The 121,971-nt window shown below is 48.8% G+C and overlaps 1 protein-coding gene, 1 long non-coding RNA gene and 1 other non-coding gene across 8 annotated transcripts; all 3 read right to left on the bottom strand.

Annotated features, from left to right (window-relative positions):
- Nucleotides 1-21,829: 21,829 nt before the first annotated feature.
- On the bottom strand, nucleotides 21,830-38,479 carry LEP (leptin). 2 transcript variants are annotated; one of them, XM_009454014.3, is made up of 3 exons: nucleotides 38,451-38,479; nucleotides 27,282-27,453; nucleotides 21,830-25,046 (listed from the first exon to the last, which is right to left on the bottom strand). In XM_009454014.3, the coding sequence occupies exons 2-3, from the start codon at nucleotides 27,423-27,425 to the stop codon at nucleotides 24,687-24,689; spliced, it is 504 nt and encodes a 167-aa protein (XP_009452289.1). In that variant the 5' UTR covers nucleotides 27,426-27,453; nucleotides 38,451-38,479; the 3' UTR covers nucleotides 21,830-24,686. The 2 variants fall into 2 exon arrangements, with proteins under 2 accessions (XP_009452289.1, NP_001180601.1); NM_001193672.1 differs by lacking the exon at nucleotides 38,451-38,479 and having other exon boundaries at nucleotides 24,687-25,046; nucleotides 27,282-27,425.
- A 16,444-nt stretch (nucleotides 38,480-54,923) lies between these two features.
- LOC134810570 (uncharacterized) lies at nucleotides 54,924-112,492 on the bottom strand. 5 transcript variants are annotated; one of them, XR_010158989.1, is made up of 7 exons: nucleotides 112,027-112,492; nucleotides 111,683-111,750; nucleotides 109,265-109,351; nucleotides 73,733-73,913; nucleotides 72,521-72,685; nucleotides 64,856-65,179; nucleotides 54,924-55,640 (listed from the first exon to the last, which is right to left on the bottom strand). It is a non-coding gene; the product is annotated as an uncharacterized LOC134810570 (long non-coding RNA). The 5 variants fall into 5 exon arrangements; XR_010158990.1 differs by lacking the exon at nucleotides 112,027-112,492 and having other exon boundaries at nucleotides 54,924-62,638; nucleotides 111,683-111,972; XR_010158986.1 differs by lacking the exon at nucleotides 112,027-112,492 and having other exon boundaries at nucleotides 111,683-111,972.
- Nucleotides 71,654-71,724, bottom strand: MIR129-1 (microRNA mir-129-1). The gene has a single exon (NR_035643.1). It is a non-coding gene; the product is annotated as a microRNA mir-129-1 (primary transcript).
- Nucleotides 112,493-121,971: the final 9,479 nt, after the last annotated feature.

Raw genomic sequence — 121,971 nt, 5'->3', positions numbered from 1 at the left:
TATGTGTACATGCCATTGTAAGAAATGATGCAGAGATATCTCTTACACCTTTCGTCCAGTGATAACATCTTGTGGTGCCATATGACAACCCGGAAATTGATGCTGATACAATCCATTGGCCTTACTCAGATTTCATCATCAGTGTGACAGTGTGACATGTATTCATTTGTGTATGTCTCTGTGTATTTAATTCTATGCAGCCTTATTACAAATGGGGATTCATGGGGACCACCACAGTCAAGATACAGAATAGCTCCATCACAAGGAGCCCCCACTACATTTTTATAGCTATAGCCACTTCCCTCCACCTACTGTCTAAACCCTGGGAAACTAATCTGTTCATCTCTATAATTTTGTCATTTCAAGAATGCTATATCAATGGAAACATACAGTATGAAACCTCTTTTGAATGTAGTTTTAGTTAAACTTTTAATTCTGAGATAATTGTAGATTTATATAGAGTTGTAAGAAATAATAGATCCTTTGTACCTCTACCCAGTTTCTCCCAATGGTAACATTTTATGCAACTCTAATACAATGTTGCAACTAGGATATTGATGTTGATACAGTCAAGATGCAGAACATTGCCATCACCACAGGGATCCCTCCTGTCACCCTTTCAAAGCTGCACCTGCCTTCTTACCTCCCTCCATTCCTAACACCTGGCAACCACTTATCTGTCCTCCACCTCTATAATTGTGTCATGTCAAGAATGTTATATAAGTGAAATCAAAGTATGTAATGTTTGAGGAACTGGCTTTTTTCACTCAGCAACATGCCCTGGAGATTCATCCAAGCTGGTGCATGTATCAGTAGTTCATTTCTTTTTCTTGTTGATTAATATTCCATGGTATGGATGTACCACAGTTTGTTTAACCATTCACCCGTTGAAAGACATTGGGGTTGTTTCCAGTTTTTGGCTATTACAAATAAAACTGCTGTGAATATTCATATGCAAGCTTTTGTGTGAACATTATATTTTCATTGTCTCAGATAAATGTCTAGGTGTACAGTTGCTGGGTCATATGGTTCGCACATGTTTAACTTTGTAAGAAACAGCCATACTGTTTTCCAGAATGGCTGTTCCATTTTGCATCCTCAGCAGCAATACATGATGAGTGATCCAGTTTTCCATAAGCTTTTTTTTTTTTTTTTGAGACAGCGTCTCACTCTTATTGTCCGGGTTGGAGTGCAGTGGCGTGATCTCAGCTCACTGCAACCTCCGCCTCCCCAGTTCAAGTGATTCTCTCACCTCAGCCTCCCAAGTAGCTGGGATTACAGGCGCCTGCCACCACGCTTGGCTAATTTTTGTATTTTTAGTAGAGACAGGGTTTCACGTGTTGGCCAGGCTAGTCTGAAACTCCTGACCTCAGGTGATCTGCCTGCCTTGGCCTCCCAAAGTGCTGGGATTACAGGAGTGAGCCACCACACCTGGCCATTTTTGGTAGAGACGGGGTTTTGCCACACTGGGCCAGGCTGGTCTCGAACACCTGCTCTCAAGTGATCCACCCACCTCAGCCTCCCAAGGTGCTGGAATTACAGAAGTGAGCCACCACGCCCGGCCTCAGTTTTCCACATCCTTGAGAGCATTTGGTTTTATCATTATTTTTTATTTTAGTCATTCTGGTAGGTGTGCAGTGATAGCTCGCTGTGCATTTCCCTAATGTCTAACGATGTTGAACATCTTTTCATGTGCGTGCTATTTGCTATCTGCATATCCTCTTCAGTGAAAAGTCTGTTCATGTCTTTTGCTTATTTTTAAAATTATATTGTTTTTTCACTGTTGCATTTGGAGAGTTCTTTATATAGTCTAGATACTGTCCTTTGTCAGCTATGTAGTTTGCATATATTTTCTCCCAGTCTGTAGCTTGTTTTCTCATCTTCTCAACTAGATTTTTCACAGAGCAAAACTTTTTAAATTTTTATGAGGTCCAGTTGCTCCAACATTTGTTGAAAAAGCTCTCCCAGGGCCAGGCGCAGTGACTCATGCCTGTAATCCCAGCACTTTGGGAGGCCGAGGTGGGTGGATCGCCTGAGGTCAGGAGTTTGAGACCAGCCTGGCCAACATGGTGAAACCCCCATCTCTACTAAAAATACAAAATTTAGCCGGGTGTGGTGGTGCACACCCATAATCCCAGCTACTTGGGAGGCTGAGGCAGTAGAATCGCTTGAACCCAGGAGGCGGAGGTTGCAGTGAGCCGAGATCTCGCCACTGCACTCTAGCCTGGGCATCAGAGAGAGACGCCATCTGAAAAAAAAAAAAAAAAGGAAGAAAGAAAGAAGGAGGGAAGGAAGGAAGGAGGGAAGGAAAGAAAGAAAGAAAGAAAGAAAGAAAGAAAGAAAGAAAGAAAGAAAGAAAGAAAGCTCTCCTTCTTCTCTTGAATTGCCTTTGTACCTTTGTCAAAATCAGTTGGGCCTATTTGCGTGGATCTATTATAATTTAATTTTTAAAAATAGCTATGTTTAACAACCAGTTCACGGCTCTCTCAGCAGGTTCTGACATAAGTTTGGTCAGCCCCTCCAGTTTTCCCCACAACCTCAGCATTTGACTTTGTGTCCTGCTTCTGTGGCAAAATAGTAGCCACATGACAATTCCCTTTCCTCATGTCCGAGTCTACAAACCTGCACGCCCACCACCTCAGGTCTGTGCTTGCCTTCACCCTCCTGCTGGAAGAAAAGACCCCAACCCTCCTCCCTTCTGAGGCCAGAGCACCTGGTGCTCTGAATTCTGAACCCCTGCCCCCCCCACTTCCTTAGACACCTCAGCCCAATGTTTATCCCTCCTGCTCTCCAGGCTCTCAGAATTCTTTTTATTTTCTTTTTATATTTTTTATTATTTTGAGACAGGATCTTGCTCTGTCACCCAGGCTGGAGTGCAGTGGGGTGATCATAGTTCACTGAAGCCTCAACTTCCCCAGCTCAAGCGATCCTCCTGCCTCAGCCTTTTGAGTAGCTAGGACCACAGGTGTTTGCCACCATACCTGGCTAATTTTTTTCTTTTTTAAATTTTTGATAGAGACAGGGTCTCAATATGCCCAGGCTGGTCTCAAACTCCTGGCCTCAAGTGATCCTCCCTCCTTGGCCTCCCAAAGTGCTAGGATTACAGGCATGAGCCACCATGATGGCCAGGCCCAGGCTCTCAGAATTCAAACAGATGTGCTTCCCAGGCCCATGCTCCAGGTCTGCCCTGCCTCCCCCTCAAGCTCTCCTTCCCACTCCCTCATCACATCTCCCATTCAGTAACTTGTTCCAAGAACCAGTTTCCACTTCCTCCCCCACTCTCCCTCCTCAATATACTTTGGTCTCCTTTTAGTCCAACCACAGTGCTGAAGCTGTCCTCCTCAGGGTCTCCAGCAACTGAACTGTCCCTGAATCCCACCTGTGTGATCTCCATTGACGTTCTGCATAGCTGGCGCTGCCATATTCTCAGACATTGCCTCTCTGGGCCCCCATGTAGCCCTCTCTTCTGATTGGTTCCTGGTTTCTGCTTCCTCTCTCCTTGTTCCTCACATTTTGGGGTTCCCCAGGGCTCTTCCTGGCCCTCGGCCCTGTCTCCCCCACACTCTCCCAGGGCAGGGTGATCCTGCCTGCTGGTGCCTCGCCCCCAGATCTCCCTGCCTATCTAGGCTGTCTCCTCAGTGCCGCCCCCGGAGCAGAACACCTCCTCCTCAAGTCCCCCTTGGGGCTCTTGCAGGTGCCTCAAACTCTACCTGGCCCAAGCCCATGGAGCTCAGCCCCTCTTCCGCACTCCTCCCACAATCAGTGGTCCCCAGTCCCATTTGCCTCAGCCACTCTTCTCACCCTACCCCTGCACCCAGCAATCACCAAAGCTGTCCATTCTGCTCCTGCCTCTCCCTTGAAGCCTTCTTTTCTCCTTCCCTGCTGCCACTGGTTCTGGTCACCAGGATCCCTCATCTGGACTGGGGCAGCAGCCTCCTAACTGGTCTGTCTATCCCCCACCCAGTGCATTCTCCACACTTCAGCCACAGTGACCTTCCTAAAGTGCAAATCTGACCATGTCACCTCTTAGCTTAGAGCCTTCTACTGGTTCCCCCAGCCCTCAGCACAAAGTCCATTTGAAGTGGACCTTGTGTGATCTGGCCTGGCCCAACTCCCCCTTTCATGCCAAGGGAGCTGCGCTTCATTCAGTTGCTCAGTGGGCCTCAGGGCCTCTCTTTTAAAAAAATTGAGATATAATTCATATACCATACAATTCACCATTTTAAAGTATAAAATTCAATGGGTCTTGATATATTCACAAGATTGTGCAACAGTCACTGCTGTCTCATTCCACAGCATTTTTATCACCACCAAAAGAACTTCTGCCTATTAGCAGTTATTGCCCATTCCCTCTCCCAACCCTGGCAAATACCAACCCGCTTTCTGTCTCTATGGATTTACTCATCCTGAACACTGTCTACAGATGGAATCACATAGCATGTGGCCCTTTGTTTCTGGCTTCTTCCAGAACATACTGTTTTCAAGGTTCCAGGGCCTCTCTCTTGCCTGGGAACTTTAAAAACACTGTTCGTCTATCCCCAGCAAGCCCCCTCCATCCCTCTACCTGGAGAACTCCTGCTCAGCCCTCAGGTCTGATTATCCCTTCTTTGGGGGGCACTTTTCTGACCCAGATCCCTGACCCTCAGGCTTGGCTGGGACCCCTGCTTTATGCCATAGCAGCCTCACTTCTCCCAGAATAGCCCTCATCACATTCTACGGTTGCTATTGATCTAAGCTGTTCTCCTACTGGACTGTAAACTCCCTATGTTCTGTTCACTCCTGTACCCTAGGGCCTCACCCAGGCCTGGCACATGAAAGGCCAACAAATGTGCTGCATAAAAAAGTAAACCAAGATCTGCTGGAGCTTGGGCAGAGTCCACTGGGAATCCAGCACAGGCACCTCGAAGCCTCACTGTGTAGCCTCTCATCCTTTCCCTGTCTTTTTCCTCTCTGACATCGGGATGGGATTATAGGGGAATGTAGGGAAGGGCTTTGGACAAGACTCTGTATCTCAGAGAATCTGGATAGTGGGGGGCAGTGGAGAGTGGGAAGCTGCCAGCCCATAGCCCTGTGGAGTTTTTGTTTAGGAGAGGCAAAGCTTAAGAGACTGAAGCCCTTGAAAGGCCTTCTGAGCTCCTGAAGGTTGCCCAGGCTGCTTTTGTTCTTGTCTTCCCATCCCCAGTGCTGGAGGAGAAGGAAGTGTCCAATATATGTCTCAGGAAAGAGTCAGTGGAGACAGGCTGTAGCTTTGGGGTTTTCAGTAAGAGCACCCTGACTCCACCTGTGCTTCTGCAGTACCAGGGAGGTTCACTATAGTGCAGAGTTGCAGAGTTTCTTTTTCTTTCTTTCTTTCTTTCTTTCTTTCTTTCTTTCTTTCTTTCTTTCTTTCCTTCCTTCTTTCTTTTTTTGAGACACAGTCTCACTATATCACCCAGGCTGGAGTACAGTGGTATGATCTCGGCTCACTGCAACCTCCGCCTCCTGGGTTCAAGTGATTTTCATGCCTCAGCCTCCCATGTGGCTGGGATTACAGGTGCATGCCACCACACCCGGCTAATTTTTGTATTTTTGTAGAGATGGGGTTTCATCATGTTGGCCAGGCTGGTCTCGAACTCCTGACCTCAAGTGATCCATCCACCTCGGCCTCCCAAAGTGCTGGGATTACAGGTGTGAGCCACCGTGCCTGGCCTTACAGTGCAGAGTTTCTGTCTTTCCCACCCATGCTGGCACTGCTGGGGCCTCGTGGTGGTGTCCCAGGAGGAAGTGTGCTCCAAGAGAGACACATGCTGGGACCCAAGGAGGAGAGTACGGGATCCTAGAGTCTGGGCTGAGGACTTCCTGAGTCCCACAAGGCAGAAGACTCAGGGGAGGTTTGCAGGATGCAGTCAACGCCAATACCTCCCATAGACGGAGAGGCATCTGCTCACTGAGTCAGCAGCGGATCAGAAAGCAAAGCTGGGGGCTTTATTTCCAGAAGGCTCAGTCTGTGGCCCATTTGGATCTTGACCATTGTCATTCAAGACTCTATCAAATGCTCACTGGGGGGTGTTTCTACTAAGGTGTAAATGCTGCTCTACTGGAGCCTGAATCAGTCAGTGCAGGTGAGGGAGCAGAAATGTTGAAGATCTGCAGTTTTGTCCCTAATTCACTCTTCGGGCATTTGCCTTCTCTAGTCTAACTCTCACTATAATAGCGTGAGCTGGGTGTGATTATCCCTATGTTACAGATGAGGAAATGGAGGCTCCACGTATCTGGCATTTTCTGAGATCCCTGGGAGCGTATTCAGCTCGGGGCAGAATACAGGTCTCTAGACTCAAGTTCTTTTCACTGCAGAATGGGTTAGAAATGAGGGCCCCCTGGGGCTCCTCCACAGCTAAGTGCTCTGTAGTTGTTCTGGAGAGGGAATTTCTAGGGAGGTGAGGTCCTAGGAATCCAACTTCATTGCTTAGGTCAATCTAGATCCAAGTTGGATGAGACCTAGTGCAGGGCCAACAGGGCTAACATTGCCATATTTAGCAAATAAAAAGACAGGACACCCAGTTAAATCTGAATTTCAGATTATCCATGGATCGTTTTTTAGTGTAAATATGCCCCTGATAAACAACAGATGCATTTTTAGTGTAAGTATTATTGCATAGCACACACTTCCATGCACACACATGTAAAGTCCAGACAGCTAGACTTGTCTTCCCAAGCCTGGCAAAGAACAGCAATTAATTCAAATGAAGAAATCACCACTGGTAGATATTTAGACCTGAGTGTAGGGTGATATTTTTGTGGGCAGGAACCTTCCAAATATTCTCTTCAAATCTTAATACTCAGATGAAAAATTACTGGTTTGCTGGGCTTTCATTGTTATGTTATTGTTATTGCTTGACTTGGTGGCTGACAATAACAGTGTGGGATAATAACAGGACTCACTCACAGAATTGAGATGATGAAATGAGTTAAATGGAAAGTGCTTGTTAAAGGGGCCGAAGTCATCCAGGTACAGTTAGCTAAGAGTACCGGACCTGCGGGCAGCAGGAGCGCTCACGGGACCACTGGCGCCGCTGTCCATCGCCCCGCCTCCCACCCTGACCCTCTCCAATCCTCTTCGACTGGGCCCTCGGGGATGGGCATTCAGTGGTCTTGGCAGAAAAGAGGCCCAGAAGGGCAGCTCGAGGCTGGCTGGGGGGTTCGGGGGCCGCCGAGGCTGGGGGACCCCGGGGCGCTCCGTGTGTCTCTCCCTTTGGCCCCCTGTGCTTCGCTGGGCTTAGCATTGCTGACTCAGGGGAAGCAGGAAAAGGAAAGGGGGTAAAAGCCAACAGACAAAACCAACAATAAAAAAGGGAAATTTGCTGAGCGGGTGGGATCATCCAGACCCAGCCGGGCGAGTCAGGGCGCAGCTCTGCGCCTGCGGACACCGACCGCGGCAGTTTGTGGCTCCCCAGGCCGGAGATGGCACCTGGGGAGAGGCCCCAGCCCTCCCGGACCGGGTCAGAAAGGGGCACAGGGTGGGCTCTGTGAAGAGTCGGGGGCGGGGATCGTGAAGACATTTCCTGTACTGATAGATTCCTTCCAGGACAAAAAGAAAAGACACCCGAGCAGCTCAGCGGTTTCCAGAGGACTCGAGTCTCCTCCAACTCGACTCCTTGTGAGAGAGATTCCGACTCCCCTTTTCTGGGAGACACTGGGCGGACAGCCGGGATGATACTGGGGTTCCCAGCCCTCCCACGCCCGCCCAGGCAGTCCTCCTGCGTGGGGAGCGAGGACTCCGCCGGGCCCGCGCGCGGACCTGGCGCGCATCGTTTCATTCCACTCCCACCACCAGCCCCGCGGGGCCAGCACGGTACCATGCCCCGCGCAGGGAGGGATTGAGTAACTTGCCCACGGTCACAGGGCGCTGGCACTAGAGCCCAGGCGTCGCCCTCCCGGCCTCCCGGCCCAGCTGTTAACCCTGTGCTCTCCTGTCTCCCGCTGGACCCAGCTGTGGCCTCAGAGCTCGGCTGGCACCGCAAATAGAACGTGTGTTCCAAACGTGTTATGTCGGCTCAGAGGCAAAGGATTGTGGCTGCTGGGGGGTCTGACTGGGTGTCACCCTACCAGATACACCTATCTACCGAATCGTGGAATTGTTGATGCAGAATCGACCTAAGCAAATGGGTCTAGGATGCGATTTTTCAGCTGAGCAAACAAGGCCAGAAAGGGGAAAACGTGTGCCCAGGCCACACAGCATCAGGATTAGACTCCTGGTGGCTGGCGTCCCAGTGGGGGGGCCCTTGTTAACTCTCCCACGTGGCTGCGCTCTTCTCCCCAGCCCGGCGTGGAAAGCCTTGACCAAGACGGCGTCCTTGCCCCGGACCTTGCTTTTTGCAACCCCCACCCCTTTCAGCCGCGTGAAAAGCCGCGAGGCAGAGCGGGAACACACTGCCTCTGCCCAGCACCCCTAGCGGTTTCCCGGTGAGGCAGAGGGGTCCCCGGAGAAGGTGGAGGGCGCTTTCCACATCCAGGCGTGGGGGACTAGGCTGGGCCTCTCGGCCGAGCGCCGCCTGACGGTGGAAGCCTACGAAGGGCTTGAGGCACCGCGGCCCCGACCCATGTGGTGGCTGAGTTTGGCGAGAGGAGCACGGGCCAACGTTTATTGGGTAGCCACCGGGCGCTGGGCACAAACCGTGGTTCAATCAGCTTAAAGGACTGGCAAGCGCGTATTGGAGACCCACGCCCTCCCCTGTCCAGGCCCTGGGGGTACCTGGTTCCATCAAGCCTATTTTAAATGGTCCTGAGGCTGCCTTTTCAGATACTTGGCCCCTTTGGCCACAGAATATGTGGGTCACAGATGCTCCCTCCCCACACCCCACAAGGGTCCCTTGTCTTCTTTTTTAATTTTTTCTTTCTTTCTTTCTTTCTTTTTTTTTTTTTTTTTTTTTTGAGACGGAGTCTGTCGTTCAGGCTGGAGTGTAGTGGCATGATCTCAGCTCATTGCAACCTCTGCCTCCTGGGTTCAGGCGATTCTTCTGCCTCAGCCTCTCGAGTAGCTGGGATCACGGGCACACGCCACCACAGCCAGCTATTTTAAAAATATTTTTGGTAGAGACGGGGTTTCACCATGTTGGCCAGGCTGGTCTCGAACTCCTGACCTCAAGTGATCCACCCACCTCGGCCTTCCAAAGTGCTAGGATTACAGGCGTGAGCCACCGTGCCTGGCCTTAAATTTTTTTTAATTTTTAATTTTTGTGGGTACACAGTAGATGTACATATTTATGGGTTACATGAGATCTTTTGATACAGGCATGCAAATGTGTACTAATCACATCAAGGTAAATAAGCTATTCATTCCCTCAAGCATTAGTTATTTTAAAATGTACAATTAAATTAATTTTTACTATAGTCTCCCTTTTATGCTAGCAAATACTAGGTGTCATTCATTCTTTCAATTTTTTTTGTACCTATTAACCATCACCCCTCCCCCCACCCCCACTACCCTTTCCAGTCTCTGGTAACCATCCTTCTATTCTCTATCTCTATGAGTTCAACTGTTTTAATTTTTACCACCCACAGATAAGCGTGAACATATGAAGTTTGTCTTTCTGTGCCTGGCTTATTTCAGTTAACACAATGATCTCCAGCTCCATCCACGTTGTTGCAAATTACAGGATCTCATCTTTTTTATGACTGAATTGTACTCCATTGTATATATGTACTACATTTTCTTTATCCATTCGTCTATTTTTTTTTTTTTTTTGAGACAGGGTCTCACTATGTTGCCTAGGCTGGAGTACAGTGGAGCAATCATGGCTCACTGCAGCCTCAACCTCCTGGGCTCAATTGATCCTCCTACCTCAGCCTCCCAAGGAGCTGGGACTATAGGCACATGCCATGACACCTGGCTAATTTTTGTATTTCTTTGTAGAGACAGGGTTTCACCATGTTGCCCAGGCTGATCTCAAACTCCTGGGTTCAAGCCATCCACCTGCCTTGGCCTCCCAAAGTGCTAGGATTATGGCTGTGAGCCACCGTACCCAGCCCCATTTATCTATGGTGGACACTTAGTTGCTTCCAAATCTTGGCTATTGTGAGCAGTGCTACAGTAAACATAGGAGTGCAGATCTCATATGGTAGCTCTATTTTTAGTTTTTTTTTGAGAAACCTCCAAACTGTCCTCCATAGTGGTTGTACTAATTTACATTTCCACCAACAGTGTATAGGATTCCCTTTTCTCCACATCCTCGCCAGCATTTGTTATTGCCTGTCTTTTGGATCATACACATATTTGCCATTTGTTTGTCTTCTTTTGAGAAACGTCTATTCAGATCTTTTGCCAATTTTAAAAGTGGTATTATTAGATTTTTTTCCCAGAGAGTTATTTGAGCTCCTTATATATCCTGGTTATTAATCCCTTGTCAGATGGGTAGTTTGCAAATATTTCTCCCATTCTGTGGGGTCTGTCTTCACTTTGTTGATCGTTTCCTTTGCTGTGCAGAAGCTTTTCAACTTGATGTGATCTCATTTGTCCATTTTTGCTTTGGTTGCCTGTGCCTATGGGATATTGCTCAAGAAGTCTTTGCCCACTTCAATGTCCTGGAGAGTTTCTCCAATGTTTTATTGTAATAATTTCACAGTTTGAGGTCTTATTTCAGCCTTTAATTCATTTTGATTTCATTTTTGCATATGGTGAGAAATAGGGGTCTAGTTTCATTCTTCTGCCTATGGATATCTAGTTTTCTCAGCACCACTTATTAAATACATTCCCTCAATGTATGTTCTTGGAAACTTTGTTGAAAATGAGTTCACTGTAGATGTGTGGATTTGTTCCTGGGTTCTCTATTCTGTTCCACTGGTTTATGCATCTGCTTTTATTAGGGCCCCTTGTCTTCTGTTTAGCCTCATAAAATATTGTATTATTTTCAACAACTGTTTACACATAAATCAATGTGAACATGACCCATAGGAAACTCAGCAGCAAGTGTGCATCCAGGGATATGAAAGGGCCACAGGGCTACTGCAAGATGAAGACAGGGAAGCTCCAGCAGTGCATCACACCATGGTCTGCCCCTTCCCTGCCAATTACAGCATCTCCTCTAAGCTGCACAGAAACCTGTGAGGGAGGCTTTGAGAGCTTAGTGACTTGCCCCAGCTCACCCAGCCTGGAGTGACAGGGCATGGACCAGGCCCCTGACATCCTGACCTCAGGTCAGTGGGTGATTACTTCTTCCCCCTTCCCAGATGTAGCAGGAGGCCTAAAACGTTGCCATTTTGATCCCCTGCCCCCTGTTACCACTGGAGGGTTTGAGGGCTCCAAGAATTTCCTCTTTAAACAAATCATCCTGGAAGTAACTCTCCATCAGCCACTAATACTGTAAAAGGATTATGGTACTTGCAGGGATGAGGGGCATGGAGGAGGGGGTGCCAGGACCCCAAAGATCACCTCCACATGTTTCCCACAGCTCAGGGAGCCTCTGTGTCCCCCAGTGCCACTGTCTTCCCACCAGGCTATGAGCCCCTCTATTTGTTCAGTTTTGTTTCTCTGGAGCCTGGCACAGCATCGGGCACACAGTAGGCACTCAGAAATATTTGCCCAGCTCCTCGCTTACCATCATTTAATCTGTCTGACCCAGGACCTGCCAGAATTGGCCAAAGGGCTGCCATTTGCACTCCTCCTCCCAGCACCCCCTGACCCCTGGCAGCCCAAGAATGAGCATGGTGGCACGGGAGGCCACAGGATTCCTCTAGAATCCTGTTTTTCATAATCTAGCCTCCAGCAAGGGATTTGGGAATTCCTCAAACAGCCAGTGTGCATTTGTGCATACACAGTTAGCCTGCCAGCTCTCAACATGCCATGAAAGACATCCACAAAGCAGCCCTCCTGGCCAGACTGGGCTGGGCAGCTCCAGACCTCCACGATGCTGTCCAAACCTCTTGGGGCTCTCTGATCTGTGCCAGTGCCTCATTCCTCATCCCTGGACCCCCTGGCAGCAGCAGCAGCTGGCCCCTGAGACAGTAGCTTCCTGCCCTGCCTCCTTGGCTGGGACTCATCTGCATTTGGCAGTGCTCAGATTAATCCCGATTACCTTCCCTGCTGACTGCGCAGGAGCTGAACAATTTCTCTGGCCCCCGCCCCCATCCCCTGGGAAAACACAGCTGAATGTTCCTGCAGCCAATGTCCTCACGAACCAAGAAGATTATGGCCATGTCGGGTTCTAGGAAGAGCAAGGCCAGAGTGTGTTCTTAGGAGGGCAGGAGGCACCGAGGGATCTCCTAGCTCCCTAAACGGGGCAAATGGAGCGAGGCTGTGAGCAGGAGTGATGCAACACCAACAGGCGGAGACTGGAGAGAAGATTAGAGAGGGAATGCAGAGGGAGGAGGACGACAGCCTCTTTTGCAGGAGCTTTTATTTATTCCTATTCTCTTTGAAGTTAGACATGAAGTGGAATCAGGAGGGGAAAAGCAGTAAAGAAGCAGGGAAAGAAAAAATCAAGAGTCAGGCAGCTGGTATGTGCCTCAGAGACCTGTGGGGGGACTTGCTTCGTGCCCAACCCTGTGCCTGGGCAGAAGGCCAGGAACCATCCTACCCTTAGGGATGCAAACATGTGACCATCAGAGAGAGGCTGCCAGGGCAACGTTTTCCTAGGAGACAGTACGATCCTGGAGGGCAAGGACCATGGCTCTCAATCACTTCTGTATCTGCAGTGCCTGGGACAGTGCGTGGTATACAGTAGTTGCTGAAGAAATAATAGCTATGTGCTAGGAGCTATTGAAAGGTCTTTGAATGCTAATTCATCATGTCCTTTCACAAGGCTGTGAGACAGATACTACTATCTTCATGGTAGAGAAGAGAAAATGGAAGCACAGAGAGGTTAAGTCACTTGCTCAGGGTCACACAGTTTGAAAGGAGCCAGGCTGGGATTCAAACCTGTGCAGGCTGACTTGAAAGACTGCTCTTATTCACCATTCTCTACCCTCTTGAAAAAAAAAGAGGGATCTTTTTCTACCCTTTTCTACAGACTCTTGAAAGAGTGAAAAGAAAAAAAATATGTTAGTTGTAGAATCGAAAGAGAGCATTTAAATTCAGTTTCTTATTTTATCAACTAAGGACTAGAGAGGAGAAGAGATTTGCCCAAGACCTTTGGCACTAGCAGCTACTAGTGGAGCTGGGGTTAGAACCTAGGTCTCCCAGTGCCTACTCCCAGGAGCTTCCTACCTCACCGGTTTGTCTTGGAAGAGAACAATCAGCGCCCTCCATGGTTTGTAAACTGACTATTTAATGGCATAATTGTCTGCTGGGCTTGGGAATCTGGTGGAAAGCAGACCTCTTCTTTACCTCCCCAGCCTTTCCTCAACCCGGTCAGGCTGGCTGCATAGGGCGGACCCGAGATCCTCAGGCCTCAGCAGCCTGGCCCAGCAGGAAGACATTGAAGCTCACCAGGAGGTGGCAGGGAGTGTCCCTGGGGGAAGCTGCTGAGGCCAGTGCTCAGGAAGGAACCAGGGCTCTGTCTGAGGACCAATTCCATCTGGGCCTGGTAAGGGACATGTGGCTGTCCAGTGTGAATGTTCTGTGCTTGTATATTTCAGCCTAAATTCCCAGTTCTTTGGCAACCTGAATACTGAACATTTTCAGAGTAGTTTTTCTCCCAAGGCGTTTGTTCTGGATCACTAGTGTCTGGTATATATCATTTTTGATTCAACATATTTAAAACTCATTTCCCCCCCAGACAAGACAAATAGAATTTGTAGCTTTCCATATGGGCTTTTCAAAAAGATTGGTACTGGGAGCCACTGGCTTCCTGGAGTGGTGTCATTTGATTAGCCCTGGTGTTCTTCCACTTATGGGGAGTGGGTAATTGCAGTTGTTCCAAGTGGGAGATGGTGTGATTGGGTTTTTCTCCTATGGGGAAAAACAAATCCTATCAGATAGATGAGTTTCTGGCATTTCCTATTCTTCTTTGAGACAGGATCTTCCAGAATAGAAGTCTCCCAGCAGTGCACATCCAGGAAGCATCCAGGCCAGGTTGGGCAGGGTTGAATAAGCTCTGGGCCTTTCACCTGGATGCCGGGAAGGTGCTTGGACCTATGAAAACCCCAGGGTGGGGTCAGGGGCCAATGCAGAGGTTTCCCAGAGAGCTCTGGGGCTGGGTCACTTCCCCACTGGCCAGTCTGTCATGCTGAATGCCCAGGACTTCCACAATGAGTCCCAGAGGTGAGATGACAGGGTCGGGGTCAGGGACCACTTCTGCAGGAGTTGCCACTTACCTTGTTTGTTAGGACACAGGCAGAGTGTTGGAATAGAGAGGATTGCCTGGAGGTTCCTAGGACCACAGCAAGAGGTGGTGTGGGGGGCTTCCCAGCTTCCCGGAGGCCCTTCTTCCCATGACAGGAGGGACAGTGGAGATAGCACCTACGCTGGTGACCTTGCTCTCTGCTTTTGTCTTGTGACCTGCTTGTGGGTGAGCCCTACCCCTTGGTTTCCACGTGACCCATAAAGTCTACTCATTTTCTGTCCAGGGTTCAGGCACAGAGAGAAAAGGCAAGGATGTAGAGGGAGAGGAGAGTCCCTGGAAGGAATGTCCCCAGCATATCAGCCTGGAGTTTCCATTCAGATTTCCCCAGCTCCCCAGACCCTCCCTCCCAGACTTGCCTCCTCCCTCCTGACAAAGCCTCAGCCCTACCCATAGCCCCAGCCACACCCCCTTTGAGGAGAGAAGGTGCTGGGTTGGGTGAGGAGCTCTGCGGGAGGACTGAACCAAGCTGTGGGCTCCTGGGCACCTGCCCATGAGCCAGGCCTGCATCTCCCAGACCTGCTTGTGGGTGAGCCTGCATGCTGACATGCTTGGCTGGGCTCTAGCCTTGGCTATTGGTGGCCCAGGGTTTGTGTGTGTGTGTGTGTGTGTGTGTGTGTGTGTCCCTTTGGAGCTATGTAGTTTGTGTACCAAAATAAGAAGGGAGCTGGGGAGTTGAGCCCTGATGAACTTTGTAACAATAAAGCCTTATCTTGTTAAATAAATCAAGCCTTGAATAAATGCCTGCTTATTCCTTGCCAATATTTTCCTGCTACCTAAGGCAACATAGCTCTGTGACCTTTAACCAGTCACCTAACCTCTCTGGGTCTATTTCCATATCTATAGAAAGTGGATATAATACTATTTGTTCTCCTCAATGCTGCTTATTGTAGAGATCAAATGTAATAACGTGTGTGAAAGTGCTTTATAGATGGCAAGGTGCTGTTCTGCTGTAAGGAATCCTTCTGATCATTATGCTTTTTGTAAAGCAATCAGAACAGCCATCCCTACAACATAAGGTGTCAACAACACGACCTCCATTAAAAGGGAAGAAAAAAAGAACAAATTTCCCAGTGGAAATAATGACCCCCCGACAAAGCAGAAAGACCAGTAAAATAACCCCAATGAGAGCAATAACAATTTGGATGACTTAATATCAAGCCCCAATCCACTATAACCAATAACAAAAATGTTCTTCATACTTATCAGAAGCAGTTGTCAGAGCCAAGGACAATCACTCCACCCTTTTCTAAATCTGGGGTCAAACATTATTTTTTATTTGATGCCGTGTGGTTGAAGTTAAGAGCCAGTCAGAGCTGGTTTTGGTTCTCAGTACAAAAGTAAAGGGTCAAAGGGAGTGAGTCTCTTCCTTCTCTCAGAAAGAAATCCAGACTGGGACAAGGTTCCAGAAAGCTGTCAGGAATCAGACAGGCCAGGAAAGAAAGGCTCAGAGCATTCCTGGAGGAAATCTGTTGTTTCTTCCTTCCCAAGACCCATTTCTCCTGCTTTTTGGTAACACACCCTCTTTTCCTTTGGGAAACTACCCTATCCCCATTCTCATTCCAAGTGCAATTGACCCCTTCCTTGGTTCGACTCAAATCTAGCCAATCACAGTACTGCATTTTCCTGGTCCCAGTGATTGGCTCAGCAATAGACATGTGATTCAAGCCAGACCAATGGGAGTCAGCTCTGGGGCTTTTGCTGGAACATTTAGGAAGGAGAGCTCTTTTTCCTGGGGAGTTGCCAACCTGGAAGGTATAGGACTGGAGTTTTTGATGATCACTTTTGCCACCGTCTAAGAATAAAGCCAATGCCAAAGGAAACAAAGCTGAGATGGAGAATGATTCCCGTTGACATGGTTTGAATACTGGTTCAACTGCATAGGAAAAGCAAGGCAAGTGAGGGTAAGCAAGTTTAGGATTGGCTAGTTTGAGTAATTTCAGTGGGCTCTGGAGCATGGGAGCTGGCTCTAGTTGTCTGGTACCTGGCTCTGGGAAGATTAGGGTAGGGGATAGTGGCCCTGAGTATGACAGCCCAATAGAGGAGGTGGTTGGGGTGTGGGCTTTAGATTGGTTGGTTTGCATTTGAAAGGTATGCACCCCTTGAGCTGTTTGCTATCTCTGGGAATTAGCTAACCCTGGGAGGATCGGTCCCTGCAGTGTCAGTGAGGTCCCAAGATGTCACAGCATCAGAAAATATAGGAAAAAAAAAAAAAGACCAACTAATACAGCTGGGATGGCTGGGGCTGGGGCCTCTCTCCACAGGGTCGCTTATCCTCTTGGAGGCTAGTCTGGGCTCCTTCGCATAGTGGCTGAAGATTTCCCTGCAGCGAGAGAGGACAAGCCCCCATGGGCAAGCACTTTTCCAACCTTTGCTTGTGTCTTGTTTGCTGTTGTCCCACTGTGGCAAGCAGGTCACGTGGCCAAGCCCAGTGTCAGTGTTGTGGGGAGCCTACATCGAGGGTGGACACCAGAAAGCAGGGGTCACACCTGGGCGCCATTGCCACAGCAATCTGCCCACAGCCTGCCCCAGCTGGCCCTTCTATCGGAGAGTAGTTCTGATGGTACGACTAAGCCAAAGCTTACCTTCTGCCACATTCTACCTGTTGGTCCCCAATCTCCCTCCAGTCTTGTCCACATGACAGGACTTTGGCAACCATATCTGGCTTGGAATCCTCTAAGTGGACAGACTGCTGAGCATTCCACCTCCCCTCATGCCACTTCTTTGTACCCAAATGCAAAGGGGACATGGGGCATCAGCTCTTGAGGTTAGAGACCCATTCAGCCAACAGGTTGTACCTACTCTGTGTAAGGATCTAGCCTAGATGCTGGGGATCTAGCGGGAAACAAAACAGACCAAAAGACAATCCTTGCCTGCTGGGAGCCCACATTCTTTTTTTTTTTTTTTTTTTTTTTTTTTGAGATGGAGTTTTGCTCTTGTTGCCCAGGCTGGAGTGCAATGGCACAATCTCGGCTCATGGCAACCTCTGCCTCCCAGGTTCAAGTGATTCTCCTGCCTCATCCTCCCGAGCAGCTGGGATTACAGGCGCCCACCATCATGCCCGGCTAATTTTTTGTATTTTTAGTAGATACATGTTGGCCATGCTGGTTCTAAACTCCTGACCGCAGGTGATCCACCTGCCTCAGCCTCCCAAAGTATTGGGATTATAGGAGTGAGCCACTGCGCCTGGCAGAGCCTACATTCTTATTGGGGTACATATTAATAAACAAATGTACAAGTAAAATATATGAAAATGAAGATGAGTGGATGGGGTGAGGAACAGGAAAAAAATGACTATGTTTTTTTTGTTGTTGTTGAGACGGAGTCTCCCTGTGTCACCCAGGCTGGAGTGCAGTGGCGAGATCTTGGCTCACTATAGCCTCTGCCTCCCGGGTTCAAGTGATTCTCCCACCTCAGCCTCCCAAGTAGCTGGGATTACAGGTATGTGCCATCACTCTTGGCTAATTTTTGTATTTTTAGTAGAGACGGGGTTTTGCCATTTGGCCAGGCTGGTCTCGAACTCCTGACCTCAGGTCATCCACCCACCTTGCCCTCCCAAAGTGCTGGGATTACATTTGTGAGCCACCGCGCCCAGCCACAATGACCATGATTTAAAGAGCTCTTCATCTTAGAGAAGGAGCAGGACAGGAGACTAATGGAGGGGGCTTCCGGCAGTGCTGGTGGGGAAGGTGGGCAGACCTGTGGGTGAGCCCTGGAGCCAGCTCTGTGTGTGTGTGCATATGTGTGTGTGTGTGTACAGTCAACCCAGGCTGTAAGCTCCTCGACTTTAGGACACTTCCCAGCACTTTGGGAGGGTGAAATGGGAGGATCACTTAAGGCCAAGGGTTTGAGACCAGCCTGGGCAACATAGCAAGACCCCACCTCTAAAAAAAAAAAAAACTTAGCCAGGCATGGTGGCATGTTCCTGTAGTTCCATCCATTCAGGAGTCTGAGGTGGGAGGATCGCTTGAGCCCAGGAGTTTGAGGCTGCAGTGAGCTATGATGGCACCACTGCACTCCAGTCTGGGTGACAGAGTGAGACTCCATCACTAAACCAAACAAATAAGCACAATAAGAACAAACGAAAAACAACATTAGGATAGAGACATGGCCTGCAAGTGCATTTCCTAATGGATGTCCCTCTGGGGAGAGGTGGGGATGGGTGGGCAAGCAGAAAACGGCTGGAAATCTCTGTGTGTATGTGTTTGGGGCACAGATGGGGCAAGTAAAGAAATATCCATCAATCTCTGTCTTTGTATTTCTACATGTATATATATGTCACCTGGGCATTGCAAGTCAGGTTCTAATCCTCAGATGTGAGTTGTTTGGGGGCAGGTCTTATGAGGCTTCTAAGCATCAGTTCCGTCATCCATTTAAATTGACTGAGTAAAGAACACCCTGACATGCTCCCCCAAGGCTGGGCTGGACCCTCAATTGTTCCATCCTGAAGTATGGTGGGGGTTCCTAGACTGTTTCCATGAGCCCCAGATCATTGCTAGGCTGTGCAGACCGGCTCCAGATTTTGGGTCCAAAATCCAGAGGCAAAGTCCAAGCCCATGAGAGGAAGGGAGCCCCCACTTCTATGATTGTTTCGGGCCTGCGTGGGGGAGGCTCTGCTCCATATGGCTGACACAGCGCCTACAGCTCTCCCTCAGAGAAATGCGCACATTTTCTACACAGAAAGGGTGAAGCTGTGAGGGTTGGTGTTTCTCAGAAATTAAGGCATGAAAAGGGTGGGGCAGGGGTGCTTTTCTGGGGTGTGACTGGGGACATTTTCCCCAGATGGAACACCAACCTTCTGCAGGGAGGGTCCGTCTTTGTCTGGAAGCCTCCGGCGCTGGAGGGCCCAGTTTAGGCTGGCTGAAGGGAAACCCCAGAGGAAACGCTGGCAGGCCTCTGAACAGGCCCCTTGGTGTTTCCTTCTGCACTGTCGGAATCTCCTGGACTCAGGAGGATTCTGTCTGGGGAGGGTGGGGTAGGATGTGAGTAGTGACCTGCCCCTGGCCCTGGAAGGGGTCTAAGTAAGCAAGGGAAGAGATGGGATGAGCCGGCCACAGGCTGCTGCTGGATCAAGGTTGTGAAGGGAGAAATAGGAGCCTCGTTTCTGAGGCTTACAATGTACAATTTAGGGGTCATGTAGCTCCTGGGTAAATTACAATTTAGGGGTCATGCAGCTCCTGGCTCCAAGAGTCTGAACCTCCCCAGATTGCTCCTGGGGGTAACAGCACTGTTGTAAAATCTAAGATCAGTGCTTGAGATATTTTGCAGAGCCTACACTCCATGGATAAGCTGACCCCACCCAGAGCAGTAATCTGGCCCAACCAGTTCTGCCATCGCACCCAGGAACAGAAGACATTAAGAAAACCTAACTTGACCGGGTGTGATTCTATCCCCAACCTGACCAATCAGCACTCCCCACTTCCCAAGCCCTTACCGGCAAAATTATCTTTAAAACCCCCTGCTCTGGGGAGACTGATTAGAGTAATAGTAAAACTACCGTCTCCTGCACAGCCTGCTCTGCATGCGTTACTCTTTATTGGAATTCCCCTGTCTTGATAAATCGGTTCTGTCTACGCAGCAGGCAAGGTGAACCCATTGCGTGGTTACAAATGGTCTAAAGGCTTCTCTGCCTACACAGTGTTATTTAATATGGAGGGACAGCTGCACAGCAGGAATACCACGATGCCCCCTTGGGTGGGGGGAGTTGGCTTCTGTGGGACACCTGAGGCCCAGCAGGACTGGGGCAGAGCTTGAGGCCCTGATGTCTGCTGCTTTGGCTTTTTCCTGTGAGCTTCAGGACTTGCCTCTCCCTGCCCCTTGCAGCTGGTTCTTACCATTCCTTCCTTGTTTGATTTGCTAAATCCCTGTCTTAGTTCACTGTTACACACCCGCACTGACAGTCTGCCGTCCCCCCAAGGCCCTGGGACATCTGCCAGGCAGTGAAATCAAATGTGCTCTTTAAATACAGCTCAGCTCCACGTCACATTCTCCTTCTCCCTCTTCTCTCCCCACCTCCTCTCCTTCCTTCCCAGGAATGCAACATTGCCCAGGCAGGGGACGGGCCAGGCTGAACTGGACATTTCCAAAAAGTGTTTCTTCTGGAAATTTCACCCAAAAGGAAAGGGTCTGGTATAATGGACTCCCATGTATCTGTCACTTAGCTTTAGCAATTCTCAACATTTTGCTGATCTTGTTGATATATATATAGATATATAGTTATATATATAAAGTTTATATAATATTTATAAAAAATTATAAGATATATTAAATTGTTTTGCTGAAGTTTTTTAAGGTTAATCCCAGGCATTGTGCTATTTCACCCTAAACTTCTGTTTGCATCTATCACGAATGCATAAGGAAGCACTGAAGAATAACTACACCACCATGCCATCATTATACCTAGTAAAATTAACTAGAATTTCTTATCAGCATCTGAAATGGAATTGGGACACATGTTCTCAGGACCTTCTGAGGTTGTGTCACTGGCAAAAAAGTTTAAAAGAAAGAAAGAAAGAAAGAAGAAAGAAAGAAAGAAAACAGAGCCCACATTTAAATTTTCCTCATCTCAAAGTTATCTTTTATACAGTTGATTTGGACCTCTATTTGAACTCAGAATGGTTTGTTGAACAAATTAAGATTAAGCGGAATACTAATAAGGAGTCTAACATTTGATAGGTATGTTTTAAGCTTTTTGAATAATTTGCTTACATGTTAAATAATGGGCTTGCTATCCAAGAATCTCAATTTTTTTTTTTTTTTTTTTTGAGACAGAGTCTCACCTGCTACCCAGGCTGGAGTGCAGTGGCATGATCTCGGTTCACTGCCACCTCTGCCTCCTGAGTTCAAGCGATTCTCCTGCCTCAGCCTGCCAAGTAGCTGGGATTACAGGCACGTGCCACCATGCCTGGCTACTTTTTGTATTTTCAGTAGAGATGGGGTTTTGCTATGTTGGCCAGGCTTGTCTCGAACTCTTGGTCTCAAGTGATCCACCCACCTTGACCTTCCAAAGTGCTGGGATTATAGGCATGAGCCATCGTGCCTGGCCCAAGAATCTCAATTCTTCTGCCCACCAAATCAGAATGGAGGGGTACATTGTGCTGGGCATTGTGCCAAACTAGTTGCATCATGAGGTGATGCTGAACTCTTTATTTCTTCTCTCTTCATTCCCCTCATCCCTCTTTCCCTGTGGATCCTGTCCTTCTTCCATCCCAGTGGATGCCTCTTTCTGTCCTTGCTCTGTCCCGTGTTAAGGGGCCTCTCCGAAGTGGATCCCTTCTTCCCGAGGACCCCTTTCTTTGTCCTCATTCCTTGGGATGGCACAGAGGCCTCTCTCTGGCTCTTGGTGTGTGCTTCCTGCGCCTCCCGGCAACCTGTTTCCCAGTCCTCTCAGCGTCCAAACCCAGCTCTGTTTTCTTTACAGGGTAATCCTTTTGCCTGAATAACTGGCGGCTGGCTGTGGCCAAGCCTGGGGCGGAGCTGACCCCAGTGATGGATGGGGGCCAGCCAGGCCTTGCCCTGTCACACACAAACAGCTCTCCCGAAGCCCCTCCAGGAACGGCGACAGGAAACAAAGAGCAGGGGGCAAAGTTATTTTATTTAGATTTTTTTAAAAACAAACTTTTTTTTTTTTTAAGACGGAATCTCGCTCTGTCATCAGGCTGGAGTGCAGTGGCGCGATCTTGGCTCACTGTACTCTCCGCCTCCCAGGTTTAAGCGATTCTCCTGTTTCAGCCTCCCGAGTGGCTGGGACTATAGGCGCCCGCCACCACGCTCAGCTAACTTTTGTGTTTTTAGTAGAGACGGGGTTTCACCATGTTGGCCAGGATGCTCGCCATCTAGTGACCTTGTGATCCCCCCACCTTGGCCTCCCAAAGTGCTGGGATTATAGGCGTGAGCCACCGCACCCGGCCAAACTTTTTTTTTTTTTTTAAGTTACAAAAACAGACAACCATTTATACTTAGGAAGTTTCACACTCTGGGAATTAGCCATTGTGCCAGGTTTTGTGAGCAAAAGGCTTAAGACACCTCAGCCTGATTAGGTGGTTGTGAGGATCTGAGCCACATTTTCCAGAGCAGCTCTCACCCTGGCCACAGCACCAGCCTCTTCTCTAGAACTTGCTACTCTTAACTCCTTTAATATCAAACTTCTTTACCCTTCAAGGTCCCTTCAACATGGCCCTTTCCCTCCTGTCTCTTCTTTCTCTGCCTCTCGCTGTAACTCACTGCTCACACTTTTATCTCTGCATCTCCACACACCAAACCTTCCAACAAAACAGCCTTCTCTCTGCAGGCAATTCACATCCCTCACCTCCTTCAAACTCTACCTCGAAACTCCTCTTTTCCAGAAAGCACTCGGTCTCCCTGGTTCCAGTCCCTCATTACCTGGCTCACGTAATGCTCTGGGTATCAGAGGACCTGGGCTATAGTCCTGGTCCTGCCACCTGTTGGCTGTTATGGTCTTATGTATTTTCTTATTTTTAAATTCTCAGTTATCTTGTTTCAAAGGGATGTGGCTATAATAGAAGCTAAGATGCCCTGAAAAGTAAACATGTTACAAAGTGCAAGCAGGGTTCCCTGTGGGCCCCTGGGCACGGCCCCCCTCAGCTCATACCATTTCCCACCTGCTGTCAACTGCACCATGCATTTGGCTGTTCAGCTGCTGTGGTAAATCCCCCACCTTGGCACATGGGTGAGTGCGGTTTGACCACTGGGAACGCAAGATCCCTGAGGGCAGGCCTCAATCTTAATGTTTATTGGGTGAGCTTCTCCAGCCTATAGCACCAGTCAGGGCTGAGCATGAAGCAGGTGCTCAGTCTTAAAGTTAACTGCTTTGATTCAAGTTTCCTTGGACAGATCCACCACCCACTGTGTGATAGCAAAAACACAGCAGCAGGATGGTGGCAAACCCCAAACCTCCTCTTTCATCTTCCTGAATGTGACCTCCAGTGGGAAGGGCCATCCTGGTGGCCTGGCCTGGGGAGTCCTGGCACTCACCTAGCAGTGCTTGTCAGGTCTCAGGACCACCTGCTAAAGGAGTTTTCTTTACCACTGGAGTAAAAACCCCCCAAGATTTTTGGTAATTTTGGCCTTGCTTGGGTGAGCCAATCAGACAAGAACTACAATTTGGCATGCAAGCCCCAAATAGGAACACTGCCATGTAATAAACCCAGAGTGTGATCAACCCTGGACCATTCAGAGGGTCACACCAAGGACCCCTGCTCTGAAGATCGCAGTCACCAGTGTGGGACCGTCACTCCATGATAGGAAAGACCACTCCCTAGCAGTCGGAGAAAGCCAGAGCTTACCACTGCCCCAACAAATGGCTTTCAGCCCTTTGCATTTTATTCTGGATGGATTTGAAGCAAAGCATCAGCTTCTCCAGGCTCTTTGGGGTCAGCCAGGGCCAGAAACTTCTCTCCAGGGGTGCCTGGCCAGGCCTCACAACCCCCCTGAAAGAGCTATTTTCATGAAAAACATCCTAAGCAATTGCAGAAGGTAAGAAAATGATCTCACTCCTTCCAAAGAACCCACCACACAAATGTTATTCAGCAAACACATTCTAGATCCTTCTCCCTTCTGCCCAAACATTCCCCACCCCTGGGTGCAGACACCTACATATGACACTTGATAAAACAAATCTTTTTAAAATAACCTGGTGCTTGGAGATCCACTCAGGGCAACACCATTGCAAACACTGTGATTTAACATCAGTCACAGTAGAAATGAAACCAGTTACGAGAGAACTAACTGGAGAGCCACCTTTGCCAGCTCTTGCTCAGATGAACCCAACCCTCGAGTCACTCAAAATGGGTTCACCTCAGCCAGACCCATCTATGGGATTGGAAACTGCACTCCAGGGAGACCCCTGGCCCTGGCCGACCCCAAAGAGCCTGGAGAAGCTGGTGCTTTGCTTCAAATCCATCCAGAATAAAACGCAGAATAAATAAACATGTGCTTCCAGCTTGTGTTGCTGGGAGTTCCTGCGTGTGTGGATGTGGTCTTCATGGAACTCCTTGGAATTCTCAGAGGGAACCTTGTTCTGGTCATCCAAAGGCTCTGCCTACCCCTCTGCCCTCTCTGAAATCACCCCTGGTCACATTGAAGCATTCAGTGAGGGGGAGATGGGTCAAGAGGGGACAAGACAACTCTTGTTGATGGCTGAAGACCTTGGTGGGAATCCCAGATGCAGCCCACTCTTTGCTGGGTGGACCCCCTTCCTGGTGAGAATAGGATCCTGTGTATATATCTTTGGTTTCAAGCAAAAGGAGGCTTAGGGTCTTATGCCTTTGGAAGAGTGGCTTAGAGGTCAGGGAAATTGACAGAGTCCTGGATAAGGGGTGTCCATGCAATGCTCTTCAATCCTGGAGATACCTGGAAGCCAGAGTTCCTTCCCTTAACGTAGTCCTTGCAGGAAGAGTGACCTTCAAGGCCTCAGCACCCAGGGCTGAGGTCCAGCTGCCACAGCATGTCCTGCAGAGACCCCTGCAGCCTGCTCAGGGCCACCACCTCTGTGGAGTAGCCTGAAGCTTCCAGGACACCCCCCAGGCTGTCCAAGGTCTCCAGGCCACTGGCCCAGGGCAAGTGGCAGCTCTTAGAGAAGGCCAGCACGTGAAGAAGGTCCCGGAGGTTCTCCAGGTCGTTGGATATTTGGATCATGTTTCTGGAAGGCATACTGGTGAGGATCTGTTGGTAGACTGCCAGTGTCTGGTCCATCTTGGATAAGGTCAGGATAGGGTGGAGCCCAGGAATGAAGTCCAAACCGGTGACCTTCTGTTTGGAGGAGACTGACTGCTATGCAGGAGGAAGAGGGAGAACAAGTGCTCAGCATGTGGGAGGAATCGCTCTCAGAGCCCTCTGCCTTCCCCATGGGCATGGAGGGTCATTCTCTGGGCTGCCTCCTTCCACCCTCCCTCACCACTTTGGCTCAGGCCCTTGTATCCTGCACCCAGGTGACTGCCAAGCCTCTAAGCTGGTCTCCGAGATTCCTGCTCTTCCCACACCATCCTTCCCTCCACTTCCAGGCCAACTTTCCTAGGTCATTCCTTTCTCTACATGGCCTCTGCTGAAGAACCAGCCATGGTTTCCTATGTTTTATTTAGTGGAGTCTGTTCCCCAGGCATCTGAGGTCCTCCATAAGCACCCCCACCCCCAGCCTTCCCTAGTCCCTTCTACCCCCAGCCGAGTCCTCCCTCCCAGTCAGCTTTTCCAGGCAGTCCCTCCTCCTTAGAGATCAAGGCCGTACCCTCAGTGAGGCCCCCCAACCCTGCTCCAGTGACTCCAGTTCCAGGAGGCTCTCCCCATCCATCTGCCCACAGCACTGAGGCTGACACCTCCGTGGTTACTACCCGGGGCTCCCGTGATATCGTGTATTACACCACCCAAGGTGGGGCACTCGGGATCTATCACGTGCAGTCTTGCTGAGTGGCTAATATGCCCAGCTAAATTTTTTTTATTATTTTTAAAGGAGACAAGAGTTTTTATCTATAAAATGCCCAAGACTCTATCTAGTTCTGAGCCATCTTTGCTTCCAGACACCTAACTTCTCCCTAACTGCCCAAGACTACCATGAGACACCCACAATGACCAGGAGACGTGGAAGTCTCCAGAAAGCTCCATGCAGGGGGTAAGGAGGATTCAATTGCTTTAGCTAATTTAGGCCTCATAACAACCTTGTGAATAGTGTGTGATATCCCCATTATCCAGATGATGAAAACAAGGCTTAAAGACATTAAGGAACTTGCTGAAGATCTCACAGACATCAGAAGTGTGAAGATTCAAACTTAATCTTCCTAATTTCAAATACAGACCTCATCAGGAAAATGGCTGAAGGTCTAGGCCTGCTGGACCCCAGAGAAAAGACCACGGTGGGCACTGACTGCTATTTGCAAATCAGTAGAGGGTTGAACGTGAAAAAGGGTAGACTCGCTCTTTTGGGTATCTTTGAGCGGCAGGGCCAGAGATCAGCTGGAACTACAAGAACCCTAATGACAAGCACATCTAGAGATGGGATAGAGGCCCTGAGGAGATGCTTCTGGGGGTCTTGCACCTGCCAATGGGACACAAGGAAATTCACAGCTCCCTCTGGTCGTAGGCACTAAGATTCAAGGAAGTGAAGTCAGGGAGGAAGGCGAGTGCAGAAGGTGGGGACAGAGGGGACAGGAAGGAAAGAGACAGTGGCTGTGCCTGCATGTGGCTCAGCTAATCTCTGAGGCCTGGGTTTCCCCTTGGTAGGTTGAAAATAAGCACATGAGGCCTCATGAGAATCCTATGATTTTTTTCTTATTTTTAATTTTTATTTTTTAAAAATTAGAGAGAGAGGTCTTGCCATGTTGCCCAGGTGGTCTTGAACTCCTGGCCTCAACTGATCCTCCTGCCTTGGCCTCCTAAAGCAATGGGCTTACAGATGTGACCCATCGTGCCTGATCAAATCCTATGATTTTTATTTATTTATTTATTTTGAGACAGGGTCTCGCTCTGTCACCCAGGTTGGAGCACGGTGGCATGATCAGGGCCCACTGCAGCCTCAACCTCCCAGGCTCAGGTGATCCTTCCATCTCAGCCTCCCCTAGCTGGGACCACAGGTACACACCACCATGCCTAGCTAACATTTTTTATTATTTTTGTAGAGATGGGGTCTCCCTATGCTGCCCAGGCTGGTCTCGAACTCTTGGGCTCGAATGATCCTCCTGCTTTGGCCTCCCAAAGTGCTGGGATGACAGGTGCAAGCCACCACACCCAGCCCAAATCCTATGATTTTTAAATGGAAACATGTAGCAAAATCAAATGTTCTCGGAGTGGTTTAGAATTAGAACCACTCACCCCTGGAATCTCAGCAGGCAGAGGGGCCAAAAGAAACAACCAGAAAGAGTGGAGCCCTGTGCTTTCAAATCCTTCTCAGCTTCCAGTAGGTGCCTGGCATTCAGGAGGCGTTCAATAAATGTTTCTTGGACTATCTGGGTCCAGTGCCACTAGGAGCCAGTGCTGGGCTGGCTGCAGTTCTACTTTGTCCCCGCATACTCTCCTTACCGTGTGTGAAATGTCATTGATCCTGGTGACAATTGTCTTGATGAGGGTTTTGGTGTCATCTTGGACTTTTTGGATGGGCACAGCTTGGACATAGAAAAGATAGGGCCAAAGCCACAAGAATCCGCACAGGGTTCCCCAATGCATTTTCCTTCCCAGGATGTGCTTCTTGGGCCTGAAAACAGAAGGAACCACACACTGCAAGGAGCCAGTATCTCAGAATACACCCATCTTCACATTACCAACCACATTACCAGACGGGGATGAAAATCAGCTTTGCTTTCTGCTCTGGCTACCATCCCCTCAAAGTCAAAGACAATTCATTATCTACATATGTATTAATGAAATGCATCCCCTTAGGAAGAGGATTATTGTCTGGTCAATAAAACCACCATGAAGTATCCTGTAGACCACAGAGCTGTGAGGCCAGGGTGTGATCAAATGGACATGGTAGGGATGATGTAGACTTCATTGCATGCTCAAGGGAAAAATAACAGACTTTTAAGGTCTGGTTTGAACCCAGTCATTTACTCACTGCATAATTTTAAGCATATCACATAGCCACAAAATACTCCACCTTCATCCCTGTAATATATCTATCTCTAGGCTTTTATGAGGATCAAATTATCTAATGCATGTGAAAGGGCTTAAAGGTGTTGTGAAATGTGCTCTATCATTACCCTATCATTAGTGATTATGCTACTCACCCATCCTCTGCATTTCGTCCTCACACCAGCCTGCTGATACTCTGTGAGGGCCTTTACCACTTGCTTCCTTACATCCTTTCTCTCCCACCCACTGGGAGCCTGAATCCCACTAGCACTTACTGACCTTCTAAATAATATGTCAGACACAGTGCTCAGCACCGAGGATGCAATGGTGAACAACAGATGCTCTCTACCCTCGAGTGGCTTAAAGTTTAATAGGAGAAACAAACAGGTCAATGGCCATTCTAAGCCAGGAGGAAAGAGCTTTGCAAAAAGGGCAGGTACAAGATACCACCGGAACGCATAGGGGGCTCCCTGGAAGAAGTGTCTCCTGAGCTGGGGATTGGACTGAATATGGGCTACTAAGAGTAGAAAGTGGTTGCCATAGTGGCTGAGAAATCAGGGGGTATAAAGACATGGTGGCGGGAGAGAGCATAACACATTCACCCAGAACGCTTGAAACTTTCAAAGTCTTGGAACTGTGAATTCTAAAATTAAAATAATATGCAGATCCTTGATTAAGCAGCAAAGTTTTAATGAGATACATGAGGCAAAAGGTAATAAAGTTAAATGTATGCGAGTCTGTGGCCAATGATCCATGCTAAGTATATGTGCATGAGCCTGAAATAATAATAAAATGTAAGTAAATATTAGGATGAAGGTTCTGGAGATGGCAGTAAAATTAATCTCCGCTTTTCGTGTTCTTCCTCGTCTGGGTCTTGATGAAGACAGGTAATATATTTTCTGTCCATAGATGGCAATATTAGTAGGATTCATTTCTGGCAATACAATAAAAACAAGCAGTCTGTCTATATATTATTTATAATGTTTGATCAAAGCCATGTTTTTTTAATCTGAATTTTACAAAAGAGAAAAATATGGGGCTCAGGAATAGGAGTCAACTTGCCCAAAGTCAAACAGGTCCATGACAGAGTCAGGATTCAGATCCAGAAAGCAGGAGTGCGAGCCACCCACCCCTCCAGCTCCTCAAGGATTTAAGGAAAAGCCCAAATCAAACCCCAATTCCCAGTCAAGGGCAGCTGCTGGGAACATGGCATTTGGAAACAAATACCCTGCTCTGGAATAAAGCTATGGTATTGTACCCACATCTCAACTTCAAACATGAAAAGTACTACGTACCAAGTAATTTGGGAAGAGGCAAATTTATGTCTTAAAAAAGTAAAACTTCCTCTATTAGCTACTTGTTACCTGAATAATACACCAAATGTTTGTGCAACAGAGTTAAATAGTGCTAATCCCCGATACGAAGTCATGAAACCCTAGCAGAGATGGGCAGGTGTAGTGATTAGGCTCTGCGGCTCCAGCTGCAGGCTCCACTCTTGTTAGCTTTGTGTCTCCGGGCAAGATGCTTCTTTAAAGCATCCTTTCCTTTCACTAAAATGGAGCTAACACCACCACCTGGCTCAAAAGGGTAAATGAGATGAACCTGTGAAGCCCCTGCCCATGGTGTGCGTGTCCAGAGCAGGGTGAGGGGAGTAAATTATTACAATTACCAGGCAGGGCTTGAAACCCTGGGCAACACTACCTGTAGCCCAACTGTGAATCAAGCATTTGGCCCACTGCCTCCCATGGGCTATCTTAACAGGGCGCCTGGTGTCTCTGGGTCTTCCCCATGCGGCACAAGATCAGCTTGCCTCCTTTTCTAAGATTCATGTGTTGATGACACCCTCCTACCCAAGAGAATTTATTACCAGATTAACTGTGGTCATAGTCACTCTCGAATAATGGCCACCCTCTAATACCTAAGTGGAAAAACAGTTTTACAAGCCCCCTCTATCACCACTGATAATATGCTTCAGTGGATGCTGGAAATAAATTGTGGTTCCTTGAAAACATGGAGCTGAGAAGCTGCCGCTGAGTAAGGCTGCCTAGTAGGAGAGGCCAGGTTTAGGAGAAACCTATGGGGGTCTGCAGAGAGAACTGGTAGCAGGTCCATCTGAGACCAAAGTGCTCGCAAGAATCTGCCCCACCAACACACAACACATAACACACATGCTCATAGACACATCACACACACACACACATCAACACAGATCACCCTTTTAGTAGAGGCTGCTAGTCTTTCCCAATATCTTGTCTTCCATTCTTCCCCAGTCATAGAAAACTCCAAGTCTTAGGTAGGGATATGGCCATCTAGAATAAATACTTTACTTCTCAGAGTCTCCCAACTAGGTGTGACCATGTGACTAAATTCTGGCCAGTGAAATATAAGCAGAAGTGTCCTGTGCCAGCTCTCAGGAACCTGTCGTGTGCCTTCATCTCTTCCTTTTTCATCCCTTGCTCCATTCTGATGCCTGGACTATAGATATGGTAGCCAACATTCTAGCACCATCTTGAACCAGGAGGACGAAGACCTCACCTTATCAACTGCAGGGCAGGGAGCTGCAGGAGCTCGGTTCCTGAGGTTGATGGAGCTGAGATGCCATGCTGGTCTTGGACTTGTGCTGGGTGTGTGTGAGAGACATAACCTCTGCCTTTTAAAAGCCACTGTTCTTTTGGGTCTCTGCTAAATGCAGCCAAACTTAATGCTAACCGACTTAACACATGCCAACATGGGCATCAGAAAAGAGTGGGCATTAAGTCTTCCTTGGTTCACCTGAGTCTTAGTACCTGGGTGGGGCCTGGCCATGGCCCAAGAAGGGGAGGAAGAATGGCTGGGAGGAGCAGGGTTTAGGGATGAGGAGAGGAGGAATAATTCAAGGCAGCAAATAGTTGGTGCAAAAGTAACTGCTGTTTTTGCCATTACTCTTAAAAACCACAATTACTTTTGTACAAGCCTAATACAATTTCATTGAGCATAGTGCCTGACATACCATAATTACTCAATATAGGTCTGATGGTTGGTGGCTAACATGTATTGATCGCCCGCTGTGGGCCAGAAACAGACATGAAAAAGATATGGAACCACAGGAAAGTGGAATCAGGAGTGGGAAGGGATGGGGCAGAGGCTGATGGCTTTCCCAGGGAAGCCTCGGTAGTGTACACAGTATTTGATTTTTGTCAACTACTTACATAAAATATTTGTTAAAAATATAGGTAAAGAACAAAACTGTGCCCTTAAGCAACTGGTTTGAGAATTTACATATTTAACTTCAATGCAAGGAAGAACATTTATTTTTATTTATTTATTTTTGAGATGGAGTCTTGTTCTTTACCTAGGCTGGAGTGCAGTGGTGTGATCTCAGCTCACTGTAATCTCTGCCTCCTGGGTTCAAGCAATTCTCTTGCTTCATCCTCCTGAGTAGCTGGAATTACGGGCATGCACCACCCAGCCTGGCTAATTTTTTTTTTTTCTTTTTTAGACGATGTTTCCCTCTTTTTGCCCAGGCTGGAGTGCAATGGTGCAATCTTGGCTCACTGCAACCTCCACCTCCCGGGTTCAAGCCATTTTCCTGCCTCAGCCTCCCAAGTAGCTGGGATTACAGGTGCCTGCCACCATGCCTGGCTAATTTTTTGTATTTTTAGTAGAGATGGGGTTTCACCATGTTGGCCAGGCTGGTCTCGAACTCCTGACCTCATGTAATCCACCTGCCTCGGCCTCACAAAGTGCTGGGATTACAGGTGTGAGTCATCACACCCAGCCTCATTTTTTTGTATTTTTAGTAGAGATGGGGTTTCACCATGTTGGCCAGGCTGGTCTTGAACTCCTGACCTCAGATGATCTGCCCACCTTGGCCTCCCAAAGTGTTGAGATTACAGGCGTGAGCCACCACATTGGGCCTGAGCCACTGCGCCTGGCCAAGGAAGAACATTTAAACGAAGAAATGCCTTGGGTGACTCAGCAAAGAAAGTCATGGTGCTTAAACTGATGAATGCTAGAGTTCCTCAGAGCTATGCTTGAGTCAGAGCACAGGGCCCTAGGAAAGTGGCTAACCTCTTTGGGACTCAGTTTTCCTGGCTATCAGATGGGGATGATATGAATCATAATGCCACCTGTCGATGTTATGTGGCTGAAATGAGATAAAGCATGTAAAGTGCCAACTCCTTGCCTGGCACGTAGCCAACCCCAATGCCTTAGCTGTTATCACCATTATTTCCAGCAGGGGAATCAGGGAGGCATCATGGAGGAGATGGCATTTGATAAGGGACCTGAGAATGGGTAGGAATTGAGTTTGTGAAGGTGGAGGAGAGGGCAGCCCTGGCAGAGGTGGAAGAACACAGGTGGGTTTAGGAGATGGTGGCTTCCAGCTGACACCAGGGTGAGGAGCCGGGGAGGGCTTGGGCTGGAATCGCAGGGGCAGTGAGCACCAGGAAGGGAGGCAAAGCTTTTCCTTCTGCACCCTGAGGAGCAAATGTTTTCAGCCTGGCTGACTAGAAGGATGGAGATGGAAACTAGGAGAGACATGAGGAGAGGTTTTGGAAAGAGGTGGTTGGGCTCCTGCTGATGTCCTAGTACTGGCTGGACATGCTGGTGAGCCTGCCCAGCTGCTGCTTGGAATTGGAAGTCTGAGCTCAGAGACAAAGGGCTGCAAATGTAGGACCCAGGGGCCCGCTGCAGCTGTGGCAGGAAAGCATGGGGAGAGCATGGGTTGGGGTGGAAGAAAGGCCGCGATCAGCTGTCTGCCTGAGCTGCAAAACCTCTCTCCAGAAGTTTCCAAAGCAGTTTTGAACATTTAGGAGCTGCCATTTTCTTAGAGTTAAAAGATGAGCTGCTGAAATGTTGATACAGCATCATTCTTTCCTCTGAGTGCTACTGAAGCAGCTCCTGGAGAGGAGAGGGGTCTCTAGGAAGATGGTGGGCTCACAGTGGGCCGTGTGCTCATTTGGGACGCAGCCTGCACTCTGCTGTCTCCCTCATGGCCCACTTCTCTCTGCACTCCCTGGGCTGCCCTCTCCACAGGCTGCCTTCCTTCTCCTTTAATCAAGGCCTGGCTGCCCCATCTTCTACCCTCATCCCTTGCCATGGGTACCCTGGAGAAGAAATGAGAAAAGTAGAATGTGGAGCTCCTGGGGCTACACAGATGAAATGTGGCTGGGTGTGGTGGCTCAGCCTATAATCCCAGGGCTTTGGGAGGCCAAGGCAGGAGGATTGCTTGAGCCCAGGAGTTCAAGACCAGCCTGGGCGACACAGCAAGACCCCATCTCTAAAAAAAAATAATAATAAAAATAAAAATAGCTGAGTGTGGTGGCAAACGCTTGTGGTCCCAGCTACTTGGGAGGCCAAGGTGGGAGGTTTGCTTGAGCCCAGGATGTCGAGGCTGCAGTGAGTTATGATCACACAGTGCACTCCAGCCTGTGTGACACAGCAAGACCCCATCTCTTAAAAACAAAAGCCAAAAAAGATAATGAAACAATCTCAGTAAACAGGGCAGCAAGAGAGGCTTATATAATGTGCCATCCACCCCACCACAAATTCTGCTGTCTACCTCCACCTGGGTCCTTTGCACCAGCCTCACTGTTACTTATCCTCAGGTGGACTCCCACCCCCATCCTCACTTGGCAGTTGTGTGCAGGGCCCGCACCCCACCCTCCACCTCCTACCTCCCTAAGAAGCTGGTGGCCTCTAGACTTGAGCTCCATCACCTTCCCACCATTGCAGGGGACAAGGCAGATGGAGGCAGACCCTCCATCCTGGGGACCTCAATGTCAAAGTGGGAGTTAGGATGGGCAGAGATGTCTGCTCCTCTTTATTTTTTTTATTTTTTTATTTTTTTATTTTTTTTGACAGAGTCTTGCTCTGTTGCCCAGGCTAGAGTGCAGTGGCGTGACCTCGGCTCACTGCAACCTCCGCCTCCCGGGTTCAAGTGATTCTCCTGCCTCAGCCTCCTCAGCCTCCCTAGTAGCTGGAAATACAGGCGCCCACCACCGCACCTGGCTAATTTTTGTATTTTTAGTAGAGACGAGGCTTCACCATCTTGGCCAGGCTGGTCTCAAACTCCTGACCTCGTGATCCACCCGCCTCGGCCTCCCAAAGTGCTGGGATTACAGGCATGAGCCACCGAGCCTGGCCCGTCTGCTGCTCTTTAGATCCAGGCTGGAGGGCCTCCTGAGCCAAGATCAGGCCTGCCCACAGCCCTCCAATGACATCAATGGGGAGAACAAAGCGAGTCTTTTGTATGCTACTGTGAATTAAATTCAGGTAACATGGCATTTGCTATTAATTATGAGGGAAAAGCTTTAGCTAGTCTGAGTCCTCTCCCTATACACATTCTCCTGTGGGATCCCCTCCTGTTCTTCCCTCCCACCCTTCCTTCCTTCCTTTCTTCATAACTCCAAGTTGGAAGGGACTTGGGGATGAGAAAAGAACAAAGGAGGAAATAAAGGCAGCGAAGTTTGGATCTTCATTCTCCAGGTTGCTCAGAATCTAGTGGAACAGACAGGACCTTGAACAACTCATTTTAACACAACCTAGTGGGAGTTATGAGGGAAGAAGCATAGAACCCAAAGAACAAAGGGGAAGAGGGACTCTGGGGATGGGAGGAGAGCTTTGCAAGGGAGGCAGTGTGTGAACTGAGGCCTGAAGGACAGGCGTTCCCCAGGGGAAAGAGGGGAAGCAGGGCATTCCAGGCCAAGCTCCGGAGTTAGGGAAAGCCATGGTTAGTTTGGGAAGATTCAATATGGTAGAGGGGTGGAGTGTGTGAGGCTGGAGAGCTAAAATTTTGGGGGCTTAAGTCTGTTTAGTAGGGACCTCATGGGAGATCTAACCTACCAAAGAGACACACATACACACACACAGACACACACACACACATACACAACCCTTGATGGCTATGTTTGCATTTACACTCCAGCCCCCTTGGCTACAACTGCCTGGCCAGTGGTAGGCAAGAGACCAAGAGGCTCTTCTCTCCTCCCTTTCCTCCTCCCTTCCTTCTCCTGACCCTGATTGGGTCAATCAACTTCTCTCTTAGGAATTTAGAGTGGGGCTGCAGAGAGTCCAGTTCATCTCTGTTGAGGGCTCAGAAGCTCTAGGGTAGCCACATTTGGCCTCATATGCATGGAACAGCTGAGAGAGACCAGAGCCCACATAGCCACTGAGCCAGAGTATGGTCACTGCCTGTGCTCCTTCCTAGCCTTCTTTGTGGTTCCTGGGTCCTCGTGAGGCCTGGTGCTTCCTGGGTCCTCGTGAGGCCTGGTGGCCCTCCCTGTCCTTAGCCTTCAGGGTGAGATACTCTTTTCTTATACTCACTTGGAGAGCTTTCAACTTTCTAAATATATTTTTCATTTGAGACAGATAGATACATGTAAGAGAAATAAGTGTCAAGAAGTAAAATTCACCCTTACCATGGGTAATGCACTCTTGAGAGTCTCGGCTCTTTTTTCAAATGTTGATCACAATAAACAGTTTGAAAAACACAGGGCCAGCGTGAGTGATTTTCTCTTATTTGCAACCAAAAGCCTCATTTGAGAAATCGTGTTAACATATGTAACCAGCAGAGAGGGTGTGAGTACAGGGGTTACATTCTTTCTGTTCATCAGAAAGATCTGATCTCATCAGAGATACAGATAGGTTTCTACTCCTGTTTCAGCTCTAATCTTGTGTGTGTGTGTGTGTGTGTGTGTCAGGGTCTCGCTCTGTCACTCAGGCTGGAGTGCAGTGGTGTGATCAAGGCTCACTGGACCCCCGACTTCCCGGGCTCAAGCAATTCTCCCACCTCTCAGCCTCCCAAGTAGCAGGGACTACAGGTGTGTACCATCACATCCAGTTAATTTTTTTTTTTATAGAGATGGGGTTTTGCCATGTTGCCCCAGCTGATCTGGAACTCCTGGGCTCCAGTGATCCACCTGCCTTGGCCTCCCAAAGTGCTGGGATTACATGCGTGAGCCATGGTGCCTGACTTCTGATCAATTTTTGAGGCTCCCTTGAGCTCTGTGTGAGGGGCATCTTAAGCTCCAGCAAGACTCAGAAGGAGAGGTTGCCCTGATCAATTAATGACACCTGTACCTCTGTACCTGTTCCAGCATCTATCACAGGCCTGGAACACGGCAGGGCTTTGTTAAATATTTGTTGCATGAATAAATGAGAGATTTCCCATTCTCGATCTGCATTGGCTAACTAGGGTAACCTACCTCCTCAATGGTTCACTTGCTCCCATCTTAAAGTCACATCCTAGAATTCACTTTGGCCCAGCAGGAATTCTTATAGAGTTGTCTTAATAAAGACAGAAAATGCTTCAGTGTCCAGGTCTCCCTCTCTTGGGGACCTTGGTCTGCTTCCTGCACTTCCTATGTGCCCTCTAGCACCCAGGTGGGCCAGGATTCCCTTCAGCTTCCTAAGCTGTGCTCCATCTTGACTGCCGTCCCTGGATACTCCCCGCCGTGGCCCCTTTCATGAGCCTGGCTCCTGCTCCTGCACTCTGGGACCCCTCCCCTTCTCAGAGACCCCTGCTCTCCCCTCCCGTCTTCTCTGCAGTTTCTCTTCTCTTCCTTGGCAACCCCCCAGCCTGGAGCACCCCAGAGCAAATGTAATGTACGCCCAGATGGAGACTAAATCTCCTATGATATTAGTGAAATGTTGGTATGGGCATTGATTATAGATTCCATTCCAGAGAGCTAACAAACTGAGCAGGAAAGATGGTAACATGCTGTCTGCTAAGCAACGAGGCACATTGGCTGTCACACGTGGAATAAGTGCAAAGAAGTCTGTGGACCCAGACACCAAGTGTGTTGTTTTTAAGCAGAAACAACCTCTCTGTTTCTCTGAGACAACTGTGTGGACAAAGAAGAATTTCAAGGCTCTCTGCCGACTGGCCAGAATGGAGCTGCGGCTGCCAAACTCCTACCCCGGTGGGGATGGGGTAACTGACTGCCGGAGAATTTGGCTCAATTTTCCTTTAAATCATACCAGCGCTGTTCACAGATGCACAAGACACAAGGACTCTACCTTCCTGGAGCCCCTCTTCTCTCCTTGGCTCCCACGCCCCTGGTGGCATCTAAGTGGGCGGGAGTAGGACATTGACCCAGATTCCGTGGCGGCCACCTCCACGCTCTGCATGGGCCACTCAGATGTGCAAGGCATCTGCCTGGGGCTGACGGGCAGGAATTCATTGCAACTTCCCTGGCTCTGTCCTTGGCACTTGGAGCCATTTCCTGGAATGGAGGGGGAGGAAAATATTTCCCCAAATACCAAGAAGAGTTATTTTGGGTATAAAATGTACAGAATATGAGGAGGACGCTCCTTTAGCCAACGTGGAAATGTTCCCCTCAGCCCAATGTCCACAACTGCTTGGGAAGGGAAAGAACCGAAAAGCATCCACTGTTTCTCTCTTGCCTTGTCTCCCTGCCTAAGTGAGAGAAATGATCAGTGTGGCCTTCTTGTTTCTAAGGGCATTAGAACAGGAGCACCCACGTTGCTAGAAGCCTCCATATTTGGTTCTGCAGACAATCCTAATAGGAAAGAGATTGGGAAAATTCCCCAGTTCCAGCTGCCCATGGCCCACCTCAGAATCCTACAGAACAAACACAACTCCGGCTGCCAGAGGTCATTCTGCACTGCAAAGGAAGAGAGCCTGTGCTCCTGGAACGGTACCACCAAGTCTCTGCTCTTCACCCACCTCCCCAAAGATCACCCTTCCAACAGAAATTAATCACCTCTTGGAAGCTGCTATTCTGAAATGACAGCCAGGCCACTTGTCTCACTTGGACCTAACTGTATTTAAGGAGTCACTTTCCCAAAGCACCACTATCTTTAAACTATAGAAACAGGAGTGTAAAGGCGATGGCACCCACAGTGAAATCCAAACCAAGCGCAGACTGAAGGAAGGCTATAGGCGAGCCTGGTGGGCCAACAGAGCGTATTTAGCAGTCCTGGCTAGAAGTTCCCTAATAACCAGTTCTGACCCCCAGAGACACCTCATTGTATGCATTGCAAAGAAGGCAATTTGCATGGCTTTGAGGACAGATCTGGTAAGACCCTGCACAATTTCTCTGGAAGATTTTGAGTCTTCCTGACACTTGTTTCCCCCCACCTCTACTCATCGTTGCCTTCCTCCTAGGCATTGGCCTTACACAGCCCCTCTCATTCAGAGGTCAGGAACTTCCCTGGAAAATGAAGCCTGAATTCCTACCCGCAGAGTAAGGCAATGTCTAGGACTGAGACTGATCACTTGCATCTGCGTCCCTCCTACCCCCAACTTTATCTCCTTCAGACTGGGGTGGCACATCCTGATCTTTGGGGATGTGCCCAAGGCAATTTCCAATGCATCTCAGCTCTGCGAATGCCACGAGGTTGGTGGGTCTGACAGTCTCCCAGGGACCTGGCTGGTTCTGCAAGGTCCTGCCTTCTGGGCACCGGCACAGCCCAGCAGCAAATCCAGCGCTCCCCAGCTCCCGGTAACCTTCTATCTGGCTAGAACTCGGTACAAAGCTATCATAGTCCAGAACTAAGCCATCCGCCCTGCCTCCCTCCTGACTCAGTTTCCCCGGGATCCAGAGTTGTGTGGGGCCCTGTGGCCTGCCAAGAAAGACCAGCAGAGAAGGAGGAAGGAGCGCGCCGGGGCCTTACCTTGCAACCGCTGGCGCTGCGATTCCTACGGGGCTCCATGCCTGCCCGCCCCTCTTATAGCGGCCCGATCACAACTTGCGCAACTGCCCCGCAGGCCCCGGCGCATTTCTAGCGCCAGCTCCCGCCCCGCCCCTCAGGGTAGCGACGTGCCGGGCGGCTGCTAGCCCTGGGCCCGCAGTGTGCACCTCGCGGGGCCTCGAGGGAGGGCCTCGGCGCGCCAGGAGCCACGCGCGCACCCTTGGGTACCTCCCAAAAATTTGGGGGTGGCTGGTAGGAGCGAGAAATCCTTGATGTCCCTCCAGAGGCTCCGGCCCGACTATGGCGCAAGGACCAGCCCCTCGGGAAGGTGCTTCGAGCCGCGCGGGGCGCGGTCGGGGCGGGGGTGGCTGTGAGGGGCTCCGCGGAGCAGGCTGGGGCATACGGCTGCGCCCTCCTTGGCCCTGGCGCGGCTTCGGGGTGGGAGCGAATCGGGACTCGGCCCCGACGGCCCTGGACGCCAGGGAAGCCCAGGGTTAGAGGGAGCGGCCCGCAGTGCGCCAGGCTCCCCGACCCAGATTGCGGGGTTGGGGGTTCTGCAGTCCCACCCCTTCTCTGGCACGCGGAGAATCGAGTTCCAAGCCTCAGGGCAAGTTGTCTCTGGCTGGCACCCCAGGGAGTGCGCGCTCTCTGGAGGGCTCCAGGCGGGCACTGTGGCCTTTGGGGATGCTCTGGACATACTGTGGGTCTCCATCCTCAACTCCGTATTTCCTACGTACAAAGTGGGGGTTGGGGGGTGGTCCCAGATGTAGCCACGTTTTTGTCATCATAGCCTGTGAGTGGGGTGGTAGGCATGGTTCACCTGTATCGTTTGTAGTTCCCCACTTTACATGATGGGTTGGTTTGTTTTGTTTTGTTTTATCCTTGGGCTTCAGGGATGAGGAATCTAAGGTCCAGGGAGATTAAATGACTTTCCTTAGAATCCACAGCTGGTAAGGAATAGCAATGGGCTAGGAACCCAGGCCTATTCTGGTCCCCACTGCGCAGAGCAGCTCCAAAAACAAACCACTCCATTGAGAACCAACCTAGCCAGGCGTGGTAGCTCAAGCCTGTAATCCCAGCACTTTGGGAGGCCAAGGTGGGTGGATCACCTGAGGTCAGGATTTCGAGACCAGCCTGGCCAACATGATGAAACCTCATCTCTACTAAAAATACAAAATTAGCCAGGTGTGGTGGTGAGTGTCTGTAATCCCAGCTACTTGAGAGGCTGAGGCAGGAGAATGGCTTGAACCTGGGAAGTGGAGGTTGCAGTGAGCCACACTACAGCCTGGGCAACAAGAGTGAAACTCTGTCTCAATAAAAAAAAAAAAAAAAAAAAAAACCCATAATATAAAGCGGGGAACTGCAAATGATGTTGGTGAACCGAGCCTTCCACTGCCGGGTTTGGTAATGCCCAAAAGCTAAGAATGGTTTCTACATTTGTAAAAGTTTGAAAAAAAAAAAATCAAAAGAAGAGGCCAGATGCAGTGGCTCATGCTTGTAGAATCAGTATCCCACGTTGGGCACCAGATATTGGGGGAACCTGCCCCCAATATTTCAACGTAGGTTCTTTCTATTTTCCATAAGTGTCAGCTGGCTGAGAAATAAAGAGAGAGAGTACAAAGAGAGGAATTTTACAGCTGGGCCGCCGGGGGTGACATCACATATCGGTAGTACTGTGATGCCCACCTGAGCCTCAAACCAGCAAGTTTTTTATTAAGGGTTTCAAAAGGTGAGAGGGTGTAAAACAGGGAGTAGATCACATGCTTCAAAGGGCAAAAAGGAGAACTACTGATAAGGGTCTATGTTCAGCGGTGCACGTATTGTCTTGATAAACATCTTAAACAACAGAAAACAGGGTTCGAGAGCAGAAAACTGGTCTGACCACAAATTTACCAGGGCGGAGTTTTTCACCACCCTAGTAAGCCTGAGGGTACTGCAGGAGACCAGGGCGTATCTCAGTCCTTATCTCCATTGCATAGGATAGACATTCCCAGAGCGGCCATTTATAGACCTCCCCCCAGGAATGCATTCCTTTCCCAGGGTGTTAATATTAATATTCCTTGCTAGCAAAAGAAATTAGCGATATCTCTCCTACTTGCAGGTCTATTTATAGGCTCTCTGCAAGAAGAAAAATATGGCTCTTTTTGCCCGACCCCACAGGCAGTCAGACCTTATAGTTGTCTTCCCTTGTTCCCTAAAAATTGCTGTTATTCTGCTCTTTTTCAAGGCGCACTGATTTCATATTGTTCAAACACACATGTTTTGCAATCAATTTGTACAGTTAACACAATTATCACAGTGGTCCTGAGGTGACGTACATCCTCAGCTTATGAAGATAACAGGATTAAGAGATTAAAGCAAAGACAGGCATAAGAAATTATAAAAGTATTATTTGGGAACTGATAAGTGTCCATATTAAAATGAAATCTTCAAAATTTATGTTCCTCTGCCACGGCTCCAGCCGATCTCTCTGTTCGGGGTCCCTGACTTCCTGCAACATCTCAGCACTTAGGGAGACTGAGGCGGGAGGATCAGCGCAACCCTGTCGGAAAACAAAAGAAGAATAGTTCTCACGGGAAAATTACAGGAAATTTACATTTCTGTGTCTATAAAGTTTTGAATTCTGTCAACAAAAAATTGTGTAAATTGTTTATTCTTGTTGTATAAGTACCCATGTAATATCCTCAATTTTGCCTTGGCTTAGAAAGCCTAAAATGTTTTCTACCTGGCCCTTTAGAGAAAGTTCCCAGCCCTTGAACCAGGGAACACACATACATTGCACATTGATTCCTCCAGGCCTTTTTTCTTTCCAGTCCGTCTGTGGGGATGCCCAACTGCGCATCCATCGCTTCTCCCGGAAGAATCTCCCCATTCCACTAGGGTCTCTCCATCCTTAAAGAAGCTTTTCCTAGTTCCCCTTGCAGCTAATTCCTGTCTCTCAGTCTGGGTTGGGTGCCCCTTTCCATCTCCTCCCTTAGGTTTTAAGAGGACAGGGATTGGGCCATCAACTGTTTCAGTCCCGGTACTTTTCCAGTGCCAAGAACACATGGGTGCCCAGGAAAAATTTGCTGAATTGAACCCCAGGAACAACACACACCATAGAGATGATTTTTGTTATGTGTTATATTCATGTACCACTATACAGGGATTCCTCTAGACGCAAGGCCACTGGGAAGGTAAATGTTTAAAACTTGGGAAAATACACCTGCAGTGATGATGCAGAGGGAACAGGAAAAGCCAGGATCACACATGTCCTGGAGACCACAGTCACATTGCATTCGAGGCTTCCTAATGGAAACATGTTTCCCAGAGAATGTGCATTCTTTGAGTTGGTAGGAGTCTATTTGGTCATTGCTATGCTCCTAGCTCATAGCCTGGTGTCTAGCTCAAAGTTTTTTAAATGAAAATTTTAAACATACAGAAAAGTGTGCAATACTATAGTGAACTACAATATACCCATCACCTAGATTTAATAATTATTATTTTCCATATTTGCTTCATTAATTATTTTGGCAAAAATATTTTAAAGCGTATTGCACACATCATGACATTTTATCCCTACTTTGGTGTTTCCCAAAAAATAAGGAAGAATTTCTGTGTAACTGCAAGACCATTATCACACAATAATAACTCCCTAACATCGTGAAAGCTAGTCTATACAAAATTTCCCCAAATGTCTCCCTCTTCCACTATAGACCTCCTTAAACAAAATAATGAAAAATGAATAAACCACAAATTTTAGTGGATGTTTTCATACCTCCATCAGGACATCAGTGGCAGTATTTGGGAAGTTTCAAAAGGTGGTCTTTATAGCATCTCTTCCTCCAGTCAACAAACACACAGTCTTATATGTTTGTGAGATACATAACACACTATGCCTAAAACTTAGTGGCTTAACCCAAGACTATTTATTTAGCTCATAATTCTGTGGGTCCAGCAATATGGCCTGACTCATGCCTGTGGTGGCTGGCTGGCTATCAGCTAAGATGATGAGGGTAACTGGTCTAGCCTGGGCTTGTTTACATGGTGACAGCTGCTGGATTCCCAAGAGCAGCAAAAGATGGCAAACCCCAATGAGCAAGCACTTTTCAAGTCTCTGCTAACATCCTGTTTCCTGTTTCCTGTTGACCAAAGCAAGTCACATGGTCAAACCCAGAGTAACTGGGAGATTACCCAACCCACCAATAGAGGGAGGCACCACCAGATTGGGACTTTACTGTAATCAGCCCATCACGGGAAAGGGTGCCACACTGAACTTATGACAAGCTTAGCCAGCAGCAAGTATCAGCACAGGCAGCTAAGTGGCTACACAGAGAAAAGGGCAACTCAACAAGGGCAGGAAAGGATACAGAGAGGCCAAGTCAGCCAGAATGGAGCTTTGAGGAGTGAGAGAGAAAATCCTTGCAAAGAAAGGTAACAAGCAGCTGGGTTTTGAAAGGCCTTCGCAGACAGTGGGAGCCATTAAAGTCACCAGAGGAGATTCACGTGGTCGAGTCACCACTTTGGAAGATTCAACTGGCAGAGACATATAGGAAGGATTGCAAGGAATAAAACAAGGATTGCAAGAAATACAGGAAGGATTGCAAGAAATAAAAATCAAGGTGACAAATTATTAAAACTTACTTATTTGCCCATTTTTTCATGCATTCATTCATTGAACCAAGAGGCATACATTGAAGGCATACTGTGCACTGGGTACTATGCTAGATCCTAGAGATTCCAAAATGAGAAAGGTACAGCCCTGGAGCTCAGCAGTGACTCAGGAGCATGAGTGAGGGGTAGTGGGGAGACAGAAAAGACAGATTCAAAATAAATTTTGAAGAAAAGAACACCAACCCTCTTTGCCCTAGGGAAAAAGTGATCATATTTCCATACACTTTCCCATCTACAGCTCAATGCTGCTCGTAGAGACACAGAAGGAGTGGGTGAGACTAAGATGCTTCATGTGGACATGGTTGCTGAGGACACCCAGCTGCTGGTATTCAGCAGTTAACTGGGGCTACAGTCCAGGTAAGGGACCAAGGATAGAGACACAATCCAGGCACGCTCTGCAAGGACACAAAAGATGACTTCTTTTGAAATCAGGGTTGTGGGGACCAGCAGGCTCGGGCCAGTGAAACATTTTATAATCTGCAAGGATTTGAGCAGATCAGTACACAGTGAAGGGTGTGGAAAGGACAGAGTAGAGATGGGAGTTTGCTGGTGTGAAGATCAGAAAGAGCTCGGTGGAAGCCACATGCAATAGAGGGCACATTGGAGCTTAGCAGCTCATATAAGTGTGGGGAAAGAGTCCTGCAAGGGACAAAGCAAGAACAGTGACTTTCCCCTCCCTGTAATTATTTAATTGCCCAAATAATCATGTGCATTGCAGAAAATTAGAAAAGGCAGAGAAGCAAAGCCATGAGAAAAAGTCATCCCTCATCACACCACACTGAGATAACCCCTGTTAATATGTTTGTGCTGATCTGCCCGGACTTGGTAACAGCCTCTTACATCCTCGGTTGGAAGCCAGCCTGGAAACCCTGAAGAAACAAATGACAGCCAAGAGGACGATGGCAACCAGCTCCCCCTCTGGGCGGCATGCTCTTTCTCTCACTTGGTTGGTCTTTCCCATTGGAGCGGAAGGACTCGAGCCATGATCCTTTGTAGAGCTGGACCCTGCCCAGGTACCCAGGGCTGCACAGGCATTTGGAGAGATGTTCTGGAGAAGCAGCAAGAAGCCTTGTGCCCTGCAGAAAGCTGTGATCTGACACATCCTGAGGCGTCCCAAGTCTCCAGCTCTACGTTTGTCCCTAAAGAGGTGTTTTGCCAGACTGCTTGCATAAGCACCTCTAGATAAGCCTCTAGCAGCAAGATTATGGCTCAGTAGGATTCACCACTTGCACCTGCAGCTGGAGTAGGAAAGAAGGCGGGCTTCAGAGCCGAGAATGCAAGCCCCTGGGAAGGCCCTGTGCACTCAGTGCTCTGCCGGGCCCTGGATGGTCCCACGGAAGTGAAAGTCACAATTCATGCCTTCGAGGAATCCATAGTCTTCCAGCAAAAATTTGGAAACAACTCAGAATCACCATGCAAATGTGGCTGTGATAGCAATTGTCTGCCAGGGGGCTGCATGGCATGGTGTCTCCCTGGCTGACCCTGGGGCCGCACTGCCTGGGTTTGAATCCTGGCTCTGCATAGTACTTTGGGTAATCGCTTGTGCTCTCTCTGCCTCCGTTGCTTCATTTGTCACAAAAGCATCACAGGACCCACTTATAGTGTTGTCATGAGAATCGTTTGGATTATTACAAGTAGAGTACTCTGCAAGTGTTCATTATGGATTAGAGCAGGGGCTTTTGAAGCACACGGCATAGTGGAGTTAGTCCGGAAGGCTGCCTGAAGAAGGCGCCTGCTTCGCATGAGCTACGCAGTCCAGCAGGGAAGGAGTCTGAATATGCCTGCTCAGCTGGGTGGAACACAGTGACCAGAAAAATCTATCCATCCTGCTTTTATGCAACCATCGGGCCTGAGGTCTGGTTGTCCCATTATGGCCTGTAATGGAGCCGAGGAGTCAGAGGATCTGTTTGCCCAGGGCCGAGGCAGCTTGTTGCATAACCAGGGTTGCTGTATGGCACTTTGCTGAGGAGGGCATGGCTGAGAAGTGTGTCCCAGCAGCCGGGAGCTCAGGGGGACTCTCCTGGCCTAAGCAGTGCAGCTCCCCAGCACCCACCTCCTACCCACATGTGCCTCAGATGGGAATCATTGTCCTGTGCCAGGAGATATCATTTTCAAAAATAGAGTATCTTTTATTCTGATTAAACAAATAGTGAACATCATAGAAAACATCCAGAAAAGAGAATTAAAATTTCTTATTAATCCACTACCCTGAAATCATGAATGTTTTATATTTTTGATACATGACTTTTCTCTCTCCCTTGTGTCTCTACGTTTGTATATATTTTTTCTATCAGAAATAGTATCATGTAGTACACAGTATTTTGCAAATGCCTTAAGTTTCTTTTCATGTCATTAAATATTCTTCCATGATGTAATTTACAACTCCTGCATTGTGTGAATATGCCATAAATTATTTAGTCAAACTCTATGAATGAAAATTTAGATCATTTTCAATGATTTTTCTCTTTTATAAATAAGGCTCTCATGCATAATTTTATAGATAAATCTCTGCAAATACTCATGCTTATTTCCTTAAGATCATTTCTGAAAGCTGGGTTCACAGGCATGCAAATATTTATGGCCTTGGATGCCCACTGCAAGGGCTCTCGGATGAGACTCTCAGGGATGGCTTCCTTGCTCGATGACCTGAGAAGGCACAGCCTTGCGGGAAGCTGGGCAGAACTCTTCAAGCACCTTGGAGATTCCTCCAGTGCTGAAGTTAAATAGCTGGGACAAAGAAATGTGGGAGGGAGTAGAGTCAGGCAATGTGAAGCCAGGAAGCTTAGATGCCTTTTGGAGAGTCAGGGAACCCAAGGATTACTGGTGGAACCCTGTGAATAATTCCACTGAGGTGAATGAGGTGCCTCAAAGAGGGAGAATCCAGAAAGGACAGACTCTTTTCAGCTCAAAAACCTGCTTGTAGGCCAGGCTGGATGACTCACACCTGCAATCCCAGCACTTTGCGAGGCTGAGGCGGGAGGATTGATTGAGCCCAGGAGTTTAAGACCAGCTTGGGCAATATAGTGAGACGTGGTCTCTAAAAAAAAGAAAATTACCTGAGTATGGTGGCATGAGCCTATGGTTCCAGCTACTTGGGAGAATGAAGTGGGAGGATCGCTTCACCCTGGGACTTTGAGGCTGCAGTGAGCTGTGATCTTGCCATTGCACTCTAGCCTGGGCGACAGAGGGAGACCCTTTCTCAAAACAAACAAACAACACCTGCTTATAACTTTCAAGGGAGCCCTAGGTTTGCCCACACTTTTGGGCTGTGGTCTATCTCTCCCAGTAGGTTGAGCTCCCTGAGGGCAGGAATGTGTCCCTTTTTCATCTCTGCACACCACACAGACAGCCCAGTGATGAAAGATATCTGTTGAGCTGACAGGACAAACTCCGCTCCACCTCACAGCCCCTGCACCTCTTCCTCCTGCATTTTCAGACCAAGGCTCCAGGCATCTTAATACCTGGCTAAGTGTACATTGGAGCATCCTTTCTGGAGGACACTTGGGCAAGGTGCAGCAAAGACCTTAAAACATGCATACCTGTTGACCAGCTATTTCACCCCTCCTAAAAATAATCCAAGATCTCCGGGAACTGCCTCCTGCCTCCTTACATCCTGGACCTTGGCATCCTTGACATTAGGACAAGGGCATCACCTGCCCCGTTACCCATACTCCACTCCTCCTTGATGCATGGTTAAAATACTCCCTCCTCTAGCAAGCCTGCCCCGACTCCCAGCCAGACCTCTTCTCTACTGCGTGTTAGAGTTAGTTACACGCATGACCTGTCTGAACTTCCAAACCTCAATCTATTTGAGGGCAGGTAGGCAGAATCCGTATCTGTTTTATCTTTATCCCTTTCTGCACCTTGCTGAGTGCAAAGCCAATAGCAGGTTCAGAAATTTTAATGAAAGGGCACACTTGGAGAAAGCCTTTCGGTCACACCCAGCAGGGCTGTGAAACTGCATCCTTGGCCTGCTGACAATGACATTAGGAATGAGCTATAGAATTGCACAGTCTTCGTAGCAGCAACAGGATTTTCAACCCCACTTTTCAGAATCACAGTCTAAAATTTAGTGGAGCAAGTGGAGGCTGGAAGGGGTGAGGGGTGTTAGCCAAACACACACAGATGCTCTGGAATACATGTGATCTGATAGTAAGTTCCAGGCTCAGTTCCTGAGCTAACTTCCTTTTTATTTATTTTGTAATACAAATATGAATTCTTTACAATAAGATCTAGCATGCAGAACTTTTGGTTTTTGGCTTGTTTTTTTTTTTTTTTGAGACGGAGTTTTGCCCTTGTCGCCCAGGCTGGAGTGTAATGGAGTGATCTTGGCTCACTGCAACCTCCACCTCCTGGGTTCAAGCGATTCTGCTGCCTCAGCCTCCTGAGTAGCTGGAATTACAGGCACCCGCCACCATGCCTGGCTAATTTTTGTATTTTTAGTAGAGACAAGATTTCACCATGCTGGCCAGGCTGGTCTCGAACTCCCAACCTCACGTGATCCACCCACCTTGGCCTCCCAAACTGCTGGGATTACAGGCGTGAGCCATCATGCCCAGCCGGCTTTTCTTTTAGAAGAGGTCTCTCTCTGTTGCCCAGACTGGAGTGCAGTGGCAAGATCGCAGCTCACTGCCTCTTCGACCTCCCATGCTCTGTCTCTCCTCCCACCTCAGCCTCCCGAATAGCTAGGACCATATGTGTATGTCACCACACTTAGCTAATTAATTAATTAATTAATTTATTTATTTATTTTTGATAGAGACAGGGGGTCTCCCTATGTTGCCCAGGTGTTCTTGAACTCCTGGGCTCAAGCAATGCTCTCACCTTGGCCTGTTAAAGTGCTGAGATTATAGGCGCAAACCTCCGTGCCTGGCCAAAGGCTGTAAATATATGCAGAGTTCCTATGAAACTCCCCTGAGTTTCAGGGAGGATTTAATTAAGTACAATTTGATTCAAAAGAGCCAGCCTCCTGAAACAGGATTTTATGAGAGACGGAAAAGAGCCACTGTCCTGACACTTGTCAAAGACTGGGAGGACAGGCGGGCCCTGGCATCTTCTTTTTCACATCCCCAAAAGCAGCACCTTTCTATTGATAAGAACTGAATTCTTATTGGCAACATAGTTAATTACTAATGGTAAATGTCCACTTTCTGACAAGGAGAACTACTGAGAGAGCTAACGCAGGCCATGCTGGTGGAGGACACCAGCTGCAGTCAACACTGCATGGTGGGTTGCAGCACTCCAATGTTGGAAATGAGAAAATTGAGGCTCAGAGAGGTGAATCAACCTGCTTACACTTACCTAGCAGAGCCCAGACACTAGGCTTAGTCAGTCTTACTGAGAAGTCAGGGTTCTTTCCCCTGTCCCAGTGAGTCTCACTCTGGCTACACATCAGAGGCTCCTGGTGCCCAGGTCTCAGTCCAGCCCAATAAAACTAGAATCGCTGGGCTTTGTGACAGGCATTCAATTTGTTTTGTTTGTTTGTTTGGTTGGTTTTTTTTTTTTTTGAGACTGTGTCTTGTTCTGTTGCCCAGGCTGAAGTACAGCAGCTTGATCACGGCTCACTGTAGCCCCAACCTCCCAGGCTCAGGTGATCCTCCCACCTCAGCCTCCCGTGCCACCACCCTCAGCTAATTTTTTGTAGAGATGGGGTTTTACTATGTTGTCCAGGCTAGTCTTGAACTCCTAGGCTCAAGGGATCCACTCACCTCGGCCTCCCAAAGTGCTGGGATTATAGGCACGAGCCACCACGCCGGGCCAGCATTCATATTTTTAAAAAGCTCTCTCGGTGCTGTAATGAGCAACTAGAGTTGAGAGGCCTTTACCTCTCGGCTTCTGAACTCACAGGGAGCACTGACTGACAGATGTGATAGAGACTCCCACCCGGGAGCTGTTAAGGCAGATGCTGCCCTGGGCACCACCACGCCTCAATTAAGACAGAAACGCTGGGGGTGGGATCTGCACATTCACATATATACTTTAAAGCTCCTCTGGTGATTCTGAAATGCAGCCAGTGTTGAGAATTAGAGCTCAAAGGCTTAAACCAAATTGCTTCTTCAGGCCTTCCCCTTAGGTAGCCAACTAGCCCCCAACCTGACTAGGGCAGTTCCTGGGGTCCCATTTAAGCTGTGGGGAGTGAGGGTGGAGGAGAAAAATAATCAATATTTGACAATCCAGTATGCAAAGATGTCATCAAATGTTCAAAAACAATTCCTGATCTCAAGTCAATTGAGTGGCTCCCAGCAAGTTTGTTGATAAATTTACTTGACATCATCTTCCTTTACAGAAAAAGCAAAATACACTTTAGTCTTTGCTTAGGAAAGTGATTTTTGAAAATGTCATGAATGGGGTCCAGATGAATGAGGTTCACTGTGGAAACAAAGGGGACTTGGCAGACAGGTAGAGAATGGAATCTTACCGTGCATCTATTACACACAGCATCTGTATGCAAAGCGGGCAAGAACTGCTGAAGGGGAAAACAAAAGAAGTTTAACATTCGATGCATAAAGGAGGGCAAGTGAACCCAGGGCAGAGAGCCTGGGAAGGAAGACGGGCTGGGGGCTGGGGAAGCAGGGGAACTGTACAGGATGGATTAAGCCTGTTTCTTCTGGATGATGCCCAGGCTCAGCTATACCAGCTGTGTCTGACCTTGGCAGGGCCTGCATGCCCCTCCTCTCTCCTTCCTCCCTCCCTCCCCTGCCAGTGGTGCTACCTCAGCCTCCCTCCTCCTGAAAGGCCTGGGTATCCTCTCTTTAGGAGAGCACAAGAATTGCTGGGGAACGATAATTACAGACAAAATCTCTCAACTCAGAAAACCTCTTCACAAAGGTAGAAAAGAAAGAAAACAGTTTTATTATTGCACAAGCATTCAACCAGAATGGGACACGCATGCCAGGTGATCTGCGAAGAGATTGCAAAGACAGAAAGGAGTCTTACCTTTTGTCCAGCCAAGCAGTTCCAATCTGTTACATACGTGTTCTCACGTTAAAAAATAACTAGTTTTCAGGGGACTAGTTCTATTTGTCACACATAGTTCATTCTAAAGTCACCTGGTTATTGGAGTGGCCATCTGTGTTTGCTAATTGCCTTTATCCAAAGGAAAAATAAACTTCTTATTTCTTTATGGCAAAAGGTAGTTTTGCAAGTTGGAGCTGAAGTTAGGCTCCTATGCTTCTCTAGAGACTAGAAGATGGGGAGCTATGTTCCTTGATGATTACCTTTCAAAGGGATGATTCCCAGGTCCTTGGAGAAAGACATACCTGGGTCCTAAAGTTGGCAAGAGGCTTATTTAGCTTTTCAAAAGATTTACATACATTTAAAAGAGACAGAGAAAGAACTACTGATTACAGGTTTCCAAAAGTAAGTGCTCTAGGAAAAGGAAGTGAGATGATGGGCTGGGAGAGTCTCTTCTGTTACTTTCTTTTCTTTCTTTCTTTCTTTTTTTTTTTTAGACAGAGTATTGCTGTGTCATTTTGTCATCCAGGCTGGAGTGCAGTTGCCCGATCTCGGCTCACTGCAACCTCCACCTCCCTGGTTCAAGCAATTCCCCTGCCTCAGCCTCCAAGTAGCTGGAATTACAGGCGCACGCCACCATGCCTGGCTAATTTTTTTGTATTTTTGGTAGAGACGGGGTTTCACCATGTTGGTCTTGAACTCTTGACCTCAGGCAATCCGCCCACCTTGGCTTCCCAAAGTGCTGGGATTACAGGCGTGAGCCACCGTGCCCGGCTCTTCTGTTATTTTCAACAGGGAAAATTAAGCCTCTACTTCGGTGGCTGGGTGCAGTGGCTCACGCCTATAATCCCAGCACTTTGGGAGGCCGAGAAGGGTGGATCTCTTGAGGTCAGGAGTTCAAGACCAGCCTGGTCAATATGGTGAAACTCCATCTCTACTAAAAAATACAAAAATTAGCCGGGTGTGGTGGTGCTTGCCAGCTACACGGGAGCCTGAAGCAGGAGAATCTCTTGAACCGAGGAGGCAGAGGTTGCAGTGAACTGAGATCATACCACTGCACTGCAGCCTGGGTGACAGAGCAAGACTCCATCTCCAAAAAAAATAATAATAATTAAAAAATAATTTTAAAAAAGCCTCTAGTTTCTTTGTTTGTTTTAGAGACAGGATCTTGTTCCGTTGCCCAGGCTGAAGTGCAATGGCGTGATCTTGGCTCATTGCAGCCTTGACCTCCTGGGCTCAGGTGATCCTCCTACTTCGGCCTCCCAGCTAGCTGGGACTACAGGCACTTGTCACCATGCTCAGCTAATTTTTAAATTTTCTGTAGAGATGGAGTCTCACTATGTTGACCAGGCTGGTCTCGAACTCCTGAGCTCAAGAGATCCTCCTGTTTTGGCCACCCAAAGTGCTGGGATTACAGGCGTGAGCTACCACACCTGACTGTAAACCTCTTATTTTTAATGTGAATTTATCCTTACCGAATTGAGCTTTGGCTTTCATGGGGAGGGGAATGAATATTTGGTCCCAGCAGTGGGTGTCAGCTCATGACATGAGAAAATCGAAGGAGTAGCCAGCCTTAAACTGGATTTGATCTTGCAACCTTAGGAGGGAACTGGGATGGTACAAGGGTGGAGCAAGCGCCTTTAGGAGCCTCCAGGGCTTGGGTAGTTTCTGAATTTGACTGGGATGTTAGTAACGGAGGTGGTCCCTCCAACCACAGAGCTCCTGACCCCTCCCCCTTCCTGCTCTTCTGGATCTCATCCCACATCCTGTGTCCCTCTTATCCCACACCTAACACTCGGTGTCATATTTGAGCTCTCTGTAGGGGAGGAAGGCTGTTGGGGGTGCTGGACTGGTGTGGGTCCTGGGCTGTGGCTTCTTCCTTCCCTCCTCTCGGCAGCACAGCTCACAGCTTCTGCTCTACTCCAAGTAGACTCTAACCCACTGGAAACTGCAGCCAGTTCTGCAGAAAGTTCAAATCTTTAGGGACTTCATAAATTAGCCTTTACTGCTAAGTTTTCTGGAAAAAAAAAAAGAGACAGAGAGAGAATTGGGGAGTGGGGGCAGGGGGAGGGGTTGCAAAGCACAGCACAATCACTGCTTCCTCTTCCCAAACTCTGAGTGTCCACATTGCAACCAATGAGAAGCACCATCAGGAAGGGGCCATGGGGGTGGCAGAGTTGGTGCAGGGGATGCTGACTGGCCAAGAGGCACTGGATGACCCTGGGCAGAGCAGGAGTGCGGGCGGGAGGGATAGTGCTGAGGTACTGTGACAGCATTTGCTTTGTGTTAGCACAGTCTGAGCAGCACCTTGAATTTTTCGTTTGTAAGCATGTGCGGTGTGTGCCTTTCTATGTTTATGTTAGGGAATTCAGAGCAGGCTCCTGCATTTCTGCTCATGTGTGTATCTCTGAGGATGTTTTGCTGTTGCCAGTTGTCATCAGGCCTTCAGCTAATTGGATGGAGCCCACCCACATGGTGGAGGGTAATCTGCTTTACTCAAAGCCCACCGGTTTAAATGTTAATCTCATCCAAAACACTCTCACAGAAACACCCAGAATAGTGTTTGGCCAGCTATCTGGTACTGTGGCCCAGCCAGTTTGATATAAAATTAACCACCACAGTAAGGGATGTAGGGAAGGGGAGGCAAATTGTTGAGTCCCAAACACTATTTCAGCTGTCCCAGCTCCCTTCATAATGAAACAGGAGTAAAATGGAGCAATGGGTGGATGGGAGGATGGAGATGGATGGGCAGATAAGTGGATGGGAGGATGGATGGATAGGAGGATGGGTGGATGAGAGGATGAACCGATGGATGGATGGATGGGGGGATGGGGGGATGGATGGAAGGATGGATGGATAGAAGGATGGATGGATAGGAGGATGGAGATGGATGGAAGGATGGAGATGGATGGGAGGATGGATGAATAGGAGGATGGATGAATGGTAGGATGAATGGGTGGGAGGATGGATGGATGAAAAGATGGATGGATGGGAGGATGGATGGATGGGAAGATGGATGGATGAAAGAATGAATGGATGGGAGGATGGATGGATGGATGAATGGGAGGATGGAAGGATGGAAGGATGGACAATAGGAGGATGGAAGGATGGATGGATGGGAGGATGGATGGGTGGATGGGAGGATGGAGATGGATGGGAGGAAGAATGAATGGGAGGGTGGATGGATGGGAGGATGGAGATGGGTGGGAAGATGGATGAAGAGGAGGATGAATGAATGAGAGGATGAATGGATGGGAGGATGAATGGATGGGAGGATGGATGATGGAAGGATGGATGGATGGGAGGATGGACTGATGGAAGGATGGATGATGGGAGGATGGATGGATGGAAGGATGGATGGATTCCGGGAAGATGGATAGAAGAACATAGACAGATGGGTGGATGGGGCGGTGTCTATGTAGATAATAGACAGGGATAGACAGACACTAGTACTGGCAACTTTTCAGACACTATGAGATGGAAATTTTCAAAAATACAAAATTGGAGACTGACAGAGCAGAAAGGCCAACTGACCCAACTCTAAATTTCCACATGAGGAATTTACACCCAGAGAAGAGTGACTTCCTCAAGCTCACACATGGGTTAATAGCAGAGGTTCTATTACCTCCTGGCCTGGTTACTGAGATTGGCATAGGAATGAGGTATGTACACACCAGATCAAGTGAGGCTAAACTGCAGGAGCAAACTACCTCTGAAATCTCAGAGGCCTTGCACCTCCCAGGCTTCTTGCATGCTTACACAATGCGCCCAAGTCAGCTTGGAGGAAGAGCTCTATTCCACATCCCGCCCTGACACCTCAGCATGTGGCCCGAGTTGGCATGTTGGGTGCCAGCTCCTACATGCATCAGCCCAGAAGCAGCATCAGTCACTTTTCTATCAGCCACATGGCCCCTAACTAATGGAAGAGGGTCAGAAAAGTGGGTGGGTACATGGATATTTGATGAGAAATGAAAGTTTCCACAAAAGAGTAGTTTTTCATCTCTTTGCGGGTCCCCAGTGTTTCCTTTTCTACATTTTTTAACCAAACAAGTTGCCCCAGGATATCTCCAAAACCCAAGGGTCTCCTCTGAGCTCTTGGAACCTCCAAGGAGTCTAATTTGACTTTGCACAGAATGCCTCCACCTTTCACTACTGTAGAATTTGGTGTGCTTTTTTGTATGTGAAGGCTAAACCATTTACTGACATTTTCACCTAAAGCACAGCAGCATCACCCCAGGGACACACTGTGTTTGGTCTCTCTCTCACTGCTACTCACTCACCTTTAGGACATTGGCTGTCCAATTTTCAGGCTTTTAAAACTTGTTCCTCCTAGAATGTGGTTTGTTAATAAGTATTGATCAAGCATTATGATAGTTACAAAAACCTTATAGGTTTGCATCGCTAGAACCCCCACAAACTGTTTATTTCCTTTGAGTCTCCTTGCCTGTACTTGAAATAAGCTGCCACATGGAGTCAGGCGGGTTTGAATTGCTTGGCTCCCCAGTGGTGTTAGTAATGAAAGCATTCTTTTCTAACGGCATTGGTGTTCTCTTTTTTTTTTGTTTTGAGATGGGGTCTCACTCTGTCGCCTTGGCTTGAGAGCAGTGGTGTGATCAAGGCTCATGGTAGCCTGAACCTCCCAGGCTCAAGCAGTCTTCCCACCTCAGCCTCCCATGTAGCTGAGACTACAGGTGTGTGCCACCATGCCTGGCTAATTTTTGTATTTTTGTACAGACGCAGTTCCACCATGTTGGCTAGGCTGTCCTCAAACTCCTGAGCTCAAGCAATCCACCTGCCTCAGCCTCCCAAAGTGCTGGGATTACAGGCATGAGCCACCACATCTGGCTAATGTTATTTAAATACATTTAAATAGAGCTTTTTATTAAAATAACAAAAAACAAAGAATAACAAATATTAATTTAAAATAGGATATACAGTTGAAGTTAGACCTAAAGAAATACAAACACCTAGGCATAAGCCAGTATCCTCATTACTTGTGTTGTCATTCTTTATTTGGTTTAATTCTTAGGCTCATGTAGAATTAATTGAGTCTTACATTTCTTAGGTGTGTTTCAAATCTGGTCAGATTTGTCAAGAGTCCTGGTCTCCAGCTTTGATCTTCAACTTCTTTCTTTCTTTTTTTTTCTTTTCTTTTCTTTTTTTTTTTTTTTTTTTTTTGAGATGGAGTCTCGCTCTTGTTGCCTAGGCTGGAGTGCAATGGCGCCATCTCAGCTCACTGCAACCTCCACCTCCCAAGTTCAAGTGATTCTCCTGCCTTAGCTTCCTGAGTAGCTGGGATTACAGGTGCGTGCCACCACGCCCGGCTAATTTTTGTATTTTTAGTAGAGATGGGGTTTTGCTATGTTGGCCAGGCTGGTCTCGAACTTCTACCTCAGGTGATCTGTCCACCTCGGCCTCCCAAAGTGCTGGGATTACAGGCATGAGCCACCATGCCCAGCGGGATCTTCAATTTCTAATAAAGAATTCCCTCCTGACTTCTTACAGTTTTCCCCAAGAAGGCTTTGGTTTCTTCTGGGCATCTTTATCTCCATCCTGCTTTGGGTCCTGCAGATAGAAAGAGAGTAAATAGGGAGTAAATAGAGTAACATGTGATGTTTCCAGAATGTTAGAAACTCGTGAGTGCCCTTTTTCTGAATCAGCAGAGGATTTTCCTTACCTGAATTCATTTCTGAGCCTCAGCTCTCTGCTGAGTACATTCTCGCAAATCTCCACAGAAAGGCCCCTTACCACCAGGTCTCTGAAAAGGTTAGATTGCAAGCCAACCCTTGATTTTGCCTGACTCTGCAAACCCTGCTCTTTTGTACCTACGAAGCAGGCCATTCCAGAACATGACTTTTTTTTCTTTTTGATTCCTTTTTTTTTTTTTTTTGATAGGGTCTTCCTCTGTCACCCTGGCTGGAGTGCAGTGGCACGATCTCGGCTCATTACAACCTCTACTCCCAGAGTTCAAGTGGTTCTCGTGCCTCAGCCTCCTGAGTAGCTGGGATTACAGGTGCACGCACCATGACTGACTAATTTTTTTTTGGTGTTTTTAGTAGAGACAGGGTTTTGTCATGTTGGCCAGGCTGGTCTTGAACTGACCCCAGGTGATCCACCCACCTCAATCTCGCAAAGTGCTGGGATTACAGGCATGAGCCACCGTGCATGGCCCAGAACATGACTTTTAAAGTTATTTTAATCAGAAGGTGACACAGAGACACAAAGTGACTTCTACTGAAGCCTCCCTGTGTGCTCAGCAGGATCCCAGGGGATAGTAAAATAGAAAAGTGTCAAAAGAGCTTTCAGTCACTGCAGGCAGAAGTTCCTGGAGAGCTGGGTCCACAGCTCCATGGCCCAAATGTCACAGAGCTGACTCAATGAGATGAACTCCCAGCATCATGGGGTTCATTATTCCTGGGCTCAGACCACTTGTGAGCCACACCGTTTCCTGTGGTTTAAGCACATGCTGCAAGTCTGAAGTCTCCTGCCAAGAGTCAGGGCTGGTGTCCATTTCTACCATCTCACCAGGTCACCAAGTGCTCTTGCTCAAGTGCAGGAAGAGAGTTGGAGCTCGGTAAAGCCACAGAGCCTAAGCCTCCATCAGCCCATGTGGCAAGGAGGATGGGAGAATCAGGAAGGGCCACACTGCTGGGTTGTGCTGTGTTCTGGCAGGGAGTCATTCTTGGGGGAGTTCAGGCTGTTGAATCCTGGTTATTTGCGAAGGGCTTGGAGAAGCCTTTGGCATGAATGGAGCTCTCCTCCTTAATAAGGCTGAACCAAATTGGTTAATAAAGTTACCCAATGCTGTTTCTACCAACAGTGTCCAAATTATGCCTCAATTCTGTGGCCACAGCTGCCCTGGGGGGTGGCGTGAAAGCTGCTTTAGGAACTGCAGATGTAGAAATCGTTACCATGTATTGAGTGCCTGCTGAAAGCCAGGCTCTCTGTGAAGCTTTTACTTGATTATCTTATTTAAGACACACAGTATTCTCCATGAAGAGCATGTTCTGTGAGGGAACAACCAAAGGGAGAAAAATTCAACAGGGGGAAGGTCTTGGTCCCAGGAGGAACTGTCCTAGTGAGGTGACCTGCTCCCCACAGTGCAGGTCACCTGGAGAGGAATGACCCTGCCCTCTCAGGCACCCTCCCCATCCCCCGATGCCTCCTCCACCCACCCAGTGCTAGGGCAAGCAGAGCCATCTCTAAGCCAGGCTGTCCCCAGGCCTGCTTCGCTTCAGAAGAGAGTGCTCACTGAGCACTGTGCCACGTGCTTATCCTTCCATGATCTTGTTTTATCATCAACATAATCTTATAAGGGAGAATATTTTTGCCTCCATTTTACAGATGAGGACACTGAGGCATAAAGGGGACAAAGGCTTGCTCATGATTCTGCAGCTAAATGCTGGCAGAGCTAAGTTCTACACACGTTCAATCTGACTGTCACCCCCTAAGGTAACCTGCCAAGTTCTGAGTCAGTCTCCATGGCCCCACCCCTTGGTGTCACAGTTGGGTGACTAGGCACATTGAGAATCTCAGGCAGGGTTAGGAGAGCCTGAAGAATTGTGGAGGAAGGTCAATTACCCTGTAAAACTGATCAATCAACAGATAAGAACAGAAATAAGCAATCTGGATTGCAGATGGTATTAGCCGGCTAGGACGGCCATAACAGAATACCACAGATGAGCTGGCTTAAACAACAGAAATTTACATCCTCACAGTTTTGGGGCTAAGAATCCAAGATCAAGGTGCCCACAGACTTAGTTTCTGGTGAGGCCTCTCTCTTTGGCTTGCAGACATAACCTTCTCATTGTGTCCTCATGTGGCCTTTTCTCTATGCATGCTCATCCCCAGTGTGTCTCTGTGTGTCCACATTTCCTCTTTTATAGGGACATCAGTCAGATTGGATTGGTGCCCCACCTCATTTAACCTTAATCACCTCCTTAAAGATCCTATCTCCAAACACAGTTACATTGGTGATTAGGAATTCAATGTATGAATTTTAGGGGACACGGTTGAGCTCGTAACAGATTATTCAAAGCTCTTTTTCCCTCCTGCAGCAGCCCCCACAGCAGTGGGCACAGTCAGCAGCAATTCGGGTGTCAGCCCCTCTCTGCAAGGATTGGGGGCCAGATGCTCCCTCCCTGGAGCCACATCAACGACAGACCACTGCTCTACTGAGAATTCAATAAAGACTTTTTACAGAACATTACTACAGCTCTTTTTACAGACTCCTACAGTGCTATACAACCCAACATTTACATGTAATTTTCACTTCAGCAAGATCTTTTAAATTTAAAATCTCAGCACAGTCACTGAAGCCACAACTCCCTATCTAATCAAAGTTTCTATCAATGTTAAAAGTTGGTTGTTGATTTTTTTTTTTGAGTCCTCAAAGCTGTCTGTGATTCCAGAGAGCTATGTTCTTCCCATATACAAAACTGTTCCCCTGATCCCATATCTGGAATAGTTTTTCCAATGAAAGAATGGTTTTGCGAGAAGACACACATGCCTTGGTAAACTAGCTCTCACAAAGAAGGAGGAGGAGGGGAGGAGGAAGAGAAACCCTGATTTGTAGGGGTTTACCAATTTCCATGGTATAAATACTTGCACCACGATAGATTTCAAGCTACTAATGATTTTAAAAATTGGCTTACAAAGCTCCAGAATATTTTACACCTGGCTCTCACAAGCCACTATAAGTCTGCTCCTGCACGTCACTGCTTGTGTCTCTCATGGTCACAAAAGCCCATTTTATAGATTTTAATCTGGGTCAGGGGTAAAATCTGTGATCTTGATCAAAATGAAGTCAACTAGCCCCACCAGGACTCAATCTCACCATCCGGTTTCCATTCTCGCCATGCTTTAAACCCTGAGCACAGGGTTTAAAGCTGTGCTGGGAAGCAGGAGGAGACAAAGGACCCCTCAATCCCCTGCTGCCTCGAGGATATTCTCTTTCTCTCCCTTCCTCTGTAGTTCACTCTCCAGCTCATTCCCAGGTCCCGGGTGAGCTACCTGAAGTGGTCATGATAATACTAATAAGCTGATTTCAGAGAAGAGTTTAGTTCATTGCACCTTTGGGAAAGACCTCGGCTGGTGCTTTCCTAGGATAACAAGCTTCAGTGAAACTAACAGGGACCTGAGCACAGGTCACAAATCCATGTTCATCTAATACATGCTTCTGGTAAACCTCCCCAATTTAGAAGGACCACACATTTGCTGGAAATCAGAGTCACCCCACTGGCCATGGGCATTTTCATGGGGTCTTGGTCTGCGTGGAAAAGTGAAAAGTCAGTGAAGAGCAAATCCGGGTTGGATTGGTGGCAGGTGGAACAGCTGCCCAAGCATGCAGTGCTTTGTCTGGAATGGAACATCTCTATTTTTCATTCACCAAAGGTTGTGGGGGCTTCAACAAGTGCTTCCAGCCTGACTTCCTGCTGATGACAGGTGGTCAAGGTGATGTTCAAGTTCTCCTTGGGTCCTCAGTGACTGTCTGCACTCCATGTGTGTGAAAACGTGCAAGGAACTTTCATCCCAGAGGCAGAACTGAGGCGTTCCAAGGGGGCAGGCCATTGAATGTTCAGAATTCCAAGTTCATGGCTAGGATGTGGTATTTAAGAGGCAAACGATGATCTGGGAGCAGACCTTGGAGAAAACTGGGATTGGAGGAGATATACTCTACCAAATTAAATATAAGTGGGAACTGCAGCAGGCATCTGACCTGGAACAGGAGGTTTCCAGAGCAGCTGGCATGGTGAAGGAAGGACACACAGAATTGGAATTCCCCCACCCCGTCCTCTGACTGCTCTTGTTCCTCCATCAGGCAAGACTTGCTGGGAAGCAGGAGGAGACAAAGGACCCCTCAATCCCCTGCTGCCTCGAGGATATTCTCTTTCTCTCCCTTCCTCTGTAGTTCACTCTCCAGCTCATTCCCAAGTCCTGGGTGAGCTAGCTGAAGTGGTCATGATAATACTAATAAGCTGATTTCAGAGAAGAGTTTAGTTCATTGCGCCTTTGGGAAAGACCTGGGCTGGCGCTTTGCTAGGATAACAAGCTTCAGTGAAACTAACAGGGACACTAACTCACTCCACTGCTATATTCTTATTTTATATGCTGAAGGTGTCAATAGTCACTACCATAAGTAGAATCTGCTTTTCCTCTGGCAGTGGAAAGGCTAAATTGTAAATGGTGTCTTCAGGCCTTCTCTCCCTTCTAGGACTTTTCTGAGTTCAGGGGAGGGTGGACACAGATGGCTTCAAACCTTCCCCTACCCTTGGGGTCCCTGGTCAGTGTTCTCCATAGTGTATGACGGCATTGGAAACATCAGTAATGACTATCCTTTCTCTTACACCCATACCCCCTCTTTACTCATAGTATTATTTTGAGGAATACATGAAATTATAATCATTGTAACTGAGCATCTACTATGTGCCAAATCCTGTGCTAGATATTTTTAAATATTATTTCCGAACCTAATAAAAACATCGTGCCATTTTATAGATGAAGAAACTGAGACTCAAAGAAGCTAACAGATTTGCTCACAGTCAGTGAGTGTTTAGGTTTTAGCTCATGTCTTTTAATCTCTATTTTTTAAATTGTTATTTTATTTTTTTAAAAAGTAAAATAAAATGGAGTCTCACTATGTTGCCCAGGCTGGTCTCAAACTCCCAGGCTCAAACCATCCTCCCACCTTGGCCTCCCAAAATTCTGGGATTACAGGCGTGAGACATCGTGCCCAGCATTTTAAACTCTAAGGCTCACATTTTTCTACTACACTACCATGTTATATAAAACATGGCATCAGACAGCACAAAATTAGGTTGTGCTGCAGTTACAGGCAGCCTGAAAATCTTGGTGGCTTACAACAACAAAGTTTTACTCCATCCTCACGTGCAATGCATGATACACACGCCTCACGTCTCATCTCGGAGCTCGGTTTCCTAGTATTCCAGGATTCCGGCTGGTGATGGAAGAGCCACCAGACTGTTGCCAGTTCCCATGCTAGAGGGAGAGGGAGCTCTGGAGGGTCTAAAACTATCAGCGAAATGCCCTGGCATTCAGTTGGCACATGTCACTTCTACCCACAACCCATTGGCCAGAATTTTACATTACTTTTCCAAACCACAAGAGGGAAGTGTAATCCCCCTGGACAGCTGAGAATAAAAAGTACATGGCAAGCAACACTAAAACCTGCCACGAGTGTCTGGCACTGGGCTTGGCCCCTACATGATTAATAAATGCTATTTCACGCTCCCTTTCCTTCCCCAGCTATGAACAGATTATGGTGAAATCATTCATTTTGGACCAAGAGACAGGCATAATGAACAGGCCCTCCATTCTGTACTCTTCCTGGTTTGCACCTGCGTCATAGGATGCTGGCTCAGATTTCTCCAGGGCCTGAGTCTCCAGTGCCTTGATGTCCGACCATGTCTCAGGGGTTTCCATCAGTCATTCTCAAGTGCTATGTTGCAGATGATAAATGACGTTCACATGCACAACACATGACACCCTCCCATGGGCATCCAACAGGGTCAGGGCTACAGGCAGTCTCTGTCTGGCAGCTGTAACTCCACCACTTCTTCCTTTCAGGGAGGCATATTGGAATGCAACTAAGCAGCAGGGGCATTACTATAGGACCATATTGAATCTGTTCTAATTGATTTTTAAAAAGTCATCAACGATTTGAGAACTTCAACAGTTCATTATCCATAGCCAACTGCCTAGGACACACCTCCTAAGTGCTCCAGGCATACAGCATGTCAGGATACCACCATTGAAGAAGCACTGGTCAAGAAGAAGCCGGAGCAACCAGTTGTAAAATGAAAAGTAGTGCCAATTTGTCCACAGCGTGCCAAAGAATTGATTGGAAGAACATTTTGTCCATACTCACTGAATTAGCTAGTTGTCTTGGCACTGTGTAGACACAGCCTGAGTATTAAGAATGTGAGCATAGTATCAATCATCAAACCACAGAATGTTAGACTGGAAGGAATCTCCAGAGATATTTTTCATACATTCCCCTCATGTCACAGATGAGGAAACTAAGGAACAGGCAGGCTAAAAGATTTGCTTAAGGACATGTAGCACATGTCCTTAAGCACAATTGTCAACTGTTGTTTTAGAAAAGAGGTTAATGTGGGCACATCTTCACTCACTGCATTTTTAACATTTTCTTTAGCTATTTCAGAATCAAGATGCCCACTGAATGTCATTGCGTACTTTTTCTAAAAGTAGACAAGAATTTGAGAAACACCCCGTGATGCAATGGTTCATTGCTTAAACTTGCTGCTGACTCATTTGCCCTCCACCATTTTTTTCCCAACTTCTCTCTTGGCATCCGGCACTTCCACTGGCTCTTTTCTCCAGCTTGTCCCATTCTCCTGGTCTGGGCTGGGCAACAGGATGCAGTGACGTCATGTTCGCGCGTCCTCATTGGGTGGTGGGCGGGGCTCAGAGGTGAGGTCCCTTGGTGAATCGCCCTGGGCGCCTGAGTAGGCCTCCTGGCCTCCAGGCTGAAGCAAGCCACCTGCTGCCCAAAGGGCAGACTGTTCTGGGCCAAAAGGAGTCTGTGGAACAAGGACGCCAAGATGTTCATGCTTTATCGTTTTCCTTTTTGGGATACGGTCTCACTCTCTTGCCCAGGCTGAAGTGCAGTGGTGTGATCATGGCTCACTGCAGCCTCGTTCTCCTGGGCTCAAGAGATCCTCCCACTTCAGCCTCCTGAGTAGCTGGGACTACAAGTGTGCACCACCATGCTTGGCTAATTTTTAATTTTTTTTTTGTTGTTGATACAGGGTCTCCCTATGTTGCCCAGGCTGGTCTTAAACTCCTGGCCTCAAGCAGTCCTCCTGCCTCAGCCTCCCAGAGTGCTGGGATTACAGGCAAGAAACTCACACCCAACCAGGTTTCATCTTTTTGATAAAGGACAAATGCCCCCCTCCAAACAAACAACTCCTGTAGGTCACACTTCAAGCGTTTGCTGGGGGAGAAATCCCATCCAAAAATAGTCTTTCTGTTGGAAAGAAAGAAAGGAATAGTGGCTCACTCCTGTAATCCCAGCACTTTGGGAGGCCAAGGCAGGAGGATTGCTTGAACCCAGGAGTTTGAACCAGCCTGGGCAACATAGCAAGATCCCTTCTCTACAAAAAAATTTAAAAATTAGCCGGGTGTGGTGGTGTGTGCCTGTGGTCCCTGCTATGGGGAGGCTGAGGCAGGAGGATTGCTTGAGCCTCGGAAGTGGAGGCTGCAGTGAGCTGTGATTGCACCACTGCACTCCAGCCTGGGTGACAGAGTGAGACCCTATCTCAAAAAAACCCTAAAAAACAAACAAAAAACACAAAAATAGTCTTTGGGTCAGGGCCCTCCCTACTCTCGCTTAACTGTGAATTGCGCTTTTTCATTCGCTTCAGGTTCCTGCCTCTTGAAATGTCTTTGGTTTGAGCTAGGCAACTTTGTGGTGGTCCCTTGAATCCCTATCCCCCTCCTTATCCCCCCATCCCCTTTTCTCAAGTCAACTTCAGAGGCCTTGGAGGCTCCTGCTTCAGGGCCTGTGAGGGAAGGAATTCCAGACAACTTCTGTATAGTCCTGGGGCTGAGGAATCGGCTCAGTGGCCAAGATATAGGCTCTCCACTGTCACTGCCCAGTCTAGGATTTTGGCAGCTCTCCCAACCCCACAGGCCCAGATGCAGGAGGAATCTTTGGCATGGACAGAGAGCTCTTAGGCCTGGGGCCAAAAGTCAGCCCTTTACCCCAGATGAACACATGGGGCTGCCCCTCCTCTGCACAGAGTACCTCTTTCCCTCACCCCTAGGTTTACACAGCTTAGAGAAGTGTCTGGAGTCTGGTGGGTTTGGGGAGCAGGGAAGATGGAGCCACAGAGTAATGTCCTGGGACAACTCCCCCTTGACCCCCAACAAATAAGAGGGGGAGGAAAAGACCTATAGCTTAAGAGTGGATTCTGGGTCACACTGGTTACCCCTCTTTCCTGGGTTTGATGCATCATTTAAAAGATGCTATGGAAAGTCTTGTCCTTCCAGTTCTTTCTTGTTGGCTTTGGTACAAAGCTACAAACACAGACACACACACACATACACACACATACCCGACTCCATCCTGTAACACACATACCAGTCATTTCTTCTTGGCCACTAGGTCAGATTCTGGAAAACCCTAGTTGTAGAAGAATTTATGGCTAAAGAATTTAAGACTTTAAGGGAAAGTAGAATTGGAGAACAAAGGTCAGGAACGAACTAGAGAAAATCCTTATAATTGGTTTTGCATTCAGAAGAGAGCCCAATCCAAGAGCACACTGAATAAATAACATTTTCGGTTGTTTTGTCTGCTGCTGGCACAAGCGTGAACTGGCTCAGCCAAGCTAGCGAGTAAATTGACAGCGTGTCTAATAACTGGAACGCATCTTCCCTGCGGCCCAGCAACACCACTTGTAGGGGTCTACTCTACAGAAGCATGTTCAAGGATGTCCACTGCAGAATCATTTGTGATGGTGAAAAACTGGAAACAAATGTCTATCAGTAGGTGAGTGGATGGATTGTGGTATCTTTGTACAGTTTCATGTTATTCAGCAGTAAAAATGAATGTATCATTCATCAACATGGACCGATCTTGGAAACACAATGTTAGCTGAAAAAAAAGTAGGTTCCAGAATGGTGGGTTTAGTGTGACATCACTTACATAAATTAAGAAGCACTCAAAGCAATGCTAGGTGTAATTTACGAGTAATACATCTATGGTAAAGTATGAGCACCAGTGTGAGAATACCTACCAACTTCAGGACAGTTGGAGGAAGGAAAAGGGGCACAAAGACTTCAACTGTGTCTGTAAGGTTTTTCCTTTCTTTCTCTCTCTCTCTCTTCCTTCCTTCCTTCTTTCTTTTTTCTTTCTTTCTTTTTCTTTCTTCTTCCTTCTTTCTTTCTTTCTTTTTCTTTCTTCTCTCTTTCTCTATTTCTTCTTTCCTCTTTTCCTTTTTTTTTTTTTTGACAGGGTCTCACTTTGTTGCCTAGGCTGGAGTGTAGCAGCGTGATCATGGCTCACTGCAGCCTCAACTTCCCAGTCTCAAGCAGTCCTTCTACTTCAGCCTCCTGAGTAGCTGAAACAGGCACAAACAACCATACCCCATTAATTTTTTGTTTTTTGTAGAGATGGGGTCTTGCTATGTTGCCCAGGCTGGTCTTAAACTCCTAGGCTCAAGCAATCCTCCCACCTCGGCCTCCCAAGGTGCTGGGATTACAGGCATGAGCCACTGTGTCTGGGCTGTCTTATTTCTTTTAAAAAATGATCTGACATAAATGTGGCAAAATGGTAGCACTTGCTATTTCTGGTGGTAGGTACAAGGCTTTTGTTATATTACTCCTTGTCTTTTTCTATATGTTTGAAATATTTCACAACGGAAAAAAGGAAAGAAAATTCCAGTGGCATTTTGCACACATTTACATGAGTAGTAATGAGCATTTACTAGGATTTTCCATTTTCATCCCTTCCCTGAAAAACACTTCGTAGGATTTCTCTTCCTTCTATCTTCAGTGAAATGCTCATGGCTAGGCATGGTGGCTCACACGTGTAATCCAAGCACTTTGAGAGGCTGAGGTGGGAGAATCCTTTTAGCCCAGGAATTCAAAACCAGCCTGGTCAAGATAGTGAGACTTTGTCTTTACCAAAAATACAAAACTTAGCCAGGCATGGTGGTGTGCACCTGTAGCCCCAGCTACTGGGAAGGCTGAGGCAGGAGGATTGCTTGAGCCCAGGAGTTTGAGGCTGCTGTGAGCCATGATCGTGCCACTGCACTCCAGCCTGGGTGACTGAGTGAGACCCTGCCTCAAACAAACAAAACAAATGCTCATAAATGTGTTTTTCTTCGTTACAGAAATATGCACCCAAAGGAGCATTTTCCCAGCCAATTATCCTGTGCCCTTCCGATCTCATGACTTAGAGTAGTTGACGCCATCTCCCTCATCCGGTTACGTGGAAAAATGACCTATTTGACGTTGGCTGCATCCCACCTACTCACCAGATTCTCTTTCCTCCTTCCATTCCCCGGGGCTGCAGGTCTCATCTCCGTCCAGGGGTATTTCCTGCCAAGTGCCTGGTTGCCTCTTTGCCTGGAGGAAGGCCCCAGGGCCTAGTTTACTTTCTCTCTTCTTTCTTTACCTTTTCCAAAGTTTCCTTGTGAAATCCTACTCCTTGGGCACCCCCACATTCCTTTCTTTCTTATGATACCACTAGAGCTGGCCCATGGGAACAGTGATTCTCAAACTTGAATGTGCATCAGAATCACCTGGAAAGCTTATTGAAACACAGATTGCGGGGTTCCACCTTCAGGGCTCTGGTTCAGTAGGTCTGGGTAGGGTCCAGTGGTGTGCTGGAAACTGTTTAACAATGGGCTTTCAGAAAGAAAAATGAGCACTGATTTGTAATGTTCCACAGTGTAAACACTCTCACCGTGGTTGATTTCAAGCCCCCAGTGTGATGGTCACTAAATGTGGAGTTAGGAAAGAGACACGTGCAATTGGTTCTCCTGAGATGTTACAAACTGTCTCCAGCCACCCTTGGCACTGGGATCTAAGAATTTGCATTTCTGTTCTTTTTTTTTTTTGAGATGGAGTCTTGCTCTGTCGTCCTGGCTGGAGTGCAGTGGTGCAACCTCAGCTCACTGCAACCTCTGCTTCCTGGGTTGAAGCGATTCTCCTGCCTCAGCCTCCTGAGTAGCTGGGACTCCAGGTATGCGCCATCATGCCCAGCTAATTTTTGTACTTTTCGTAGAGACAGGATTTCACCATGTTGGCCAGGCTGGTTTCAAACTCCTGACCTCAAGTGATCTGCCCCCTCGGCCTCCCGAAGTGCTGGGATTACTGGTGTGAGCTATCACACCTGACAGAATTTGCATTTCTAATAAGATCCCTGGTAGTGCTGAGCTGCTGGTCTTGAAGTGGTTCATACTTCGAGAATCACTGCCTTGGAGGGCTGAGCATAGGAGTATGGAGTTTGGGAAGAGATTCCTGGATTGTGTGAATGACTCTGAGACTTTGACCTGAAAAATCTCATCTCCCCAGCAGCCTAGAAAGAGATTTCCTGTCTCACAGCAAAAGAAGCTTATGTCATGGGGACCAGCACAGGCTACACGGTAGATAAAGCAAACCAGGGCTCTATTTTGGGCTGGTGCCCTGGCCTGGAAGTTCTGTGCCCTACCTTGAATGCCCCCCTGGCCACAGACCACTAACCACGCAGCTGCTGCCTCAGGCGAAAGTCCACTCCCGCCTTCCCTGGCTCCAGGGCCTGCAACTAAGGAGCGCAGCTGGACAGGATGGGTGCACGCGAGTCCCAGGAGGCTTTCCCTCTCAAGAGAACGAACCATATCTCCGAGAGTGCTCCTGGCAGAACAGAGCATAGATGCTGGGGAAGAAAGGGAAGGATACAGGAAAGGAAGAATGAGAGAGAAGGAAAGGGTTAGGGGCGGGGGTAGGCGGGGAGAGAAGACGGTCCTCAACACAGATGCTGATGTGGGGTTGGCAACTTCCAGGGGACTTAGGATGCATCCAGATTAGGCAAAAAATGAAAGCACCAAACCACACCTGTCCATCCCCTGACTAGCGCCATGCCAGCTTCATTCCTTGGGCTCTTTGATTTTCACTTCCTTGGTCACCTCCCCCAGGTCCAGCCCGATGAGGCCACTTCTGGGAAGAACAAAGGAGGCTCTGTAGGCTCTGCTGGGATGAGAAAGATCATCCCAGGAGGCAGGCAGGATTAACATGCGGCAGTGTTGCCACACACACTCGTGATATTATCCTGTTGGTGTATAGGATTATATGTCATTAGGATTACAGGGTGTAATAACTCCAGGTACATTTTGACATTTCTATTCAAATTGTACTTTGGGGAAACCTATAGGTTTTCCTTGCTGATGATTTATCTGGTTCCTTCCCCTGAGAGCCTGGCATTCCCATCCTGCCTGCTTGCCTGCCTGCCACCCCCAAAACTCCTTCCTGTGCCCTCAGCGGCTCCCACTCTCAAGGACAGCTGTTGGGGCCCCAGTCCTTGCTTTCCTGCCGAGTGTGGGGTGGGCCTGGTGGGAGAGGAGATTGTATCTGATCCAGCACATTCCTCTCATTTTACAAATGCAGAAACCCAGGCCCAGAGCATGATGGAGACTAGTTCAGGCCACTCTCTCCTGGTGGCCCAGCTTGGATCAGATCCTGGTCTCAGCCTCCTGGGAGAGGGGACACCTTGCAGAGGTGCCCCTGCTGGCACCTCGGGCAATCAGAAAGGGTGACATCAGCCACCCGGAGAGACTTCTCATTTTGCCTTCCACACTCCCCCACCTTCCTTTTCATTCCTGCCTTTCCTTTGTCAATTCTGTGCCACCTCTCCATCTCCTCCCTCCCTCCCCGAAAGGCCATGATGGCCCGCAGGTCAGGACAGCCCTTCCCGGCCTGAGCCTCTCCAGCTCTGGGAGTTCCAACACCACTGCCGCTTCTTCGAGAGCACTGAGGGGACCTGGCTCCCCCTGGCTTCCCCAAGCCTCTCAGCCCACAAGGCCCTGGTCCTTCCCACCCGTAAGACTCTCCCGAGACCACACAGCTAGTGCAGGTGGGACCTGAGATTAGCATCCAGCTCTGATTATTCTGAAGTCCAGTTTCTCCCTCTGCTCACTCCAGGTCTGGCAGCTGCTCCTCGCTGTGGCACACTCAGCCTTTGGCACACAGCCGCAGGCGCTCGGCAGGTGAGGAACCTGCTTGGGAGCAATAAAGCAGGGGGCAAAACTCCATGGCTGATTTCAAACAACCGGCTGCTAAATGCCAGACACATCCACACAACTGTGGAAAGACAGTCACTCATGAGCAGCCAAGCAGATGCCCCCCAGAGCTGATACCCCTGGACACAGAATCGGGGGCCTTGCTTTTTATGGTGGGGACCATCCATTGTCCTGACATTATTTCACTGACTAGAACCCACCGCCCTGTCAGAGGGGCATGATTTTCCCTGTTTTACAGATGAGGACACCGCGGCACAGAGAGGGCTAAGGACTTTCCTGAGGCCACATAGCTGGCGCAGGGACAACCTGAGATTTGAATCCAGATCGGATTGATTCTGAAGTCTGGGTTCTTTCCTTTAACATTGGAACAGGCGCCTTTTTGGAATAGTGCCTCTCCCGAGTCCCTCTCCCTCTGGAGGGAACAGGTTCTCCAGGGTGGCAGGGATTTGAGTTGCAATTTGCGAGGCTCATGCAAAGGGTTAAGTCATCAAATGCCTGAGATGTGGACCCAGAAGCCACTTTGAAAGGTGCCCTAGAGCAGCCTGGCTGTAGACACGCTCACCAAGGGGCTCTAGCAACCCTCCCCCTCCCACCTCCCCTCCTTCTCTCCTTCTCTTCTCCCCTTCCCCTCTCAGGCTCTGCACCCCTCAAGACTGCTCCTCACGAAAACTCTGATTCTGTTAGGAAAGATCTTGCAGTCCTAGAACAGAGTCTGGCACATAGACTCAAAATTCCTTGAGTGACTCCGCAGAATGAAGCTCTTTGGAAGCTGTGAGGTGCACTACCCCACTATGACCACACGATGCCACCCTTGAGCTACACACGCATTCCCACCCGCATGTTGGCAGCAGGTGGCAGAGCAAGAACTGCTTTGCAGCTGGGTGGGATGGGGAGGGTCGGGATAGCATCAGCGGCAGGAGCTCCCGTGGTCACAGGTGTTATTCAGCCGTGCCGTTTTGCTCGTCGCCATCGTCCCTTCTCCCACTGCTGTCTGGCTGTCACCTAGTGGGGGCTCGGTTGGCCTCACAAATCTGCAGTAATTGTTCCTGGACCCGTAAACCCGGCCTTTCTTCCTGAACCTCCACAGCAAACCCCCAGCCCCACTCAGGATCCTTTAGCACCTCTGAACTCAGTTGCAGGTGACACGCCAGCTCACATATTGCCTTAAAATGGCCGCCAGCAGCTTCTGCTTAGGGAAGGAATCTTCCAAGGGCCTTGTTTCTTGAGGGTTGTGGCTCTGCAGCAGTAAAGGCCTTGGGGAGGCCTGATGCCACGCCCCCCACCTTGGGCTGTCTCGGCACAAGTGGCCACCCCAGGGCCGAGTGGGAGGATTCCAGATAAGGAGGGTCCCTGGCCCCTGGCCATTTCCTGGCTGGAGAGCACTACGGCACTCAGCACTCGGGAGCCTGGTCATCCATCTCATTGTCAGTGGTGGACAGCAAGATGGATGTCCGTGTGGTCATTCCTGACCTACCGTGGCCTCACCGCGGCTGCAGTGTCGATCTCCCAACTATCCGGCATGAGGAGGAGGGACTGGGAATCTACAACCACCTGTAATTGGCATAACCTGTTTTCTGCCCCATTTATTTATTTATTTAGACAGAGTCTTGCTCTCTCACCCAGGTTGGAGTGCAGTGGCGCAATCTCGGCTCATTGCAACCTCTGTCTCCTTGGTTCAAGCGATTCTCTGCCTCAGCCTCCCAAGTAGCTGCAATTACAGACTTGCGCCACCATGCCCAGCTAATTTTTGTATTTTTAGTAAGAGTCGGGGTTTCACCATGTTGGCCAGGCTGGTCTTGAACTCCTGACCTCAAGTGATCTGTCCACCTCGGCTTCCCAAAGTGCTGGGATTACAGATGTGCCCGGCCCCTGGCCTCTTTAGAGGTGAGGACCCCACTTAGCTGTATTTCACTTCTGTCCATATCATATAGGTCCTCCTCTGTCCTTTATCCCAACATGGTTCTCACCTTTGGGGAAGTTTCCTTAGGCCCCCAACCCAACTCTTGTATATGACCCCTGCTCTCAGCTCTGTCCCCTGTCAGTCCCCTGCCCCCTGGGGGCTGACACCTGTGGGGCCTCCCCCAGGGATGGTAAGTCACACCTTCCTCTTTCCCAGGGTGTGCAATTCCACCTCCTCTCTCTAGAGGTCTCTGGATCCTCAGCAAGCAATATTATCTACTCCAACAAGCAATCAAGGACTTCATTTGAAGGATTTGGGGGTAGTTCACAGAATGAAGGGCGCGGTTAAGATCCAGGCCAGGGCAGGGCAGACATTAGGCAAGTCAGTGATACAGTCAGCGGAAGCTTGTCATCTTCTCGCCATACACTGCTGGGATCAATCAGCATCAATTATTTTGTTCCCAATCTCAGTATCCTTTACAGATTTCAATTATTGTGTCCACCCAGTGGGCAGAAGAGGGCAGGACCTCTTGAGTGACAACCCACCCAGAAGTGTCCATGGTGTGGAAGGGGGTCATCCCCAAAAGGATTTCAGAAGGAGATCATCTGTATACAGAGGACAGAATGCTGGGAGAGCTGTGTGACCTTCATCCACCAAAGCGGTTTTCCCTGGCCTGTAATTGAGCCACTCCTTTATTTTTCTTATCTGTGGAATCTCTCACTTGACATTGCCAACTGGTAAATGATGAAAAGAGTGGCATAAGTGAGGCCCAGAGAGGCTCAGTGCTGGACTTAAAGTCACTCAGCAACTCTAAGGGAGAGCCAGGAGACCCCAGTTCCATTCACTGTTCTTGGGTTTGCTGTGACTCACCTGGAGCCCTTGGGGCAGCCTCCCCTGTGGACAAGGCCTCCCGCAGATACTTTTTGGGGTAAGGGCTTCCTGACTACTGTTGAGAGGAACAGCAAGCCCAGACCGCAAAAAGATCCAAAGGAGACAGCAGCCACCCCGTGGCAGGGGGGCTGGAGGGGAGGCCGTGGCCCCTCCAGGGCTTAGCTGGTACCAAGAAGACTGGGTCGGGGAGGCAGAGCCAGGACCCAGGGGGAGGAGGGGAGTGGGGAGGTGGTGGGGGGAGAGGAAGAAAAGAGTCCTGGGGAGAAGAGAAAGCTGAGAGCCCCAGAGGCAGGAGGCAGGCAACAGGAATCCCAGCTGTAATCCCCCTCCACCTCCCAAAGTCACAACCTCCTTCTTATGAGACAGAAGTGGCCAAGCTGTAGCTCACTCCTGGGAAGGGGCAGTTTGAACCTGCGGCTCCCCTTCATTTTCCCCTTTCATCTCCTGCATGCTGCGCCTCCTCAGAGCCCTCTGCTGTGCCTGGGCTTCATTCGGATGGTCTGGCCCAGGGTCTCTCTGCAGCCGTGGTGCTTCCTTGGTTCCACAGTGTCAGTACACCCAGTTCCCACAGGGGACTCTCCCAGAGTCCCAAAATGCTAAGTGCCCCAAGAAGAAGATGCCATCCCTGGTTGAGACCTTGGGGACAGACATCTTTGAACTTGCAAGTGTGGGCTCTGATGTGCTTTCAGCAGATGCTGCTGTCATGGAGAAGGCAGGGGTCCCAGGGCTAGGCCAACTTAGCCTGATTAAATTGCTCCTGGCTGTCTCAAATGAGCTGTTTCTCCAAGGTGGCAGCTAAGCCCCGCATCTCACAGTGGCCTCCTGTTTCCATAACATGAGGTCAGCAATGCTACACAGAGGTCCCCGAGCCAACCTGGCCTGGGTCTTACCTGCCTTAGAGGCTGCAGCCCTGGAAGAGGCAAGGAGATCCCAGAAGTGTCACCATTGCAGGTTTGCAGAATGGATGGTGTCCGCCTCCAGTTCCCTGCAGAGCTCAGCATGCAATGGTTTATCTCTTGCTTTTCCTGAAGGTGTGGAGGAGCCATCGGGACCTGCTAGAGAGGGGACCTCGTGCCTTGCCCAGACTCCCAACATGACACAACACGGGCTTGTCAGCAGGGGCCAGCTGGAGGCACTGGAGAGAATGGCCCTGCTGTGCAATCTGGTCCAGGGAAGAGGCCCAGAATGTGAGTGTGTAGCCATGGATGGGAGGGTGTGGCTGTGGAGCAGGCTGCAGTTGAGAACTTGGGGACAGAGAGACTCTGAGGGTGCCTGTGCCGGGACAGGCATCCATCTGCCTCCCCATGGGTTGGCCTGCGTTACTGTCAGGAGTAAGAGGAGAAAACCCTTTCTTGCCCATGGAGCAGGCCTCCCCTTCTTAGCTGCTCATCTTGGAGCCCTAGCCCCTGTACCTGGCAGCAACTCTGGGGCAGCAGCCAGGTACACCTTGAGGGGGCACTGTGGTCTTCCACGGAATGGAGAATTGCCCACAGCCAGCTTTCCGCGCTGGCTGCTCCTGGGATCGCTGGGTCCCACCCCCACCGGCATGGTTCCCATGAAATCTCTTGGAACTCCAGTCCCTAACCCCCTCCTGCCCCACCTTCTTTGCTGCAGCCTGGGGCAGAACCAACACAGGGACAATATTGATTCGTGGTGGCGGGGCGCGGACACCCTCCTGGTGGGCTTGAGCTGAGCCACACAGGCCAAAGAGCCTGGGCCACTAGGCAGGGCTAGTGAGGGCAGCGGGGAGCATGGCAGGTCCCTCCGGCACCTACACAGGGGCCTGCCCCCACCGAGGGTGCTCTCTTCTTGGCATCCCCGGGGGCCTCCTCTTCCAAGGCTTCTCCTCCGTGGATTCTGCATGTCCGGCACTTCCGTGTATCCAGTGCTCACTTGAAGCACAGTGCTGTGGGCTTTCCCTGTGGGATCTCACCTGTTCCTACATCAGGAAATGAAAGTCCTATTTCCAGCTTTAGGGCAAAAACCTCAGAGTCCTCTCTGGCTCCTTCCTGTCACTTTACCTCTCCATCAGCAAACATTGTTATGTCTTTGAAAAGACTCTGACCTGCTTCTCACCCCCTCCACCAGCCACCATCTCTTACCTCGAAACAGCTCTCCCCTTTCGAGGCTTGCTCCTCACAGTCTAGTCTCCACAAAGCAGAGTGATCCCTTGAAAACAATGTCTTCATGCCTGTAATCCCAGTGACTCAGGAGGCTGAGGCAGTTGGATCGCTTGAGGCAAGGAATTTGAGACCAGCCTGGACAACATAGCAGACCCTGTCCCTGCAAAAAATTAAAATTAAAAAGTTAGCTGGGTGTGGTGGCACGCACCTGTAGTCCTATCTGTTCAGGAGGCTGAAGTGGGGGGAACGGTTTGAGGCCGGGAGTTCAAGTCTGCTGTGAGCCACGGTCACACCACTGCACTACAGCTTGGGTGACAGAGTGAGATCCCATCTCTAAAAAAGTATATATAAATATAAATAAATAAAAACAATGTCAGACCAGTCTCTCCTCTGCTTAAACCCTCCACCCCCCTCCCCTGCCAATATCTTCCCATCTGACTCAGAATAAAATCCACAGTCCCTACCATCGATGATAAAGCCAGGCACAATCTTGTGTGCACCCCACCCAGACCCCACTCTCTGCTGCCTCTTGGACCATGTTCCCCTTCCACCCATCATGTTCACTCCTTTCCAGACACACTGGCCTCCCTGCTGGGCCTCACGTGGCCAACCATGCCTCTGCCTCAGGGCCTTTGCGCATGCTGTCACCACTGCTTGAATGCTCTTCTCCTATAGATCCCCATGGCTCAACCCCATGGCTCACCCCCACTCCTCACTAGGTTTCTTCTCAAAGTGATACCTTCTCAGAGAAGCTGTGATGGTGAATTCTAGGTGTCAACTTGACTGGGCCACAGGCTGCCCAGGTATTTGGTCAAACATTATTCTGGGTGTGTCTCTGAGGGTGTTTCTGGATGGGATTAACATCTGAATCAGTAGACTGCATAACACAGATGGCCCTCTGTATTAGTCTGTTTTCACACTGCTATAAAGATACTACCTGAGACTGGGTAACTTATAAACAAAGGAGGCTTAATTGACTGACAGTTCTGCATGGCTAGGGAGGTCTCAGGAAAATTACAATCATGGCGGAAGGGGAAGCAGGCATGCCTTACATGGCAGCAGGTAACAGAGAAAGAGAGAGCAAGAGCAGGGAAAACTGCCTTATAAAACCATCAGATCTCTGAGAACTCCCTCACTATCAGAGAACAGCATGGGGGAAACCACCCCCATGTTCCAATCACCTCCCACCAGGTCTCTCCCTGGACATGTGGGGATTACAGTTCGAGATAAGATTTGGGTGGGGACACGGAGCCAAACCATATCACCCTCCCTAATGTGGGGGGACCTCACCCAATCAGTTGAAGGCCTGAACAGAGCAGAAAGGCTGAGTAAGAGAGAACTCTCTCTGCCTGGCTGTCTTCGAGCTGGGACATTATTTTTTTCCAGCCTTCAGACTTGAACTGAACATCAACCCTTCCTGGGTCTTGAGCCTAGCAGCTCTTGGGACTTGTCAGCCTCCATATTTGTGTGAGCCAATTCCTTACAATAAATGTCTTTATACATATGTGTGCACACATGTGTGTCCTCATTCTCTATGCCCTCACCTACTTGGTTAGACTTCACATTTCACAACCAGACACTCTATTTTATAATTTGTTGCCATGAGGCAGGACCCCATCTGTCTTCATCGTTGCTACATTTTCTGTGCCTCGAAGTGTGCCTGGCACATAGTAGGTGCTTAATAAGTATTTACTGAATAAACTCACAGATGAAATGAACCCAAGGTTGAGACTGTGCTTGGCAAACACAGAGAACACTCAGATGTGTGGAGCAACTAAACATCGGCCTCATTCTCTCCACCCCCCACTTCTCGGACCATCCACACAGGCTGGCTCAGACGTCAGAGGCTCACATTTCCAGTTGCTTCATTAACAGAAACCAGCCCTTGTGTGGGTCCTCCTGCTGCAGAAGCCTATGCTTGTTGAAAACAATTCACAGCCTTTCCTCCCAAACCAGCAACCCTCCAGAGCTTTTCCGGCCAACACTCGACCCCGTCTAGGCATTCGTGGTAGGAGGGTTTCTCCCTATAAGTGACAAGGGGGCCATAGGAAACCCCCAACTCTCACCCCTCCAAACTGCTCCCTCCCACTTCCACTTAATAGGGAGGAAGCTTTCCTTGCAAAGGTAACAGGAAACAGAGCAGAAAGCATCTTCCTATGGAGGTGAAAATGGCTGAGATGGAGCCTTTCCTCAGAACTCACTGCATTTCACTGAAGTGGGAGTGGGGAGGGGGAAACAGGCTTTTGAGCCTGTTAGGAGCCTGTTAGGAGGAAAGGGAGGAGGAGGGGCAAGGGAGGGTAGGGGAGTTTGGGAGGGCAAAAAGGGGACCCAAGCAGGGCCCCACTAGCCCCAACAGAGCCTTCGTGCAAATGAGAGAAAGGGGCCCCCTCTCCCAGACCTGCCAGTGTGGCCGGGCTCGTAGCCAGAGCTGGTTTCAGTCCCAGCTTGTCCCCTTGGCAATCACCTCTGTTCAAGGACAGTGGACACAGCCACATACCTCACAGGCTCGCTCCTGTCTGCCAACTGTGATTCCTCCCCCTGCCCCTGTTTCAGATCAGTCCTCAGGTTTTGCCTCCACAAGCCTCTCGGACCCCCTGCCACCCGCCCCACCAGCCCAACCTCCTGATTGTGGCCCGTCGCCCCTCCGGGAATAAGCTGTGTACTTGGCTGAGATTCCCACCTTCCCCGTGTCCCTCCTGGGACTTGGCAAGCATAAAACATGAGCTGGCGCATGGACAGAGGTCTTCAGCTTCCCTCTCCCGCTTTCTTCCCACGCAGGCTTTTGGACCAGGTTCTGAAAAGGACTTTCCTCAGGCCACTCCCCTGAAGAGGATAAGGGGTGAGGGACCCCAACCAGCATCTGAGATCGCACAGGGCACAGGGTGGTGAGGTTGGATCTCCTTCTGGCTCAAATGTGTGCCCCACCCTGTCCCACCAGCTCTTCTGCCTGGCACCCTCTGCACAGACAGGACCACCAGATCCTGCACTGTCCCTCCTCCCAAGCCCAGCCATGGTCCCAGCTTACCTCCCACCCCTCCTCCAGAAATTCCTTCCTCCTCTGTCAGAAAGTCTTCGCCATCCACCCTCCTCCTCCCTTTCCCCATCCAAACCCTTGCCTGCTGAGTGGAGATAGATCAATCTCTCCTCTTTCCTGGAACTTCCCTTGGTACCTTAATCCCTTTCCCTGAATCCCTGCAGCTGGTGCCTCTGGGCCCTACATCTGCTCCTCAGTTGTTGGCTTGGCAGACGTCAATGAGTGCCTGCGCACGCCTTGCTCTGTGCTGGGAGCTGGGGATGTAGAGACAAGCCCACCACAGACCCTGTCCTCTAGGGGCCCCCAGATTAGAAGGGAAGTGTGGACATTTCTCCCTGGGTGCCCGGAGCCCTTCCAACTAAACATCCTGAAGCAAGCGCATCAGCCTCTCCTGGAGCCTGATCTTTCTCCTGGGCCGCTTCTTCCCATGGCACCAGCACAAATAATGATGGGGCAAAATCAGCATCCATGGGGACTGGAGGAGGGTCCCAGTACTGCAAGGCCTGGGGAAGAAGATTCTCCAGGCTGAAAGGGGTGAAGGGGAGGAGGAAAGGAGGCTTCACCAAAGAGGTAATATTTGAGCTGAGCTGGGAAGGATGGGAGGGGTTTTAATTTCTGAGACGAGGAGGAGGAGAGAGAATGGCAGAAGCCAAGGCTCAAGGCCGAGACATACACAGAGGGGCTGATTTGTAGGCACAGGAAGGGGAGAAGTGAGAGAAAAGGTGGGAAAGGATGTTCAGGCAAACCTTGGTGGTCCGTGCCAGGCGAAGAGCCTGCTTTTCCTCTACAGGCAATGGGCAGTCTCTGAAGGTTTTGGGAAAAACCTGCGAAATTGACTGGAGGAGGTAGAGGCTGCTGCAGGTCGGGGAGAAAACAGAGGCTTCGCAATGCTGCTGAGAGGTAATGGATGGAGGCTGACCCCGAAGGACGGACGTAGGATAGGAGGCAGCAAATTTATGAGAATATAAGAGACAGGAAGGGGTAAGGCACAGGTCGTCTGGGAGGCAGGGAGAGGGGTCCCGGCGACGAGGACGAAGGGCAGCCACAGGAGTAGAGCGAGGTGGCTGGATCATATGCAGCATGCGGTCCAACGTAATAAACAGATGTCGGAGACCCACCACGTACGGGGTCGTTTTCTGCTCTCAAAGTGTAGGACTTGATAATGACGACGATCTGTGAAGGGCAGAATAGGGACAGTGGGAGGCAGACAGAGAAGCTGGCGGAGGAAGGAGGCGTACAAGCTTGGCGGCCTCGCTGAGTCCTGCACACCTCCGCTGTGGTCCAGGCTGAGCGCCTCCTCGCACTGTCCCTGCAGCCTGGCCAAGTGGCTGGGGTCCGCGGGCAGCCTGCGGGAACCGACCCGGCAGGAGCCCCGCCCACCTGGGAAGGAGGCGCCTCAGCGCCAGGGAGCCACGGAGCCACGCCCACCCCGGTGGGCCCGGGTGGGGCGTGGCCTCCAGAGACCGCAGGGACGCGACCCCCTGCCCTGAGCCGGGAACTCCAAGCGGAGGTCAGGCGGCCGAGCGCCACCGAGGTGTGGACACCTGGCACAGGTAGAGCCCCTGCGTTCAGTCCCAACTGTGACCGCTGCCCGGGTGACCTTGGGTGGCTCAGTGAGTCTGTCTCAAAGGCCAGCGCTAACGCCTTTTAACTGTAAAACAGGGAGAGTTTCAGACACAAAGGAGGGGGTGTCCCTACCTCAGTGAAGGGAGCCTCCATCCTCCTGGCTGCTCCTGCCACCACGGCCACCTTCACTTCCTCACCCCCCCGTTTCTCAAAAGTCTCAGGGTCCAACTCCTAAACGTCTTCTGAATCTACCCACGTGTCTCCTGCCACCCTACTGCCCTGCCCTGAAGAAGACCACCGTGCCCTCGCCATCTTATTGGCCACAGTGGCATTCTTCCTGGTCACTCCAAACCCACATTTGCCCCACTAATCCATGCGCTTCTCTGCATCCACAGTAACTTTTTAAATTCTTTTTTTTAAAGATGGGGCGGGGGGGTGGAGTCTCCCTATGCTGCCCAGCCTGGACTCCAACTCCTGGGCTCAAGGATCCTCCTGCCTCTGCTTCAGCCTTCCGAGTGGCTCTAATTCTTTAATGCAAATCTGCTTAAGCTCCTCCACTGCCTAAAAAACCTTTAAATCATTTCCTGCCACTCTTAAAATTAAATCACTCCTGATCACCTGCCTACTCCCCAGCTCCTCCTGTGTCAGTCTTTCCCTGTCTCCCAGTGTTTTGTCTCCCAGCTCCTTGCCTCTGGGCCTTTGCCCTTGCCGTCCCCTCTGCCAGGAACAACCTCCCTCCCACTCCGCCTGGATAACTCCCATGCAACCTGCCACAGGGAGCTTAATTATCACTCCCCCTGAGAGACCTTCCCAGCACCCAAATTCAATCCACCCTGTTAGTCGGTTACACAGCACCCTGTACTACTTCCTAGCACTTAATCTCCTTTTGCAAATACATATGTACCACTGTGATAGTTTTGTTTGTTTAATGTCTGTCCCACTGGACTATAAATCCATGAGGACGGAAGTGTCATCTTGTTAGCTGCTATATGCCCAGTACCCATAGTAAGTGTTGATGGAATGAAAGAAGGAAGGGAGGAATTAAACAAGGGAAGAAGGATGGAAAGAAAGGAGGAGGGGAGGAAAGACGGAAAGGAGGAGAGAGAGAGGGACAAAGGGAGGAGGGGAGGAGGAAGGTAAGATGGAAGGACTAGAGGCAGGAAACTGGAGGTCATCTCTGGATCCAGAGTCTGCAAGTATTCTAAGATTCAGGTCAACAGAAGGCAGAAGATTGGTCAGTGTCTATGGAAAACTGACCTTACACAGCTCATCCCTCTCCACCAGGGGACAGAGGCAGAGCAGAAGCACTGGGCCCAAGTTCTAATCTGGGTGCTTTCTGTCCACTGCTGCTGCTGCTGCTTCCTCCTTTTTTTTTTTTTTTTTTTTTTGAGGAGTCTCACTCTGTCGCCCAGGCTGGAGTGCAGTGGCGTGATCTTGGCTCACAGCAACCTCTGCCTCCTGGGTTCAAGTGATTCTCCAGCCTCAGCTTCCCGAGTAGCTGGGATTATAGGTGCCCGCCACCACAACTGGCTAATTTTTGTATTTTTAGTAAAGATGAGGTTTCTCTATGTTGGTCAGGCTCATCTGAAACTCCTGACCTCAAGTGATCTGCCCGCCTTGGCCTCCCAAAGGGTGAGGCCTCATCACAAATGCTGATTTTGGACCTGTGTCTTCTTCTAGGAGCCACATTGCTGCCACTTACAGAGGCTGACTCTTACTGCTCTTGGGCCCTCAAGAGTGGCAGTGGGTTTTGCCAGCAGTAACTGAGATCTCCCTTTAAAGCCTCTGTATTCCTGTTGTAATTGCTATGACCTCAAATGACCTTCTCTTTCCAGAGAGCTCTGGGAAGGGGTCTCTTCAAATGGGCATCCCACCTACTACTGCATACTATAGATGCTGTTACATAGTAGGCATTATAATATTGTGACTTTACCACCTGGTGAGTGACTTTTTACATCTTTCTTCATTTTAGTTTCATATTTCTTGATTTATCACCTGCGTGAGAACAAGCTGTCCCTGGTAATTTTCTCCATTTAGTGTTTATCATCCTTAGTTCATGTTAAAACAGAAATATTTCCTTTTTATCTTTTTTTTTTTTTGGCGGGGGTGCGGGGGACAGAGTCTCACTCTGTCATCCAGGCTGGAGTGCAGTGGCGTGATCTCTGCTCACTGCAGCCTCAACCCCCTGGGCTCAAGTGATCCTCCCATCTCAGCCTCCTGAGTAGCTGGGACTATAGGCACACACCACCACACCCAGCTAATTTTTGCATTTTTGGTAGAGATGGGATTTTGCCATGTTTCCCAGGCTAGTCTCAAACTCCTGGGCTCAACTGATCCACACACCTTGGCCTCCCAAAGTGCTGAGATTACAGGCATGAGCCACTGTGCCCGGCAAAACAGAAATATTTCTTATTCAAGTTTTACTCATTAATTTGTAGGCCACTATTTATACTCTTTTTATCAGCTCAGTAATAATATTTTCTGGATCTATTGTAAGTTCTTATTGTCTTCATAGTTTCATTAGCCATAAAATGAAACTAAATAGAGTAACAGTTGTTTAATTTAACATCTGAATCTTATTCTTGTTCAGGAAATAATTTAGATAAAAATAACTATTGTATACCCTGAATGGTGTATGAATCGACATATGGCTGTTTATAGAATTCCATTCTATTAATAATTTTAGAGTTTCCTGGTTTCTTTCTGATGCTAATAGAAATCCAACCTCCCATGCCCACTCCACCCGTCTGAACTTGCTATATCTGGGAATTTGGACTGTGAGGTAAGGGAGGGGCCTCAAAACCTGAAAGCTGTCATCCTTTACTGGGGGGATCTGACCTCAGGGAGAAAGAACTTTTCTCAAAGGTCAAATATTCACATGTGCAGACAGAACTCTTCCCCATTGCAAGTGAAGACCAGGTCTGGAGGCATCATCCCCTGAACTTGCAGGGGACAAGAGGCAACACAGAATGGCGCAGCTGGTGAACACACTGCACCCTAGGCGTGGCCCAGGGAGCTGTGCTGTTGCATCTGGGAGTGGCCCCAGAAACTGTGCTGTTGGACCATAGGGGTGGCCCAGGGAGCTGTGCTGTTGCATCTGGGAGTGGCCCTGGGAGCTATGCTATTGCACCCTAGGAGTGGCCCAGGGAGCTGTGCTATTGCATCCTAGGAGTGGCCCCAGAAACTATGCTGTTGGACCCTAGGAGTGGCCCAGGGTGCTGCGCTCTTGGACCTGCCTGGAGAAACTCTCAGAGATGTTCTGGGGGCTCATAACTGTGGGCAAGGGGATGGCCAGGTAGCTGGGAGCTGGCTCAAACAGATGCAAGCAGAGGAGCTGGTCTGAAGAGTGTCTGGGGACAGGGAGAGGGGAGCAGAGAATCTGGGCTGGTTTTCCAGCTCTGTCCAGGAGGCAGCCTGCTCTGGAAGAGGCATTCACTCTCCAGGCCCTGCCCACCACACAGTGACCTCATCTGGGCTGGCGAGGAGGCCTCCAGTGACCCACACAGCTTCCTGGGTTGCGGTTCCAGACTCACCCATGGGGCAGCTGCTGGACAAGAATGTAAGAGGCCCTGAAAAGTTACTCCTGACCTCCTTCTACCCACAGTCAGGAAGCAAACCCACCTTCAAGTTGTCTCTACTATTAGCCAGCCAGGGCCCTGGACCCTGGCACATCCCTAGGAGAATAGATGGGAAGTCATGATTCTGTCTCTGCAAAGGTTGTACCCAGACTTGGGGCCCAAAGCACAGGCCTAAATGAAGCCCTGAAGAAGAGCCACCTGCTGCCTCTCCCACCCTCTTCTGCCTCCCCTCTCCTTCTGCCTCACTATTTTCCTTTGGATTTCCCTCTCTAGGTCTCTGTCTTCTTCTTCTGTCCCTGCCTCGGTCTCTCTGCCTATCTCCCCATCAGACCTACCTCCAGTAGCAATCTGACTTTCTTCTTTCTAGGGCAATAAATAAAGCCAAAGGAGGAAAAGCAATGACAAAAGTGAAGGGGAAGGTGTTTTTTGCCCAATCCCCATGCAAGGTCTGTAGGATGGGGAGACCGAGGCACACTGGGGCGGAGACTTGAGGCAAGTGAGGCCAATGGGTGCCAGCCATTTGCTGGGTGCCACAGCATGACTGTGGCATGAGGGAAAGAAAACCTGAACTCACGGTGTGGAAAGTCCATTTGGCATTGGGAGTAATTTTTACCACTTAGCTGGGGCAAAAAGGCAAAAACCTGCAGCTGGGCTTTCACTGCTGGCCATGTTGGAGTCACTAGTACTGGGCTCACCCTCAAGACCTGAACAACAAAACATACAGAACAACAAAACATACAGAACAACTGTTTCCAGTCACTGGGTCACAGGCTGCACAGGACTGGAATTGGTGTTGGTTTTTGTTTTCCACACAGCAGAGCATTTCACCGAAGGACTGTAATTGTTGAGAAAGAGGAATACATGAGGTGAGAACTGCATTTACCTTACATTTCTACCCACAGCACTTTCTAGATGGCAGAGATCAGATTGCGGGGCTGCTGAAATGGCTGGAATTTGAGGGCCAGTATACCTGTTATGGGCTGAACTGTGTCCCCCCAAAATATGTATGTTGAAGCTCTGACCCCAAGTCCTTCAGACTACAGTTGGAGATAAGGCCTGGAAAGAGGTTATTAAGTTAAAAATGAGATTGTCAGGGTGGACCCTAATTTAATCTGACTGGTGTCCTTCTAAGAGGAAATTTGGACATACAGAGAGACAACTTCATTTGGTACTTCTAGCCTCTAGAACTGTGAGAAGGAAACTGTAGCATCTACAGGGGTTCCTGGTGGGTGATTGGCTAAGGGCTAGGTTGCTATACACAGGGAAAGACTTCACAAAGCCCATCAGAGAGTGGCTGCTGTGAGCTGAGAGCTGAACAGGGTTACCACAGTTCATGCAGGGCCCAGAGACAAAGTTCTAGTCCAGCAAAGAGTAGTGAGACCTCAGTGAGCACTTCAAGTATCTAGGAGTAATCTCAGAAAAAAACCACACCTTTAGGAGTAACAACCATATGCTAGAGTAGGTGCTGTACTCTGGGACTGAGGAAAAAACACATAGCAAAGAAAAAAAAAAAACTAGTCTGGCAGGATCAGGATGATCCACCTGTAATTTAATGTGTTCCAGAACAAAACTCAATACCTTTTAAAGAAAGAAAATATAAACTGGATTCCCTACAATGTATCATCCATAATATTGGGCATATAATAAAACATCTTTAGACATGAAAAGAAGCAGGAAAATGTGGTCCATGATAAGCAAAATAGACCCACAGTTGTTTATTGTAACAACTATGGTTACATATTTGGGAGAAACAGGCTCCCAAATAACAGAGATGTTAGAATTAGTAGATAGAGACTCTTAAACAGCTATTATAAATATGGTCAGGGATTTAAAAGAAAAAGATATACATAACGAGTGAGCAAATGTAAGAATTTTAGCAGAAAATTGGAAACTATAAAAAAGATCCAAATGGAAATTCTAGAACTGAACACTATGAGATCTAAAATTAAAAATTCCTGGATAAACTTAATATCAGATTGGAGGCTGCAGAACAAAGGGCCTACAGTTACCTTGAAAACAGATCAACAGAAATGATCCAGTCTGAAGACCATAGGAAAAAATAATTTTTAAAAAATGACCGGAGACCAACTGACCCATGAAACAATGTAAGTTATCTATATGGTTTGGCTGTGTCCCCACCCAAATCTCATCTTGAATTGTAGCTTCCATAATTCCTACATGTTGAAGGAGGGACCCAGTGGGAGATCATTGAATCATGGGGGTGGTTTTCCCCATACTTTTCTCATGGTAGTCAATAAGTCTTAAGAGATCTGATGGTTTTGTAAGGGTTTCCTCTTTTACTTGGCTCTCATTTTCTCTCTTGCCTGCTGCCATGTAAGACATGACTTTCACCTTCCACCATGATTGTGAGGCCTCCCCAGCCACAGGAACTGTGAGTCTATTAAACCTCTTTTTCTTTATAAATTACCCAGTCTTGGGTATGTCTTTATCAGCAGCAGGTGAATAGACTAAAACAGTTATCTAACATATATAATTGGAGAATCAGAAAGAAAGGAGAAAGAGAATGAGCAGAAAAGAATATTTTCAGCAAAAAATGGCTGAAAATTCCCACACATTTGGTGAAAAACATGAATGTACAGATCTAAGAAACTCAGGGAACTCCAGCCAGGGTCAATACAAAGAAAAACACACTAGCCGCATCATAATCAAACTCCTGAAAACTAAAACACAAGAGAAAAATCTTAAAAACATCCAGAGGTGGGGGGAGGGCAAGAAGGACACATTAAGCACTACAAGTGACAGCTGACTTCCCGTAAGAAGCAATGATGATGAGGAGACTATGGAACAACATCCTTCACCTGCTAAAAGAAAATAAAACCCTATCAACACAGAATTCTATATCCAGTGAAAATGTTTTTCAAAAATGAGGGAATACAGTTTCAAAAAGTAAAATAAAATAAAAGCTAAGAGAATTCATTGTCAGCAGATATGCATACAAAAAATGATAAAGGAAGTTATTGAAGTTGAATGGAAATTCAACTACAGTCAGAATGAAAGGGTGGGGCCTTCCTCTCAGTCTCTCCACGTGGCATGCATCACCAGCGAGGCTCATGTTTGCAGCAATGGCTTCCCATTTCTCTCTGAGTCACACTGAAATTCTTATAATAGCTGAGAAGACCATGTTGTGCTGGCTTATGTTTTCCCCAGCCTCTTCTCCTCCATTCTTCCCCTCCATCATTCTGTTGCAGCCACATTGGCCTCCTTGCTGTTCTTCAAACTCACCAGGCATGTTAAAGCCTTTGCTCTGGCTGTTCCCTATGCCTGGAATGCTGTTCCCCCAAATATCCCTGGATCTCTCCCTCCCTTCCTTCCAGTCTTTGTGCACATCTCACCTTCTCAACAAGGTGTGTGCTGATGCCCTTATTTAATATTGCAAACTGCCTTCTCTCTCGCTTTCTCTACTGGCTTCTATGCCTCTATTTTTGTTTTTGCTATGGCACTTTAACCTTCTAGTATACTTTATAATTTGCTTATTTCTTATGTCTGTTGTTTATTGTCTGTGTTGCCGTGCTGGAAAGCAAGCTCCATGAGGATAGAGAGGTTTATTAGCTTATTTATTAATATACCCCAGGATGTAAAAACACTGCACAGTACACAGTAGGTTTCAATAAATATATGCTGAACAATGAGCAAAACGTTGTGTCTTTTGTTTATTGCTCTTTTTGTTATCTTTTTCTCATTGATTTATAGAAGGTCTTTATATATTATTAGCTGCATTTGGCCTTTGCTGGCTTCATACGTGGCTGATATTTTCTTCCAATTTGTGACTTTGACTTTTTTCACTCTACTTATGATTCATTTGATGAACAGAAGTTCTTAATTTTAATGTAGTCTGATCTACCAGTTCTCTCCTCTATTGCTTATGTTTTTGTGTCTTGTTTAGAAACCCTTCCTTGCCTGAGATCATAAAGATAATCTCTGTTATCTTCTAAAAGTTATACAATTTTGCCTTTTAAGTTAGAGTACTGAGTATACATGGAATTGAGTTTTGTGAAGAATGTGATGTATGGGCACAGTTTTATTTTATTTTCTATATTGAAAACCAATTGTCCCCACACTATTTATTGAATAGCCCAATCTATCCCAACAAATCTGTAGTGCTCTTTCTTGTCATGAATTAGATTTCCACATATGCACTTCTCTTTATCTATTTGTCTATTCCTATACTAAGACACAGTCTTAACTGTAGCATTAAGATAGTTTTTGATTTCTGGTAGCACAAATCTTCCCTTACAAGTTCATTTTCTACCTATGACATGTTTTAAAGTTTTTATCCAATGCGCAAATTGCTTACATTTTTAGAATAAAATGTATAGATGTAGTAAAATATCTAACTAGGTGGAAATGTTCATGATACATAGGTTTCAAAATCAGGATACAAAACACTTTGCATAGATGGTTTTAATTTGAAAGAATTAAAATTTTTTTATATTCAGCATAAATTTTTTAAAAGAGGAAAGGCCATCTTCCTAAATATTAACAGTGATTCTGTCTCTCTGGTTGGTGAAATCGTGGGTACTTTCTATTGTTTTCTTTGTCTTTATCTCTGTTTTCCAAATTGTCTATCATGAGCATGAGAATTCGCCATGAGAACAAAAATTAACTTTATAATTACTTTTAGGTAATGATGTGTAACAGGAAGAACAGAAACGCAAAGTGCAGGAGGGGGCAGGGCTCGTCTGGGGTGGGGGCGTGTGGGCGGGCAGGAGGCCTCGCGGCCCAGATGTCCCTTGCGGTGCCTGGGAGGACAGAGCCACCGTCACAAAAAGAAACCAGAAGGAGGAGCTAATTTTGGGGCAAGGAGGAAATGTTAATCTGGTGCTTGGATTCCTTGAATTTGAGGGCCCAATAAGGCGGCAGGGGAAGAGTCCCGCCCAGAGCCAGAGCCAGAGGCTGGAGCTCCCAGAGCGTCTGAGTTAGGGCAGGAGGATTTGAGGAGCTGAGAGCAGAGCAGAGGGACCACCAAGGGTGGAGAGGGGAGGAGAGGGGGTCCCAGGACAGCCCGCTGGAGACTGGGACGGGGCCCAGGGATGAGGAGGAGCTAGAGATGGGGAGCAGGCTGGTAATCCGGGGTCAGATTAGGAGAGTGTAATGGACACCTGGTAGGGGAGGAGGAGGAGGACAAGGGGAAGAAGAGGGGGATGGTGGGGAGGAGGGGCGGTGCCAGCCGAAGGAGAGAGGGCTCTGAGGAAGGACGTGAGCAGCCATGGGGACCTCAAGAGAGCAGCTTCAGGGAAATAAACCCCCGCAGAGCCCACAGTAGGGGCTTGAGTAAGGGGAAAGGGGGAAGTCAAGGAGCCCAAGGGGTTTTGTTTTATTTAGAAGCTTCCGGGTCAGGGGAATGGAAGCTGGGAAGCTGCTGCGCGCAGCTGCTGGGAAGGGTGATGGTTGAGGAGAGCTGTTGCTGTGGGGAAGGAAGCAATGCTGGGGAAAATGATTAAAAGCAGAAGAAAATGCAAGACGTTTAAGGAGTCAAGCGGGTATGGGGCCCAGGTCTCAAATGAAGCCCTTGGAAGCCCATTGAAAATACTGACACATTTTGAGAAAAAACAGAATATAGTGAATGATGCTTCAATGTGGCGAGAAAGGGCTGGTGGGCTCCAACCCCGAGAAGGTGCAGTGGCGAATAATACGCCATTCACACAAGAGCTCACATTTACACAATAGCAGGCACATCTATTCCTGGGACAGCCCATGACAAAGAAGCCATTATTTTCCCCATTTTTACAGATGAAGAAACTGAGGTACAGATAGGTAACATGAAACATCCAGGGTTCTACAACTAGTAAGTAGCAGAGCTGGGATCTGAACCCAGACAGTAAGTCTGGCTGACATGTCTCATTCTTAACCACTACACTACGACATCCAAAGGAGAATTTAGTTTGGCCACTTGTATTAGTCTGTTCTCACACTGCTCTAAAGAAATACCCGAGACTGGGTAATTTAGAAAGGAAAGAGCTTTAATTGACTCATAGCTCCACATGGCTGGGGAGGCCTCAGGAAACTTATAATCACAGGGGAAGGCGAAGGGGAAGCAAGGACCTTTTCACATGGCGGCAGGAGAGAGAAGAGTGGGGAGTGAAGGGGGAAGTGCCCCTTATGAAACCATCAGATCTTGTGAGAACTCACTCACTATCACTAGAACAGCATGGGGTAAATCGCACCCATGTTCCAATCACCTCCCACCAGATTCCTCCCTCAACACCTGGGGATTACAATTCAGGATGAAATTTACACAAAGCCAAACCACATCACCACTGGAACCACATGAGTTTGGGAAGCTGGATATGCCTGGAGGAATGCCATCCCCCCTCTGGGAAACAGAGACGTAATCCCTGCCCTGCCCACCACACAGGGATGCGATGAGAGCCAGGTGGGAATGAATGCCCTTTGGGAATGCTTAAGGATTCATCCGATGTAACTTGTGGTTCCTATGAATCAAGTGTTTTCTCAGGATCCTAGGAACAAGGCCACCTGCTGAGGGCTCCAGCTTCTATGTGGGGACTGCAAATGGGGAGCTAGAAGAGACCCAGCTGTGAGGGCCTGTGCTGGGAACAGCTGGACTTGAGCCATCCTGGTTTTGAGGCACTATCCAGTTATGCTCAGGTGTGCTAGGAGAGGCAAACAGGAAAGGGAAAAGGATGATTGAACCCCCAAAAGAAAATGATTTTTGTTTATGAATTACCTGCTCTGGTCTACATGATGTGCAGGGCACTTCCCTCAACCATCTCATAGAATCCATCTTCAGGATGTAGCTATCACATCGGTATAACCATTTGCATTTCACAGATGAGACTAAGGTTCATGGAAGTTCAGAAACTTGCCAAAGCCATGTGGATTGTGAATGGCAGGGCAGGATTGAGATCCAGATGCAAACACACAACTCTTAGGTTAGGACTGGTGTGGCGGTTACAGGATTGGAGGAGGGGCCGGAGGGGGAAGGGATTCTAGAGGATTCTAGAGGTCTGGAGGGGGCTTCCCTGACATGGTTAGCTGGGAGAGGCAGGATGCAGAGCGGAAGGTAAAGGCTTCTCTACTTGAAATGTGACCCTAGAGTAATGATTCCTAAACATTAAGGTCACAGAGTCCTTTTGGAAGCTGATAAAAATTGGACTCTCACCTCAGAAAAGATATTCAGGTTTTTTTCACATGGTATTAGGGGGTTCATGGCCCCTCCAAATCAGCCAGTCCATGCAGGAGCTGAGCCCAGGACAGGCTCCGATGACCGATGCATTGGCCAGCTCATCCCAGCCAAGTTCCTGCTTGTCTGTGTGCAGCCATGCTAATAATAGTGTAGTTTGATGAATGCATTAGGGCGCGTTGTGATGCACAGGCCAGATCCCCTTTTATAACAGAAGGACTTAGTCCCCAGCTGCTGGGAGTGCTGCCACCCTGACAGTCCTCATCCCTCTTCAGGAACTGTCCTTGACTAAAGAAAGTCACGTTATCCAAAGTCAAACCTCCTTCCCACGGCAAACCACTTCAGCTGCTGACTCTGGAGAGCTCTGCAGGGCTGTCTCCACTTCAGAGCTTCCCTGAAGTCAGGGAGGTCTTCACAGGGCCTGTGCTGCAGCCTAGCCTCTCCTCCTGCCCAATCCTGCTTCCCCTCCGCAGGTGTGGATCCTGAGGGCATGCCCAGATAAACCCCCATGTGCCACTCACCCTCTCAGAGAACCCAACAGTGAACACAGACTCTGCTTTAATTAGGAAAGTGACTGGCAGGGGAAATCTAAGTCTCGTCCCCTTTTTGCAGATGAGAAAACTGAAACTCAGAGATGGCCACTTGCCCAAGGTCACACAGCTGGCAATGGTGCAGTCAGCGTTTGAACCCAGTGTTTTGGAAGCCAAATCTCACAGCCACTGTACCCTTCTGGCATCTGGAGGTGGCCAGCCCCAGAAGAACATGCCAAGAAGGGGAGGTGAGGGCTCGGTCACTGTGAAAGGGGGGCAGGTCCCTTGGTCCTGGAAGGCTGCGCTGTGTTCCCCAGCTGCCTGGGCACCTTCAGGGTTGGACACCTTCCCCAGCCACCCAGAGGCCAGGCACAGGCAAGGAGGAATGATGGCAGCGTCTGGGCCGAGCTGCACTGCAGGCCACCTGAGCCACTCTCTCATCGATGCCCTAACTGCCTGAAGTGGAAGAGCAAGGGCTCAGGTTCTAGGTCCTGCAGGACAGCAGGTGCCCATAGGTCACACCCTCACCAGGAAGGCCACCTGCTGTCCTCTAAGGAGCCCCAGACCTGGGTGTGTGCCACCCTACCATTTACTAGCAGGGGGCTCTTGAGCAGGTCACTCAGGTCACACCCCATCCACTTCATGCCCTGGCATCATTTAGGGTGACCTTAGTGTCCATATAAAGGCCTGTTCCTGGGGCCAGCCTCCTGGGCCCTGTGCCTCCAGCTCCCTAAGGCACCCACACCCAAGCCAATTCCCTGCAGCCCCGTCCCCACCAGTCCCCTTGCTCCCAGCCTATCAGGCTAGTGGGGACATTCCCTGGCTGGGCCAGCCTGCTTGCCTGATCACCTGAGCCACTCTCCTGTCGATGCCCTAACTGCCCGAAGTGGAAGCAGGGGCTCAGGCGCCCCCTGTCCCAGAATGCCCTCCACATTAGCACACACGTCCTGTTGTCCCAACATGATGTCCCAGCAGCACAGACGTTTTGTAACTGTCAAGAACGTGGCAGAGCATGGAATCCGTTACATAAGTGATCTAGCTTAAGCCATGGTGCATCCTGTTTGTTTTGTGACAGGGCAGAAATGGAAAATTTTGCCTCAAGGTGGAAATATAAAGCAAAGACAAACTATGATAGCGTCTTGCAGAGAGGCCTGCTTGCTGTGTGTGTCCTCTTCTGCTCCTTGCCGTTCCCTGGCTGACATGGGACCTGCGCAACTCCCTGGCCTCGCTGTCTGCCTTCCACACTCATCCATCAACACCCAGTCTGGATCAGCCCCACTCCCACAGTGCCTCTAAGTGGAATAATGGCAAAACCTTGCAAACTGATGCCACCTAAAGCCATGGTTTTTAACCTCAGTGGGGCCTCTGCACCCCCTGGCAATCCTCTGGGTTGTCCCCACTTCTCTTGGCAACTGTTTTCAATGTTCATAATCTGCCTCAAGTCCTCACCTACCAACCCTGCAGACAATCTTGCTCCCACAGCCCTGACGCCCACCAAAGCTTCCAGCTGTGCCCTGCTCTGACGTCGTTGTACCCTCTGCAGATTTAATCTATGCCACCTGCCTTGTCCTCCTTCATTCCAGAACAGTCCAGGTGATGGTTCTGTTCTCTTCCTGCTGGCGGCCCCAGGACACTGGTGTGCTGGCCCTGCTGCCGTCTCTCTCCCCTGGTGCCTCGTTGCTCTCCTCCTTCTCTCATATCCCTAAGTTCTTCCTCCTCTTGGCTGCATCCCCAAAGCCTATTAATATGCTCGCAATGTCCACTTCCTCCACCCTGGGTCTCTCTAGAGTTCTGGCCCTCTCTTTTCTCCCCATCTCAGCTAAGCTTTTTGGAAGAGCAATCTATATTCTCAGATACCAACATTAGTGAGAACAAAAATAAAATATTACAAATAGAATTCAGCAGAAGAATAATAAAAATAATAACATAACGACAAAGTAAAGTTTTTTTCCAGGAATTTGAAAATTGTCAACATTGGGAAATCTCTCTCTCTCTCTCTTCTTTTTATTTTTGAGACGGGGTTTCACTCTTGTTGCTCAGGGTGGGGTACAATGGTGCGATCTCGGCTCACCACAATCTCCGCCTCCCGAGTTCAAGCAATTCTCCTACCTCAGCCTCCCGAGTAGCTGAGGCTAATGTGCCACCATGCCTGGCTAATTTTGTATTTTTAGTAGAGACGGGGTTTCTCCATGTTGGTCAGGCTGGTCTCAAACTCCCGACCTCAGGTGATCGGCCCGCCTTGGCCTCCCAAAGTGTTAAGATTACAGGCGTAAGCCACTGTGCCCAGCCTTGGGAAATCTCTTAATGCAATTTATCTCATGAATAGATGAAAGGAGAAAAATCATACCATCATTTGATAGAAGCCCAAAGGACATTTGATAAAATCCAATATACTTTTTTAAAAAAAAATTCTTACTAAACTAGCAATAAAGAGATAATCCCAAAGCAGGATAAAGAACAAATCTAAACCAAGAGCTAACATTATTCTTAAAGATAAAACTCTGACCTGTGAATGCATAAGAATTTCCTTGATGAACGCTGTCATGAAATGTTGTTTGAAAGTGAGTTCTAGCCAAAAGAAAAATAAGGCCGGGTGTGGCGGCTCCTGCCTGTATCCCAGCACTTTGGGAAGCCAAGGCGTGAGGATCACTTGAGTTCGGGAGTTCGAGACCAGCCTGGCCAACGTGGTGAAACCCCGTCTCTACTAAAAATACAAAAATTAGCCAAGTGTGCTGGCACACACCTGTAATTCCAGCTACTCGGGAGGCTGAGGCAGGAGAATCGCTTGAACCCAGGAGGCGAAGGTTGCAGTGAGCCAAGATCGGGCCACTACACTCCGGCCTGGGAGACAGATTGAGACTTTGTCTTAAAAAAGAACAAAAAAAAAAAAAAAGAGACTTTTTCTTTTTTTAAAAAAAAATGTGATTTAATTATTGTAAAGAGGGAGTCAAAAACCCGATTTACTCCACAGAAAATCTGAAGATCAAGTGAAAATTATAATTAATAAGAGAGTTCAATAAGGCAGTTATAAAAGAAATGTAGATAATTTTCTTAGCTTTTGAATACAGTGGCAACAACCAACCTGAAAATAGAATGGGAAAGAGAATTTCATTCATAGTAGCAACTAAAATATAAAATATTAGGGAAGAATTTTAACAAGAAGAGTGCAAGACCCCGTACAGAAAAGCCCTTATGCTTTACTGAATAATTTGAATTTAGAGGAGGCCATACTTTGTTTCAAGATGAGGAGACTTGATATTGTAAAAATGTCAGTCTTGCCCAAATTCACCTAATGCATTTCCCATAATTGCAATCAAAATCTCAATTGAGTTTTGAGTAGAATTTGATAAAATGAATCTCACATTAATCTGGATGAATAAGTATGAGGAAATTCATAAGAAAATGTCGGGGAAAAAGACTGAATTAGAACAGGGCACACTTGTCATACCAAGTATGAAAAAGGTATATTTTAAATCTGTAGTAATTGCAGCAGTAAAATTCTGGTGTCAGAGGAAACAGACAGATCAAAGGAGCAGAATATAAAATCCAATTGGCATTTCAAGTTGGTGAGGGAAAGAAGGTGCTATTCAAGAAAAGGTGCTGGGATAACATGAAGGATGTTTTCTCCTCATTTGAGGGAAGGAAGAGAAGAAGGGAGGAAGGGAGGAAAGGAGGAAGGAAGGCAGGAAGGGAGGGAGGAAGGAAGGAAGGAAGGGAGGAAAGGGAAGGAGGGAGGGAGAGATACCTAAGGGGGGGATACATGTATGTGTCCTTTCAAAGGTACCCTGTATCTATACAAAATTATTTATATAGAAAAAAGTAGTCATTTGTCTGCCACGTATGCTTCTAAATATCTTTTCCCAATTTATCATAATGTAAGATCTTATATATGTGGCTTTTTTCCAGTGCAGAAGTAAGTCATTTTTATATAGTTGATTTAATTTTTTTTTTTTTTGAGACAGGGTCTCGCTGTGTCACCCAGGCTAGAATGCAGTGGCTCAATCTCAGATCACTGCAACCTTGGCCTCCTGGGTTCAAGCAATTCCCCTGCCTCAGCCTCCTGAGTAGCTGGGATTACAGGCACATGCCACCACACCCAGCTAACTTTTTTGGTATTTTTAGTAGAGACGAGGTTTCACCATGTTGCCCAGGATGGTCTTGAACTCCTGGCCTCAAGCAGTCTACCAGCCTCAAGTAGTCTATCTGCCTCAGCCTCCCAGAGTGCTAGGATTACAGGCATGAGCCACCATGCCCGGCTGATTTAATTTTTGTGTGTGTTATGGCTTCATGAGTCTTTCTTTACTCCAAGACTGTGTGTGTGTGTGTGTGTACAGAGGTGTTGGTGTGTGTCTATGCTCCGTGTTTTCTTCTAGTGCTTTTATGACTTCAGCTTTAACTTGAATATTTTCTCCATTATTTTGATGTAAAGAGTAATGTGGGAATCATCTTTTCTCCTAAATATATCTTCAGCTGTCCCAGCCATATATATTGCACCACCTGTCTTTTCCCCTGTGATATGAGATGCCATTTTATGACATACTAAATTCCCATATTAATTTGGGTCTATTTCTGAGCTCTTCATTCTGTTCTGTTGATCTGACCAAATATTCCCACATACTTCTCTATTTTAATTATGTTTTCATATATGATGAAACTGATCTCATCTCATGGGTTTTTTTTTTTAAAGAAAACTTCCTGGATATTTGTGCATATTTATTTTTCTGTATAAACTTAAGAATAAGCTTGTCTGGTTGCAAGAAAAAAGTTATCTAGGTATTTAAGTGTAAAGCATAATTTAGAAGAATTAACAACTTTATAATACTTCGGATCAACATTTTCCAATTCAAGAATGGAGTTTCTTATTTCCATTTCACAAGTTCTTCTATTATGTTCCTCAATAATGTTTTAAAATTCTTCATATGAACCTTGCACGTTCATTGTTATTACAATTGGTTTTCACCTTCCATTGTATTTTTAAACTTCCTATTGTTTTATATGGGAGTGCTATTAATTTGCCATATTAATTTCATATCAGAAATTGTATAGAATTCTTACTATTTATATTTTTTCCCATTGACTGTCTTGGGATTTCAAGTTATGAAATCACTCATTTCATATTACTGATACAAAATTACTTCCTGTGTTCTAATTTGGTGCTTCATTTCCTTTTTCCTATTTAACTGCTTTATTTAATACTTCATGTAAGTGCTCCTTACTCTGGTGGGAGTTTCATCATATTTTTCTATAGTTTTATCATTCAGCTAGACAATGGATCTAGCTTTAAATTAATAGAAATAGAAAAATGATTGAAACCCAAAATAGGTATTTCACAGAAAGGGAAACAAAAATGACTCAGGAATAGATGAAAAGATATTCAACCTTATCTAGGGCATGATTAGCCTGCCCTTTAAATGCTAAAATCCAGGTTTTTGTCCCTGGTCCACATTTTTCTCACTAGCTGCTCTTTGGGCCACTGCCCCATTGCCCAGCAAAGACTGATGGTCCCTAAGTCTACACTTCCAAGACTGACCTTTCCCCAGGGCAGCTAATTTGTATCTTCAGCAGGCTCCTAGACATCTTCATGGTGTTTCCTGAAAGCACCTCAAGCTCAACATGTTCAACACTGAATCAACATCTCAACCACCAAACCTCTACCTTATTTAGTGAGTTGCCTGGTCATCTGCCCATTCCTCCAGGTAAAGCCTCCTCATCCTTTGTGTTCAATCAATCAAGTCTTGCTGTACATTTACCCTCTAAATATTTGCCTTAATTTGCTTCCCCCAACCCTCCACCCACTGTCTTGGTTCAGACCACCATATCCTCCCCTACCTGGTTGCTGCAATGGCCTCCTAAATGGATTTTCCTTTTCCATTGCTGACCCATTTAGAATCAGCTTCCAGAATGATTGCTATCAAGGTGTATTTCTAAAACCCAAACTCAATCATATCACTTTCCTTCTGATAACCCCTAAGCGGCTCCTCATTGCCACAGGGATGGAGTCCAAGTCTCTGCCAGAGTCTACATTGCTCCTGTGACCTGGTCCCACCAGCCTTCCTCATTTTCCGGGCAGCCCATCTTGGACATCATGCTCCAGGGATACTAAAGCCTGCTAGTAATACCACACTGGTCATCTTCACCACCGGCCAGCCTCTCGGTCCAGGCTGCCTGCATCTTCCCTCAATGCATGCTGCTTGTCATTTACCACATTTGCTTTTATTTTATTTTATTTTGAGATGGAGTCTCAGTCTGTCACCCAGGCTGGAGTGCAGTGGCGCAATCTTGGCTCACTGCAACCTCTGCCTCCCAGGTTCAAGCGATTCTCCTGCCTCAGCCTCCGGAGTAGCTGTGATTACAGGCGCCTGCCACCATATCCAGCTAATTTTTGTATTTGTAGTAGAGACAGGGTTTCACCATGTTGGTCAGGCTGATCTCAAACTCCTGACCTCAGGTGATCCACCCGCCTCGGCCTCCCAGAGAGCTGGGATTACAGGCGTGAGCCACTGCGCCTGGACTGCTTTTTAATTTTATATAGAGCTGAGGTCTCACTACGTTGCCCAGGCTGGTCAATAACTCCTGAGCTCAAGCAATCCTTCTGCCTTGGTCTCCCAAAGTGCTAGGATTACAAGTATGAGCCACCATGCCTGACCACTGAGCACATTTTGATTTGAGGTTTTTATATGTTTATCAAACCAATATGTGCACATGGTTAAAAAAAGTCAAACTATCGAAAGACTGATTGATAATGGATAAAATCCAACCCAGGTCCATCTCTCCCATCCCAGGTCCATTGCCTGGAGGCAACCACTTTTAATTCTTCAGCTGTTTCTTTGGTATTTATTTTCATATCTCTAAATAATATATTTATACAGTTATTTCCTGATTGAGCAAATGTATATGTCATTTTTACACCTTACATAAGAGAGGAGGGCTTGCTTGTATCATGCTGCCTGTCCTATTCTATCACTATCTTTGGTTAAATAATGTTTCCATAATTGTGACTATGTTAACCTTGTTGCTGCAGAATCAATTAAGGTACAAGGTTACATTTTATTTGTGTGTGTAGATTTTGATTTTTTGGTTTTCCAGGGATTTCTAATTGTCTTTATTTTACTTTTTTCATAAGCTCCTTTTAACATTCCTCTATGCTTTGTTGAGAAGCTCTGGCACCTAGGGACTTTATCTAAAGTCTCCATCTTTCAGGGCACTCCCTGCCATGAGCCCTCTGTCCTCAGCTCCCTATGCTCCCTGCACAGCTATCAGCCTGGGACTTCTCCCAGCTGCACTCCAGAACGGAGCCATTGTCTCTGAATTTTTCAGTCTGGCTTTCTTGGCTTACTTTTTTATTTTGCTGGAACACATGATTAATAACTTCCATAAATAGGGTGCTGAGTCCTGACATATCTGAAAAGTATCTTTATTCTACCCTCATGTTTGATGATACTTTGTCCGAGTGCTGAATTCTGGATTGAAATTACTTTCTCTCTGGGTTTTGAAGGCCAGGTTGCCCTGCATTCTAGGGCCTAGTGTTGTCATTAAGAATTCTTTGGCAGGGGATGGTCGTGCATGCCTGTAGTCTCAGCTACTCGGGAGGCTGAGGTGGAAGGATTGCTTGAGCCCAGGAGTTCGAGCCTGCAGCAAGCTGTGATCTCGCCACTGCACTCCAGCCTGGGTGACAGAGTGAGACCCGATCTTAAAAACAAAACAAAACAAAACAAAGAATTCTTGTGCCATTGTAACATTTATTGGGATTTTGTATTTTCTCTGTGGAAGTTTTTTGGTTATTCTCTTTGTCTCTGATACTCTGAGATTTTAGGTTGACATGCATTGCTGTGGATCTGTTTTCATTCTTTTTGCTGGGTGGACTCAGTGGACTCTTTAAAGGCCTCTAAACTTCAGGGTTGAGAATTTTCCAGTATTATGTATTTGATAACTTCCTCCCTTCAATTTTCTGTTCTTTCTGGAACTCCTATAGTCCAACATAAACCTATCAAATTGATTCTCTTTTCATTTTGATGATCTTTTCCTTTTGTCTTGTTACTCTGCTTTCTGGGAGATTTCTTCAACTGCATTTTCCAATTCTGCTAAAATTTTATCTTCTACTTTCTGGGGGATTTCCTTAACTTTATCGCTAATTCTACTGAATATTTTATTTGGGCGGCAGTCATTTTTAAAATATTTTAATTTCCAAGAGCACTTTCTTGTCCTCTGAGGTTTCCTTTTTAGTATTGTGGACATTAAAGTGAGGTTTGTTTTGTTTTGTTTTCAGTTCTTTTCTGTTTCTTATGTTGTTTCCATTCCCTCAGGGGTTTTCTCTTTGTTTTCCTCGGTCTCAATCACACTGGACTTTCCTTGGGGGTGGATTAGCTTTGGCTATATATTTATATATTAAAGAATAAGACACTGATCATGTGGGAGCTGTGTGTTCTGGAGTGGGGTTTTCTTAGGAGCTGAGTGTGGCTTTTGGGTTTTCAGTGGGAGCTGGCTCAGTGGCATCCTCACATGCCTGTTCTCTGGGACAACTCAGTCATCCTGAGAAGAGACTTCCAATGTTCTGGCCTAGGGATAGGGCTCTGCCTGTAAATACTGCATTTGGTGTAGGGGCTGACTGCTTTGTAAGTGGCCTTTCAAATAATCCCCTTATTCTGGTACCACCTTTCTTTCTTGCCTTCTGCCACACCTGGCCCTTGGGGACCCCCTCTTAGGGATTCTCTAGGGGCAAATAAGTTCCTTCTTTCCCAAACCCCCTTCTTTGAGTGCTCTAAGCTAATGTTTTCTCCTCTCTGTTACACTGCTATCCCACACCTCTGCTCCACCTGCTCTTCTAGAACTTGGTAGAATCTTCATCTGCTGATGGCCTCTCTTCCTGTGTGTTAATGTTTTCTTTTAAATCTCCTTCCTATAAGTCCAGAGGATGTCTTGGGAGAAAAGGGAGATGAATATGTGTTTAATTCTCCATTTTGCGGGACTGTTTCACTGCTGGCTGAGCTCCCAGGGACAACAGCTGCTTCTAAATCATCTTTGTGTCCATAGAGCTGAGCACAGTGAATGGCATAGGTCAGTCAACAATCTGTAAAATAAACATTGAACGGAATTGAACCTACTGGTCTCTCTGAATCCCTCATGCTTCGTACAGTGCCTGGATTGGCCAGGATAACAAGGAGGCACAAGAATGTCACATACAGAATGGTGAATTCTGCCTGGAGAAGAGAAGAGAGTAGTGGGGGGGCATGGGGTAAAGAGTCACTGTTATGGTTTGGATCTGTGTCCTCACCCAAATGTCACATTCAATTGTAATACCCCATGTTGGAGGTAGGGCCTGGTGGGAGGTGATTGGATTGTGGGGGTGCATCCTTCATGAATGGTTTAGCACCATCCCTTTGGTGCTATTCTCATGATAGAGTTCTCAGGAAATCTGGTTGTTTACAAGTGTGTGGCACCTCCCCTCTCTCTCTTCCTCGTGCTCCAGCCACATAAGATGTGCCTGCTTCCCCCTTCACTTTCCTCCATGTAAGTTTCCTGAGGCATCCCCAGAAGCTGAGCAGATGCTGCCATGTTTCTCCTACAGCCTGCAGAACCATGAACCGATTAAACCTCTTTTCTTTATAAATTACCCAGTCTCAGGTATCTCTTTACAGTTATGCAAAAATGGACTAATGCAGTCATCTACAAGTATTAAGGATATCTCATGTAGAAGAGCTGACTTGTTCTATGTAGCCTTGAAAGGCATGACCAGGACCAGTCAGAGGTGGGAGATGCTCAATGACAGGTTCAGCTCCTTGTGTGCGATCCCTTTCTAACAGCCAGCTCCCTGATGATGGGACAGATGACCTGGAGAGGGGATGAGTTCCCTGCCCTGAAGATATTCAAGCAGAGCTGGGCAGCCAGTTATTAGAGCTGCTGTAGAGAGAATTCAACTCACCGAGTGAGAGATTGTAACGAGATCCTTTTTTAACCACCAGAATTAAAAACACCCTCTTTTATAGCAAATATTTGATAATATCCTCCTATTATCCTGAAATAAAGTAACAGAGTAAAACCCTACTTTTTAAAAACTGACATATTTTTAAAAATCAATAGAATTCCCTAACTGATATATAAAACTAAAATGACATAATTTATAAGAATATGCTTTTCAACATGTAAACCTTCAGACATGATTATGCATAATAGAATGAAATAATGACGTGCTTGCGTCTGTATGTAGAATCATCATGAATGCATGTGATGCAAATGTAGACTGATACAGGAGTGTTGTTTTAATCACTCAATTACTGTTGGGAGCTTTGCCTTCAGAGATGTGATTTTCCAAAATGACACACAACTCTTAGTAAAGTTTTGACATACAATCTCTCGACTTTTCTGGAACTAACATTATGGCTATGTTTTTGTTGTTGTTAGAGACGGGGTCTTGCTATGTTCCCCAGGCAGGATTCAAATTCCTGGGCTCAAGCGATCCTCTCACCTCAGCCTTGCAAGTAGCTGGGATTACAGGCATACACCATGCTCAGTACTCCTTGATTTATATACAGAAACATTCCTAGACAATTAAACTGTTTCTGTTAACCATAGTTCACAGAGAGTCTGGACACGTTTTTACTGCTTGGCAGGGCATTCAGAAGCCATGGGAGGATAGGCACAATAGCTCCTGCCTGTAATCCCAGCGCTTTGGGAGGCAGAGGCAGGGAGACTGCTTGAGGCCACGAGTTTGAGACCAGCCTGGGCAGCATAGCAAGACCTCATCTCTACAAAAAAAAAAAAAAAAAAAAAAATTAGTTGGGTATGGTGGCATCTGTCTGTAGTTCCAGCTACCCAGGAGGTCGAGACAGGAAGATGGCTTGAGCCTGTGAGTTTGAGGTTATAGTGAGCTATGATGGTGCCACTGCACTCCAGCCTGAGTAACAGAGCCAGACCCTGTCTCTTAATAAATAAATAAAGAAGTAAATAAAGCCATGGGAGTAAGAGACAGAATTTGCTGTGCAGGATTGAATTGTGCATTGCACAAGGCCAGACATACCTGGCCTATACCTACTAAATATGGGGAGCATTCTTCTAATTGTGCCATTTTAGACATATCCCCACATATGTCCAAAATGCCTGTAGGGGTCACCATTGCCTGAGAACCACTGGACTAGTTGTTCACTAAGGTCTCTTCCAACCCCGGGATCCCCGGATTCCTTCAGGAGCTGGAGAGTCAACCCTGGGGCAGGTGAGCCTGCTGGTCTGCATTCTCTACAGCCATCTGGGCTGGAGGCTGCCTCTGGGGACACAGAGCAGAAGCTGCCTCTGGGGACATCTGTGGGGCTTCCTCCTTCCAAACAGAACTAGCCCAGCTGAGGGACCAGCAGCCCATTAGCCAACATCCCCCAGGAAGAAGGTTCTTTGAGTGGGGGTGACTGCCCCTGCATTTGACCTTCCTGAGACAAAGGGCAGGGAAATTTGACCCTGAAGATGGTGGTGCCAGTGGTGCTCTCACAGCACCCTTGTCCTTCCTTTCTTGCCCTTCAGTTTGCCTAATCCCCAAACTTGAGGGAAACCACCCACCTTCATTCTGCTCACCTCCTGAGCCTCTGTAGCTGGAAAAAATACAATGCAATGCAGGCTGCTGGGGCCACTGCAGACAGGGGCCCCATCTCCCACCTCTGTCCCACTCCCCAGAGGCCCAGCCACCGACTCAGGCCGCCCAGTCCAGCATTTCCTCCCAGCTGTCAGCAGACGCCTTTGTGCCTTGTCAGAGAACACTGATGGGAACAACGTCCATCTCCCTCTGCTTTCCAAGATTCATTCCTCTCTCTGTGCTCTGAATCCCATCTCCTCCCAGCGCCTGGAGATGCGGCTCTGTAGTTACCTTCTCTCCCTCTGCATCTTTAACCACTTAACTTTTTCCTCTTAGCGCAGAAACTGGCTAATGGCCTCATTATCAAACCCCATTGCTAGTCCCCATCTCCTGCTTACATTCTCTGCAGCACTTTACTCCACAGTCATGCTCTTCCTCCTGAGTGTGTTTTTGTTTCCAGGAGTTCTGTTTCCTCTTCTGATCCGTTCTTTCAAGTTTTGTCTTCGCTGGCTCCTTCCCACTCTCCAACCTCCCTCCCCGCTTCTCCTTTTCTTCTTCCTCCAATCCACCTTTGAATAATGTGGTCCCAGTGTCTGTTCTCCTCTCCCTTTCCCACCCTAAGTTACTCCACTCACTCCTATGGCTTCAGCAGCCCCCTGGATGCTGCTGACACCCTGATCTACTTCCAGCCTCGGCTTCTCAGCTCCAGTCCTGAATTCACAATTTCCTGCTCCACCTGTCCAGGCTCACTCTGCCTCCAGAGTTCTGTTTTTTGTTTGTTTGTTTGTTTGAGATGGAGTCTCACTCTGTTGCCCAGGCTGGAGTGCAGTGGCGCAATCTTGGCTCACTGCAACTTCCGCCTCCTGGGTTCAAGCAATTCTCCTGCCTCAGCCTCCTGAGTTGCTGGGATTACAGGCAAGCGCCACCACGCCCAGCTAAGTTTTGTATTTTTAGTAGAGATTGGGTTTCACCATGTTGGCCAGGCTGGTCTTGAACTCCTAACCTCGTGATCCACTTGCCTTGGCCTCCCAAAGTGCTGGGATTACATGCATGAGCCACTGTGCCCGGTGCTCCAGAGTTCTTTATCTCACTGAATGGTGCCACCTCCACGAAGTTGCCTGAACTACACATCTGGGAGTCATGCTCATCCTCACTCCTTCTCACCCTGTATGCAATCTGCCTAAATCCTGTGGACCTAGATCCTCTCTCAGAACCATCTCCTGAACCTGGCCCTCCTCTCCACCCCCTCTGCCATCCTCCTCATCAAGAGGCCTCTGGATTCTTTTTTTGTCTCGCTTATTTTTTCTTTTTTTTTTTGTAGAGATGGAGTTGCACTATGTTTCTCAGGCTGGTCTTGAACTCTTGGCCTCAAGCAATCCTCCCTGCTAGGCCTCCCAAAGCACTGAGATTACAGGTGTGAGCCACCACACACCCAGCCAGCCTCTGGATTCTTTCTGAGTCCCAACTACTGTTGTTGATGATCACCACGTTTTCTCTATTCCAGTTCTTCCACTTTCTCTTCTAGAGTTCTCTACCACAAAGGCCAGTCTGACTCATAACATTCTTCTCCTTCTTATCTAAAGTCTCTGGAGGCCCCTCATTGTCCACAGCGAATGCCAAGGCTCCTCTGAAGGACACGGGTGCCCTTCATCATCCTGCACTGCTCACCTCTCCTGCAGCTGTCCTGAGCATCTGTTACCTCTGAACATCCCAGGCCCTGCGAGACGATTCCTTTGCTCCCCAGGCAGTGAAGGGCACATTCCTGTGCTCTCTCGCACAGTGTGCTCTGCAAGCTTCCATAGGTGCTGGTATTACCCTTGTGTTATAACCAGGAGCTGTGTGCCTGCCTCACCCCCGGCTTTGTTCCTTTTTGAATACGCAGCACCCGGCGTGTGCTAGCACAGAGCATGTAGTCAGTGATTGTCAGTAAAATGACTGCATAAATGAATGAGCAGAGGGATTGGCTTGAACATTACACCCTTATTTGCCTCATCATCATATCATTCCCTAGGCCACATTTTAACAGGTATACAAATCACCTGGGAATCTTGTTAAAATGCAGATTCTAGACCAGCCTGGCCAACATGGTGAAACCCTGTCTCTACTAAAAATATAAAAATTAGCTGGGCATGGTGGTGCATGTCTGTAATCCCAGCTACTCGGGAGGCTGAGGCAGGAGAATCTCTTGAACCTGGGAGGTGGAGGTTGTAGTGAGCTGAGATTGTGCCACTGCACTTCAGCCTGGGTGACAAGAGCGAAACTCCATCTCAAAAAAAGAAAAAGAAGGAAAGAAAAAAAGAAAGAGAAAGAAAGAAAATGCAGATTCTGGTTCAATGGGTCCAGGGTGCAGCCTGAGATTCTGCATTTCTAATAAGCTCTCAGGTGACCTGGTTGCTGCTGGTCTGCTGACCACACTCAGAGGAGCAAGGCCCCTATCCTGTGCCAATGGTTTTCAAACTTTGCTGAATATTAGAATCGTCTGAAGAACTTTTTTAAAATCTTAATTTTTTTTTTTTTTGAGATAGAGTTGCACTCTGTCACCCAGGCTGGAGTGCAGTGGTATGATCTTGGCTCACTGCAACCTCTGCCTCCTGGATTCAAGCAATTCTCTTGCTTCAGCCTCCCAAGTAGCTGAGATTACAAGTACCTGCCACCATGTTCAGCTAATTTTTGTATTTTTAGTAGAGATGGGGTTTCACTATGTTGGCCAGGCTGGTCTCAACCTCCTGATCTCAAGTGATCTGCCCACCTCGGCCTCCCACAGTCCTGGGATTACAGGCGTGAGCCACTGTGCCCAACGTTAAATTTTTCTTTTTTTAGAGACAGTCTCACTCTATCGCCCAGGCTGGAGTGCAGTGGTGCCATCATAGCTCACTGCATCCTAGAACTCTTGGGTTCAGGGGATCCTCCTTCCTTAGTCTCCCCAGTAGCTAAGAATACAGGTGCATGCCACCATGTCTGGCTAATTTTTAATTTTTTAAAATAGAGATGGGGGTGCAGGGGATGTTGCCCTGGCTGGTGTCGAACTCCTGGCCTCAAGTGATCCTCCCACCTCAGCCTTCCAAAGTGCTTGGATTATAGGCTCGAGCCACCACGTCTGGCCAAAAGCCTGATTTTTACACTAATCAAATCAGAATGTCCGGGGGAGGGAGCAAGCTGTCAGTATTTTTAAAGATCCCCCATGATTCCAATGTGCAGTAAGGTCTGGGAGCCCCTGGCCTATGCCATCTCTCACTTCCTCAATGATGACCCTTAGCCCTGTGTGCTCCTTAGAATCATCTGGGAGCTTTCACTACCCACTGGTGCCTGGCAGCACCCAGATGAACTAAATCAGAATCTCTGGAGGTTGAACCTGAGCGTTTGTAAACCTCCCTAAGTGATTCTCATATGCAGCCAGGGTGACAGCCTTTATTTGCAGGCTCTACCTCCAAGGAATGGCCACAGATATGAGAGATCATGACTCCAGAAGGAAGAGTAAGTGTGAAGTCAGGCCTGAGGCTCTCTAGCTATGCACTGTGTCATCTCAGAGAAGTTAATTTAGCCTCATCTCCAAAATGAGATTTAAAATACACGCTCCCACTTCCTTACCCCAATTTTAGTGGAGATGTCTGGAAGTCATCAAGCCCCAAATGGAATTTGGATGAGTGCCCACATAGGAGCCTGTCTTCACCTCCCCGAAATATGGAGGACATCACTGCATCCCAACCCATCAGGTTGGCTTCAAACGCCAAACGCTGGCAGGAAAAGTTTCTATCATGCATGAACTCCCAGCTGCAAGCCCAGCTAGGGAGCAGATGGTTCAGTAATAGCCCAGGCCACCAAAGGGGAAGTCACGAGGACTTGCATTCGTCGGCAGACTGAGAGGTGGTATCAAACACAACCCCTGCAAAGCAATCTGGCCTGCAGCCTGAATACGGCATGGTGGGCTGGTTGGCCCTGCACAGGGACAGGGCCCACCCGCTGCTCTCAGCACACACCGCGGCGCTGCCACCTGACCCACAGCAATAAGCCTGCAGGTTTGCACCAGATTCCTCTGTTGTGAGCTGACTCTGTAAATCTACCCTGGCGCTGAAAGAAGAGCACAAAACGACACAAAAACTCAGGTTCAAATCCAGCCCACCCGTGGTGATATGAGCTTGGAACTCAGCTTTCTCAGCTGCTGTTATTATTTTCTGTTTTATCAGTATCATACAGACATATACCAAGTCCCTGGGCCAAGCTGACACACTCCTGTCCCTGGAGGCAGAAGAAACCCTGGGCCTCAAAGTGCAAGAGGCTGAGGACAGAGGAGACAGATTCCGGATAAGGACAGGTTCTGGGTCCTAGGAACAGGGAATCTTGAGACATATTTATATTAAAACTTGTTTGACACTGGGTGCAGTGGCTCACACCTGTAATCCTAGCACTTTGGGAGACCAGCCTGGGCAACATGGCAAGACACTGTCTCTACAGTTTTTTTTTGTAATTAGCCGAGCAGGGTGAAGCACTTGTAGTCCCAGCTACTCAGGAGGCTGAGGCAGGAGGATCACTTGAGCCCAGGAGTTTGCAGCTGCAATGAGCTGTGATTGCACCACTGCACTCCAGCCTGTGCAACAGAACAAGACCCTGTGTCTAAAAAAAAATAATTGTATTTATCTGAAATTAAAATTTCACTGGGCATTTATTTGCTAAATCCAGCAACCCTACAGGAGGGGAAGGAAGAAATTAAAAGGTGTAGCAAATGCCCACGCCCCAAGAGATGGGTCTGGAGGTGAGGGTCTGCCTGGCTGAGCTGGGTTTGGGCTGACGACTTCAGGGCTCCAGGGCTCTAAAAACCAGGTGGCAAAATTTCACAGACTTTTCTGTCCTCAGAGCACTTTCTGGAAATAGGCCTTAGCCAGCAAAGTACAGTTAATTTCTTAAGGCAGGTGAGGCTGGGCTGGGTTGGGGGCTGGGGAAAGATTCAGACTTACACTCCTACCATCTTACCATCTATTAACCCCAAAAGATGAAGTCAACATGACTCTTCCCGACTCCACAGGAGCAAAAATGTCCTCCCACCACTTGCCTTCTAATCCTCTGCCTGCATGCATAGGACCTTTTATTCCACACGTAAAGACTTTGAGGATTCGTCGCCCAATGAAACTGAAAGGCCGCCTGGGCAGGATGGCTCACACCTGTAATCGTAACACTTTAGGAGGCTGAGGTGGGACGATTGCTTGAAGCCAGGAGTTCGAGGCCGCAGTGACCTATGTTTGCACCACTGCATTCTGGCCTAAGCAACAGAGCAAGATCCCATCTCAAAACAAAACTGAAAGCGTCTTCAAGCCCATCTAGTCCCCTCTGGTTACTGCTGAGAAGTCTGAGCCCAGAGGAGGAAAGGTTGCCCAAAGCCACAAAGTGAGGGAGGGGCTGGGCTAGGCTGGAACCCAGGTCTCCCCACCAATCTGGTCAGCTCAACTCCACACTCGGAAGCCTTGACCTTCAGAATAGAAATATCATTGACTTAATATGCAAATCCATTTACCAGCTCCACAATCTGCACTCAGTAGGCACCAAAGAGGGTCTGAGGTTCTGTTCAATTACATCCCAACTAGAAACAAAGCTGCAGAGAATCCTCTTCTGAAAAGGGCAGAGAACTTCCAGGGCATCCAGAGACAGTGCCACTCGCTGCGCCAGCTTTGGGAAGTGATTACAGCTTACAGGTATCTTCCCTGACGGACACAGACAGCATGTACTGTGGAGTCAGGAGACCTGGGTACAAAGCCTGACCTGGGTGGTCTTCGTTCATACCCTGCCTCAGTTTCCTCATCTGTGAAATGTAACTCACAGGGATGTTGCAAAGGTTAGTGAGATTGGGCACAGGGCCTGAAGCACTTTATTATAAGGCCCACAATGCAAGGGCTGTCTTGACATCTTTGAGTCCCAAAGGCCTAACCACGAATTCCCCAGCTCTCTCCAGACATGCCTTTTCCCACCCAGGGAGAAAAGCTCCCCACCTGGCTAGTTTCCTATTGGCCAGAACAGCCGCATTGCACCTGGGCTTCAGCCTAATGGGTTTCAGTACCCAGCCAGCCCACGTATTTATTCAAACAAGCCAATCACAGCCTCCTGCAGGAACCAGGGATACCACACCCTTTGTCACTATAAAGCTGCCTCCCACAGCCCCTGCTGTTGGCTCAGCTCCTGGTGCCACTCCCGGCTGCAACCCTCGTATGCCCTGCATGGCGTGCTACATCCTCCTCCCCCAGGCTGTGAAGGCAGGTGGCAAATAAACTGCTGCCAATCTCATCTGCCATTGTCCAATGTTGTATGTTCAGCCATCTCATACTATTTAGGGCAGGGAATCCCTTGTTTACCAACAGAGCAGATAGGAGGTGGCCAGAACAGGTCACTTAACAAAGCTGTGGACTCTAATGCTAACTTACACCCTAAATCCCCCCCTCCTTGGAGTGGGGACCTCCTTGTATTCTTGAATGGCGGTGCCTGGGCTTTCATTCACAGAGAGAGGCTGAGACCCTGGCAGCAGGAGAGCTTGCCAGGAGGGAACAGCATTTGGGGTCTTCTTGGGGTCAACAGTACCTGCCCACTCCCATGACACACTTGTCTTCACTGTATCTCATCAACTGTAACTACAGCCCCATGAAGGGCCATGGCCGGTGCTTCATTTATGTTCGTACTGTGAGAAGAAATGTTGAGTCCAAGGTCACACAGCCAGGAGAGATAGGGCTAGGTCAATCCCGCCCCCTCCCCACTGTCAGCACCGACCCTGCACCCTGCAGCCTCTGGGGAAGCAGAGCCACTGCCCACGGGGTGCTCTTCTATGCTGAGGGGATGCCCTCCCAGTCTCATGGACTTCACCCTCAATAAAATGGCTCGAGGGCACTCACACTGTGAGTATTCCTGTGATGGCTGCACAATCCAAACAGCGGCCTTGGGCATGAGATCTAGGTATCCTGGGAAGCTCCACTTGGGGACGAGCACACAGTTAGTTACCTATCCCAGCTCTCTCAGACCTTGGCTCAGCCCCCACTGTGCCCAGGGGTCCAGCTGCCAGACAGTGAGGTAATCACGAGGACTCCACATGATTTCCTGTAGGAGGCAAGACCCTGAGCTTCTTGTCCCCAAGAGTAAACTTTAGAACTCTTTCCATTTTGCCATAGATCCTCCTGTCTTTGTTTTGGGGCATAGGGGCTGCCCTCTGGAGTCCTGATTGGGAGTCAGGGCGGGGTGGTTTTGGCCAGCCTGGAGCTGTTCTCCATACATGCTTCCCGTGGGCACAGTGGGTCCCCAGTTTCTGAACAGTGGGACGTGGGCTTCCATCTACAGGGAGAGGCCGAGACCCTGGCAGGAAGAGAACTTGGCCAGGAGATGATAAAGTTACCACTGAACCTGAATCAGCCTTTCCCATACCCGAAGGCACTCTGAGCCTCTCAGGAACCCAGACATTTTAGTGAACAAAGGAGCCAGCTCTCCTGACTAGCTCTGACTTCAGATGCTAATAAAATGTTGTTCAGACACACTCAGGACAAGCCTGTGGGTGCCTTCTCTGCTTCAGTTAATCCCCGTTATGCAGATGGAGAAACTGAGGCTCATCATAAGGACTTGCTTAAGAAAACAGCATGGGGCTGAAGGGAGAATCTGACCCCCTGTGTTGGGCATGGTGCTGCGTCAGTCCAGCTCCCTGCTAAGCACCTGACCCAGGGCACTTAAAAGACCAGAAGCTCCTCTGGCCCATGATGTCTGCAGTCAGACAAGGACAACTGCAGAGGCTCAGGCTCTCTCCCCAATGACCAGTATCATGTCACTGTGCTGGCTTCCTGCAGGGTGGGGTCCTGCACCTTCCCTGGCCTTCCTCTCCAAGGTCTCTGCTGTGCAAAACCAGAGAAGCCATGCTCATATCCACAAGCAAACTTCCCTGTACCTGCCCGACCTTGGCCAGCCTTCCCATGAGGCTGCAGCCAGATGTTACCCAGCTGAGCACAGAGGAAGGTCATGGAGCCAGAGAAGCTTGGAAAGTGGTCAGGCATGGGGCTAGGCAGATGGTGGCAGCTTTGCACTCCCAGGGGACTGAATTTGGGCTGGAAGACCCTGGGGAGACCACTGACCTTTAGTGGAAGGCTCATCCTCTTGCTCTCTGTGTGTTTTGTCCACACTGCCACCTCCTTAACTGAGTCATACGCTGTTCTTTTTGTCTGAAAAGTAATTCATTTGAGAGAACAGCCATTTTCAGCTTCCCTTGAGACCCGTGGACACTCTGAGAATGTCACAGGAGCTGGGCTTAGACTTCTACCCTGTCAGAAGGAAGTGCCACTGGACTGGGGTGGCTGCCTCTCCTTCCCTTGTTCCCAGCCTGGGGGGATTTTTCTCTCCTCTCTCTGGTAGCTCAGCAGTAGGCAGAACAATGTCTGCTTCAGAGAAAAGGCCATTTCGTGCGGAGAGTGTGCCTGCCTCACCCCAGGTCCCAGAGCTTCTGCAAAGAGGCACCCTCCTCTCCAAGCCCAGATCTCCTCTCCTGCCCTTTGCCTCAGTGGAACAAAGACAACACATGGATCTGTCTTGGGCCAGATCCGACAAGGTTGGCCTAGTCTCTGCTGCCTGAGAGAGAAGAATGTGGAGAGAGGAAAAATTGCCCAATTCCCTGGTAGGAGAAGGGCTCCCCATCTCCAGCTTACCAAAGTTCTCAGAAGCAGGGTAGGCAGGATGGAGAGAGGGGACTTCTCCTTGACTTTCTTCACCTATCCCTGAATCAGCTAGGGCATCACACAGACCCTTTCTGCTCTTCCTGGAGGGTTTGGGATGACACTAAGGAGACACCTTTCTCTCTCACTAAGGAGAGGTGTCTAGGACGATATTCCAGCAACATATCTGGTGTCTGTCAGCTAAAGGAGTGGGGAGAGCCACAGGTAGAGTTGCTGTATCCTGGATTCCACTTGGGGTGGGGGCTTCCTCAGAGGTCTCTGGGTGGCCACATCCCAGTGAAAGCAGTCTGCACAGAGCCCTGGTCCCACAAAAGTCACCTCCAGAGGTGTCTTGGGGAGCCCAGGGCACATCTGTGGTGAGAATCTGCACATACATCATCCCATCCAGCGCCCCCAAAGCCATGACATCATCTGAACCCTCTCTGCTGCTGGAAATGGAGAGATGGTTGGGGTTCATTCCATCCCCTTCCACCGGAGGAGGCCTGGATTTAGAAAAAGAGAGGAAGGAGGGGCTGTGAGAATGTTTGGAAGGGGGTCCTAGGGGCCACCAGTTGCGTTTCAAGAATCCAGAAAATCCTAGATCTAAGAGTGCCTTCTGAAGTCTGGCTAGCCTTTTGGGGAAGGAATCTGGCTTTATTCACTTATTTTAATGAACTGAGGTGGGAAAGGGAGCCTGTAGCAGGGCTGTAGCAGTCTCTCTTCAGTCACTGCCCTTTGGAGAAAGACAGGCTGTGATGTGGTGACGCCTGCCAGTCAGTTTCAGAGATTTCCCAGGCAGGTTCTGGCCCTGGGTGCTTCTGGCCACCCGACAGAGGTCCTGGATGGGAAGGCCGGATGTGTGTTTGTGTTGGGGGCAGGGAAGAGGGTCTAGGATAGGGTACTGGAGCTAGCTGGAAGCTATAAAGGCCAGGGCGGGGGCGTTCCAGGCCGGGGCAAAGAAAGAGGCCCCTTAGGGTCAGGTGGGGAGCTGTCCGGATCCTGGTGCTGAAAACCGAGAGCGGCGATCAAGGGGGCGGAGAGCACCCAGCAGAGCTTGCGCCTCCGCCCTAGGTGAGGGGGTCGCGGGGGATGGAAACGGATTCCTCCCCATCCCCTCTTCTACTCACTCTCCAAGGAGGGAAGGGCACAACGAGTTGGGGCGAGAAGGCAGGATGAGCACTAAGAAGTGTGCAGCCGCCGGAAGCTGCGGCTATGGGGAAAGTGGGCCGCGACCCGGGTGTGAGTAGGGTGTAATCTGGGCCAGCTGCAGGGATGAGCAGGGAAGAGACCCTGGAGCAGGGCCGCTCCCTCGCTGGCTTCCTACTCTCCGGGCAAGTACCATGGGTGCACGAGGTGTTCCCACGCCTATGGCACAGACACGCATGCACAGAGGACTTCCGTGGGCGCATACACACCCCGTGGACACACGGGGTACGCTCCCAGAAGTGACACACACCAAGCACACGCAGGCAGCCCCGTACACGCACCCTGCAGTGGGCACCAGCTCCCACCAGGCTGCCGAGGCTCCCGCCCCAGCCCGCGTCCTCTGGCCTGGACGCCCCTCCAGCTTTGCTTCCGACCTCAGATGGCGCCCCTAAGGGAAGCGCGGCCGATGGGAAGCCCCAGTTCTAGCCCGAGACCAGGAAGGTGCGGGAGAGGAGCAGGCAGTCCGCTCCTACGCCCAGAAAAGAGCGGGGCGACACCGGCGGAGGGGTAGGTCTCAGACACCCATTCTTCTTTCCCCAGACTCCCAGTCATGGAGCCAGGACACGAGAGGAGTGTGGACGGGAGCGACTGTGCGTGTCTCCCTCCCAAACTGGGGACACCCCGAGGACCAGCGCGTACCTGTGCGTGGGAGGCCCCGCGTGGAGCCCCCTCAGCGAATCCCGACCTGCTGGCTCCTCTGGCTGCCCCTGGATAAAGGTGGGGTGGGAGTGGGGGTTACCCGCCTGCCCTCCACAAGCCTCCCGGATGTCCGTGGGCTACGGAGAAACTCCTGCCCGGGCGGCGGGAAGTTGCCTGGGTTCGGGCGCTGGGAGGGGGCGCTCTCCCGTCCCCGGGCTTAGCCGGGGCTCCCGCGCCCCCGCGCCCGCCGCCCTCGCCACCTCGCCGGCGCCCTCCCGCCCGCAGACTGCGCCGAGCCCGAAAGCCGGGAGCCCGCCCGCCCTCCCGGAGAGTCTGCTGCTGACCTGCATTGACGTCATTGCGTCATTAGGTTTCCCCTGGAAACACTGGCTCGCCCGAAATAGTAACACATTAATTCAGGCCGGGGGAGCAGGGAGAGACTGTTTGTAACCCTGCAGCTAACTCGGCTCGCGCGAGCGAGCGCGGAGCCCCCACTCCTTGCCAGGGCAGCGCCGGCCGCGCTCGCCTACTATTTTGAGAACAAAGAAAGGCAAAATATAGAACCCGGCAGAGAGGGTGCGCGGGACGCCAAGACCCTCTTGCCTCGCTCGCACGCACACCCACAGACACACGCGCGCGTGCACACCACGCCTACGTCTGTCTACCCTCGGGCGGACTCTCGGGAACCTGCTGGGGGAGGGGGTGCCCAGATCCCCCGCGCTCAAGGACAGGTCCGAGTCGGGGTTTCCTACCCAGCTGAGGGGGACAGACAAGGTCCCCCCTCCCACCCTCTACCTAGCACGGAGGCGGACACGGCCCCTCCCCACCCACACCTGCGGGCCCGACTGGGAGGAGCTGCTCTCCCAGACGGACGGCGGAGAGCCCCTGCCCTTTCTCCCTCGGCCGCTCGGGCTCCCGAAAGTGGGGGAAGCCCTGCAGGGGTCCAGCTGGCCGCCCGCCGTCCCCCACAAGCTCCTCGGCTGGGGTGGGCCAAGCCCGCCTGCCGCGCCCCCGCACCTCCTCCAGGGAGGAGGACTGGGGGACCAGTTGCTCTCGCCGGCTCCACAATCGTTTGGGCCGGGTAGCGACCGACTTTTGTGAGCGTCCTCTCTCTGCGGCTTTCCGCCGGCCAGGCGGGCAGAGTTCCTTTACTGGCTGTCCCTTCTTCCCAGCCTGGGCCCTTGACCCAGTCTCTCTCCGAGGGTGAGGAGAATGCGCCTCCAGATCGAAATGGCAAACGCGGAGCCTCGGACTGTTGGCGGAGGCGGGGAGGCGGCGCGCGGAGCCGCGGAACTCCGAGGGCGGTCGAGGGCGCGCCGGCTGGGCAGAGCGGGTTCCGCGGGCTCCCTCACACACCTGAGTAGATGCAGGAAGCAGGGAAGAGCATTTGAGAGGGCATTAGCCTTCCCCTTCCTCCCAAAGGCCGCTCCCGGGCATTGGCGTTCCCCTTCCTCCCAGAGGAACCGGGTGAAGGGCGCAGAGAGGTCCCTGTTGGTTCATTTCACCCTGGGCTTGTCTCGCCCAGGGTGAGATTTTTTCTGGCGGGGGGTGGCTGGGGGTTAGAGGGTGTAAGAGTGTGCCCGAGATTTAGGGAAACGTCCCCCAAGGTCTCTGTGCATGCACAGAGCCTACTGGTGTCTTGCACAGCACGCCGTTCCCCCAGCCCCCTGACCCCAGGTATTCTCCTGTTGGCCTTTGTTCCTTGCTGACCACAGAGATGATGAGCAGGCAACCATGCACTGACCTTCGTGGACAAACAAACCCAGCTGCCCGCCTCAGGTAGGAGCCCACCAAAGAACAAGTTCTGCAGAGGACAGGCCTGGCCTGGCCCCTGGGAGCTGCCTGGCCCTCCCTCTGCATGTGCACCGCTGGTCTCGCCCTGAGCTGCAGGGGCCTCGACTGTAAAACTGGGTCATGGAGCCCACCCCACAGGCGGTTGTGAAGATGACAAGCAATAGCACCTAGAATGTGCTGAAGAAATGAGATGCCCTTTTCCTGCCCCTGCCCCTGCCCTTGTGCACGGTTCACTCAGCAATGAGTGAACCAACACTTGCCACCATATGCATATTCCCTGGAGACATATTTGGGGAAACCTGATCAAGGGACACTCGGAGAATAGTGACATTGAGAGGTTGGCCTCCAAAAAGATGGCATCTGTGGTCTTTCCCTCCATATCATCAGCCTCTGCTCCAGACTTCCGAAAGCGGCTCTCCAGTGCCTTCAGATTCAGGTTCAATCAAGTGGAGATGGGGAGGGTCAGGTTATGGCTCCACCTCCCTCTCTCTGTGCTTGTTTCCCAGCAAGACATGCACCAAGGCTGCTTTGCTGGGCTCCACCGCTGCTGCCCTTCCCTCACCTGCAGCTCCTGTCCCACTGAGCTGCAGCCAAAATCTGCCTGTTTGGCCCTCTCTCATGGCAGGGACCACATGGCACTCACTTCTGTTCCCCCAGCTGCTTCTGGCACAGTCCTGGGCACAACTGACATTAATGTTGTGTCAGCAAAGATTGAAAGTCCCTTTTTTGGGAACCTACTGCCTCAGTCCATTGCTCCCATCTACCTCTCCATGTCGAAGTCCATGCAGCCGCCAAAACCCAGGTCAAATGCTGATTCCTCCGTGCAGGCCTCTCTGATCCCCAGAGCTATGAGCTCACCTACCGTTAGTCCCTGGATCATGGGGAATGGCTCTCAAGGCTTTGATCACATTGCAGTGTGAATGTGGGATGATTAGTTCTCTAAGCTGCACATCTCCCTGCTGGGTTGTAACTTCTCAGAGCTGGAAGCTGGTCTCACCCATCTCCATGTGCTCCATGTGGCCCAGCTGTGCCACTCAGGCACACAGTAGGTGCCGGAAGTGTAGGCACACAGTAGGTGCCTAGGAAGCTCTGCAGTCTGCTTACTGTCTCTCAGCCGAGGGCCTGTCCTGAGATGCAGAGTGGTGCTGATGTTGATATCTCTGAAGACCTGGGCTAGGAGAGGCCTGGCTATTTCAGCAGGAGATGCTGGAGTCCACCCAGGTCCAAGGAGAGAGGCCCTGGATCTGCGCAATGAGCTGTTTGGCAGGAAAGCCAGTGCCTTACAATCACAAGACAGACAGACCCCACTCTCATCTGGGCCCACAGAAACTTCTGTTATTCAGTGAATAACAATAAACTGGAGACTCAGTGACCAAGGGGTCTGACTCAGCCAGCGAGGATGTGGCAGCTGCCTGCCCAGCACACACATGCAGGCTTGTGACTGGTTCTCTGTGGCCCAGCCCTATCTTGGACACACTGTTGCCCCAGGTTGTTCAGCCTTGCATCCCAGGCCTGTCAGCACATTGATGGCAGCCTGTGAGTCCCAGGGGCCTGCCGGGTCTACTCATGTAACACTCCCTATCCTCCAAGGTGGGAGTGGAGGAGTTCTCTGTGTGGGAGGGACAGCTGCACCCCACTTTGCCTCTGAGATGCTCTTCCCCAGTAGTGTCTGTGCTGCCACTGAGGGGGCCTTTGGTAACAGGCTGCTTCAGGTAACCAGGCTCATTGTGAGGAGGCACAAGGGTAGGAGGGAATTAGGAGTCCAGGTATGTTCAGACTTGGCTGTCGTTGGAATGCAGCGGGGTGGGGCCAGGGGAAGGGGGCTGGGAACCTGGAATGCTGTTTGGCACTGGGGCTCTATTGACTCCCTGGGCTATCTTGTAGCTCTGAGGCAGCAGGAGCTGCAAGATGCCAGGTTGGAGTGCTGCGCTGAAGGTTGCTCATGACTCATTTGTCCCTGCCTCCTTCTGGCTTTCTCGCCACATCTCCAGTTCAAATTACTATGAAGGAGAGAATCAGAATGACTCAGGTCGGCACCAGGTTAATGAGAGCCTCTGATTCAGGCCACTTCTAGGCTCCTGGGATGTCCAGAGATCACAGCCCTTGGGTTAGACATTCCCCACAGGCCCAGTCACCTGGGCTGGAGTACAATTGAGGGGCGTGGGTTGTTGCCTGAACTGAAGTTGTTGTGGCTCCCCCATGGCAGCACTGCAGGAATGGCCACATTTGTGGAAAGACTTCTTTGATGTGTTGAGCACCTTGGCTGTCCTGTGCAATCCAATCATGCTCTGGAATAGGTCTTAACCTCTCCTTCTATCAGCAGTCTGCTGAGATCAGGATATTGTTGATCACATGGGCCATAGGTTTCATTGCTGAGCTGAGCTCTTCACACCAGGCCTCCCATGGGGCTTGGAGGCAGCTGATCTCACTATATGACGCTGATGGCAATGGGGCCAGAAGGGCCAATGACCTAGTGAGGATCCACAAGCCTGTCTCCCCAGAGGCCACTCTATGTCCTACATCAGCCCCCACGTAGTTTGCAAGAATAGGCTCAGCCAGGGAAGACCCGGGACCTCCTGTTGAACATGGGCCAGGAGGAGAGCCCCCCAGTCCCCAACCAGAGGCCCTGTTCTGAGCCCCACAATGGCAAAGTGATTAACTTTGGCAACAGAGTCAAGAAGAAAGAGCCTGGTCAGGAATTAAGAGAGCTGGCTTCTGATTCCAGGACTGCCATTAGGTCCTGGTATAACTCAAGATAAGTGACGCTCCTTCCCTGCAATTCCTTTCACCACCTCCTTCATACACTGGAGGAAAGGGATCATCAAGCAGAGTTAACAGCACAGACATGGAGACCTGGCAATGACCTCGACTGCAGTGGAAATTGGCCCAGCCAAGGAATCAATGGCCCTCAAATCCAGGGGCTACAGGTGGGCAGATGGCAGAGTGAGATACCCTCTTGGGATTTGGCTTCTGGCTGGCTGGGCCTCTGGTGGCCACAGACCCTCTCCTTTCCAACAGACCCTCCATCTGACCCCTTCTTTGCCTCTCTTGTCTGGCAGCGAAGGTGCTGCAGCCCCCCAAATTCTTCCTAAGAATACAACTGAAGAGCCATTCATTCAGTCATTCAACAACCTCAATTGGCCCAATGTCGCTTATGCTGAAATTGTTCCTCTCTCAATTCCTCTTCCGTGACCAACAAATTCTAACCCAGGCCCTGCCCAGGCTTTTCTCTCAACATTTCCCAGCACATGGGTCCAAACGTCTCTAGAGGCACCATCATTCCATCATCATCCTGCCACTTTCCAAGCTTGCATCTGAGAGGCATGCAGGGCCCTCTCCACACTCCTCCGCCATGCTGGTGCCCCTGCCCCTCAGTCACAATCTGTTTCCCCACATGTTTCTGGTTTCCAATCCCTAGGAAAAGAGCCCTGAGCCAAAAATACCACTTGGCAGAACCCTGAGTTCAAGTCTTGCTTTCAGATAGAGGCATGATTATGCTTGTCACTCTTTTTGGGGCAGAGGTGGAGGTAGCTGAGAAGCAAATGACTAAATATGGAAACTTACCAGGGATCCAGTGGCATAAAATCAAGAGCTAAATTCCAACCGAGGGGCAGAATAGGTGCCAGCTTAGCTGGGGTGGACAAGTTTTGCAACTGGCGTTCAGAGAATGGAGCACTCTGGCAGGCTCGAGAAAGCAGGCCAGGTCCACACAGGAGATGACACTTAGACTGAACCCCAAAGGCCAGTAGGACATGGGGTGGAGAGAAGGAACTAGAGGAAGAGAGATAGATGGGAGCAACTGGATAAAGAAGGGTTCTCAGCCCCAGCTACACATTGGAATCACTTAGGGGTAAGGCTGGGCTGACCCTAAAGCTAATGCAAAGACACTCCGGCCCCACTCCTCAGAAATTCAGATGCCATTGGTTTGGGGTGAGATCTACGCAGTTATATATTTTTTTAATTTTCACTCATACTTTGTGATTTATTGGCAATTATGTGGTATACTATCAGAAATAATTATTTTTTAACTTGTAATATAGTTCAAGAGACTATGGAGTAGTGGTTTAGAGGGAAATCTTATCTGTTGAAATCCTGGCTTCCCACTCACTGGCCATCTGACCAGGAACCATGTCCTAAACTTCCTAAGTTTCTTGTTTCCTCCTCTGTAGAATGGTGACAGTAAGAGTACTACATCTTACAGGGTAGTTTTGTGGCTCACATGAGAGAATGCCTTCCAGCATTGAGTGCTAACACACAGGGCACCATCTTGAATGGCTCTGTAGCTGATTCTAATGTGCGGCCAGGGCGGAAACCCTCTAGGATAAAGCAGAGGCAAAGACATTGAACAAAATGGGCTGTGTTGGGGGCTCTCTTGGGTGTTGGGGAAGGTGTGTATCAGAGGGAGGAGAAACAGAAAACTTAGGTTAGGACTATATTATCGAATGGTTTAATGATGTGGCAAGATGTTGGGACTCCATCCTATTAAGCACAATAGCAGCCCACATTTGAGCGGTTTGAGGTGATGCCTCAGGATGAACGTAATACCTCAGGAATCTGGGGAGCTGGCAGCCTTGATTGGACAGAGGGGGATGGAATCCAGAGAATACTGTGGGACCAGAAAGGCGATGGAAATTGAAAAGCAGGGATGAGTGTGAGGTGAAGCACAAAGGAAGAATCAACAGGATTTAGGGCGTTGGTGGACATAAGAGCTTAAAGAGATTGAAGGAAGAAAAATAAATTTAAGTTTTCAAGTCTAGAGGGACTAAGGAAATAACCCTGTGTTGGTTAGGATTATATTTAACTGTGAGCATCAGACAACTCACATCAACTGTGGCTTAAACAAAATAGAAGTCTATATCCCTATCATTTAAAAGTTCAGAAGTATGCAGTTCAAAGCTGGCAAGGCAGTTCTGTCCCACAAAGTCCCTGGAGACAAAGGGCCCTGCCAGCTCACTCATCTGCCATCCCTAGGGTGTGGTCTCTATTCTCATGGTACAAGATGGTGGCACTTGGGTTCCGGCATCCACATGGAGAAAGAAAAGAAGAAGAACTGGCAAAAAGCAAAAGCCAGGATCTCTTGAGTGAGGTTCCTCGTAGCTACTCATCACATTCACTTACATTCCATTGTCCAGAAATTAATCTGACGGCTACACCTGGTTGCAAGGGAAGCTAAGAGTGGCCTTATACTCAGCCAAAAATTCTGCAGCATTCTCTATGGTAGAGTAGGCACTGTGTCTCAAAAAGAAGAGGAATTCAGATACTGAGGGAGAGCTGTCTCTGCCATGGCCTCATTTCCTTAAATGGTGAACTTGAAACATGGAGTCAATTTGGGAACATTTTAAAAAAATATTTTGAGTTTGAAAAATGAGGCAATAGGGCATAGACTCATGGGCTATATGGTAAGCAGAATTCTAAGATGGTCCCAAGAGTCCTGGCTTCTGGCATGCACACCTATATAACCCTTCCCCCTGGGTGGGACTTGGAAATATGATGGGAGCTTTCAAGGGAGCGTTTAGAGTGGCCTGGTGGGGATGCAAGTCAAATGTAGGGAGTTCCTGAGGAAGCGGCTAATGAGAAAGGAGGCAGTCACCACCATGGAGAAGGCTTTGCACAGCACACAAAATCCTTCCTGAGCTGGCTGCTGTCTCTCTCTCCCAACTCTTCTTCTGCCAGTGTCTTCCTTCCACATTGACCCAAATGCTCTGAAGCTACGGGCCTCCCCACTGTGCTACCTGCAATGCCCTTCGCATGTTCCCTTTGGTGTGATTAACTCTTATACAACCTCCCAAACTCAGCTCAGACATTGCCTTACCAGGAAATCTTCCCTGACCCACAAGGGCAGTTAGGTGTCTCCCCAGGGCACTCCCATGATGCCCCAATCCTTGCTTCACCCCTGCATTTATCACATTTTTAGAATTTTACAGTTGATTATGAGTTTATCACCCCTCTGAGCTCCTGGAAGGCAAGCACAGAACTGACTGTCTTTGTAGCCACAAAATGTAGCACAACTCCTGGGGTGCAGTCAAATCTCAAATACGTGGGCAGCAGATAAATAGAGAACCCTCAAAAGCTGGGGTTAAAGGAACCTAGGACAAGGGACATTCACTCCGGAACTGGTAGAATGAGAGGACAAATGTGGAGTGAGATGCTTTAAAGGAGGCCTCATTACATCACATTCCACTATCACAAACTAGTAAGGATGTTTCTTGGCATTTTTAATCATCAAGCTCAATGAGGGTTAGTTTAGGGAGTTAGAAACATGATCTTGCTAAGAAGGTAGGATGGGACAGTGCAGGTGAGGCAAGGAAGTCTATTTCCAAAGCAAAAAGAAAACCTGAACTGACAAGAGAAAAACAAAAACAAAGAGGCAATGATAAAGCCAACATTCAACTCATGAATTGACTACAAATCTCAACAGGAATAGGGGGCTGTCAAATTCTGAGTAGAACCTCAGGGCTCTTTTTTCCTAGGCACCCCTCACCTAACCCCAGTTCAATTTAATTCAGTGTAATTCAGCAACTATTACTTGATTACCTACTGTGTGCCTGAGTATTCTCTGTGGCTGTAGGCCAGGCATCAGGATGTAGCCGTGAAGAAAACAGACACAGGCTCTTTGCTCATGAATAAAGGAAGACAAGCATTAAGCAGGTGTAGTAATTGCAAGTGCAATGAGATGGTTGTGGGAGGTGTTTCTTTGTTTCTTTGGTTCCTCGTCTTGGATTCCTTTGACCCACCTTTTTTTTTTTTTTTTTTTCTTTCTTGAGGCAGAGTCTTCCTCTGTCACCCAGGCTGGAGTGCAATGGCACAATCTTGGCTCACTGCAACCTCCACCTCCCAGGTTCAAGCGATTCTCCTGCCTTAGCCTCCCGAGTAGCTGGGATTACAGGCATGCGCCACCATGCCCGGCTAATTTTTGTATTTTTAGTGGAGACAGAGTTTCACCATCTTGGCCAGGCTGGTCTTGAACTCCCGGCCTCAAGTGATCCACTCGCCTTGGCCTCCCAAAGTGCTGGGATTACAGGCAAAAGCCACCATGCCCAGCCATTGACCCACCTCTGATTTCAGTCATGGCTGTGGTGGACAGTCCCGCATGAGCACAAATTCGTCGCTTGCCATAAGTCGCCCCCTTGAAGCTTGTGCACTGACAGGTTTTCATTTTCTGCCCCGGGTTCTTCTCCAACTCTCTGTGAGCCCTCTTGGAAATGACAGGAGAGAGTCCTGGAGTAGTCAGCCTCCTAGTAAACCCAGCAACCTTAGTAACACTCCTTCCCTTCCACGGGCTTCTCCTCCTTCTCCATCTCTCCCCATTTCTGTACTCTTGATTTCTGTGCTTGCATCTCCAATACACGACCTGTTCTCAAGTCTTTAACCCATACTTTGTTTTGGGGGGACATAACTTTAGACAATAAAATTACATGGTGCTACGAGAGGGTATGACAAGGGGATTGAACCTGGTTGGACTTCCTAAGGCCTCCTTAGCAAGGTCTTCTTAGGAGGTGATCTAAACTGAAGAGACCTGAAGAATAGCTAGGAGTTCTCCAGAGGAGGAGATGGAGGATGGATGTGCACAGAGCCCGGATGTGCAAAGGCCCAGAGTCCACACTGGGCATAGCATCTTTGAGGAGCTGAACAAAGACCATGGGGGCTGGAGCGATCCCTTGGGAGGAAGAATGAAAGGAGGTGAGACTTGGGGGCAGAGCAGGCCTATCCCGGGGAGCCTTGCACTGTTGAGAACTTCTGATCTCATCCTAAGACAATAGGTAGCAACTGGAGGGTTTTAAACAGGCATGAAACAGATTCATACATTTTTTAAAGATCATATTGGCTGCAGTGTGCAGAGTGGATGGGAGCAGGGGAGAAATGAGACAATTTGAATAGTTCAAAGGCTGATCAAATAATCCAGGGACAAAAATCATGGTGGAGGGAATGGAGGGAGGGGCAGACTCAAGGAGGAAGAATTTGGAGCACTCAGTGTTGGGTTAGATGTGACAGTGAGGGAGAGGGATGAGACAAGGAGACCCTCGGGCTCTCAATTTGAGAAAGTGGGTGGCCACGGTGGAAAATACTGGCAAAAGCATGGATCTGAGAGAGAAGACAAGCAGTTCTATTTTGATTTAGTTTGAGGTGTCCCTGAGAATACCAGTGGAGAGAGCCCCGAAACAGTTGGAATGCTCCGAGGGATGGTAAGAGACAACTCCTGCTGGCCTCAGAGGATCGCTTCCCCCCTTCTTATAAATCAGCCGTTTGCCACTCAGCCCAGTGTGGAGCTTGGAGATGCTCCTTTCTAGCACGGCCACTTCCTTGACCAGGGAGCTTCCACTGTCACAGGGCTGCACAGATGTTTCTGCCCACCCCACCCCCGGCTCTATAAATAGGTACAGTAAGAGAAGAGTCCCTCCCAACCAAATGGTTCCAAGTCTCATCTTTAGATGTCTCCATCAGTATCTGTGAAACAGAGTCTAGGAAAAAGACTAAAAAAGCTATCTTTATTTAGC

Source organism: Pan troglodytes, chromosome 6 (assembly GCF_028858775.2).
Source record: "Pan troglodytes isolate AG18354 chromosome 6, NHGRI_mPanTro3-v2.0_pri, whole genome shotgun sequence".
Classification (NCBI taxonomy): domain Eukaryota; kingdom Metazoa; phylum Chordata; class Mammalia; order Primates; family Hominidae; genus Pan; species Pan troglodytes.
Note: the sequence above shows the minus strand (reverse complement) of the source record. Positions and strands in the feature narration are given on the sequence as shown.

Bases quoted from the DNA above. Each gene is read 5' to 3' on its own strand.
- LEP (XM_009454014.3), bottom strand. From the start codon at position 27,425: ATGCATTGGGGAACCCTGTGCGGATTCTTGTGGCTTTGGCCCTATCTT. The intron at 25,047-27,281 runs GTAAGGAGAGTA...CCTCCTGCATAG, and splicing joins TCAATGACATTTCACACACG to CAGTCAGTCTCCTCCAAACA.